We start from the raw sequence: 143,408 nt of genomic DNA on the forward strand, positions 1-143,408 counted from the left end.
ACGGCGATGTAGAGAACCTGCAAGAATGGCAGATTGCTGAGGTTTTCCTCCGCCAAAGCCCTAAAGCGTCTGTTAAACCCCTCTCTCTCTCTCTCTCTCTCTGTTTTCTCTTAAGCCGCCGTTGATGCGAAGTTTTTGTTGAATGATGCCCTCTTCCTCAATTTTACAAAATAAACCTTTTCTTTCTCTTGTGATTGTTGCTCTCTCCAAGTCTCCATCCTATACTTTTGGCAAAGGGTTTAAACTTTCATAATTTTAAAAGATACTCTAAACCTAAAAAAAATCAAATTAAATACACTTATTGTTATACACCATAACCCGTTAATATTGTCTTAGTTATCTAATTTAATTTAATGTTTAGGGTATTAATAAAAAATTTCAATTGGTTATTTTTTAAATAAAACTTTAATCGTTACTATTGAAAACTAATTATAAGAGAACTATTTTTATGAGTGTTTTTTTAAAGGTTGTGACACAAACTATAAAACTCACAGACATTGTTTATATAATCTTTAGTAAAATTATATTACCTTCATTCATTTTCCGCAATTTAAATTTATTTTATTTAGTAATGGTATGTTATATAAAACAATATTCTAAAAATAACGTGGATTTCATGTCTTGTTCAGTTTGAGTTTAGTTATAAATTTTTATTTTCAAACTTTAAGTTTTATTTAATTTTAGTCTTCATCCCATTCAAAATACTATATAACGTATGAAAATCGATTTAGGAGTAAAAAGTAGTCCCTACCAATTAAATTAAATTTACTTTCACTCACTAGCTTGCATGTGAGTCAATTAGTCATTTAAGATGGTGTCAAAGTAATGTGGTATAGAATGCTTTGTATTCAAGTATTTGCATCATAATTTCAAACTTATAAGTGAAAGGAAGTGTTATATGATACATAATTAAATTTTGCATTCATCCACTAGCTGAATCACAAATGCAATTGGATTGATTTTTATCACATTTACTTAAAATTACAAATTAAATTTGTGAGAATTTATCTTTATATTTACAGCTATCGTTTGACTCTAAAGATAATAAAGATATAATGTGATAGGTTCACCACTCTTGTAACTTTGCAATAACGATTGGAAAAGACAAGTATATTTTACCACTGTTTTCTTTTTTTGGTTAAAAGAAAAGCTTGTAAGATTCTATCTGTTACAATTAAACATTTGATAAAATCTCAAATGACTTGGATGGATGGAAGCAAACATTGCCTTCAAACATAACCTTCATTACAATGGCACAAATAACCCGAAAAAAGTAGCTAAAAATACATAAGCTAAAGGTTCAGCTCCAAATGAACAAAAAAGAGATCAATGAGGGGGGAAAGAAGACGACGGTACATAACATTACACGGCTTACAACTACAACTACAACACGACCAAATTCTGTCGATTTTTGTATAAGGTAGACGGAAATGGAATCACATTCCAAGATGGCTGGCCACTTCATCAGGCATTGTATAAACAATCAGATCCACTTCAGCCATTGCATAGATAGGTATAAATAGTTTCTCTATTGTCCATGGAGAGTTCCTACGAATACACAACAAGTTTGATTCTGGAAGCATGCAAAAGTTGATATCAAAATAAAACCAAACAATGTTGGCATGTAGAAATTAGTAAAGGGCTTGGTTATGCACACAATGTCGCAAATTTTAGCACCTGTTACACGCTCTGGGCTTTGCTCGGCGGTTCCTTTGCTTTCATGTCCCCAGTTTCCTGCAGTAAGAGAGAGATGACAAAATTCCAGATTTTATATACATACATATATAGACAGACATAAGAAGTTGGATTTGATGTATCAATAAATGCATCTAAAGTTGAATTTGATACAGAATTAAATAATCTTTCTCATTTCATTGGGATTTATGACGATATTGATCATGATCTGGTTCAACTATTAAACTATAAATAAACTCTCCTATTTTGCTAGTCACTCAAATCAAATTTTGCTTCATTTATTACTAAAAGACTCAAGTATTGAAGTAACTGTAAAAAACTTAACATGGAAAGTATAATCTGTTAGAATTGTTGGTTGATGGAAAATATTTTAATGTGTATTTTTTTACTATGAACTCGCTTGAAGTAAGCAAGCACTATGAAGTCAATTGGATTCTTCATGATATTGGTTTGAAACAGCACACAATTTCTTTTTAAAAGTCAAGCTTTATTTTATTTTTTTATCATTCCTTTTTTCTAATGTCAAAAGTGTACATTGCCAATTTGTGGCATCTTGACAAATCTCATGAACAACCATCTAACCCTACTAAATTTGGTTGTAAAGGAAGCTTGTAGGATTCTAAATCCTAGGGCAATGGGCATTGGCCACCATGGTTTCTCACTGTACTTGTGAATGTACCAATTGTTCGTGGAAACTAAAACATGTTGCTTGAACAATTTCAGACAAATGGTCTCAAGTTAATAGTTGAAATTCAGTCAGTCTATGGAGATGTCCTTATGGCCCCCCACCCTCCCCCGTGCATGGCAGCAGTTTTCTTTTATCACTGTTATTTGAGGGTTGTAACAAGAGAATTTTTTGGGAGCTTAAGAAATCTTGTGAAGAAGTATAATCCTAGTTACGTTCAACAGGGGTCTTTTGCTTCACTATCCTGTTTTCTTGTATGCCCTTTCATATTCTTCTTTCATTTGTTTTAAAACAAAGTTGTTTCCTCGTTAAAAAAAAAAAAAGGAGTTACCTTTCTACCAAACTACCAGAAGTTCAATTTAAGACAGGTTTGGAGTTGGGTATGAATATGCCCAATTATTTTAGGGTTGAAACATAGTGGCTTTATTAGACTTTTTTAATCAGAAAACCTGATGGAGATAATATGAGAGAATGCAAAAGGACAAACTAGACAACCGAACAGAAGAAAATGCCCAGACCCACGGCTAACTATAGAGTAAATGGTTTATTGAGTTTCGGAATCGTGTAGCAAAAGCTTTGAAGGTTTATTGAGATTTTCTACATTATAGAATAGGAAAGGCAGAGTAAAAGCTTAGGTATAAGTATAAAATCTAATCATAACCAATGAAACTAAAATGCAAAAAGATTAACCAAATCATTAAGTGGGGAAAAACTACAATCTCTGCATTTATATAATATCTTTTTTTATATTTGGCAATCATTCATGTAAATAATATCCTAGGTCAGGCAATTATAGTTCCTGCTAGGCAAATAGAGAAAAGATTCTTTACAAGTATATAATGATGACACTAATAACTACGTATACAAAAAAAAAATTAATAATAAAACTAAACAACGGGAGAAGACTTAATCTTGAAGGATAACCATCTCATGTATTTAATTGCTCCTTTCTTATTTATGCACCAAATTATATTATTTATCAAAGGCAAGAAGGAAATGTCCATCTTATTGTTTCCCTTTACTCTGTAGAAACATATGGGTTAACTTCAACCACACATCTGAAACACGGATAGCCTCTATATCCTACTTATCTTCTCAGAAAAACAAGTGTGGAAAGCAGATAAGTTCAACTAGTTAACCCTATGCATTAAATGAAAATAAATGAAATAGCAAATGAAAAAGTAGAACAAGTTAGAGATACACTTGACTTCGAAGTTACTTCATATACGAGTTGTGAAAGTTTGCTTCAATGTCACTTCGCGTATGCAGTTTCAACAAATAACTAATTTATTTCAACTGTGAATATGCCAAAGCTGACTATGAATGAGAAGGGTAAGTGAAATGAACGGCCAATGTTAAGATTAAGGACAAATACCAACACTTAATTTCAGAAAACGAAACACAAGAATATGTAACTTGTACTACTAAAAAAAATTGACCAGATGCATACCATTCCCTTGCTCTCGTAATAATCATCGAGTGCCCACTGGTACTTAGATTGATTTAACCCGAACCAGCGTGCCAAATGGTCATCCAAGCTTGAATGTGCTGCAAAATTACACCAAAACCATTATGATTTGATCATTTACAGAAATAAAAGTGGCAGAAAATTTCTGAATTATGAAGCAAAGTTCCACCAATAATTTTCTTCAGTTTCTTGTCCTCAAATTCCCAAACAGTTAAGCATAAGGTAACGTGGAACTTAAACAAAGGAGAACTTCCATCAAATTTAACGAGAAAACCAATTTAAAGTATCAATATAGAAATTTCCAAAAAAAGAAAAAAGAATCAAATACAGAAGAACAAGATATGGTAGAGGAAATTCACAAGATACTAGAGAGATAAGAACTATCACTCACAAACATCCTCCCCTGATTAGCAATAATGGCAACAACAAAAGGAAAAAGAATAAGAACAACACTACTATTCCATGAGAATCCTGGTCTAATTTCAAATCAAGCAATAGGGCTAAACCAATTACCAAATCCCCTGTAGCCACACAAAATAAAACCATGGACTTCCATAACGTTCGAACTCATGGATTTCCGTAGACAGATTTTTCTCTACCACTATCAGCAAAAACAGGAATAAAAAAAAAATAGAAACACATTCTCGTATCTATTTCCTGAATCCCCAGTATCCCAACATTAAATTCAAAGAAAGCAACAAAGAAAAAAAAAACTCAAAGCAGAAACCCATTTTCCAGAACATGACATCGCATCGTGAGAATTACCATTCTGCACTTTGGAGACAGCATTTCTGAAGAACCCAGAAACGGAGGCATTCCCATTAGGCACAGCAGCAAGAGAAACAGACTTATCGAACTGGTGAGGGGGAGGCTGAACCGGAGGTGGCTGAATGACCTTCTTAGGAGACTCAAACAGCGGCTGAGGTTGAGAGGTCGGTGAAGGAGTGGGTGGTGGGGTCATGAAGACGGTATAGGGGCCAATTTTTCCGATCAAAGGAGGCGGCGTAGATTCACTATTGATGGGCATTGTGGTGATTGGAAAAGAAAAGGAAGAAGAAGAAGAAGAAGAGTGAATGCAAAGGGAAACGGAAAATGTTGGATGAAGGAGAAGAAGCTTTTTGGAGATGAAGAGAAAGTAGGAGAAGGAATTTTGCTTTAGCTTAGCTTTAATGGAGAGAGTACTTTGATTTTATTTGGTTATTTATTTCTTTTTTTCTTTTGGCCACTGAACGAACACTCACACAGTGTTCAAAGAATGGTGAACGGATCGCACGCAACCCGAGTTCAGTGTGTAAACTCGTTGGATCTTTGTCTTTCTTCTCTCACTCTTCTCTTTATTTGCATTTTCCCCCTCCCATTTCTCTCAAATATCCCATTTGCCCTCCATTTATTTATTCTTCTTTTTTCTTTCTGTTGGTTCGAACATAAAATATTAATTACACTGAAATTGAGAAGTATGTATCTAGGTCGAGGGAGGGACATCAAGTTAGGCCATATATGTATACATTTCAATGGTAATCAACGGGTCAAATACTTATAACCTTCCATTTAACTTTTGGTTTTAGTTAGGTTTATAAGTTTTAAAATGTTTTCTATTTGAAATTTTAGTTTTGTTTCAAGCCAATGAATTTTGAGATTTTACACTTTTTAATCTTAGTTTTTTATTTAAAGCTAAATATTGGTGTTTTGTCTTTAGTGTTGGTGTATAATAATTAATTTATATGATTAATAAAACTCGCTATCAAACATAATTTTAAAAGAGGGTTAATATCTTTTTTATCTCTTTATACTTTTGCATGATTCATATATTTATGAGCATGTTTTCTTCTTAAAAATGCTAAATTCTATCACCAAATACTCATTTGGAAGAGTTGTTGCTTGTTGTGTAATACAATGAGTGATCTTTCGCCTCTTTTCACATCCTCGTTTGACAAAATGAATAAACCAATTGTGATATCTCCGGTTGTCATCTTATTCTCAATCAACTAATCAGCGATTGTTCAAATTCTTTCTAATCACAATTTTCTTCCTTTGATATGAATTGAATTGAATTTCTTTGATAGTAACCACATTATCTTAAACTTTAATTTTGGTCAATCTTTTTTCAAAATCTAACAAAGACAACCAACTCTTAATCTTCCAAAGCAAAGCAACCATCCATGTCTAAGTCATTCCCTACGGCTCATTGAGTTAAAATTCTCATTTCCTTTGCCCAATGGGCCAATGGGCCCATTTCTTCAATTTTGCTCCGTGGCTCACTAAGCTTCTTCACTCTGATTTTGTCGCTTTTACACCCAACTCATAGGCCCAAAATATCTTCAGTTCCATAGCCCACTTTTGGATTTGAGCACGCGGTCCAACGGTCGGCCCAAACTTTGTGACTTCAGCACTTGCAAAACAAAATATAAGGAAAGATATTCTCCTTCAAAATTCAATCATACTCTAAACTTCTAAATTAAGTTTGTTGACAATTATAGATTTTCCCAGAAAAGAAAATTACTTTTTTTTTATTGTAAGTATAGTTGAACTGTGATAGTATTTGTACTATCAACTTTAAACCTATAGGTGTAAAAGAACATTTAACCAGTAATTCTAATTGTTTCATATTTCTCTCTTTTTATCTTTTTCATTTTCAATCGTTGCTTCGTCGCTTTTCAAATAAGTCGTGAAATTTAGAAAATATTTAAAACTCCAACTTTGAAATCATGGCAATACACATATGATAAATTACCGCTTAGTCATACTCACTTCATTTCTAAACATTTCATATCCATGAATCAACAAAATTACAAGAGAAATGAATGACAACTACTAATTAATAAGTATACAAAAAAAAAAAAAAGACTTAATCGATACAACAACGAACTTTACAGTACGACCTTTATCCACTATAAATATATATGGTCAAGATATGTTAACATTGAAATCGAGAGTAACAATAAAGCGACAGGTGAGAACTTAAATAACAAAAACAAAGATGGAACAAGAGGAAAAAAAATATCACACATTAAACATAAAAGTGCTTCAATTGTGTTCGTTAAAGGAAAACATTACAAGTATTTATAGATAGATAAACAAATAATCACACTATTGCACTAATTAACTATACCTATGACACACCAACTTCTACTACTAACATTAAAATATTATTCTTAAATCCATTAGGGCACCTCAAGGAAAAGTCATTAACATTAGAAAAACTAATTAATTTAATTACTTATAAATTAAGCTTGCACTTATTTTTAAAATATATCTCTTGCTCAAAGGAGAAAAGAGGATGGGAAAGAGAAAAGGACCAATGGCATATTGGGAAGAAAAATCATTCCAGCCTTGATCTCAAATTAATTAATGTATTTGAGTAAGATCGTTTTATAGCTAATAATTAAAATAAATATATGTTGAATAAAAATTAAAAAAAAATGTAAATATAACAAAATCTAATAATAATAAACTCTTCCGTTCATAGCTAAACTTTTATTAGTGATAGACTTATAACTAATAGTATGATTTATCATTGATAAAATCTTAGAGTTAAGTTTAGATTTTGCTATATTTATACTTCGTAATTTATTTTGTATCAATAAATACTTTGTTTGTTTGCTATACTTGCATGCAACTTCTTTAACATTCTATCCTAATAAATTTAACTTTATTGAATAACAATTTTGGTATTTAAGATGAAAAGATAAAGTCAAACTAAACGTGAAAAATGAAGTACATAGATTTTTTTTATAAAAAAAGTTATAATATAAGAAGAGATTTGAATCCAAATCCTCTTGTCTTTAAATACAAAACAGTTGCAGTTGAGCTGAATTCTTGTTGGCATCCGAATAAAGTTTACCAATATATATATATATAAGAAAATATTATTTTTTAAATATTAAATTTCTAGAAAAACAAAATGCAAAATGTTCAATTCAATTGAAAGTTGATTTTAAAAATAATCAAATCACTCATCATGCTTTTCTTTTAGAGGGAAATAAAGTCTATGAGAAATAAATAAAAGAGTAATACTTATTTCCAGGTTGGACCATACTTGTTTTTTTAATCACGTAGCAAAAATAAAATAAATAATAATAAATATATATATGCTTTGAAATGTGGGAAATATTTTGTTCCATTTCTTTTTGTCAAAATTTTTATATTTCTTAAACTAAATATATATTAAAAGAAGTGTTGAACAAATATTTAAAAAATATTTAGAAACTTTTGTTACAAAAAGTTTATTATAAAATATTAAGTTTATTCTCAACTATGTGTATTCTTTTTATTTCCTTAGAAAAATATTTCAAGAAAAGACCGAGAAAAAATAAAAATAACAAATAAAAAAGAAATAAATCTCGTAGCATCGACAACAACTTTGAATACAACCAAATATATGTTATATAATATTAACTAGTGATAACAATATTAATAATAATAATATACGTCATTTTTCAAGATAATAATAATAAGTCAATACATATGTCTAACTTCTCACGCCAACAATAATAATAATAACTATATTAATAAATATTATTGTTATCGTTATGTCTAAATTCACTCTCAATTTCTAACTCAAAATTATTAATTTTTTGCAGGTTTATTTAAATTATTATCATGAGTTTTAGTTAAATTATAGTTTTTATCTTGAAAATTCAAGTTAAGTCAATGTTATTGAAATTGACATTCGTGTTTATCTTCTTAGGTTAGGCGAGTTTAGTACGAATCTAATTAATTTTTATAACGTCAACTTTTCAATAAATTAATAAATAAGAATAATTAACTAATCTTGAAAACTTCTTAACCATTCTTTTAGTTGACTTTAATGTTTAAATATCTTTTAAATTTAAATACTTGAATTATTGGTTCGTGTGACTTCACGTTGTGATAAAATATAATTAAGATTCACGTATTTGTTTTCCTAAAATTAATTTAGTATCATTCGAGGCATAAATATTGCCTACAGTTTATATATATTTATAATACTAATAATAATTAATTAAACTAATTGTTGTTGAAAAAAACAATTAAACAACAATAATTAGACTAATTTCATCATTAACGGTATAAATGCATGCAGTCCATATCTAACTTCCATTAGTATTGTAATAAATAATAATGAATTTGAAGACGATTTGATTAATCAATAAAATATTAGAATTAGGATGGAATGATTTATAATTTTAAATTTATACATTGTTTATTATCAAAATATCTTGTTTTATATTAATTAGGGGATAGCGAAATAATTAACAATTTTTTCTTTAAAAAAATCTAGAGAAAAACATAAGCATTTTAATTAGAGAATTAAATTAAACATTAATGTATGAGCATTACTCATTTAAGTTTTTTCTCTATAAAATCAATTATATATTTACTCTAACTATCTATTTTATTAAATCAAAAAAAGTTTATAATACACGAATATAACGAATCTAAATCGATTTGACTTATGAAATTTTAGAATTTGACAAATCACTACGATTATGTTAGGCGGCTTTGTATAACAAAGATACACCTCAATAATTCATTATTTTTTTTAATGAAACATAATTAATTTTCCTCGTAATTTTGTGTTTTGAATTTAGAGCAATTAGGTTTAGAGCTGACTTGCTAAAGAAAGAAAGAAAAGTAGAAAAGCCTTTGTCATGCCCTTTGCTTTTGTCATTCCATCACGCTTGGGCTTACTAACGTTTTATATTATTAATGCTGTTTAGTGTTTTTGCAAAACAGGTCTGTTTTTGGCAGTTCTTCTACAAAAATATATTTGTTTTGTTTTTTTTCTATTCTAAATTATTATTATTAACACCAATTTGATGATTTTTTTAGAAAGAAGAAAACATTTATTTTGTATTCATCCTACATCAAAATTTACGATATAAATTAATTTAAGATTCGGTTTTATTTTGTTTTTATACTAACCATTCAATATGAGTTAACTTAAATTTTTCGATTTGAATTTTCATTTCTGTTTGTTTTTTTGTAAGTCCAAGTGCTTTACTTTTTTTCTTCAGTACAAAGCTGGCATCGACAAATATAAAAATAAATCATATAAGAATTATACAACTTTTATTTACTTTGTTTTCTTGACTCTAAATTTTCCATTAGTTCATGGTTTTTTAATCTCTAAACATTGAATTAGCCATTTTATCAATTTTATATATAAATTATTGAATGGACATCTTATACAACGTAATATTTGTTTTCAATAAAACAAAGTGTGGTCGATCTTATATTTATTTTAAAGAAAGGCTAAGATATATATGTGGAATATAGTATTCTTTCTACCATATGTAGGATGGAATAATCAAACTTTTTTTTATCACGCTAGCTAATTGAAATGATATGTTTATTTTATTACGTTTAGAAAAAAATAATACATTTCGACTTTAGTAAAAATAAGTTCAAATTTAACACGGCTCAAATAGGTCCAACATCAGTTAATTAATCCACAGTACACTGATCAAATTTAATTCTAATGTTTGACAATCAGAAAAAACCTACATCCTAATCTTATGAGTACATAATATAACTGATCATCTTAACTCAAAAACTTTGACTTTTCTGTATTATATAGTTCCTCAAAGGGGTCATTGCATTTTCTATTTTGGCATTATGCATGATCATTAATTGAAAAGTCTTACCAATTAATTATTTTTAAAAATATATTGGTATGCAAATTGCCATTGAAAAATTCAATTGTTAGACTGAAAATTAAAATAATGATGATAACGATGATAATGATGATAATAAAACAGTGGTATAAAAGGAGATGAAGAGTAAGTGAGAAAAATTGCAACTTAAATTCAATTCAATGGCTCTTCTTCTCTATACTTTTCTTTCTCTTAATTTGTAGTGAGAAAAGGTTGTGCCATTGATTTCTAGTATCTAATTAACTAAATATATAGTTAAGTTAAATTTGTTTGTTAATCAAGCAATTAGTGAAGAAAAATGGCTGGAAAATTGAGTCTGGAGGAGATCAAGAACGAAACTGTTGACCTGGTAAATTAACCTTCTTTATCTCTAATTTTCCTTCTTTATATCCTCGAATTAATTGTTTGAAACAGGATTGATTTCAATAATTTATATTGTTCTTTTCTCTTAAATTAATTATCTAATTCATTGTGAATTTATTGAAAAATTGGAATAGAAGCAACCTTATATCTTGGGTTTGCATGCATGCATGCAGCTAGCAGTACCAAAGTGTGATGGTTAAATTACAAAGTTTGTTTATAGGAAGAAAATCACTATAATTTCAAAAGTTAAAATTTATTTTTTATAACTGGGTAACATCTCTCTAGTTTGATAATTGATACAATTCTAATCTCACGAATAGTTCATCCTGTATAGCAATTGAACTAGGAGCAAACCATCACAAACTAATTTGATCACACGAAGGAGTGCAAATCAGTTGTTGGTCAGTCGATAAGTCGGTTTAAGTCTTTGAAATTTTTTAAAATCGTTGTCGGTTTGGATCTTTTTTCTCGAACCAACACTGATTGAACTGCTCCTTATCTCCGATCGATTGTCTTTGGTTTCGGTTTGTGTTGGTTGGTTGACTCAGTTTTTGGATGATTGTCATGCTCAAAGTCTCTAATTAAAATAATATTATACTAGTACATGCTATTTTATAGATGATCAATATGTGAGGAGTGAAATTCTTCCCATATTTGGATTAAAGTGAAATATTATAATTACTAGATATATGTTTTTTTCTTCTTCTTGTTATCATTTTGCAAAGGCTTGAGTTAGGGCTTAACATTTACATATAAGTTTGTCCTAATAAATTAATTTAAAATTGAAAAATTGAAAATATTTATAAAAATTTTGATTTACTTTGTAATATTTATTTGATAATACCTTTTTAAAATTTAGATTACAAAAAAGTGATTAATAATTAATTAATTAAGGAGAATTTTTTTTTCCACACACATAGAGCATAAATCAACCACTACTATTGTGTAAAAATTATCTAAAGAAATTCAAATTGGATAGGTTTAGAGAAAGAAGAACAAAGAGGATTATGATAAATTAAATTTAATACAATCATGAATGGACTAATTTGGTTTTCCTCTTTTGCCCTTTGACACCTCATGTTATTAAGTTAAAATATTATTTGAATATCCATACCTTGAAGTTAATTTTTCAAATATTCAAATTTAGTTTAACTAATAGTTATTTTTATTGTCTTATTAAAAAAAAATGAATTAAAATGTAAATACAGGAGAAAATACCAATTGCAGAAGTGTTTGAACAATTGAAATGTGGCCCAGAAGGTCTCACAACTCAAGAAGGAGAAAACAGACTCCAATTATTTGGTCCCAACAAATTAGAAGAGAAAAAGGTATATTTTCCAATTAAAAAGTTAATTATTAGTTTTCAAAAATTAAATGTTTAATGAATAATTTTCTTCATTTTTGTGAACAGGAAAGCAAAATACTAAAGTTTTTGGGGTTCATGTGGAATCCTTTGTCATGGGTTATGGAAGCTGCAGCTATTATGGCTATTGCTTTAGCAAATGGTGGTGGAAAGCCTCCAGATTGGGAAGACTTTGTTGGTATTATTTGTTTATTAGTGATCAACTCCACAATCAGTTTCATTGAGGAAAATAATGCTGGCAATGCTGCTGCTGCTCTCATGGCTGGCCTTGCCCCTAAAACCAAGGTTATAAGAATGTCTTGAATGTGTTATATTTACGTTCTTTACGCTTATTTATGATTTTGAGCTCTAAAATTCAGAGAAGTGCACTGTATATAAAAGTTTGTTTATGTTTTGGCACTTGAAGTTTATAAACTTTGTGGTGTGAATTTGCAGGTACTGAGGGATGGTAAATGGAGTGAGCAGGAGGCTGCAATTTTGGTTCCAGGAGATATCGTTAGTGTAAAATTGGGAGATATTATCCCGGCGGATGCTCGTCTTCTCGAGGGCGATCCTTTAAAGGTTGATCAATCTGCATTGACTGGAGAGTCACTTCCTGTTACTAAAAATCCAGGGGATGAAATCTTCTCTGGTTCAACTTGCAAACAAGGGGAAATTGAAGCTGTTGTAATTGCCACTGGTGTGCATACTTTCTTTGGAAAAGCAGCACATCTTGTAGATAGCACTCACCAAGTTGGGCATTTCCAGAAAGTGCTTACAGCAATTGGGAATTTTTGTATTTGTTCTATTGCTTTGGGAATGCTTATTGAAATCATTGTCATGTACCCAATTCAACATCGTAAATACCGTGACGGAATCGACAATCTTCTCGTTCTCTTGATCGGTGGCATACCAATTGCTATGCCTACTGTATTATCTGTGACAATGGCTATTGGATCTCACAAACTATCTCAACAAGGCGCCATCACGAAGCGTATGACTGCCATTGAAGAAATGGCTGGTATGGATGTCCTTTGCAGTGATAAAACAGGAACATTGACTCTAAACAAGCTTAGTGTTGATGTAAATTTGGTCGAGGTTTTTGCTAAGGGTGTGGATAAACAACATGTTATTTTGCTGGCTGCAAGGGCTTCTCGAACCGAAAATCAAGATGCAATTGATGCTGCTATTGTAGGAATGCTTGCTGATCCTAAGGAGGTAGCTTTCTTTCTTCCTGATTATTATTGGTTACATTCGTATGGTGATATATATTCTTAGTATTCATTGTGTGTTCGTGACAATGTAGGCACGAGCAGGCATAAGAGAAGTGCATTTCTTCCCATTCAATCCTGTGGATAAGAGAACTGCATTAACTTACATTGATTCTGATGGTAATTGGCATCGAGCAAGCAAAGGAGCTCCCGAGCAGGTATTCTTAATGTTTCTACTAGTTTGTTTCATTAAAGATCATTGAATTTAAGTCAAATGTTTTCTAACTAGGATGTTTTCCTATGATCAATTTTTGTATATAGATCTTAACACTTTGCAACTGCAAAGAGGATGTCAAGAAGAAGGCTCATGCTGTAATTGATAAATTTGCAGAACGCGGTCTTCGCTCGCTGGCTGTTGGGAGACAGGTGATAATCATGTCAAATGAATCTGAGTTTAACTTAATTTGGAAAAAAACTTCTAATCATTGCTATGTTAAATCTCTTCATCCAGGAAGTGCCTGAGAAAAGAAAAGAAAGTCCTGGAAGTCCATGGCAGTTTGTTGGCTTATTGCCTCTGTTTGATCCTCCAAGGCATGACAGTGGAGAAACCATCAAAAGAGCTCTCAATCTGGGAGTGAATGTCAAGATGATTACCGGTAATTCAACTTAGCCACGTTCACGCATAGAGAGAGCAAATTATTATTAGAGAGAAATATCATATAATTCATATTACAAATGCATCAATAAGATTAAGGTGTCTATATATGACATCTCTTTAAATCTCTAGCCTAAAATCATAAATAACACATAAACGAAAAAATTAGGTTTCAGGGATATGTTGCAACACTGTTACTCGTCTCATCAAATTACTATTGATTTTCACATTGCTTACTATGTTCCTTAACATATGGTTTCTAATGATATGCAGGTGATCAACTTGCTATTGCCAAAGAAACTGGTAGAAGACTTGGAATGGGGACAAACATGTATCCGTCTGCATCATTACTTGGCCAACACAAGGATGAAAGCATAGCAGGCATTCCTATTGAAGAGTTAATTGAAAAGGCAGATGGCTTTGCTGGAGTTTTTCCAGGTGAGAAATGAATTGAACTGATGTGAAAGTTTCATTTATGTAGCCATGTACGTAGTCTAAAATTTCCATTGTTGAATGTTCAGAACACAAATACGAGATTGTAAGGAAGTTGCAAGAGAGGAAACATATTTGTGGAATGACCGGAGACGGTGTGAATGATGCTCCTGCACTAAAAAAGGCTGACATTGGAATTGCAGTTGCTGATGCTACTGATGCTGCTAGAGGTGCTTCTGATATTGTTCTCACAGAGCCAGGCTTGAGTGTTATCATCAGTGCTGTCCTTACGAGTAGAGCTATCTTTCAGAGAATGAAGAACTACACAGTGAGTCTTAAAAGACAAACATACACACTAGTTTAATTTTCTAATTATATGATTACATCTAACCAATTCACTCTTTTTTTCTTCTTCTTTTGCAGATTTATGCAGTTTCGATCACAATACGTATCGTGGTATGTGTAAACAAACATATTTATGTTCATACAAACAAGAAGCATAGATTTTTATCCAATATGTATCATGAATCTCTTACTTGAAGAATTTTTGCTTTTCGTTGTTGATAAACAGTTTGGTTTCTTGCTTATTGCCCTCATATGGAAATTTGACTTCTCCCCATTTATGGTTTTGATCATTGCCATTCTAAATGATGGTTAGTATCCTGTTCTTCAATGAAAATTTAATATTTTTATCAATCCCTTTACATAACTAATCTCAAAAATGGTTTCTTATACAGGTACAATCATGACCATTTCAAAGGATAGAGTGAAGCCATCTCCATTACCTGATAGTTGGAAACTGAAAGAGATATTTGCAACAGGCATCATGCTTGGTGGTTACTTGGCATTGATGACTGTCATATTCTTCTGGATAATGAGGGAGACAGATTTCTTCCCAGTAAGATTTTTTAAACAAATTTCCTCCCTCACCCCACTATTATATCTTATTATTTATCAAATGATGGCACAATGCAGGAGAAATTTAATGTGAGACCTATTAAGGACAGTCCTAAAGAAATGATGGCTGCTCTTTATCTTCAAGTGAGCATTGTCAGCCAAGCTTTGATATTTGTTACTCGATCGCGTAGTTGGTCCTACTTTGAACGACCGGGGTTGCTACTGATGGGTGCTTTTGTTATTGCACAACTGGTAAGGAAAGAATAATGTTAAGATAATATGCAAAGGAACCATTCATTCTTTTTGTTAAAATGTCTTAAATTTATTATTTGATGCTTCAAAGGACCATAAACGGTGATCTTATTGTATTATCTATATATCCCTCTCTTTGTTTGCTCGTAGATGTACTTAACACATTATCGTTAACCACATAGGTTTTTGTGCCGATTTTTCTACTGGTAATCTACTTCTTTTCTTTGATTGTTTCATAACACCGTTAAGTAATTGTTTGGGTTTCAGGTTGCAACACTCATAGCAGTATATGCAAACTGGGAATTTGCAAAGATAAAAGGAGCAGGATGGGGATGGGCTGGTGTAGTTTGGATCTACAGTGTTATTTTCTACATTCCATTAGACTTTATCAAGTTTGCAATTCGCTATATCTTAAGCGGCAAAGCTTGGCTTAACTTACTGGAAAACAAGGTATATAATTTATCCACATTTATACCTCAACATGTTCTACTAGTATCAACTCTCGTTAGCATTTTTTAAACTAGATTCAATTGCAACTATGTTTTCTCTTTTCAAAACCAGACCGCCTTTACGACCAAGAAAGACTATGGAAGGGAGGAAAGAGAAGCTCAATGGGCTGCTACTCAAAGAACCTTACATGGCCTCCAACCAGCACCAGAAAGAGCTAGTCTCTTCCTTGAAAAGAATAGCTACAGAGAGCTTTCCGAAATCGCGGAGCAGGCCAAGAGACGAGCAGAGATAGCTAGGTAATATACAAGAGCTAACTCATTATCAACCTTATGAATTTACCTAATTTACTTCACTGATTTACAACATTTTCTTGTATGTTTATTAATACAGGCTTAGGGAGCTCAACACTTTGAAGGGTCATGTTGAATCAGTAGTAAAATTGAAAGGGTTGGATATTGATACAATCCAACAACATTACACAGTGTAAAAACTGCTACAAAAAGTTGTTGCAGAAAGAGATGAAGGAAAATGAGATAAAAGCTAAGGCTAAGAAAAGGAAGAAGGTTATGTTAGAAGAACCAATCTAAAGAAACTAAGGAGAGCACCAATGTTATTCTCCTCATCTGTTCTTTGCTTTTTCCTTTTCCTTTTCCTTTTTTTTCTCTCCCACTTATGTAGATTTGTTATCATAATAATGCAGAGGTCATGTTTGGGTTGACCTTTCCTTTTTTCCCCCATGTTTTTTGCTTTTTGCTTTTGCTTCTCACTTTGTCTCTCAACTGTTTTGTTAATGGAATGGAAATATGAAATCAATATCTAATACAAGTGAATGGGAATAATGCAATGATATTTGATCTCTAGTTTGTATAATAACACTCCAACCATAGTTTAATTGACTGGCCGTTGTGTTAAAATATATTAAAATTGTTATTTGTTAGTTCAAATGATCAATAAGTAAGTGGATCGAGGACAACACACTCTATAGTAGAGATTCGAGGACAATAATTCTAAAATCTAATTTTGACATCCTTTACAATTTGGTGAGATGTAATATATATATAAACTCTCTAACTCTACTTACACACATGAATCTACATTATCTTATACTTTTTCTTTAATATGAAATTTGGCTCCTTCTCTATATCATGCAATCAAATATAGCTAACAGATTGTTTGTACTTTCTTGGTTTTAACGATAATTGGATTTCAACTTACATGATATTGTTAAACATATGTATAATTAAGGTTAAATCATAATTCAGAATCCCATGAGCTCAACTTCTGAAAAGGAAAGAATAATCCAAATAATTCATGATGATTCCAATATTGAACAACAATAAGATATACATATATACATATATATATATATATATATATTAAACTTAAGGAATGATTTTAGAGACAAAGCACATTGGCTACAACCTTTTTCTACTTTATTTTCAGATCCCAACACACAAACACTAAAAAAACAATATTTTGATTAATATTACCCAAAAGAAAAAAGAAAAAAGAAAAAGGTTTTGCAATGAACCAAATAGAGATCTTTGGGTTGAGGGGAAATAGTATCAAGTTGAGATTTTGTGTCTCCTCTTATAACCTGATAATGACCAACCATAACCTTTGTCTTCCCATGTTCCACAGATTCAATCACCAACTTCTAAGGATCATACCATTTCTTTTTCTATACAAAAAATAAACAAATAAATTAATTCCAATCCCTATAACCATTACCCCCTTAACATGTCATCTCATGAAGCTACAAGAAAGAAAAAAGGGAAATAATTGAGGGAATTATTTAAGTAAGAAATAGAAATACAGAAAAGGGGGAGAGGGTGAAGGAGAGAGGAGAGAGGAGAAGAAAATGGAGGAAGAGAGAGAAAGAGAAAGAGAAAGAGAAAGAGGGAATTGGATCCAGAAGTGATAGGGGGTTTGGTCCCAACTGAAAAAAGAAAGAAATATTAGAGAGAGAGAGATTCCAATGGACCCATCTCCCCCCCATGCTTTCTGTTTTTTAATTTAAAAAGGATTTGTCCTGATTGATTGGGAAGTCATACCTCGAATCTGATGCAATGAACGAGGAACCAAAATTGATCCATCATTTCTTTTTTTTTTTTCTTTCTTTCTTTTTAACAACTTTAATTTAAATAAAATAACATTTTTGCTTATTTCTTCTTTCAACTTTCCTCTCTCATCACTACGCTAAACATTTTCCTTTTCCATGCGCCTTACTTTTAAAATTGGAGTTTATATTTGGTATAATCCGACTTCACTATACCATCGTTTCTTACTAATATGCCAACTATTTTTTGTTTGATGGGGGTATCAACATCTTTCATATTTCATTGATCTAAAAAAAAATACAAAAGAAAGAAAAAGAAAATTCGTAGATTTTTCCTTTTCCAAGTATTCTTACAATTGTGCCAAATAAAATTTGAACCTGGTATTGTACTCTATGAAATTTGTCTTTTGTATTTTCAATTATTTGGCTACACTATACCCTAATTTAAATGACCTATTTTTTTTCTTTCTTTCTTTTTTGTTGGTTCCACATTTTATTTTCATGGTTTATTGATGAATATAATAGATTTGAGTACAAGAAGAGAAAATCTTGGTGCTTTCATTTTTCTTCTTTTCTTTTTTGAAATAGATATAAAGGTGCAAAAAAAGAATTGTCCCAATTTTTAATTTTTATATGAGATAAACATATAACATATAAATCTTCTTAACTTTTAATAAAATTATTAAGTTAGGCTTTCAATACTACGTCATATATAAATATTATGTTGGCCAAGTTATTCTAACTATTTGATAATTATATATAAATAAAAGAAAACAATTATAAATATTATATAGTTCCTGAAATAAAGGAATGAGAAGAGAGAATGATAAAAATAATATCCTCATAGGACAATCGATGGAAATATATTCTCTGTCCCAAACTCACTTTCACATTATCCCTATTTAATTAATTATTCACAAATTACTTACTAAATTTAAAATTTATTAGAAACAAACAAATTAATGTGATTTCAACCTCAAACAAAAGTAAGTTTTAAACGAGGATAAAAATATCAATGGTTAAGTGAATATATATCTATCTATCATTATATATTCGTGAATAAAACAGTATTATTAGTATGAGTATTGACAGAGTAAAAACAACAATTGATATTGAGAAAGAAACAATTTTTTGTTTGAGCTTGAAGTAGTTCAATCACCACCTAATAGTGAAGTGAAGGGTGAAGAATAAATGAATGAATGAATGAAGAAGCACATGACCCAAAACACACAAGAAAAACAAGAGTCATATCAAAGAAACACAAAGTGGACAATTGGATCTCATTCAAATTTAATGGATAAACACACAAAAACCTTTGATAAGAAAAGAATCATTTCCCCCAATCTCCCACTTCCTTGGATGGGTGATTGACACGTTCCTCTAACATCCCTCATTCAACCATCCCCATTTAATACAAACCTAACTTTCAAAAAATAAATCCATTCATTGCTTAACCCTACTTCCAAATTTGAATTTAAAGTAATATATATCTAAGTTTACGTACTGTGATCTATTGTGTATATATATAAAATAAAATTTAGTCATATTTATTTATGCTTGAATATAAATGGGTATTGTTCTCTCCAATTCACAAGTAGTCAATTCAATGTCTTGTATTTGAAAGGATTGCAAATTGTGTAATAATTAAACTTTTGCATTGAATGTCTAAGAAAAATATTTGATTGACCAAAAAAAATCACATGACATGTTTTGTATATGGTCCCCTCTACTTCTTTGCTAAGGTTTTAAAAAATATTTATTATTAGACATGCTTTCCTTCTATATTAAATCATTGTATTTGGTATCTCTTTGGTGCTATAATCAATCATAGTTGACAATATATACAACCCTTTATTCCACTATTCTATATTAGAAAAATGCTTTTATTTTTTAGAACTAGTTTTGATTTAAAAAAATATGTTTTGTTAATATACGACAAAGATGTCTATTTTTGAATTGAATCACTTTTTACGATTCATTTGATCAATTTCTAATCAACACAATATATTAGAATTTGAAGATTTATAAACCACTAGAATTTGATAACACATAGACAAAGATATACATAACATCAACTTTAAAGGTAGTTTTTGATTCTATTCTAAAATTTTTAAATTTTCAATTAATTTTATATAAATTTTGAAACGTATACATCCAAATATATAAAGTATGAAAATTAATATAAGATGTAAAAATTAGAAGTACATACATGTAGTATATAAAAGAAAACTTATATTTATTATTATTACAAGTTACTTTATTTACAATGACGTCATTGTTAAAATAATTTACAAAATCATATACAAAAGTTGTCGTGTCAATTTACATAAACAACGTTGGATGTCATACATGTCTTCCAATTTCTATACATTATTCATTGTATCATTTTATTTTCACAAAAGAGAAAAGAAAAAGAAAGCTTCAAAAGTATTGTTTTTGAACAAGTTTAAAGATGAAATATAATAGATTGGAAACTTTTTAAAAGTTAAAATCTATTTAGAGATATTTGGCTTAATTAATTTATCTTCAAATTATATAAAAGAATTTAAAAGATGGTGTGGATCTAATAACTCAAAGTATATATTTGCTAGAGATTTTGGGTCACATCTTAAACCTAAAAAGAAGAAGAAGAAAGCATCATTATATAACATAACAATTTTAATGGTTAATTTCTTTACTTAATCTTTAGGAAAAGGTAGCACTTAGTATGCTTCTCATTGGTTTCCTAATACATGAATGCAAAAAAAATAAAATAATAATAAGAAGAAGAAAAACCTTTTATGACTTAAGCATTCCAATAATAATTTTTTGTCCAAATGTTTATAAAGATATAATCTTTTAGAAGAGCTTTGTGTTCTTTTAATAAATATATTTTAAAAGATGAAAATAATGTGGTCTCTATCTGATCTAATGCTAAACTTTATTAAAATGGAACCAATATAGTTTTACTATTAATGTCCATGAAAGATAATATAATATGATTATTCCATCTTTAGGTGAGAGGCTAATGTATTAAATTAGATTAATTAGTAATTTAATTTGAATATTCCTTTAGAGAAAAAAAAAATATATGTATAATAACTATATAACAAAACTTTATTATATCTCACTTTAATTATTCTTTTTATTTTGTTCTTCTTAGTTGTAAACCTAACAATATTAAATTGAGATTTTATAGAGGTCAACATAGTTTAATTATTTTTATCAAATTCAATATTACCAATAATGGATCTTTTTATTCTAAGTATTGATCATTATAACCAATAATAATTCTTTTAGTTTAATTAATTAAAGCTATAGGCAAGTTTACTAATTTTGCAATTAACTTTCACTTTATCTAGCTTAATTAAAGTTTTTTTAAGCTTTATATTTAAATGTGAACATAGATGAAATTAATAGCCGCAATCTCATCCTACATCACAATAATTTTAAAGTTAAATAATCCAATAAAAGAAATATTGGATATATATATATATATATATATATATATATATATATATATATATATATATATATATAAATAAAGTTATTCCTAACCCATTATAATTGATAATCTATCAAACAATTTTTGTCTTACTTGTTCTACTTGTTTAGTCATTTGCAATTCAAATAACCTTCCTTCCAAGCCTTCCTAAATATAGCATTTTGCCACCATTAAAGAGAAGGAAGAAAAAAACAAATTCTACATAGTTGTGGAAAATTTTAAATAGAAAGATAAATTATAAGTTTGGACTTGAGTATTTGTATTTATTTCATTTGTGTATTTGTGTACTTTGTTTGAATTTGTAATAGCTACGTCTTTTCAAAAATTTACATTTTAAAAGAATAATAGATAGATAATGTGTATAAATTTGTTTTATGTAATATAGATTTATTGTATTTAGTAAATCATATTTTAAAATATAATATATATTATAAATCATATCATAATAGAAAAGGATAATAATGTAAAATTTTAAATTAAGTTACAAATTTGGTCCTTGTGGTTTTAAAATGATAAACTCATTGTGTCGTTCTATCAATCTCATTTATAAAGGATATTAAATCATAAGAACTATATATAAACTCAAAATTATTATAATTTAACTAACAAAAATAAGGCTAAATTTATGATTTATAAATATAAAATACATAACACATTCAAACATATCTTAAAACTAAAGTCCAAAATTTGAATCTATCACTAAACACTCCCTTAAAATTTTAAAGAACTCGCTAGTCCTAAAGCTATAGAACAAAATCAAGATATAGCGACTAAATTTGTTAATCTGAGATGGCAGAATGTTGCATCAAAAAGGTTGAAAGAAATGTGAAATTCCCCACTTCCTAGTTAGGTTATATATATGTGTGTGTGGAAAAATTATAATTAAAAAAAGAAATTAGGTATAGGGAATCTTAGGGAGATAAGGATGAAGGCAAAAAGAAAAAGAGAGGGAAAAGAAAAAAAAAAAAAAGGAATGATAATTGGAGAGAGAGAAATAGAGAAGGGAAGGAATGGGACCCATAGAGGTTAAGGGATGTGCCTTACTTAGCCTACAAAGCGTGCTTCTTTCTAATCCAATCCACTATCCCCAACACCACACCTCACCACTTCTATTGCCTTTACTTCCCTTTTTCTTTTTTCTTTTTTCTTTTTTGGAAATGTATAAATTAAATCATTCTTAATTTCCACATATATTATTTATTGTTTATTATTTATTATTTATTATTGTTTTGTCTTCTTTTTCTATCTCTTCTTTTTCCCCACCACTTTTTGTCTTTCTTTCCTAAGATTTTCTCATTCAATCTCAAACACATTCTCTCATCTATGTCCCTTCTCCCTCTCCCACCCCTACCCCTTCAGATACTCATTTTTCCTCTTTCCTCCTCCACCTTTCCCCTTTTTTATTTATTCATTCAATCCTCTATTTCTTTTTAATTCCCAATCTTCCTCTTCCTCTTCTAACATTTTCTCATTTACTCTTCAATCTCTTATTTTCTTTCTTACATTTTTAGTCCTTTCAATTCCACCCTAATTTTTTTGTCCTCTTCAATTCAATTAAATCATATCATACATAATTTTAAATAATCTTTTAACATCATTGAATACCAATTACTATATTATAAGGTAGAATTTAGAAAATGATGATGAGGTATAGAAATGGTAATTGTTGTTTTTTCTTTTCTTGAATGAAATAGATAAGTGGTGGCTTGGTAGGATATGAAATGTGACATTAGTAGGCATATATATGATTTGAAGTGGATGAAAAGTAGATTTTATTTTTAAATACATTTTTGTTTTCTCCATCCCCATTTCAACAAGTGGCACCTCCATATTAGTCTTCTCATTAATGTCCCACTCTAACTTCCATCCATCTATTGCCACCTATCTTTAATTTAATTCACTTCTTTATTATTATTTAGTTCTTCCATAAATCTTATGACTAAATCATATATATACAAATTATAACTTTCAACATAGTTTAGATGTTATTAGAGATATCATTCATTCAAAATTATATTAATTCATTAACATTCAAGTGTAATCAATGAATGTCAATGTTAATTAATTAGTGAGGTATTTTTATTCAATTAATTAATGAAAGATATTTATATATTTGTCATTGTGTGAGTGCAATTCAATCCGAATTTAAACTACAAATGTTAACGACAATAACCAAAATACTTTTTTAAGTGTATGGATAAAATTACCAACGTTTTTAACCTTTAGAAGAAGAAAAAATTGAAATACTATATATAGTATTAATGGAGAAGTATTGTATGCCACTCAATTGGATTTTTTTTTTCAATTTTGGTATAAATCAAAGGGATAAGGCTAAGTTACCTTTCACATCACTTAAAGTGCTTTACATGTGTATATAGTACATTACATTTGAGAATATATGATAGAAAATTTGTATTTCAAAAAAATATATTGGATGTATCAACCGATTTCAATTCTAATTTATTCCAATATACAATTCAATATGGGATGAATTCATTCATATATACATCACTCATATATATGTTTTGTCAACATACTCTATTGAGATTCTCCAAGGACCCACTTCATATTATTTCACTTTCATATGTATCAACTTTGGATTGTTGAATTATTCATTTCTCCAACCCAACTACTCCTTATTTTTCTGGGAGAATCTTTTTCTTCTCTAAGTTTGAAGTTGCACATGCACATAGAAGGACCTTTGAATCAAACTCGAAGCAAAATTACAGCTATCATATATGTTTGCAACATGGCTTCGGTGAAAGTTATATTGAAACCTCAAACAAAAATCTTGTCGTCGTATGTCTCCTAGATCATCTACTATTGTAAAGATTTGCCTAAACCCCAACATATACGTATTATCTTAGACAAGATACACTACAACAAAATAACATAAACTAAATTGTTATATCAAAAAAGAAAAAACAAATGTTAAAAAAATTTGTTACTTGACAACTTTTGATTAGAGGTAGGGGTAAGATGAAGTAAAATACTTTTCATATAAAACAAATAATTAAGAGAAAAGGTTGGATAAAATCAGTAATATAAGTATAGTAATAATTATAATTTAACCAATGATTTAAGTTAGGTTGATGATGAATATTGAAAAAATAATTAATAAAAATACATTTCTCTTTTAACCAATTGACGAATTGCATCATCAATGGACACTTTTGGTAGCTAATTAAAGAACACACATTATTATAAGTTAAGTACTATACACACAAATTTCAAAATAGACAATTATTATTCAAATTTATATAAAATAACGTTAAAAAATTGTATATTTGTTACAAATGCATAACGTCAATGTTATGATGTAATTATATCATTTATTTGTGGAAAAGCCACCACTTCCCTCATAATTATCTTAATTAAATTGCCATTAAAATACATTATTATATAGTTTATCATTTGTGAATCTAAAACTTTGATTATCTCTCTCTCTCTCTCTTTTTGAAGGGTCAATGAGAAAATATGGGCATGTGCATAGCTCACATGGACAACCTATGCATAGCCAACCACCATGCCATGCATGTCACAAGGCACATTATAAAATTATGATTTGGGATAAGACCTTCATTAATTCATTATAATATTTTTTATTAACACAACCTTAATTCATTATAATATTATTATTTCCCATCCTCCCCGGCTGATTATTTAAGTTATTCGGTCGATATTTCTGACTTAGGCTAATTTTACGAGGACATCCAATAGGATTCTTTTCTTTCGGATATATCTTTTTTTCAAAGTTATGAGTTTTACTTTTGTATTTGATTGATTTTTTATTTTTTTGTGTCTTCGTCTCTCTGTTAATCCAGTCCAATTCTCTTTTTCTCAAAATAAATAATAACAACGAACAGTAATCATACAACTTTTATAGGAGCATTACAAGGAAGGTCATGAAATTAGAAGTTACGATATCGAACTTAAATATATGTATTTAAGAATATTTCATGCCAACGTGAGTGTGACTTATCAATTAAGACATAGGACGGCCAGAGAAAAACAACTGGATCTTGGAATCGAATTTTTAGTCCTCTACAATAACAATAATAATTAAATCGATAATAAGACAAATGAGATACTGAATAACAACTTAATGTGTTTTGAAAAAAGAGAGAATATTTATATAACACTTCTTGATAGGGACTATCCAATTTGTATTTAAGAATAAACTTTCATATAGATATTTCTCCAATCCCATCAATTTTTCCCTTCTTGTTTCCTTTCTTTTTTTTTTTTTTCCCTCTCTTTAATACCATTGTCATCTTCCTCCCCTTCTTTCCTTTTAAGAAATAGAATCTATCAAACTATATTGGTAATTTTCCATTAAAAATTCCCACTACCTCATCAAAACTTTCTAAGCAAAATATCATATCATATATATAAATTAACTTTAGCAATTCAATTCTAAATATTCTTAGTGTGGGTCCCATTCCAAGAAAAATATACTCACAAAAGAAAAAGTAAAAAAAAAAAAAAACCAATAAATAAGATTATTTCTCTTTTGAGTTTCCAACCCAAAAATAATAATGACAACAACAATCCAACATTATCTTGATCACTTTATATATTTTGCCATTTATTAAGCAAAATATAAAAATGGAAAGAAATTAAATAATTTTTTTTTTAAAAAAAAACCAAATTCATATATGTTTTGTAAATTAATAATAAATAAAGATATAGAGTGAGGCATGTGGGTGTGATTTGGGAAGAAGCTAAGGATTGTTAGGGTTAGGGATATTTTTATAAGTATAGCTTTTGTAGGAAAGTGATGTAAGAGGAAGCTTCTTCCCTTTTTCCCAATCCCAAATCTCTTATACCTAATAATATCATATCATGAAATATATTGCTTAGTTTTGACACCTATTTTTGCTTACATTTATTGGCACCAAAATAATTATAGATCATAATAATAATAGTAAAAATAATTTTTTCCACAATTAATATAACATCACATAACACTATCTTTTTTGTTTTCTTATTCTTTATGAGGGAGAGAAAAGAGAGTGTGTGAGAGAAATATCCCTCAAAAGTGTAATCATAACTCTCAACTTAAACTCCTCAAGGACATGTGAGAATTGTTTTCAAAATATAATTACAAAAATTATCATAGCTTTTTAAATATAGCCTTTTAAATATATTATTATTAGACAGAGAGAAATGTTCAAAAGTTTTGTTTTCTTTTTTTTTTTCAAATTTTTTTATTTAATTTTATTCTCTCTCTTCCCCCACCTCAAATTGTGTAGATATTTTTCAAGAGAGAAGAATATGGTACAATTTAAATAGTAGAGTGAAAGAGAAATTAAACTTTGAGATGTGAAGGAAGTAAAGAATTGAATAATCAAAAGGGTACTAAGAATTTACAGCTAAAGGGATGTTAGGTCAAAGTCTTTTGTGTACAGTGATTCAATCCAAATCATGAAAGCTTTCCTACGTGAGAATAATATTCGTTGGAATGTCTTGATTGTGTTATCTGATTTTTCGAATGATGAAGTACGAATCTCATTAACTTGAGTTCATATGTATTTATATTATTTATGTTAATTACAATTCTAACTTTAGAATTTAGAGGACTTGACACATTTAAATCTACAATCTAATATTTTATCCTACTAATTGTAAAATGTAACTAACATAGTACTATTAGTAAAACACATAAATATTTGTGTGATTCTTTATTAATAATCTTTGTGCGTAACCTACATTTAAAGTATCTAACTACATGTTGTCATGTGACAAACTTTTCTTTTGGATAGATTTGTTTTCCTGTAAAGATGATGCATAGAGATGTGCGTAGACCGAATTAAAACTTGTAATATAATGGAGAGGGGGAGGGGGGAGGAATCAAGGAAAAAAACATAGAATTTTAGAGTGGCCATAAAAGAAAGGGGAAAAGAATAAGAATTTGTTTGAAGAAAACAGAGAGAGAGAGAGAGAGAGAGTGCAGTTTATGTGGGAAAGAAGAAGGCATAAACTTTCCACCATTCATATTCATGCATACTTATATATATATATATATATATATATATATTGAAAGCTTCCAAGAGCTGTCTGGAATATCTTGTTCACAGGCATACATACAAAACTGGTTCATGTTTATGACTCTCTTTTGTTTTTATTCTTAATATATATTTTAATGTGGCCCCTCTCTCCCTCCTCTCTCTTTTCTTTCATCTTCCTCAACATCCCCCAAATCACACACCCATATATATATATATATATATATATATGCTTGTACAACATCATCAATAATAATAATAATAATACCATCTTTTTAAGTACAAAATACACCATATATTTATACCATACTTTTACACAATTCCTCCTGATCTCTCTCTCTTCCAAACCAGCTTTCTCAACAGCCTGTCAACCCCTGAATTATTAACACCAAAGATTTCTTATTTTTTTAGTCACAAACAGAGAAGCTGTGTTTTGCTTTGCTTTTATTGTTTCTTCCTCAAACTAAACCAAACAAAGACTACTTGTTGGTTTTATTGTAATTCATTCATTCATGAGGGAATTGAGAATTGGGAATTGGTATGAAGAAGGTTGAAGATGTTCAATGACTCTCATAACAATTTACAATCAACAAATTCTTGCCACTTCTTCTTTCTATATCAGGTCAAATCTATAATCCCTTTTCATCATTTCTCTTCATTACTTTTGTTTCTGAATCTCTCTCTCTCTCTCTCTCTCTCTCTCTCTCTCTCTCTCTCTCTCTCTCTTTCTGATTATGGTTTTTGGTTGAATTCTTCTCCATGTTCTTGGGATTGCTCACAATATCAGCAGAGTAACTTCTCTCTGTCTTTCTCTGAATGTTTTCTGTTTTCTTTCTCTGAACCTTTTTGAGAAATTCATCAATTAGATTTATAATGTTTGATCTTATATACAAAGTGGGCAGTTTTTTGTTTTATGTCACAAGATATTGAGAGAAAGATCTACATGATATACCATTTCTTTTTCTTTCTCTGCATTGTTTCTTCACTGTTTGATTATGCTTTTCCAAGTTCAAGAAACCATAAGATCCTTGAAAGTTATATATAAATAATGTTCCAAAGGGGCCCCTGATATTGATGATGATATTAAGAAGCAAAGTATCTGATGTATTTGGCTTATAAATTTGACTTTTGGCTTAGTATAATTGGCCCCATTACAACTAAATCTCTTTTCTTTAGTATATGGATTTTTGGAATATTGAAAGTTTGAACTGATTACTCCTTGATACATGCCTAAATTTTGCATTGGAGACAGTAGAAATTGGTCAAGTAGACTCTGTCTTTATCTAAATCTCAGTGGCTATACACAATTCACAACCACCCCACTTGTGGAAAGAGAGTGAAAGAAAAAAGCTTGTTCTGTTTAATTTGTCAAATATGACTTTTATGTCTCAAGTTTTTTTCTTTTTTTGTGTGTTTTTGTAATGTCCAACATTATTTTTTGACACCCAAATTTGGTTTCAGGTATGGGAACAAGACTTGAACCCACTTTCAATCCTTTAGCCACATCTGCCCATATCAGCAGCAGCAGCAGCAGCAGCAGCAATAACAACACATTATTCACAATTCAAAGACTGAATGCTTGGCAACACCATTTCCAAGACTCAACAACAGCAACGAGATTTCCCCTTAAATTGATCTATAATAATACATCTTCTCCCATGACAACTACTGGTTCACTTGACAAGTTTCAAGAAGCAATTAACAAGATGTTGCAAAAAGGAGATGTCGACGCCATTCGAAAGACAATGCAGGACCATGAAGATGCTTTCAAGAACCAAGTAAGATGGTTTCGTTACACTTTTGTTCAAACAAAATTGATATAACATTTGATTGAATGAATCAATATATGTTTTTTCCTTTTGCAGGTAAAGGAGCTTCATAGGCTATACAGTGTTCAAAAGATGTTAATGGAAGAACTGAGAAAAGAAAGCAAACAAAATGCATTATGGTGTCCAAAGGCAATGAACCATTTGCTATTTAACAACAGGGAAAATCAAAATCAAACAGCACAAACAACTGGAGGAGGCTTAATTTTCAATCTTCAAAGCTTGAGATCAGACGATCCAAGCAGTAGGGAGAGAAGTGGGAGCTGTTCAGGAGACAATATGAGAATAATATCAAGAGGGTTTGATCTTGAAAGACCAGCAGCAGAGGAAGACATGTCGACTGGAGTTAGCACGGTGGACGAAGACCAAGCCGGACCAAGTACGCCGATTGTCGTCGGAAAAATGAGTATAGATGGGTGTGAAGATGAAGAAAGTGATGTTGAACTTACTTTAAGTATTGGTGGTAGTCTAAGCAAGAAGCGATCAAAATCATTTCCACCACTTACACAAAAGAAGAGAGAGATTGATTCATCATTGTCATTCAAATCAGAAAGAGGAGATCAGGAATGCAGTGATCCAACAACTCCAATGAGCAGTTCAAGTGCAACTTGTGATCAAGAAACTAAAAGGCCACATTGGCTTTTTCAAAGTTTAAAGCTCAAGTAGAAGCTGTTGATGATGACAAGTTTTGTGCATCAGATTATTTTCCAAAACTTGCACAAAAAAAGAGGAAGATGAAGAAGAAAAAAAGAAACAGGTTCATATTATATTATTATTAACACATTTTCTCCAATTGAGATTCTAATTTATTAGTTTGCACCTTCACTCTAATAAAATTGATGTTTGAGAACAAAAGAGCCCATTTTCAGGAGCATAAAATTGTTCTTTTTTTGTACACTTTCATCTATAATCAATATAAAACTGCTCAAAGTTTTCCCAACAAAAGATAAAAACTGAAAGCAGAGAATATATAAACAATGTATATTATGTTTGATTTGGTGGCTTCCAAACTCTATTATGCAGCTTTACTGAGTAGTTAGAATGTGAAGGGAGACCGATTGTGATTGTTATAACAAAAACGAAATCAACAACAGATTGATTCACGTAGTTTACTAGTAGTGTAGTACTAGAAAATCTATGTCAAAATAGTAACCAGTGTAGAATGGGTGCAGAATTTAAGTTTTGAAGACATTGTTCTAAGAATCTGTGTTTGATCATTTTGGAGCGTCGAACAGCAGATTATTGGTCTTTGGAAAGTAGATGCGAATACAAAGAGAAGGAGATAGAAAGATGAAAAGAAGAGAGAGATGATATGATTGTGCTTAAAGTTAATGCTATCACTACTCAACGTGCGTGCAGCTCCGTACATAACCCATTTTGTCTTGTGGGATGTCATTGTCCCTTCCCACCTATGGTTTTTTAATTTTCTAACTATTAACTACTTTTTATTTATTATTAACCCCAATTTTATTTTCTTTTAAATAAATTTGTCCTTCAATGTTACTCTTAATACTTTCCTATTCAAATTAAAACTATTTTTTATTTTTAGAGTGTGAGATTAAATTTGAGACATAAAGTGATGTGATGGTGATCTAAAAACAAAGATGTCTAATATTTTAACCAATTTATACTTCAATTATGACTTTGAAATACTTAAAAGAATGTCGAGGATAATATTTTAGTATTTGAAAGAATATGGATGTTTTTATATGGATGACACAAGATGCAAATGTACTTTGGGATCTTTTGAAAATGAAACATACTCTTAATTTTATTATTATTATTATTATTAAGTTAAAATACCATTTTAGTTTTTGTATTTTGAAAGTTGTTCCATTATTAAATAATCATAAAATTATTTTCATGTAAAGAAAAACAATATGTGAATATATTTTTAAAAAATTATAATGAAAATGACTAAATTTAAGATATATGGGAAAGTCTAAAACTAAAATTAGACATTTGGAAGTTCAATTACAAAAATTAAATAAACTCTAAAATAATGGTATTTTAACCTTATTATTGTTGTAAATTTTATTATATTGTGGGTCTAATATGAGTTTTCTAAAATCTTATAATTTAATTAATCCTCATATTAATTATGATAATTAAGGAAGATTATAGGTATAGGTTAAACATTTTCTTAATATTATTACACTATGATACATCATTAACTATTAATTCATGTACTTAATTCGGTGGCATGGCATAAAATAATAAAATTTAATTCTAATTATAATTTTATGCCATAAATAAAAAGAGAAGACAAAGGAAGAGAGAAGAAACCTCAAATCTATATGTGTTGCATATATGCCATTGAACTGATGTCTGTTATTTTTGTACTTTTCATATTTGTCATTATTGCTATGATCTAAAACACTAAATCAAACAGAAAATCTTCTTATCAAACCTCTCCCTTGATGATGATATGATTCTTCAGCTTCAAAATTTTCTTCCATAAATGTGAAGCAGAAAAGAAAAAGGGAGAGAGAGATCTAATCTTGGCTATGCATGGGATCTGCAAATAGAGAAAAAAATGAATAATTTAAGAACCGATTTATTATTTATGTACTAAATCTATAGACGTACTAAAGTGAAACGAGATTAGAGAGATGAAGGAGAAAAGGTTACGTTTCTGACCGTGTGGAGAAAAAGGATAGATCGATTGAATGATCGAATGAATGAATTAGGAGCATGCAGCAGCACCAAGAAGTGCTTTTTGGGGATCGAGTTGGCCGCTACAATAACTAGAAGGAACAAAATTAAGTTCCATTCTACCTTTCCATTCTTCACCAGGTTTGAGTGTTATGAAATTCTCAATAGCAGCTGCTCCTACACATACCATTCTCTTGTAATCTTGGTTCCCAAAGTCTTCTATTGCTTTTGACTTTTTGTCCCATGGATTCCACACAACTATTAACATTATTTACATATACATTATTATTAGATCATTTTATATATTAATACCAAATATAAAACAATCAATTGTGTTTATATTTACTGGCATCTAAAAGCCCATCTTTCCGTAGTTCTATTGTTTTCTTTCTCTCGTGATCCAATATTGCTATCTTTGTTGGGGTTAGTACGTACACCTTGTCCACCTAAACCAAAATATAAGAATAATTATGGCCACCATAATTTGGGATAAACCCTAATCTAAAAGTACTTTAATTTAGAGCAAAATAAGTTACCTCGGATTCAAAAGTGATAGCATCGGCTTGTTCAGTAACACGTTCCTTATCCTTCAAGTGATCAAGATAATTGAGCGTCTCCACTCCCTCAATACGCACTTCACTACTCACATGCATTAACAAATAATAATAATAATATGTTAGCATTAACTAAGAAGTCAAAAGCATTTCAACAAACACAAACGAACCAAATTAAATTAACCTTATGTCCGAAACAAACAAATATGGATGATAAGCAAATGTAAACGTAAATGGCTTCCCATCAGGCCTTATGTTTCTAATGCGAGATGTCAATCGTAATTCCCCTTCGTATCCCAATGCAACTCTATGACGAAATTCATATCTGTAAAGAAATTCATAAAATATAATTAGAAAAAAAAAAAAAAAAAAAAACAAGACCAAGAACAAGAAATGGAAAGTTAAATAATGATTAGGATAATAATTAGTTTTTCTTACTTGTGAGGCCATGTCCATCGATCTTGTTCGTCAAGAATCAGATCGATACATGAGCTGCAAGGGGCGGAGGTTGGAAGGGCAGGAGGATCCAAATCTATTCTCCAGAATTTTGTTCTTACAAATCCATGCCGCTCGTTCATTCCATTGTTCAGAAACTGTACACAGAAACCATTAACCCTAAAAACTCCACCATTTTTGGGTGAAACTGTACAAAAGCCCTAAACCCTAAACCTCCACCCTTCTTTAAACATTTATTTATCACATAAAATACTACTTTGGTTGGTCCTTATGTCCAATTTTTATCCATTTAATTACTTTTGATGAAGAACTATATTTAAAATTTATCAAACTTTAGGATTGAGCAAAACGTTATTTTAACCAAAACAAAAATTTGTACACCTACTTGTGGGAAGCATATTGGAATTCCGCCGCGAATTGGCTTAGGAGGAGAAAACACAGCCTATAAACCAAATTCAAAATCAGATTAGTTGAATGAACTGAATGAATTAAATTAATTAATTAATTAATTAAGTTACCTTTGAGCTTACAAACAATAACTCTTCTCCCAGTTTATTTTTCCAAGAAATCACCTGAGCTCCGTACAAAAACACCTAACCAAAACGGTACTCACACAAAATCACTAAATTTATCAATAATTACATTTTAAATCTTACATTTCTTGATTTAATGCAAAACCATAAAGAATGAAAAAATGTGTTAAATTATTTGGATTGATCAAAAACCTCATAATAAATAAACAAATAATAATAAAAGAGATACCTCAGCAGTACTTCGACGGGGGCCACGAAGAACAACCTTCTCTAAACCATTAGCGTCAGTGGTAAATTCGACGCTGCCAATCGGAGAGATAGGAGGAGCAGTGGCGGCGGGTTTAGAGGAGGAAGAAGACGAAGAGCATTCAGTAATCTCGGATTTCTTCATCAATTTGTATTTGTATTTTCTTGATGTATTCAAATTCAAGAACGAAGAGATAACAATGGTTGTTGAATGCAATTTATAAGCGAGAATGACTCTCACTCACAAGCATTTCCTGTTAAAGAGCTATAATTCCATGCAAACAGGATCAACGCTAATTCTTTTTACTATTGTGAAAATTAATTAAATTAGAACTTTATAATGTAGATTAAGAGAGATGATTAATTTGATTAATAAAATATATTTTAGGTTACTATGTAACGAACTTGAAACGATACTGTTAAAATAACTAATTAACAAATTTGGAACAAACTTTGTATTTGAATTTGATAGTAATTATATTTATTTATTCAAGCACTAAAACAAAGCATTTATTGAAAACATAATGTATAATAATCATCATCAATTGGTAATAATATTTTGGTGGTTTGTTAAAACAACAATTAAATATATTAGAAATTGAATTACAGTTTAAATAATTGTAAATTAGTTGTAATTGTCGATTAAAGATTAGTTGATAATTAGTTATTATTAATTAATTGATTAGCATGTCTTATGTTAAAAAAAAAGAAGTTAACTTTGGTTTATTTTGATAACTATGGATTGTATGAGCATTTAGCTTTTAATAACATGAGTTTAGATTAAATGAGTTTTTGTGATATTTTAATTTTATCAATGAATTACAAAATTTCAATTATGAGAGATGAAACTTGTGATATTTTAATTATTGCCATGATATTTATTGTTTACATATAGTGGAAGTGTGTTTTGTAGTTATCCTTTACGTATTAGTGAAATATAGTTTTGGCACCGCAATAAATAAATAAAAGAAAATTGCAATGGATGATTATTTTAGCAATAATAATTAAGGATATAACAACATTTTTAAAAGATTACAAATATAGTAAAACTATCACTGATAGACTTGTATCGCTGATAGACTTTATATGGTATATCAGTGATAGACCAATATTTACAACATGGTCTATCTGTGATAAACTTATATCATTGATAGAATTTGACAAATTTTTCTATATTTACAAATTTTTTAAAATTGTGCTATATACTTAATTAATTTGAATTTAATTGCTAAATTTGCAACTACCCCTAAAAAAAGGTTTATAGAAATGTATAATAACTTTGAACAAATGCTATTACAAACCTATAATAGCACATTTTATTGATTGGCTATAAAAACATAGGATATCACAACCTTCGAAAAAACTATAGGTCTACTATAGCATTTTTTTTTGTTAACTATCATATCTTGATTTCTTGTAGTGATTAAAAAGTATTTTAACAAACCATGAGAACTATATAATGAAAATATGTCAAATTATAGAGACTACTGTCTAACTTATAAAATCATATGGACTAACTTCTAATTTTACGTGAATCACATAAAATAACAAATTTACTATTTAACATAATCCAAAATACATCTTGTAAGATCGTGTAATGCATATTGTAATTGAAAAATGAAATGAGATTCATGACATGGAATATTGTATTTCTAAATGTGTTTACTTTTACTTAATAAATAAATTTATAATTTGACCAATAATGAGAAGAAAAAAAACTTCCAAAATGTATAAGAACGTTCGAGAAAATAACATTTAAAGAAAAAGGCAAATGGTGCTGCTTCTTTTTAGTTTTATAATTAACTATTCAATCTATATTTGAATAAATTTAAAAAATTATTTTAAATGGTAAAATTGTTTAAAAAATATTGATAAATATAGCAAAATTTTATAGTTTATGAAGCAAAGAAAACATATAGGAAGTAAATGAGGAAAATGCTATAAAAAAAATCACACTTATTATTTTAGAAAATGAACAAAAAGAAAAAAGAGAGGACTAATCTTTACAGTGCTGTACATGGTTCCATCCTCACTCATCAATCAATACAACTAAAATTAAACTATTTATCTCTCCCCCTTTTTTTCTTAATATTAAAAGAACAAAACCCAATGAACAAGAAAAGAATTAGATAACAAAAACCAAAATTGCTCACATCAAACCAATTTTCAAAGAATATATTGCACAACTAACTCAACTGCTAGTGAAAGCATTCATCAAACCAATTAAGACAGGTCTGAGTTTTGTTTGGGAGCAGAAACAGCTTAAAATGCACTGATGCTCTCCATTAAGGACTCTGAGTTGCCCACCTGCCAAAGAATAAAACATCTCAATTAGTAAAATGAACGAACCAGTCACTGTTGCAAGGAAAACAGCTACCTACTTGGCAACCAAAACTCCACGACGAGCAATCAAAGACATTGTTAGCAAGGAGATCTAAAACAGATGCAAGGCCATTTTAAGTTTGTTCTGCTTCCATTTAGGTAGCTTATAGAAAGCATCTTTTGCCATTCCAAATTTCTCCCTGAACTCTGCTGACGACAAGTATGTCTGCACATTCAAATTCCACACATCAAAACTCAATGTTGATTAATGGTATTCCTAGTTTTCATCCAATTGTTTCATCAACAAATTCTCACCTCTCGCTTTGTCACATCGATGTCTGAAACTGGATTACTTGAATTTGTTGCAAGTGATTCGTATGGATGTATTGTGAGACCTTCCTCATCTTCAACTTCATCCTCCTTCACATCTTCCGCTATAGTAAGAGATTCTATTCTGTTGCTCATGGAGTTCTCCTCATTATTGTCCGACTCTGGTTTTGGCTTCAAGGCACCTAGGCTCCCTTAAGAAACACAAAGGAAGAAGAATTCTATTAAACTAGGAAACCGCGATGGTTGTAAATGAAATGTGGGTGAAATTTAGATGAACTCGTACCCCTCAAAGAGCGAGGTATAATAACTTCTCGGGCAGGCAGTGGCTGTTCGAAACTTGCACTCAGTGCTGCTATGGCTGCATTCTTAGAAGCCAGTCTTGATGAATCGGGAGTAACAGATTTTGGGTATAATTTTCTAACCATTGGAGGAGGTGTAGAAAGATTTCTAGCATTTGGGTTCTCAAAGTTTGCAGCTAATGCATTGAAAGCCGGCGACCTTCCTCTCACACGGACTCGATCAGGACTAAACGACACACTCCTTGAGCGCTGTGATTTTTCTGGCACACTACTGGACCTTCCTCCATATATTACAGGAGCTCTCCGCTTCGGTTTCTGTGCCAATAAAAGAGAATGTTCAACCACACATTTGACAAATTCTAACCAAATAGTAGCTGAATAGCCTACTCAGGTATCCCTTCTCAAGACGGGAGACAAAATAAAAGTGATTTTGAAGGACCTCTCATAATATTAAAAATTGTATTAATTGTCATTAATCCCAAGAGGCCGCCGAAATCAAGTTATTCAATTAAAATTTAAAAACCTTGTTTCAGAGCAGTGCTCAAATCTGAAAAATGACTGAATAAAAAGATAGAAGAAGAACCAGAAGACGTCTTACATCTACAGTAGGAGTACCACCATTTCGGACTAATGCAAACTTTCTCTGAAATGAATTTCCGTGCATCTGTATTCAAATAATTAAAAGAAACAAAAAAAAGTTCAAATAAAATAAGCAATAAGATTATTGTCAGAATTTTGGAATACATATAATTGTAATTGTAACTAAATAAACATATAATTCTTACCGCAGATTTTGCAGAATCCCATGAGAAGAAACGTGTGAAGAAAGGTGGCTCACTTCCTTCCATAACAATATATACCGGAGTTTCGCGTGATAATTTTTCAAGAAAAAAATCGATCTCAAGAAATTTCTGTCAAGAATTAGGAAAAAAAAAACAAAATAAGATTATAGAAGACATAAGAGTAATTCCATCTCATGATGATTGGTGGAAGAAAGAAGTTAGAGAGCAAAAAGGGAATTCCATGATGGATGGGATAAAACATACCTCACCAATTTTTAAAGCATGGACTTTAGTCTTAGGGTCAACCTGCTGACCAACCCAAACAAAGATATCAGAGTGACAACTAAGAATGTCAATATCTTCTGTCATCAGATCATCTTGGCCAAAGTTGTAGATCTCAGCAACCTGCAATAACATAGAGTTTTGAAGAAGATTTAGGAAATAACATATATGAAAATATGAAATGAAACCATGCAGAAGCATAAGGCCCTTGACCATATACTACTATAAGACATTTTTACAGCACATAGAACACAGGAACTTCGGTGGATTACTTCTTCAAACAGGAAATTAATAACTCCTGTTTAAGTTTCAAGATAGAATTGATTGATGGTGTTCTTTTTTAGAAGATTTCAAGAAATAAATAAGAGAATACCTTCAAATTTTCTGCATGATGCCACCGTGTCCGCCGTGAAATCAATGCCATGAACAAAGTTAGATTTGTATACCAAAAAAAGAACAATAATGATGAAAGAGGTACATTTTACAATTGAAATTGAATTGTACGCACCTTTAGCAAAAGTGCAAGAAAATAAGTGTGGATCACTCTCATTATTCCTTGCAATTTTCTGACTCGGATATTCCACTTTTCCTCCCAATAGATCCCAAAATTGTTCAGACTCTGCACCTTCCTTGTGCGGCTTGGATTGACAGTTTGGCTGCAGAAAATTGGGAATTATATGAGAAGCTATTTCCAGAGATGAATTTCGAAGACAGGATGTACTTGAACAAAAGTAGAAAAAAACTTCCGAAGGCAAACATAGTTAAGAAATATTCTATGTCCAATTCAGCCGATCATTAAGTTTTTGTTTTCACAGAGATAATTCCCTCTAAATTCTTTAACTAAAAACATATGATCTACATATTCTAATGGCACCTGGATTCATAATGGATTCATCGAAAAGTAACAAGTAACTCAGCTATTCTTATCATAGGAACTCAATCATCCGACAAGATTTTGTTCATTAAAACATATAACTACCACCTTTATCACATCGAGAAATCTTTCAACAAGCTCCTGGTCATCTGTGTTGGTAAGACTCCCACACCAAGTAAAAACAGTAGAGCCACTATGTAAAATGTAACAATAAGAGGAATTCAAAGAGGACCCGACCTGATGGAAACAAAAGAAGAAAAAAAACAACAATGTATTTATTATAGTGAAGTGTGCACAAGGTAAAACTGCAAAAGACCATGGAGCGAGAGCAACGTACTGCTTCAACTTGAATTGCTTGCATATTCTCAGGACCAGAACCCTGAACTCGAAACAATGCAACACCATCTTCTGAATCTGTCACGTCTGGAATTTCATTTTCTGTGATATAGTTCTTGTATCCATCACTCAACCCACCCTGCAAAAATTTTTATCAATCAACTTCAAGAAATGATTCAACTTTGACAGAAGGAGAGAGAGAGAGATGTCTCAAGAAGCAAACATTCCATATAATACAGTTATATGCATTTCCATTAAGTAACCCACACATACCTTGAAAACAATAAAGCTCTGGAAAATTGAATAGAACTGGATTGGTTCATGTCCTTCATAAATACGAGCCTAGCAATTTGAAACGAAGATGAGTATCCTCGATTAGGGACAGCAAAGAATTTAGAATAATTGTATTTAACCTATGTTAGGCGGACAGTTTAAATCGTAGAAGGTACCTGGACAGGCAGGAACTTCAGTGATTCCACCATCTTGCTGGCCAGCGATAGAGCAGCAGCTCTTTCTCCCTTTTTCAAAAGAATTGAACTAATAAGATACTCCTCAGGAAACAAACAAACAATAATAAAATCAAACCCAGACATGCCACGAAAAAAATTGTCTATGCTTACAACTTTTCCAATAGAAACTAGAAAGTGTTTCCATTAACAACTCTTTCCAATTATCATTATTCAAATATTTTGATGCTTTCAAACATGACAAAATTGGAATATCACCACAATGAGTTCAATACAATCCATTTTTATTTGTCCACACAATGGTGTAGAGGTGGTGATTGTAAGGAAATGGCAATTGGGAATGAAAAGTTAACTACCTCAACACTTTGTTTACCAAACCATGTTCCAACGAGAAATTCTTCCTTGTCTTCTCCCGAGTAAGAATATTGGAAAATATAGCAATCTCCAGTGTAAAATTTTGTTTGATCAGAGACAGGAAGTAGAAGCTTTTCCTGGCCACTGACACGCCAGACCTGACAAATTAGGGAGTTTTCATCATCGAGTAAATCATTTGTGCAGATTACTAATAGGCTAGTAACCAGTAATTATCTAACCATATTTACAGATATCTCTACGTTAATAAATTTCTTATTGGAACACTGCTGGAAGATAGACCAACTTCTTGAATCCTGTGTCTATTAATCAATAAATTTCTGGTTAGTTTCCAATGATTTTCCAAGACATACGTCATCATGTTTGTTTTCCTACATTCAAACTGATTGTGAAGCAAATATTCATTTATATGTTACAACCTAAGCTGTCTGTTCCTTCTTCTGCCAAATCATTATGCATAGTATCATAATTTGTAGAATGGTTCAGTAAACCTTGTGGAGAAGAGAAGGAAGCAACTTACATTTTCTAGAATTAAATTCCCTTAAGAGAAGTCTGAAGGTACTTCAACTACAGAAGCTTATCTTGAAACAAAAGAAGAGCCAATTTTCAATAGTTTTAGAAACTTTACCTGTAGATTTCCTGTACAGTCGATGTAAGGTTGAGGTTCCTCTTTGACAGGTTCAGCTTTCAAAAGACCCTTCACATTAATTCCTTGGCGTTTCAAAAGTGCTGAAAGATAACCCAAAAAGAAAAGGTGAGAACACCACACAGTAGCAGGAGAAATGTCAGCATTACAATGAAAAAACAGAAGAAAATGAAAACCAAAAGATTTACTAAAAGAGACATAAATCAGAGAATTTCTTCTTACTAACCTGCAACCTTGCCCCTACCATCCTCTGACACAGCTACAGCTGCTGTTTCAGGCCATGAATCAAACTTGGCTCGGAAGATAATAGGTTCAAAGCCTTCAATCACACGCATTATATGTGATTGTGGACGATCAGGACCAGTAACTAACTCCTGTTAACAAGGAAAGATGTAAGAATCTCAAGTCTTCAAAAAAAAAAAACTAAAATAAAAAACGAAGGAGCTCTGGGGAATTACTTCTGCAGCTCTGCTGGAATTTTTTCTTTCATCAAGAGAGCTATTTCTTCCCATCCAGATAAAAACTTCTGTCCCACTATCTAGAATGTAGCATTTATTTGTCTCTAACAGCTCTCTAGCTAAAGAATCAGCCTCAATAGGTTCTCTATTGCCCTTCTCAACACTAAAGACATACATACCACTATCAGAACTACATCACTAATTAGTTGATTAAAACATTAAAATAAGTAAGAATTATAGAACTTGGAAGCAAATATGATTATATTCCACCAAAATATATTCATTACTTTGAAGGGATAAACTGAACATGTAGCAAGTAACTAGTGACAAGATATGGTTATGATTTAAAATGAAACATAAAAGAAACAAAACAAAACAGGGTAATATATTACCGCAATAGTTTAGTTGGATGTGATTCAACCGTCTTATCACCTTCCCCGGCCACTTTTCTTGGAAGTGGAGCAAAACCACCAAATAAAGCCCAAAATTCCCCAGTTTCAACATCTGCCATCAATTTGCCATCCTCTGTACCAGAATAGACATAACTGGATTATTAGTGACAAAAACGTAGAAAATTATGAGGTTTCAAACATAGTAAACCAAACTCATAATAACAAAAAAAAAAAGAAAGAAGAAGAACAAACAAAGTGCAGGACTACTAATTTCTGTGTTACTTACCAATGGCGGCTACCTCACATTTTCCATCATGATATGTATCTTTAATGTATTGAACTACTTCCAATGCTTTCGCTCTCTCTTGAATGGATGAGTTGGAACCATTAAATTGGAATATTTTAGACTTGGTATCAAGAATGAAAATATCATCATGGTTAAGTGAAGATCGAGCAAAAGGAACCTGCCAGCAGCATGAAAAAACTTAGCAAATGGAAAAGTTAATTCCTTATCAGCTTTGTGTATCTGAGGTTAAACTTGCCTCTTTAACATGAACAACACGTTTTCCTTTGCAAATATACAATATTGTCTTGTGTTCTTCAGCCTCTGCATGTTTGAACCCAGAGGAAACTCCACCTTCTTGTGGTATAATGCACGGTTTGAAATATGATAAGAACTTCTCTGTCTCATGGCCTTGCACTTCACGGTACTGTACAGCACGTCCTCCAAGAGCTGCATCCAACTCAACAGTTTTGATGGCTGCAGTACCAGCTTCATCCTAGATTGACAGGTCTTAAAAATTCAATTTGAAAACAAAGAAATAACCACCAGACAAGAACTGATTGATTTGAGCTTACCTGAGTGGTATCCTTACCAAGCCAATAATGAATATCATGCCGCAAAGCACCACTTTTTAAGGATGTGGTCTGCAAGGAATAAAATACAGGATCAATGGAGGTATCAAGAACAAAAGGGGGGCTTCTTTTCCCCTTGTCTTTTAATGCTGGCATGCTGCTGTAATAGCAGGTTGCAGTTGCTTCATCAAACTGATTGCAATTCCTTATAACATAGAACACAGCGGGATAATATGTTTTAAAGAAGAAACAGAATGAAGATAGGATAACCATATAGGTTTAAATACTCAAATTCCAAGTCCGGTAAAAGCCCACAATGAATTAATAAAGCCAATAATGCAACAAGATCCCATCTCTTGCTATGGTTTCTTAATAAGCACCTTCAGTCTCTTTCCTTCATCCTTTTAGTATATAAACTTTATTGAATTAGATGCAATGAGACAGGTCACGTGAGAACTACTTGTAAAACTAAAGACCAAAAGAAGATATGAGAAGTTAACAGTTTGGTATTTCCATAAAGGAAGCACATCTACATATACTGCATCTAGTGCAAAATGATAGTGTTCTGCCTTATTTATCATAAAAAATGATCTGCCTATTAAGGATACCTATTAAAATATATTTGAATAAGAGTACGAATTAAAATAAAATGAGTAGTTTCGGGACAAATTTTGTCAAAGCAAACAGTAAAAAACCAAACCAAAACCACTTGCCTTGAGGACTATATATGAATCTCCCATGAAAAATTTTCCGTGAGATGATTTTGGTACAAGAACAGGGCGGAAATTCTCGATGCGCCATACTTCAAGCCCACTATGTATTGTCAAGGAAAATGAAATAGAAATTTCCAGATGTGAGAGATGAAGCAATTGTAATAAATCTTCTATGAAGTGGTGAAGATAGATTTAATTTGCTGTTGCAATGAAATTTTAGTAAATTTACTTAACTGTGTAAACTTTGGTATATTGGAAAATGTTATCAATTGCTATAGGAAAAATATTTACCCCATAAGCTAGATTTACAAGATAATAGAAAATATAAACCACAAACTACTAATAATAAGCATGCTTTAAGTCACATTAGGTAAGGATACGCTTTTTGGCCAGCACCCTGAAAGGCTTGGTCCAAATCTCTCATGGAGACTGCCATGTTATATTGGCAACTCTGTTGTTACCTGCCACTTTTGGACACACAAAAGTCAGAGTGATGTCACTTTTGGGCAAATAAGAGTCACAGTGAAGTGGTCTCAAATGTAACAGATCAACGTATCAAAATAAATCTTATTCCAAGTTGGAGCCCCCTTTTTACAACAACAAAAATTCATTTACCAAAAAAGAATCACAAGTGACACTAGTTGTAGAACTGTCGAGGCATAATTACTTCTGTGAGGGTGAGTCATTAAATTGGCATAAAATACAAAACACATTGTGAAGTCACGAGGACTTGCTCATGGAATAGTGATAAGCAACACTAAACTAGTTTTGGCATTCAGTTCTCTGCAATTGTTGACTAAGGATTAAATAATGCAGACAAAACCATCCACAAATGATGATTGAAGCTATGAGACAATTCTACTTGTCTCACTATGAAGAGACAAAATTATTTTCCAGTTTCAGTAACCAGTAACCAAGTCTATAATTAAATAAGTTAGTAGCTTAGCATTTTCCAAAGAGGTGCATCTCTAATAGGTCTCCTTCATTCTCTTGCCCTATCCCAGTATATTCTCCTTCTTCACTCGCACCACAAGTTTCTTTCCAAGTTGTAACAAACATCATTTCAAATAATAGAGCTTGCCCAACTTTCTTCCACTACTCTTTTGCCCAAATAAAAACGTATCATCCAACTATACCTTAGAACTCTATATTATGCATTCACAAATGATTTTTCCTTTGATGCAGGCAAGCCAGCATCTACAAAATCCTAGACCACTCCCCTAGCTCACTCAGAGAATTTACCCTTTGCATATTCTTGTAATCTGTCAATCCAATGAGGTAAATTTTATTTTCTGTACTTTACTTTCTCACAGTATATCGTGTAACCCGTATTCCTCCTACTTCTGAATGTAAGCACATATGTTCTCAAATCTCAAGTATAAGACCTGAGTAATATGGCTCAGGTCAAATGATTTGATGTTCATATCAAGACACAACATGAACTGATTAATCGAAATCTCCTAGGTAAATAATAATCAGTACAAAGCATTTAAGTAATAAAAGACATCCTTTTTCAATATTAGAAACATTAAACCAGTTTAGGTCAAACAGTTGAAAGATTAAACGAAGTCTATGGAGAGAAAAAAAAAATTCCTACAGTTAATTAAAGCTCATCATTATTTATCAAAAGAATACACGAAATATTCATTCTTAAGAACAAAAAAATTAATTGCATTGGGGAAAAATAATGTTGAAAAAAGCAGACATGACAACGACGCTTATGAATATAATGCCCTATCAATACAGCAGTTGGAAATAGTCCAACTACTTTACAATCAAACGAAACTAGCATTACACCTCACGGAATGTAAAGTTTGCACCTTAGAAGAACAAAATACATAGGAATGGTGTGAAATCAACAAATCCTGATGGTCCTTCAATTAGAGAAAGGGAAGTGCAACAAGCAATATATTAGATTATCAGAGTTACAAATATAAAGACATGACCGTAAGACCCAAACACTCGGACATTAAAAACGAATTTGCTGTACCCGGAAAAATAAAGGTGAAATGCATATACAATTCTCCACAGCACATGTAAGATCTTCCCACCATTCGAATTTCGAAATTCTAACCCACGGAAAGCTGAACGTGCTTTTAACAGCATGAATACCCGGTCAATTATGCAAGTAGTCATTCTCAGTTTGATACATACCATAATGGAGCAAGCATTCTATTAACAGAATTCTCAGGCTCAACAAAGAAAATACTATACTTTTACTCTTTGACAAGCATGTCCCACGAAGCCAATGGTACCAAGGAACAAAACAAGTGAAAAAGGAATATCTTGTTGGATATGGAGAACTGATAGGTTGATTACGAAACTCCAGGGCATTAACATAATTAAGACACCAGATGAATAAGAAGAAGACAAAGAGAAATGATAAGGCTGAAATATTTAAGTACCTGGTTGAATAAAACGTGAAGGAGATGAATAACAGGAAAAAAGACAAGCACCCCGATCCAATCCCAGCTTGTAGAAGCTTATGGAATTTGTACAATCTTCACAACCCAGTAGAGAGAACGTACGAGAGATGAAGAAAGCAAAGACAAAGAGAGAAAAACAGGGCGGAAGAAGGAGAATAAGAAAAATAAATAATAGGAATAACAAATTCAGAAAGAGAATATGGAGGGAATGATTAAGGACAGGCGTGCATATCACTAACTAAAGCCACCCCACGAGATAAATTAACAGGAATGAGCCTTTTTCACCGCTAAACCCACATTACCCAGATGAATTTCGAAATGAAATTTCCTGTTCTTTAATCAATGAAGTCTGGACCCAATTAATCACAATCTCAAAATTTACAACAGTAAATGGTGAAACTAGATGAAATGAACAGTGTGATAAATAACAACCATCAATAATAGAAAAACACAAAAGCATCCAGATGGGTACCAGTAAAATGTAATTGAGAATGATGGGGTCTACACTTTTACAGTGAAATCGCTTGTTTCTTCACAGAATTAGTTTATTTGTTCTCCATTTGAAATGGAGAAAAAAAATTAAATGGTTAAATTGGTTGGTCAGATGATTGCGATTAGCAAATGGGGTTGGCTGACTTCCGCGCTGTGAGGATTGGCTGCTAAGAAAGAGAGAAAGAAAGGTCGGTCACCGTCCATTATTGAAGCACACAGCCAAAAAGCCAACGACGGGGCTTTATGGTAGGAAACAATTCTCTCTCCGTTTTTTCCTTTTGCTTTTTGGAGACTTTTCTTTTCTATTTTTTCTCTCCATTTTTTAGACAGTTTTGAAATCCATTGGTCTAATTCGGTATGCTAATTCAATTTTGTTTATGTTATTGTATGTTAACGCTTGACAGTAGAGTTCCAGCACAAAAGTTATTACTTTTTTTTATAGAAACTGTGGAACATTATGTTCAAATATGGTAGGATTATGATGATTATTCATTGTTGATTTTTCAAATACAGAGACTTTACAAAACTTATTTATTTGTTTAAAACTTGTGTTGTTCTTCAATAATACTAATACGATATGAAAATAATTAGACCCTTTTTTAATGTACTTATAAACTTTGTGATTAAATCGTTGTTTAAACTTTTCTAATAATAACTGTGTTTGTTTTTTTAAGTGCAATAACAACTTCGTTTATTTGTTTTTTAGCTGAAAACTGAACTTTCTAGTATTGATATTTTGAAAATAAAACTATTTACATTCATTTCATGAAAAGTAAAAAATTAGTGTTAATATTTTACCTTTTTCTTCTTTTACAGTTTTCCTTAATAATAATAATAAACTAAAATTTTAAACTGATATATCATTTTTAAATTTTGTATGTTTATTTATCTTAAATTATCCAGTAATATATATAGTGAAAGAGTCCTTAAGATCATCAAGAAAAGGTCATGTTTACAAAAATGAAGTTGTAATAAATCAATGGTAATAAACAAAAAAAAAGTGGATTTTGTTTGATGTTGTTTACGTGTATTTCGTTTGTAGTATTGATACTTGATTCCACTTCCAAGATTGTAATAAAAAACCACGATGTGATTATGCAGCATAGGGTACTTAGTTCACGCACAATTAAAAGTTACGTGTGAATATTGTTATCACTTGTCATTACCAATTATTGTTACAATTATGAAAACGACACAATTACTTACCGTTACTAGTTCACCATAAATGATAACGTGACATAACAGTAAAGAAAATAAACTACACTTGCAAAATGTCCAAGTACACATGGTAAAAACAACTCAATTACACATGTGATTGAAACACGTTGCAGTTGATTCATCAATGAAGCTAGAGTCATAGAAGGAAAAAAAACCGAGTAAAGTATTTCTCTCTATAAAAACCTTGGTTACATACTTAGCACACTAAAGCTACATGCTCGATGACAGTCAATAATTAAGAAATAGATAGAATAATTTTTACGTTGTCACTATACTTCAACCACAGAGACAATACTAAAGCGAGTCTTAAAAAATTATATGGATCAAAAAAAAAATTAAAGCAGGTAAAGGTCCAAATTTTGCAATTTATGTTATTATTTCTCATGTTATGTTTTGTCTCAAAGTTTTTCTATCAACAACACAAATTTTGACTGATTTAAGATATCGTATAACATATCATACTACTTTTTAAGTTATTGCAATAATTAATAAAATGTAAGCTCGAGGTAATCAAATTTAACGAACCTAAAGTTTGGAGTTGTTTTCTATACTATTATCTATCATATTTGGAGATAACACAATATTTACCTTGATGGAAAGTTAATGTATGCCCTCCACATGTGACCAATTAGTTTGTGCAGTTTGTTATATACATATATATATTAGGTGGTTTGAAACTTCCCTGCAAGAAAAATATGTTGGCTCTAAGGTTGACAACAAGGTCGGGGGTGGGACAAAGGTGTCTCCATCTCTGTTGGGAGAATTTACCCCAATCCATTGCCCTCATCCTTACAATTCAAAGGGAAACATAATTTACAGTGATCGGGATGGACAACAGCACAAGCTACACGACAACATTGACTACATCTTCGTTGACAATAGACAACATAGATCAACGAATGACATTGTAGCTTGCTGAACATAAGTGATAGCTTTGCTAAATGTGAGGGGGGACTTGACGGCTAAGACCAAAGGTGAGCATAATGGGTAGCTTGCTAAACTTGAACGCGAAAATGATACAATTTGGGTTTGGAACTTGGGTTGGACACTTTAATTGACTAAGAAAGAGCAACAAATAAAAATTTGACTAAATGTACAAAAATTAAATACCTAATATATGTGTGTGCCTTTAAAAAAAATATATGTATAATTAGGGTCGAGCGGGATCCCCCAAGAGCATGAACCTACAAGGAATTTACCAATCCTACTTGACTCTCTTTCCCTTAAGGTATTTTTTTCAAAAAGTTGTGCGAACTTTTTCTTTTGTGTGTTTTGTTATATTTTGTTAGCAATACTTTTGATGATATTTTATTTGTATCCTAACTTCAACGTGTAGGGTACTATTATTAACCTTTGAAAAATATTTAATATAAATTTGAAAACCGTATAGTAAAAAGAAAACATGATGCAAAATCACAACACATCCTTTAGATTATATGGGTTAAAAGATAGAATTAAAAAAAGTGTCACTAGTATTTTCTAACTAACGCTAGCTTAAGCTAAAATTGAATGTGAAAGATGTTTTATATCTCACATTTAAATCTCAATTAATTTAAACTTAAAATTACTACAATTTATTAAATTTTATAAGCTGCATTCATCTACTAACCTATAGTTCTCACATTTTTTCCCTAATAAAAAGGACATTGAGAATCACTAGAAAAAAGGAAAACAATTTAGCTTCCCTTTTTGTTCTCACAACAATTTTACCATTGATAATGCATTCCTCCTGTTACATATCCTTCACTAAAACCTACCCAATAGCCCCACCTCATCAATTGAAACCTTTCATTAAAAGACCTATTATAACCACCCCCACACCCCTTAAAGAAAAACAATCTCAACAACTCTACATGGTCTATTCCTTTCTTTATTAAAGTCTAGGGAAGATTTTATTTTGTTAGGCATCATTCATAAGCAACCATCTATAAATTATCATAAATTGAAAGCTAAGTGGAGTGCACAAAACTCTAAAACAACAATCCATATTCTTTTTCTCTCTTAATGAAATTTATAAATAAAAATAAGATAAATTGTATATACTAGGCTAAAGTATATTGGTTTGAAAATTGCAAGTGAGATAGTTAGGCTCTAAACTTAGGTAATTGTAAGAATTAATTTAAATAAGTGTAGATTTTTTTTTTTCAAATAGATTACGTCAACTCATTCAATCAATCATGATTGATATATACATACAATATGACGGATGACTTACATATAAAGAGAGATTATGTATTGAAAAAAATAGAAAGTCTTATGATTGTTAAAAAAATTATTTCTATCTTCTTTAGGATTTTACTATAGGTTTAATGGGTTTGGGCTTAGTCGTCCATGAATCTGACATTTGATTCCAACTAATTGCATTTAGAACTTAGCTGACTCTTGAACCAAATTAAGTATATATACTTTAATAAATAAAATAACATGTGTTATTGGCAAAAAAAAATCAATTATTATCTTTAATTTTTAAGGTTGGTAAAAATTCTTGTGGTACTCGCCTCCGTTTGAGTGAAGACGAATGGAACGAAAAACACAAGAGGAGTCTCCAATCGTGGATGGGAAGAGAATCTCATTGATTGTTCTAAACTTGTACATGCAACTTCTATATGATATTATAAATAATCACCTCTTACTACGGTAAATAATATTTAAAAACTTACAATTAATTTTCATCAGCACTATTTCCAAATCTTTATTTTTTATACCGTATTTACTATTTTACGTTTATGGGGTGTTTAGCCCCTTGACTTGGCATGAGTTTTGAACCCAATACCTTGAGATTTCAAATATGACACAACTATTATACCAAATACATAATACAGTAAAAATTTACACTTTTTTAAGGTATATTATAATTTGACACTTCAAAACTAATATTAAAATACAAAAATCGAGAATGTGAGTGGGGCACGTGCCCCCTAACCCCTTAATAGATCCGTCCATGTTTGGCTCATGTTTAAACCATTGGCTTAACATGTGGGGTAAATAAAGGGGTTTTTTTTTTACTTATTTTATTTTATTTTAGTTCTCAAATTTAAACTAGTACTCTCATTTCCATTTTAAAATTATTACTATAATTTTTGGATGACAAGTCAAATAAATTAAAGGTTGAAATAATTTAAGTTGGTTTAACTAAAAAATATTAAAAATTTGTTTATAATTTTATGTATTAAATAACGGTGTGTTTGGTTGAGATTCTAAAATGTTTAATTTTACAAAATAAAAAAAATATTTTGAAAAAAATGATAGTGTTTGATAAATTAAAACACATCTATTAAAAATTCATTTATAAAATAATCTGTTTTGGATAAATATTTGAAAACCAAATTCACATATAATTAAACACTTATAAAAAAGTCTAACAAAACATTAAATGTTTAAATTTTAAACTCATTTAAAAAAAATGTATTATTGAAAAACATTTTCTTTCTTGATTCAATGCGAACTCACGGTAAGATTTTTTATAGTCAAAATAGTGAATGTAATTTCTTATTATTTTAAGTGAATAAATATAGAATTTGTTGATTTTCTTATACATTTATATATATGTAAATAAAAATATTTTTTTATTACTCAAATAAAAAATAGAAAATGGTACATTTTTATTCAAATAATAAAAATAAACGAACACATCAGAACTTTCATTTTCATATTTGTTTTATCAATTTTTGTATATGAAAAATATGTATCCCCTTCCCGAGTAAAACTTGAAGAAAATAAATAACAAAAGCTTAAAATTTTGAATATATTTGACACATAATTAAATTTTAAAACACATGATTGTACATAATTTTAAAATTTAAGAGTATTTTATAGCGTACAAAATTTATGATTTAAATATACATTTTTTACTTTTTTTTCTTTGGTCACTTTAAATAGAAAACTTTGGACTTATTTGGATTTTTAAACTCTTTTGATAAAAGCAGTTTAAGTTTAAATATTACATTGTATGTGCAATTTGCATCATAGGAATACAACCATAATTATCACTAAATTCTACTTAACTTTTGCTTTTGCATGACCTTTTTGTTATGCTTATTTTGAAATTTAGCTATTAGACGTTTTTTAATGTTTTGCTTAACTGAAACTTTTGTAAACTTCATTCGATTACATAATTTGTTATGTTTTGTGAATAATTTGTAATATTTCTAATTAGATCATTCATGTTAATGCAATTGTAATCAAAATTATTGTTATTGAATGTTAATTTTTTTTTGTTTTTATATTATTGTCATGAAAATCAATAAATCAATAAATTGAATTATATGTATAAAATATTAAAAAAATTAATTAAATGTCCCGATAAATTTAGGTTGTGCAATTGACAAAAAAAATAAATCAATAAATTGAATTATATGTATAAAATATTTAAAAAATTAATTAAATGTCCCGATAAATTTAGGTTGTGCAATTGACAAAAAAAAAAAAAAAAAGAAAGATTAACTAAGCCTAGGAATTCAAAACCAGTACCCGAAACACAAACTTTAGAAATTATGATTATCAATTCATGTACGCACACAATTTATTTACACCAAACACAAGTATCTATAATAATTACAGACATCAAAACCCCATCAAATAAGTACACCGTCATTTAATATCCATTCGTCAAACGCTTCTTTATAATTTTTTTTATATTTACTATTATCTTCTCAGATTAAAATAATTTATATTTCAAACAAATACTAATGGTAACTAACTAAAACTAACCATGTCCTACGCATAAACTATTATAATCTAACAACTAAATTCGTCTAATCAACCGAATGGTCATTGAATGTAAAAAAAAGAAATACAAACGATTTAAAGAAAGAAAGTTCGTGAAAGCATATCCGAAATCAAATTAGAGAGTTATGTTTTGTTTAATCCATTCCCACAGTTTTATTTATTAATAAAATAAAATAAATAAAGACCAACGAAGGAGAGAAAAAGTTAAAACCCTCTCTACAAAAAAAGAACGAAAAACCCTAACTCTCACGCGCCCCACGCGCCACTTATTCTTCACGCCTGCTCGCCCCTTCTCTCCACAGCTCAGTAACGCTTCCGCCATCGCTGCCTCCACCGCCGGTGCGGCCGCAGCCTCCTTCCCACTGAGCTTGCACTGCTTTACACTTCTTCTTGTTACTGGTATTCTCCTATTCTCCATTACTTCTTTCATCTCAAGAAAGACCCAAGCCTGGACTTTCCTGTTGATACAATGGAGGAGTTGCTTGATTTTTTTTTTTTTTGAAAATTTAAATATAATAGTCGGATGGCAACAGAGAAAAGAAAAAGGAAAAATCAAGATAAACAGCCTTGCGGCAAACTAGAACCTGTGTTTGTTGTATATGCCTACCTATCAATTAAGGTTTTGATCATCTCTTTATCTATTTGGTCTCGACTCAAAATTGCCTTGTTTCCGTGACACCATGGATTTTCCAGCTTCTCCTTTATTATTTAGTTATTAGAGAACCAGTCATTCAGTTCTCTTTTAATTCCTAGCTTGTAGGAGTTATTTTGATTGAGTGAACAACTTCAATCATATATACATTTACACTGTGGTTGGGAGAAGACAGTACAATGAGTATGTATTATATATTTTTTCTGGTTGAAATAAGACCTGTCTTTATGCTTTGTATTTCGTGCACCCATTTAAGTCAGTGAGAAAAGATGTTTGTAACTGCTATCTCTTTGCTGCATGTAGGTTCCGGTTATTGTTGCCCTGTTGTATTTGTACGAGTATTATAGAGTTTTTATTGAGGAGTGTTTTGAGAGTCTTTGGTGGTAGAATATTGATCTATTCTTTGGGTTCTGTGTTCCCAGGGGACATAGGGCATTGAACCATCTTATTATTTTTCAAATCAATATTTTTGCTAGAACTACTGTGTATCCCTCTCTAGGTTAAGAGTTTAAAATTGGGTTTGTAGATAGTAGAATAGGTTTCACCAATTGTTGAACGTTGATCATAGACTGAAGGGTAAGTAATTAGTATGTTAGGTTCCCGACACTGCGTTCAGAAAACCCATCAAGAACCAAATGAAATAGAGCTAAAGGATGTCTAATATATTGATACTTAGCAAATAAAGACCTTTGGTCTCTTACAAAAGGTTTCCAACTGCCAAAACAAATAATAAGTTCTCAGACAAGATGAAAATATAGCTAAGAAAGGAAAACCTGAAAAAGAAGAAAGAGCAGTAATCAACGAACCAGCACCAATGAGAGAGCTGGAACCCTCCTCCTAAAAGCTTCTCTGCTTCTACTCAAAATGATCCCTAAACATAGAAATCCGGGTGTGCCTACTGATCCTGAGTTTTCTCCTTGTTTTGATGCACTTTGTATAACTCTCTTGTACTTTGAGCATTTATTTCAATATTTATTGATTAATAATAGTGGCGGGTATCCTTCACAAAAAAAAGCTCTGTTTATTATGTAAACTTTAAGAAGCTTCAATCATGTATTTGAATTTTGGATTGTGATCATATAGAATCCATAATGCCTATACTGTCAATTTAATCATAACATATATCTTGATACTTGTTAGTATTGAAATAGAGTTGATTAATTAGATACGATGCGGTAGATTGATGGTGATGTGATGTTTGCAAGATACATTTTTTTTTTCTTAAGCAATATATCACATCCCCTCTTTTAGAGCGTGGAACTTTATTTTATGAAACTATGTGCTTTGATTTTTGTTTTTTGTTTTCCTCTGATACAAAATAAATAATATATTGAATCAGAGAAAGAGAAAGAAAAGGGGAAATGAGATAACCCCACACAAGGCTGAAGAGCTATAGAAAAAATTCCCACTCAGCAGATTCAGCACTAATATGTATAAAATTGAAATCACAAACAGAGCAAAAAAGAGAACACCAGAAGAGGGAAAAAACACAATATAACCCCACGACTTGACCACATTAGTCATCTTCTCTTATATTGACCACGTTTCTGTTTATGTGTCTGAAGATAACATTTGAACGTGACTTGAATAGAGACGCTGGACATCTTTTCAACTTTTCATTAGAAAGTATTCAACAAAATTCTAATGGTGAAGCAATTAGTTCGTAAGCGAGGTGAGGATTCTTGACTATTCATTTTCTCCGTTTCTTGTTTTGTTGGGACTATGGCTTGATTGCTTGGCCTGGTTCATGAAGAAATACAGTTATGAAATGACTATTTCTCTGTAGAAGTCAGTGAGGCCGAGGAACTCGAAGTTTTCACAGAGCAATCAAACTATGAAAATTTGTTAATGCAATTACAATCGCGTCATAAGGATGTTGCTGCTTCATGTATGAAAAGGTAGTATTCTTTAATTGAATTTTGATTATGAATTATTATTAAAAAAAGTGTGAATGCTATTGTATGTGGTTTTCTTTCCAATTTTCAAGAATATTTAAAGTTTTATTTTTGTCACTTTGTAAAAAATGTGACTTCTTGGTGGATTTCCTTACATTCTATATTCATTTGTAAACAACCTATCATATGATTGGAAGATGGTTATCGAGTAGTTTCCTAGGCAGAGGTTCCCTCTACGCTCGACCCTTCGGATGTTCTTCCCTTTTTTCATGAATCTTTTTGGAGTTTCTTATATGAAACAAAAACATGGAGAGTATTTACAAGCTTTGTTTTGTCCAAAGTGTGTTTGATACCTTTATCATTTAGTTTGCCACAAAAATAAATCAACGGTGTTACCATTTGTTGGGGTTACATGCCATGAATAAGCATGATTATTATTGAACTGTCCATGTTTCTGTAACGATGCTTGCCATTTAGAGAGAGCCTCAAGTAAGAGTTGGACCAATGACCAATCTTGCATAAGAAAACTAGAATTGAGGCCATTAAAAGAAGAAATAAACATGAGATTTCATTGTTGTGATGAAGTATTCAAAAAGATGAGAGATCCTATCCAATGTATTGCAGAAAGTTTTTTCATTAGGCCATAAGATTAATAAGATTATAATCACAGAAAGGGGAAACCGAATTACATCAATTAAGTGATAAGAAAATAATGGATGTGAGAAAAGAATATTAATTTTGTTCCTTGTCATTGCAAATGTGAGAACTGCATTCCAAGTTCCAACCAAATGAACCAAAAGAATGCGCAAACAAAATTCAACCAAAGAATCTTCTTGGCACGGTTGAAAGGATGAGCAGTGAAAACTATGCGAAGAGGCTCTCTAAGTTCACTGTGGAAAACCAGATTCCAACCAAATGTATTGATAACAAAATCTCAAAAAATAGTGGCCTGCTTACATGAAATAAAAAGGCGATCTTGTGATTTTTCATCCCTTTACAAAGAATGCAGCAATTGGGGGAGATGGAGATTCAAGGAGAACACCTACAGTCCGGCCATTCACTGATGGCCAGAGAACTATGTGGATGCACCTTATTAGAGCCTTTTTTCAGAGGATTTGGATGGAACAGAATAACCATCCCTTCAATGACAAAGGATGCACTTTTGATAGGTTTTTTGGCAGTGTTATCTTTCTTGCTATGACTTGGTGAATTTACATCTTTCTATAGCTCCTATAGTTTATCATCACTTTTGACCAATTGGAGAAGTCTTTTGTAACTCCGTTGATTTAGGCTTCTTGCCCTTCTTTTGTAAATTTAATACATCAATAAAAACTGTTTCTTATCATTAAAAAAAGGCCTGTCAAATCTATTTGGACAAGAATAGCCCAATTCCCTAATAAAAAACATCACCTTTTTTGAGTAGTTGCCTTTCCAAACGGATTGGTAGAAGACCTTACAGTCAATAATATCTGTAGTTGGAAAAGAAGCTGTGAGAGATCTTGAACTAAAGGTTCCCGCATTTTCCAGTTTCCAACTACTCACATCAGAGAATCCATTTAGAGTAACTGCCTCAAGTGCATCCAGAAAGCCCCTCTTCCTCTATCTCTCTGTCCTTCATGTTTCTTTTAGGCCATATGTTTCAAGAAGCCGTGTGTGGGTTCCACAAATTAGCCACTATTTCATTTATTTACTGGGAAATTGCATAGGTGTCTGGAATTTGAAGTGCGTTCTTGATTTCTACTAAAAGGAAGAAAGCCTAGGGTGGAAACAAAGACGTATTATTGGAGAATATATTATGTCTGTAAATTACCATGAATGACATGTTTGCTAAATATACAAGTTGGGCAACTCAATATTTCCTTCTGTACTTATTAGCTTGTGAAATCTTAACTAAAAAAATATTCTTTTATTATTTCTTTCTGCAAGTAGCTAATTCACTTAAGTTATAGTTGCCTTTTTGATTTACCGTTGTATCTATTGCCTTGTCCATGTTTTTCCCTAGACAAAGACAAGAAGAAGGAAAAAGTGACACAGAGGATGACGAGGATAACTGTTCTGAATCTTCTAGTGCATTGGAGGAGGAGGAGGAAGAGGAAGAGGAAGAAGAAGAAGGTAAGAGTTATCTAGGCATCTCATGGTTCTATTTGTGTTTCAGTATTCTTTTTGATGTTTTATTTTTAATATTTTGGTTTGGTTTTAGATCTTGTAATCAGAATAATCCTTTGTTCCTCAAGACACTAATGGCATGTTTCATTATTGGTTTTTAATATTTCTTATCGTTACATGTATATGCTTTCATGGCTAAGATTGTTAGACTATATTTAGCAGTAATGCTGTTTTATATAACCTTGATGGTTCCAGTTCATGTATCTTTTGGACCTATCAAATGGCAATATCAAAATATGATTATTTTAACTGTTTTTCTACCTCCAAAAAAAAAATATATGGGGAAAACTCTGTTGTGACCGCTACCTTTTCATCAACGTGCCTGTATTATGTTCTTTGCTAGGAGCCCCTTTAGTATGTTAAACTTTCAAAAGGGTGCTATTATCCAAAATTATTGACTGGGAAAACACCTCTCATGCTTCCACCAGTTTTTTTCTTCCTTTTTGAAAAGTTGAGGTTTTGTCTTGTTGAATTGACCTTAAATTAAAATTGGCTGTGAAGCAACTATCATGGACTGATGACCTAGTAATGAAAAAGGAGAAAGTTCCAATAACTGGATAATAAAAGGTCATGAGTTTAATCCATGGTAGCCATCTACCTAGGAATTTATTTCCTAACAGCTTTTTTGATACTCAAACGTCGTAGGGTTAGGTAGGTTGCCCTGTGAGATTAGTTGAAGTGCGTATATGTTGGCACGGACACTTACGGATATAAAAGAAAGAAAAAAGAAGTTGTGAAGCACAATATACTATATTAGGGTTTACATAAATACAATTTGTTTTGAAAAGTTTAAGTATTATCCTTTAGTCTTTTGCTACTTGAATGTCATTCAAAATTTGATTGAAGAATGCATGAGGCTTAAGAATATTCAGAATTGAAAATATGACCCTGAAAAGATCTACTTTTATGTGTAAGAACGCATGAAATTCTCAGTAGTTGGAGCTTCTTCCTCTGCTTTTCTACAGCCTAATTTTGTAGTATTTTTTTATTCTTAGAAAATTGTTTCATGAAAAAAAATAAGAAATTTAATTTTGGAAAAAGTATCTTTTTTCCCTTTCCTTTATTTGCTTATTTTATTTTTTAAAATTTGTTCTCACTGTTCTTTTTTTTTTTCTTTTCTTTTCTTTGTATAGGGTTTGAGCATTGTTTCTATAATCTTTTCTGTATAGAACTTATTTATATAACCTGATTTTATTTTCTATATCTTTTTGATTCATCCCATATTAAATTGTTGTTTCTATTTTCATTCTCATGAATTCTCAATATTGTAGTGACTGATGATGAGTCCCGTAGAAGTCCATCTTCGGGAAACAGTATGTATGAGCCAGTGCTAAATGTTGAAACTGAAGATGATGCTGACAGCTCCGACACTGATCAGGAGAATGAACTTGAATTTGGTTCTCACAGTGGCCCTTCTACGTCTGATATAACTAGGTTAGTCCATAATTTTTGGTGCTTTGCATAAATGATATCCTTTTTTAAAAATCTAATCTCATGTAATAGAGGTCTCTTCAAATACCCAATGTTCTCTTTCTTTAATTGGAACCATGAAGTCAGTGATGACAGTAGCTTGTTTTTGTTATATAATAATTCAGGATGTTCATTGATTGGGCTAGGTTGTGTTTTGGATCTCAATGACTCTAGTTAGATTAGGGTCTCTATGGGATGGAGTTGGTTTGGTTGTTTATTTTAGAAAGCACTTGAAAGATGGTAAACCACTAACACTTTGTGAGCTTATTTGCCTATTTTGATGTATATAATTTAATATGAACTATTTATTTTTAATTTTAATATTTGAAAGTTCTAAATCAAATGTTCATTAAATTTTGTGATGGGAAAAGTCAAGCAGGTGGAGATCGTATTGGCTTCCCTAAATGAATACATTTTCATTTTGTAGTCTGGCATTTTGGGGGGACGGATAACTCATCTCCCGGCTTTTGTTATGTGAATATATTTTTTGTTTCCTAAAAGAAATAGAAAATACAATCTCCAATACTTTATCAGTTGAATGCAATATTTTGTTAATTGGCAATTTCAAGTTGTTCCTGTTTGACCCAAATCAATTTTACAAGAGTGACAAATTTTCCCAACTCCACTAATTCTTGAGGGTTTGGTTGTTAAATTTTGGTGACTGAATGAGGATAATTTTCGTTGAGTGTTTTTGATAGGAGAGGTTGATACAATGACTGAAACGATGTTGTTTGGAGTGGAAGAGCGTGGTTGTGGACTTTGAATCCCTTATTATCATTATTATAATTGTTTTCTTATGAAAAGTCTTGTTTCTTGCTAAAACAAAAAAAAAGTTTCTCTGTAAAATGAATAAAGGAAACTCTGTAGCCAGTATAGATCATAGTCATATGATACTTTTTATGCCGCCATTTATGCAGTTCCTTTAACAAACACATGGAACACAAGTTATCTGAAGGGGAGGTTGAGAATTTCCTTAAAATGAAATGGAAGTATACATGGGCGGTTCCTGCAGTAGGAATGCCAAACTGCAAGTGGTCAGGTACCGGAGAGTGCTTTTTAAAGGTATTTTAATATCTATAGAGTTATTTTTGGGATCTCATCTTCCATCATATTGTAAAGTTAAATTCTCAAGTTCATCTAATTGTTCAATATTTTAAATCTTTATGTTTCAGGAACTGGACATGAAACCTAGTAGTTACGACCTTAAGTTAAGGTTATATGAGCACTGGTTGGATACGTACAAGTCATCTAGAGGCACAGACTTCCATTCATCGAGACAGAGATTTTTCTTTTCCCTTTGTGAGTCTTTTTATTTTTATCTTTTTTGGGTATTATACACATATGGTCATGCATTCACCTGGTTTTAGATATATTGCCACATACCATCGCAGGCTTTCAGGCCCTCCCCTGTCGAAAGGTTCTTTTTATGGGATAAGAAATGAATATTTCATTAACATTTTTTAGTTCCTTTCTTCCCATGAATCTATTTGTAAACATAGGTTAAAATGCAGATTATTGTTACTTATCCTTCTAGTTTTCTTTCAGGCAACAGCTACCGGGATATACTATACTGCAACAAGAAACCCTTTTATTTGAAAGGTCTTGAAGAAGACTCAAGTATCATGGATTCATATATTATGCATTCTGTGCGTCCATGCCTCTATCGCTCTTCCTATGGAACTTTATTTAGAATATTTGTTTGTTCTGGTGGATAATTACAGGAAAAAAATATTTTGCAGTTGAATCATGTTTTCAAAGCTAGAGACCTCATAGCAAAGAATGATTCTAAAGTAGCCAAGCATCAAGACTGTGCTGAGATTCTTAGTGGAGAGAAATTTCTTGATCATGGATTTACTCGTCCAAAGGTTGTAACAGTGGCCCTTTTTCATACTCTTTTTATTCACTATATCGAAAAGGCTTTGAATGTCACCACAACTAATTGCATTTGGCTCCCTTATCTTATGAACTTTTTGTAGGAATCGGAGAGTTTTATCCATTTTTGTATTGTTTAATATTTTAGATTTTTTGTTAACTTTCAAATTACACTTATCGTAATTAGATCAAGGGCCACGTTTGCTGAACGTTTTTTAGGGTGACTTATGCTTTGGCTTGTAATTAACTCAAAAGTTTGTTTGCTTTGTCAACATGAAAAAGGGTTAAATTCTTTGTTGCTACGATTTGCTTCAGGTTCTGATTTTATTGCCCCTTGCAAGCATTGCGTTTCGTGTAATTAAAAGGCTTGTGCATCTTACGCCGTCGGCAAACAAGGTATACAGTTCTTTTAATAAAAATATTATGTTTGTGATGAACAATATAACTTGAAGAATTAGCTTTCCTGTGCATAACACATTGCTACTACATTCCATGCTCACATGATCTCAGTTGGTACATTAGCGTAAATTTTGGAGGATGTATGTGGTAGATTAATTTCTAGATCGTTATATGTTACTGACTTTGAAGGTATCTACTTGCGTTGTCCAGATTCAATCTATCATCTGTGATAAGATTGCTGTATTAGTTGTTAATAATCATAAAAACATGTGGAGAAAACTGTTTATATCATTTGAGTCATATTGTCGGGGGTGCTGGGGGCACAAATATACGTCTTTTGCAGTATCTCTTCATTTCATTCATCTTTGATTCCAAATGGGTCGTTCTCATTCATGTGCACTTGTATGAACACATTTTGGTGAGGTTTAAATGAATCTGGTTAGTTTACAGGGTTTATGAGCACATACAACACACATTGCACTGCATGTCTAGCAATGTAAAAACACCCCAAAGTTGAGGAAACAATTGATTCAACTATAGCTAAGAAACTTAGCACCATTTTTAAGTTTTTAACCTTTTGCCTTTGATTTTTAGGTTACAGTGGAGTATCTTGACCGTCTATTCAAAGATTTTGGAAATGGAGATGATGGGAAGAATCAAGACATGGTTGAATTATCTCTTAATGACCAGAGTTCCAGCTCTCAAAAATCCTCGAAACCTTCTGACTTTCAAGCACTCTTTGGTGGGAATAATGAGGATCTCTTTATGATCGGTATCAAGTTCACCAGGTGCATTATAGTTCTTTTAATTTTTTTTTTTCGGCAGAGAAGTCTCATTAGTGTCTAATATGGTAGTTTCATGAATTGTTTATTTTACATCTGATCTGAAATTGCAATGGGTTTTTAAGCTCTTTTCTTACAATTGATTTTATGTTTATCATTTATTTTTATTTTTTTGCTCGTGGCTAAGGTATAGTTTTTTTCCCCAAAAAGTAATTTGTAGTTTTCTTTTCCACAAAAAGCAAATGTCCGCAGCATTGATATGCTTTAACCATCTTTCTTCTTCTTCTTCTTCTTCTTCTTCTTCTTCTTCTTTTTTTATACTATTTGTAAGTTCTGTGTTTTTTGTTTTTGAATTGCTCCTTCGGTTTTTGTTGTTATTATTATTATTTTTTTTAAAATAAGTAAATTGGTTTTTTGATATTTTTTTCATCCAGTCGAAGTAACTTTTTTCCAACTTATTTGTACCTTTACTATTATTATTATTATTTTTGTAGGAAGAGCATTAAGTTGTTCAGTGATTTCTATTCATCGGACATCATTGTTGCTTCTCCCCTTGGTCTGATAACCGTGAGTTCTTTTCTTTGTTAACTTTGAGAAGACTTTCTTCATCCCTATAATTTATATTTCCATTACATGTGAGGCGATATTCTCGTACTTTGATTATTTGTAGTATTAAGAATTTTCAAATGTTTTCAATAATGGTATTCTGGCTCATAATACAAGATTCTGCTGTGTTTCAAATATTTTCAGTGAAAATGGACCACACCAATTATGCTCTTGTCAATAATGTAGTAGTCAATGAGCCATTTAGTATGGTTGGTTGATACATTTACTTAAGGTGTGGTTGAATATATTTTGGCATCTTCTATAAAGTTGTAAATGCATAATTTACTTATGGCCGGATGGGATCTTTTCATTTTTTATGCAACCCAAGTATTCTCAAGGAGTAATATTCCAGGAATCAATCTTGTGCATGTTTTATTAATTGTTAATTATTGTTTCATACAAGAGGGAAATAACCTATTTATTGAGTTTTATTACAAGTAGGGGTAAAAGGGGAATTTAGCTAGAATATTAATCCATTACTCAATTAACCACGTTCTTCTTAATCTTGCATCAATTTCAAAACTATTCGGATTTTATTCTGCCAAGGCATTTTCCTGTAGCTTAGTAAGTTTCTTTCCTTAATTCTTCGAATTTCTAGGCACATAATTCCTGTCTAGTCTAAGTTGTATGATAATAGGTCGATGGGTGAGTGATCCTTTATCATGCCATTGCAACTTGGAAGACTGTTGTACGAATTTTAGCTGGAAACAATTTTGGGTTCCATATGAAGGTTTTGGAGATTTAATGTGGTTTCGTGCCTGCTGAAATTTTATTTTTCAGTGTAATGATGCTATTATCCTGTTCGGTATTCAATAAATTTTACTTTTAAATTAGTTTGTAATCAAGAAATCGGTTTTGTTTTTTTGTTTCTCAAGGTTCAATTTTCTTTTTGTTCGTTTGTACAGATATTGCAATGTTTTTTTTCATGGATATGATATGCATTTCTTGTTTTTTTTTTAATCATAGCACTAGACTTAATTTCTGATAGATATTTATTGTTGGTTGGTACATTTGCATGTTTTAACTCAATGTGCAATGAAAACATTTTATGTCAGAAACTTGGGGAAATAGAGAAGAACAAGGAGAAAGATGTCGATTATCTTTCTTCCATTGAGGTATTATTTCTGTGCTATAAGTGTTTTCTTGTGTAGCTTGTTTTTTACTGTATTGTCGCTTATACGAAGATTATGGTTCATATGAACAGGTTCTAATCATTGATCATGCAGATATTATAGCAATGCAGGTATTTTTCTTTTCTTCAAAATTAGAGACTTTGTATATAGGTTTTATGCTACGTAATAACCTGGAGCTCTCTCTAATGATACTAGAACTGGTCCCATGTGAATACTGTTATTGAACACATGAATAAGATACCATCGAAGCAGCATGGAACTGATGTGATGCGGATAAGGCAGTGGTATGTTTCGGACTATCTTTGTTCAGATATATATTCCCTTGTCTTAGGGAAAACTATACTCCCGTCAATAACATTTTCATTTGTCAGATATAGTGGGTTTGGGTTATGTTGAAAGCTCAAGGGTAATTGAGATTTACTTTGCCCTAAATTTTTATTATTTTAATTAGGCTCGTGTTGCCTATAAATATTTTTCCTCTCCTCTTTACCTTTATTATCATAAAAAACTAATAAGAAACATCTATACCGTGGTTTTTCTCTTTGTACTAGAGGTGGTAGAGTTTCCACGTAGACCTTGTGTTCTTTCTTCATCTCTATTTTCTGATATTATCTTCTTTTCTCTTTTCTCTACCATTTTTGTAAAGTTGTTTTCCACAATTTACATTTTATTCCAATTGTCATTTATAACTTTGAGGGTTGCTTTGAAAATTAAAAGAAATACTGTAGTTTTCATTTTTGCTTGGTCTATTATAGTGTCTAGTGTTAGATAGTGGCTTACTTAACTTACTGCTTACCTTTTGGGTTCATTTGTAATTTAATATGGATTCAAAGTAGGAAGTCTTGTGTTGGAGCACTTGTAGTGTCACTTTCTCTCCATCTAAGATTAATTTCTACTTGTTGAGCCTTCTACAAATGTCCAAACTCACAAGTGGGCGAGCATTAAAGTATTGATATGATTAAATTTATTTTTACCCATCAGGTCAAGCTTTTGGATTCTCTAGGGAAACCTTAATCTACAAACTATTCCAAAACAATATACTTTACCATCCCAAAGGGATTGCATGTTAATTTACCAATAAATCCCATCCATGTAGTTTTAAGATTCCTTGGATAGGGTTCCAGGTTTTCCGTCCACCCATCACATTATTATACTCAACCTGATTTAATTAGTTATACATGGTTTAAAACTTTAGCCCATCATCTGAATGTATAAAAATCTCTTTTATGTTGTAGGTATCTTGATGGACATGCGAGGTTCTATAGGCAGTCAGTAGTTTTGGGTTTCCACTCAAACCCAGGTAAGGTGTCTACATGTTTCTATACAATCTAATCTATGTAGCTCAATTTCTTGAGTGTCCCAATAATTTTGGGGTTTTAAGCAATTTTCTAAACCAATTTAATGCTTTGTGAGTGAGATAATTCTCTTGTTGGGTCCAAAACAAAATTCCTTTATTATGTGTAAAAAGAGGATTGATTTTGGCCAATGCAGACCAATATGGCTTAACAAAATTGCAAAAGTGGGATCTTTGATTAGATATCACTTGAGCAAGAGGGTTCTCCCATGTAAATTGTTGAACCACGTATAAACAATTCTCTTTAAACCGTACTAGGTGTAACTTGTGTGAATCATGATGACCCATGTTCTCCCAAAAGGATGTCTTTTGTGAAAGACAACTTTAGAGTCATCAACAACAATATTTTGTGTGAATCATGATGATTACTCCCCTATTAATAATAAGATTTTTTTTTGTTTACTTCATGGACAATTGTGATCAGGGAAGTGGTCGCCCATATAATAAAAACGCACACAAAATTACCCTATTTTATCTATATGGTTGTAAAAAATTTCATTTTGTTTAGTTTTAACGGTTGTTTATCAATTAATTCACATGTGTAGGAAATATATCAGAATTAACAATTACAAATTTGTCAAAAGATGATAGGTAAGAAAAAAATAGCAACACAAATAAGTAAGAAATAAAAAGGAATTTAAGAAACAAAAATTAATGTATTGGATGATGGTATATGCAAATACAATTGCCTTACAGTACCACATCTAATTGTTCAATTACCCCAATATGGCATTTAAATTTTTCCCTTTTTATGAATTATTGGTTTATTTAAGGGAAATTAAAAATTTTCTGATGTTCAGATTTGATGAATGGAGTATTGATACAGCATTGATTCTTTTATCACACTCACACTCATACTCATTGTAATTGTGATGAAGTATTTTAACTCTTTCCATACGGTTTTTTGCCAGATATAAATGGGTTCTTCGTTCGCTACTGCAACAACTTTGAAGGAAAGGTGCATCCTTTTTCTTTGTTACATTATTGTATCACAGAAACTTCACGTCTCTCTCTAATCGATTTTTTCGTCTTAATTCTTCTTTGATTTCATGGATACTGGATAGTTTTTGGAGTGTTACAATAATTATACAAATAAAATTGTGGAGTCAAATACTATTTTCAATGCCTAATCTGAATTGCATTTTGAAATTTTGCTGAAAATTTGATGCTTGTGCATGCTAGTAAATGCATGCTATCCCATTACCTAGGTGTCATTTGCCTTGTTATACTTGGACTCTTTGAGCTTTTATTTTCTCTTTTCTTTTCTTTAGAATTTCTTTCCTTCCTACTTTATGAAGATACATTGGTTAAGCATGCCAGTTTCCTGCTTGACCTGTTGTTCTTATAAGCTTTTCTTCATTTTCATTTTATTTTAATTTTCTCCTTCACATTGAAAATAAATATTTTCTTAAATAGTTGTTTGGAAAATGAATCATAAAAATAATCAGGCATCCTATAGGCATTAGATTAGACTTGAAAATTGTACAAGATACAATAATAGTATACAAAAATCTCCTTTCTATCATGTCACAGTTATCTATGCTTTATCACTTTCTTTTCTACCTTGTAACTTGGCTTGGCTTCATAGAATCACTGTAAAATTGGCCCTTTTTTTACCTATTACTTCCTGTCAAAATTAGCTAGCTGGAGAGGGCATTAATTTCTTAAGGCGAGCCAAGAGATCTTTTGTTTTACTGATTCTCTTTGAGTTTGAATGGATTCGTCTCTTTTTACCATATATCCTCAATGTTCAATGTGACATTTGGTAGGTGAAGTTGTTATGTGAGTACAAAGGCGTTCTTCCAAAAGTTGTGCTCCAAGTCCGTCAGGTTTGTATACTTCCTTATGACTTCTCTTTTCTGATGTTAATTTTCAAGTGAAATATTTTTTTGAATAGAATCTATGAAATAATACAGAGTGGATTCCTACAAAAGCACCTTAAAAGTTGTTTAAAATTTTGATATGTACCTAAAGATCATGAAAATTGATGTTCATGAAGTGCATCTCGAGTACTTTCCTTGTATGTATGCATTTGATTCAGGTGTACGAGAGATTTGATTCAGACTCTATAGCTGATGTTGATGATGCTCGTCTTGAGTATTTCTCCAAGAAGGTTAGTTTCTTGTATTTTTGGGAGAAATTTAGGAGAAACGAGATTAAATATCTTTAATATTGAATACTAATCTAATTATTTAAAGGGTTTCTTCTTCAGGTGTTTCCAAAGATAAACGAGTCTAGTCAGGTAACAATGTTTTACTAATGATGATGATATCTTAGATGTTAGATGTTGGAAGATAGTCTACTTGTGAGATTGTCGAAGCCTTATGTGTATACTTTTTTTTGCTTTATCTTACCCGTGGAATTTGGCACTTCAGGGTGGAGTCATGCTCTTCATTAGTTCTTACTTTGAGTTTGTCCGAGTTCGAAACTTTTTGAAGGCACAGAACGCTTCATTCTGTCTCCTTGGGGAGTAAGAAACCAACGTTTTACTTCTAAATTGATGCATAGTTTTTAAAAATTAATTTTTACTTTTTGCTACATCAATAATTGCTAGTTTTGTCATGCATAACGATCTAGTTTTATTCTTTAGGTATACAAAGCAAAGTGATATCTCAAGAGCACGAAATTGGTTTTTTGAGGGAAAGCGGAAGATCATGTTATACACAGAGAGAGCTCATTTTTATCACAGATATAAGGTTATCTTTTAAAGGCTGTGTACATTTCTTAAAAGCTCAAATTCTACTGCATTAGTGTATATTTGTTATCTGCCACTGAGAATTATTCGTGTGTATCTGTTTTATGTGTTTCAAAAGAACTAACTTCCATTTACCACAATGAAAGAATATAAAAGAAAGACCAACTGTCTAAAAAGAGAGAAGAGAAGAAAAGAAAGACTAGGAGATGAGATATAGCCACTCTAAACCACTGGGATGAAAAAGGTTCCTCTTGTTCGCTGTGATCCTATAGAATTATAATTAGTACAGAAGGAAGACTCTTTAAAGATTACATTAAGAATTACTTAAAATTATCTCCATACATCCTCTAAATCCCTCCATTTGAATTAAAACTTTCGAATCACAACTGTTAGCCCACAATAATTGAACTTTAAGCTCACTTAACTTTAGATTTAAAGGGAAGCCGACATAGAGGTTGCTTTAATCAGTTCAAATAATCTCTTGGGAAGGGAAACTAAATTCATTAATAATTGTCCCAAAATCTCATAGTTGAATGGTATGGAAAGAAGAGATAGTTTTAGTTCTGTTTATTTTTGCTCAATAAACACAGAAGTATATGGAGAATTTTGTGTTTTATCTTTTACCTGATTTAATTTGTTACATTAATTATTGATTTTTGTAGTTTCCATTACTTGTGGTGTGGTCCTTGGTAATACAAATTGTTATCATTAACCATGCTATTTTCCTCTTGCTAGATTCGTGGCATACAAAACTTAATAATGTATTCCCCTCCAGAGAGGAAAGAGTTTTACCCTGAGGTAAACACGATAATAGTCTACTGAACTAATTTATTAATATTCTGTTCCACCATATCTTTGAGTTCATTATGACATTCCCAACCAATTCTTCAGATTGTAAATATGCTTGATGAATCCCAGAGTATGACGTGCAGAGTTCTATTTTCTCCTTTTGATCAACTCCCGGTAAGTGTTGCTGTGCTGTTGTATCAGAACTTGTTTGAGGTTTATATTAAGAACTCTTTTAGAAATAAAAGATGTTTCTGTTTCTGTTTAAGTTGCATTGCCATCTTGATGTGCTATTATACATTATGTTAATGCTGTTAATTGCAATGAGACCCCTGTTTCTTTTATTTTATTAGTTTTAAATTTTACACAAGAACAAATCATTATAGTTGGTGGTTACAATATGTTTGGAGTGCGACTATTTTAGTCCAAGTTACGAATTAGAAGAGAAAGGTGACAAAATAGTAAATAGTCTTAAAAAATGGAGTGGACTTTGTTCAGATGTTGGTCGATGATAGATGCATTGACCAATTGGGCAAATGCTAAGATTCATAATTTGCTATTCTAGACTAACTTGTTATCTATTTTATGTTAGCTGGAGAGAATTGTTGGAACTGTGCCAGCAAAAAAGATGACAACATCAGAGAAAAAGGTTTTCATATTTTGCTGAACTCCATTTTTAGCTGCCATCAAGCTTGCTGAAGGACAGGAATAACCCATGTGATGATCTCGATGCAAAAGTAAAGATGCTTTGTTCCTCAACTTCAGACTCTCTTTATGCCTTACGGTGAAGAGTCAGTTTTGATTATGCGTCGGCCTTCAATTTTTGCTTTACGTTACTGATTTTTTTCTTCATCTTGATCTTTGGTATTTAATTGTTTTGATTGTTATTTATAGGTAGTATGTGTTCAAGATTTTCTTTATGTTCATTGTAGAAATTGAGGAAGACTATGATTCCAATTAACTGAATCATATTTTGTAACAACTAATATTTAGAAGTAATATTCTAATGAGCAATTTTTTTTTTTAAAAAGATAATAGAGATTTTCGTAGTTCACTAACAATGTGTTAGTTATGTCTATCGATACAGAGATTTAATACTTAATCATTCAAACGTCAGATATCGTATTCATGTCTTGTTAACACTTTTTGTATTTCATCTGTCATATATATTTAAATTATTAATTATTTTTAATATGAATATATTTTAAAAAGTAAACTCTCCCCAACAATGAGACCTACAACATAGGTTACTAAGGTAATATTTTTTATATCTGGATGTCAAAAATAATAAGTACTATGATAAATTTGCATGGAGAAATTCCAACCTTTTACGCCAATATACCATAAAAGTAAGAAAATCTTCAATTTTTTTAATCAAACAATCTCAGACAATGAAATCCAAAACTATATTTTTATTAGATTAACTTTATATCTTATTATTTTTTATATAAAATTATCGAAATTATAAAGTTGTATTTAATATTTGATTATCTTAAAAGGTTTTATTAGTTTTTAACCCTTTTTAAAAGTTTATGTCAACTAAAAACTACCATATAACAAATATAATTTAAAAAGAATCTTACAAATTATTTAGAACTATATGTAAATGTTTTGGATGGTGTAAGTTTATTGGGCTGGCCCGAAGGGCTGATCCAAATATGACCCAAACGGGTTGACCATTCTACCATTCTTCTCAATTTGCTTTTTTATAGTCTTAAAATCTTTTCGATATCGGTCTTCTCATTTAAAAAAAAATATGTAGATCGAATCGAAGAAGAATGAAAGTAGAAAGCATAGTGATCAATTCATAGTAAAAGATCACAATTCCTACGTTTTCAAATGAGTAAAGAGGTTGTTTAAATGGTTAATTAGTTCTATAAAATTATTAAAACTAAAAATGTTAAAGAAGTAAAAATGAAAAAAGAAATAAATAAATAATAATATTAGAGAAAATAAGCCTTTTCCTTTTTACTTTTTTTTGTTCACTGAAGAACACAGAAATCTCCTTCGTCTTCATCGGCTCTCCTAAAACCCTTCCACCTAAACTAAACCTTATTTCACAAAACTTCCAAATATTCTCAATTTGTGAAGCAAATGAGTGGGAGAGCAGAAGAAGGGTTAACTCTTGTTGTCAGGAAGCCATGTTTCAATTTGCCCACTGGATGCCCAGATTCCTTGCCGGTTTACATCTATCTAAGACTGGCCAATCTTCATTTCCATTTGGATTTCAATCTCATCTACCCTGAATCTGGTAATCTCTCATGTCTTTCCTTTAATTCCTTCCTTCCTTCTTTCTTTCTTCTACTTACTTGCACTCCCAATTTTATGCTTCCAGTTGCTTCCATTGGGTTTTGATTCTAGTTGCTTTTCTCTACTTACTTGTTTGAGACTAGGGTTTAGATTATTTTTCCATTTCCTCCTAATTAACAACTATGCCCATCTGTTTTTAACTTTTCTTTTGGCAGATATAATTCCTTATGTTGAAACTGGTAACTATGTGGCGTACAATAATGAAAAGGGTGGGGTTATTGAGTGTTTAAGACAGGATGGCATTGTTGATCTTGATTCCGAGTTTCTCTCGCTTCCGGAATGGGTATCTGCGAAATCTATGGTTAGCTCGTGGCTTGCAGATGCAGTAATGTACGAGCTTTGGTTGGGAACTGATGGTGCTTCTGCTTCAAAGGTGTATTATTCTGATCTTCCATGGCCAATTGGAAAAGTTTTGTTCTTAAAGAAACTTTACTCTGTGAAGCTTCAACTTGGGATTAACAAAGAAAATGCTGAGCGAAGAGAAGAGCAGGTTTTGTAACTCTGTTATTCATAATCGATCTTCTTTTCCTTAGTCATTGGTCAATTAATTCAAATTATTGGGTTATACTGACAGATATATAGAAATGCTAATCTTGCTTACGGAGCTTTGTCAACTAGGTTAGGAGAGCAAAACTTTTTATTTGAGAACAGGTGAATCTCTCTGGCTCTGTAAGTCTTGTTGTAGATTGTATACTTATTTAACCATCCTAATAATTTGATGATGCATCACTTTGTCACATTGCAGGCCATCTAGTTTAGATGCACTTGTTTTAGGACATCTACTATTCACTCTTCAAGTACTACCTGTGAGTTATTTTCAAATTTATTCTTTGGTTGTAGTAATTTGAAACTTCTTATTATTTTCAAATGTTAACTTTTCAGTTATGGTTGCTCCCTTAACTTATGAAAAATATACGTCCTTAGAAAATTTGTTTTTCGTTAGTCATATGGTTTTTTTTCCATGTAACTTACATCCGTACCTTGATTTTGATTTTGATTTTTATTCCCATCTATACATGGATGTTGATCGCATATCTTGCCATTCAGTTATTGGTATTTTAGTGTATACATGTATGTTGTGTATACATGTATACATGTATTTTAGTGTATACATGTATGTGCTACTAAGAGGAATGAACATTGTGAGTTTTAGAGAAATGAGCGTATTGTGAAGTTATACAACGTATAATATGTTTATTAATCATGAAGTGATTTCTTATAGTTATGGTAGCAAAAGTTTTCTTTCCTCTTCAATCGTGTCTTTCACTAATTAATTTTCTTATCCATAGAAAAACAACTACGACAATTTCTTACCGCAACAGTCTTTGCTTTTATCTTATTAAAATATATCATTTATTGGACTTGATCTTTGTTTGATAGACTGCTTTCTTTCTTTCTTCTCAATTGAAATGTAGTTCACTTTCGACCTTGTTGCTGTTTAGGAAACTTCAGTGCTCCGAAGTAAACTTTTAGAGCATAGTAATCTTGTACGATATGCTGAGAAATATATGACAGAGCTTGTAGAAGTTGGTACATCATCATCACCACTACCTTCTTCCTCACGTTCCAGTACAGGAGCTTCATCATCAACACCAAGAAGGGGTCCTTATAATTGGAGTAAGATGTCTTGACTATTTGTTATATTTTTATAGCCGTAATTAAATGCTTCTATCTTGATGAAATTAGTTTATTGGGACCATGATCTGAAATTGCTTGTAGTCCTTAACTCCTCATTTCTTAATTCAATTTTGTAGTTCTTGTTCTTCTTTGCATCGAAGTTAACTTTAAACGTATTTGGTATTGTACTTATGTTCATCATCTCAGGTGTTGTTTCTAGTGTTGCTATCACCCTTCTCTGTCTTCTTTTGTGGCGAGAATTGTAATGTGGAATGATAAAGATAGCTACATACATTTTCCAAACCCTTTTTTCCCTCTTTTTAAAATGACATCTCACCGAGCACATTATTCTGATTCACTAATCTAGACCTACATCAGCTTATAGTCCTGTACTCTTCTCTTATAGAACTTATTGAATGGAAACTATACTAATATTAATCATGTTGTCATCTTGAGATGACTTTAATGTGCATGTTTTCCAGTAGTTAATTCACCCTTGCTCAACTTGTTTCTTTGTATTCTGAACGTTAGTCTCTTTTCATTACTTTAATGAAAAGTATAGTTTCTGTTTCAGAAAAAAAAAAAGAAAAAAAAAAAGAACTACACTCTTGAAAGTTCTTTTAATTTTTACTTTGGATAATTGGAAAGTTTATTCATACTTCATGTTTCAGATGGTAGAAACTGCTGTCTGAAATTACTTCCAACGGCTTTAAGAGAAGCTTATAAATCTTTTATTTTCTTAATATATTTTTGGTGCATTATTCATCAAGGCTCAAAGCCGAAGCCGAACCCAAAGAGAGAAAAGACAAACGAGGAGAAAACATTTAAAAGGAGAGGCAAGTATTTTGTGGGCGCACAACTTGTAGCAGTTCTACTTTTTCTCACCCTCATGGGGAGAGGAGATGATGGTGAAGTGGAGCTGGACGATGATGATGAAGGGTATGATTATAGTGAATGAAGAATTCTTCAATATCTACATTTTTGGAAGTGATAGACAAAGCCGGTAACTTTTTCTTTCATTTTTTATTCTCACCAAACATTTTGTTAGCTTAACCTCAACGGTAAATGGAAGAGAAGTTGGTTTTTTGGTACAAAAGTTATTTGTCTTTCTTGAAATTTTGAAGATCTTTTCTGATAGTTTGTCCTATTCTAAAGAACTGTTTTCATTAATTGATTCATTTCAATAACTCTGTTTTTGCGGTTCCACTCAAGTGAAAAGATAACAATAAAAGAAAATCAATCCCAATGCTCTTGCCTTTTGCTCTCTACCTCTTTAGAAACTTCTCTTAATTATAATCTTGTTAGTTTTTTTCCTATATACTAAAATACACTATAAATTTTGTGTGCATCACACTGTGTTATAAACTGATTGTATTGATAAAAACTAAAATGTTATGGAATCTGAAAATGTGGGTTTTGTAACATGTAACATCTTTTTAGTTTTCTGATGTATCAGCTGCCTCAAAACCCAGTCAATATATGTATTAACATTTTGTAGAATGATACGTCGAGAAGCACACACGTAGGTGAACAAACTTTCAAAACTTTGGTATTTGGTCAAGGATGTAGTATTTTAATAACTTGAGTCATGTTCAGGTTAATCATTTTTTTAATTTCTTAATTATAAATATAGGGACGAATAACACAATATCATATGAAAAAAATATAGTAGATTTTTTAGAGCGTGTACATAATTTGTAGTGTAGTGGATAAACAGTCACAAATACAACTTATAAATGATTTATCCAATGGTTTCTTTTTTAAAACAAGGTTCATCCCCAGTCTAATTTATAAACATTCATTTGGAGGAAAGAGAGATGTCTATAATGAATTAATTAAATAAAACAGATATTTCAAACCACGAAATATAATAAGAGTGGGAAACTAACAATTTTGGTGGTAGATTTTAGGTTTATTTATCCATTTTAAAACGTTACACGTTTCAATTTAATTGCTTCAATATTTACAATTTTATTCTTGAGTTTGTTTCATAAGTTTCAATATTTAAGCTTGTAATCCAATTTTTCGTTAAACTTTCATTTTTTATTATTGATAATATGTTTATTTATTAATTTAAAATAATTATGAAAGGAAAATTTACATTTAACTACTTAAAATTATTAAAAATAGCAAATTTTACAAAATATTTACCATCTATAACAAATTCTATCACTGATACGTTATACTGATAAAATTCAATTTTTTTTATATAAATTTTAAATATTTTAATTTATTTTGCTATTTTTAAAAATATTCCTTTCAAAAATAGATAAAAAAAAAAAACTATTTGAACTCTTTAATTACTTGATTTTTTTTATGAAGTGTAAATCAAAATTTCTATTTTTGATAAAATCTCTGATTTTTTTCAAAATTAATTACCATATGACAAAGTTGAATATTGACACTAACACCAAAGACAATGTGCATTTAATAAAAATTAATGGAGGTTAGAAGAAGTATAAATTTTGAAATCTAAGAACCAAATTAAAATAAAAATTCAAATTTTAAGTATAGAACTATAGCATTTTAAAACATCGAGATTATATGGAAACTAAACTCAAAACTAATTAAAATCTAAACAAATAGCATTTTGAAATTCAAATAGAAATAGATTTGAGACAAAGAATAAAGATCAATGAAAAAACAACAAAAGCTTAACTCAGCTGTCATTAGTATGTGTTAAAAATCTTCAGATTCTCCCATCCAATTTATACTAAAAAGAACGACAAGTGAAAGAAAAATTTATTTAATGAATAAATTGTTTCTCAATGCATTTGGTTTAATAGAAAACAATAATTTTATATTATGTTCATGTGGTGTTATCGTTATTACTTTTGATATTTTTATCCAAACCAATATAACTCAATCGATATATATAACATGTGGTTCAAATCTCTTGTTACGTTGTATTAAAAAAATTAAAATCTAATTTGACTTTGAAAGTATGAGAAAATAAGGAAACCACACTCTCTTTCAACCAATTGAAAATGCATATCAAAAAGGAAAGAAAAAGGTAAGAGCATCATTTTGTTGTTTAATATGATGAGGAAATGGTATGAGCACTCAAAATGGCACCATAAAAAATGATAATAATAATAATGGACAAAATATCCATATAATTGATTACAAAGTCAACAACACCCACAAAACAAAACGAAGTCCCCAATCATTTTCTTTCCATTTTGTTCTTTTTAATTTCCCCTCCCAATCACATTTCAAAACAAACTATTGTTTTTAAGAGAAATTTGTAGTTAAGTTAGTCATTGTAGTTATAATTACACATTATATATCATAATCTCCATACCCATTTGTAATTAGGCAAACAACATCAAACAAATAACAATAAGGCACAAGATCAACAATAATAAATCTAAAAAAAAAGAAAAAAATCTCTTCGTAAATAAAAAACACAATCTAGAAGAAGCAAATGCTAATTGTATAGACGTTTTCAACACTTGAAGTAGGAAAGAAAGATGATTTTTGTTTAACATTTGGGTGCGTAAAACAGAAATATGTTGATGTTTTTTTAGCAATCTCAAAATCTAATTTTTCTTTATATCCTAACTACAAGTATTTGTTTAAAATATACATTGTTATAATCTCTAAATTTGAAATATAATTTTTTTCTCTCAGTGGGATTCTTCTTGTAATGTCTCGATCCAAAAAATTAGTGGAAATTGTGTGGAAAAAAAAAGGAAAATATTGAGACTTGTCTCAAATTATAGCCAACAAAAATTGAGTACTTCAACTTACATTTGAGTATATTAATAACTATGTAGTTCGTATCTCCTATTGGTGTACTAAAAAAGCATATGCAATAACAAATTTGTTTAGGTATGATTATTCTCTAACATTCATCCAAAAAAAAAAATTATAGCTAAGAAATGCTAAAAGATAAAAGAATAAATCAAAACCCTTCAAATAACATAGATTAAATGAAAACAATCCACGCTAGTGTGGTAGTAGTGATGTTAATCTTTGACTAATTTTACTTCATATATGTTCATTTTATTTTTCTACGTTAAAAAATAACTATCTAGTAATTGATTTAGTCATAAGAATATACGAATCAGAATAAAAAATAAGTTAAAGACATTTAGAGATATTTTGACACAAGAATGATCATAAAAACTAAAGCAATATTTAAACTTTGATATACACTATAAAGGGTTTATTTCTTATTTTGTTGGCTGGCTGATAAGAAAGGGTGAAGATCATGTGTCATTATCATGCACCATAATATTATATATTCCCATTCCAATGTTGGTGAAGTTTTCAAATAAGAAGAAGCACTATATGTTGCCCAAATCTTCTTATCCCTTTGTTCTCTCCAAAAGCCAACCAATTTTCTAACTTTTATAGCATTTTAATTATATTATATATTAATTACTATCCAAACTACAAACCCTATTTACTAAACATCCACACATAACCTAACCATTCAAACACTCATATGTGATATGTCACATAGACGATTGTGTGAAGCTCTTAAGTTACCAACAATTCATGAGTTACACTACCAGGTCACACAAAGATAGGGATCATTATAGTTGTGCCGTTTTCATTAACCATCTAGCTTCTTTTTTTTTTTTTGTTGAAACATATTGTTTTAGCAAGTTGGATACAAATTGACTTCAAACTAGCAGGAAAAGAAAGAGTTAAAATTGAAGATTGATTGAAATTATATAACTGTACTTGGTGTGTATGAATGTATGTATTGATTGAGTGGAGGAAGATTTTAGTGGGCCTTAGTAATAAGGAGGAAAAAGAAAATTGAGTTGTAATAATATTTGATATCAATCATGAGCTTTAAATTGGGCCTCTTATATACACAACTGTGACCACTGGGTCCCTTTTTCCAATTCTGGGGCATTATGATATATATAATGGGCATGTTTGGTTGGGAATCGAGTTCGTATTTTGAGGAGATTTGGATCGTACACTTCTTGCTTGTTCGAAGTTCATTTCTCTCGTTACTATAAAGTGATCGAGTATTCTTGACGCAATAACTATGTCTTGACTTGAAATTATTTCGTTGCTCAATCCATTGAATATCATGGTTGAATATGATTGATTGGAGAGATAGTTACTATGTCGAATAACGAGATAATTAACATTTTTGAAATGTTCTCCTTTATCGATGAGGCAAAGGCTGAGGACAATAAAATAAGAATTGTCTCGCTTTAATTTTTTTTTATGTCCGTCAGAACCATAATGTGTTGGTGCATCTTTGGTAGCCACACAACTATGGAGAAGCACCTATACTTTCAAGTGCATGCTTCACATGACGTGTGTTTCTTGATGTAAAAGCTATTTTTTAAAAATGTGTTTGGTAGACAACTTGAATTTTATTTCATAAAATTATTTCAAGAGTTTTGAGATCTAATTGAGAAAACAATATTTTTTTTATTTAACAAGAAATATCGATAAAAATCATTATTACTCCAAGGTATAAACTCAATTATATTATATAAGAATATTTAAAAAATAGCAATATTATAGCAAAATCCATTCACCCCTATTTTATAATTTTTTTTTTTTTTGTTATTTTAGACCATTTTTCTATTATTATACTATATAATTTTACAATTTCTTTTAAAGGGTTTATTTATTTTTTCATCCCAACCACTAGAAAAATAAAAACTAACAAATTAAATCTCTTAATTAAAAACGCACTAAATCCCACTTAGCCTTTCCCACTCAAAACCCAATCATATATTGGTTTGTGAATCACATTTATTAATCACCCAATTTTTTTTAATTTAAAACAACTTATTATATTCCCTCCCTCTATTAATGTTTCTAATTAACCACATCTATTATTTTATTTTATATGTATCTCTAGGGTTCATCTTAAACATTATTGCTTAATATTATTATTCACATATATCATACTATATGCCATATGAAAATTATTGATAAATTTCGCCTATCATCTTTCTATACTCTAATATTAATCTTTCTTTTGTTTTTTTCAACAAAATTAAGATTGGATATTAAATAATTCACGTAGATGTTAAATAAAACTTACGATACTTTTTTTTTAATAATAAGACATTGATTTTATAATAATCAAGTTTAAAATATCTTCATCTTATACATATTATATTCTAATAAACATGTTCGAAAAAAGACGAACATGTTTCCTCGGAATCATACAGGTAATGGATCAAATATGAATGTTTTGATTAAAAAAAATAAGTGGGGCAAAGGAGAGATTGTCAACAATTTGATGCAAATTATTATTGAATTCATCACATACAATGATGTCATGGGAAATAGTGTGGCATTTTATAGGTCAAAAGTTATATAATTGTGAAAAGGAGACGTCTTATTAAAATATATTCGTTATATGTTCTAATTAAGTAAAAGTTATAAATTACAGGGTATTACAATCAAATACATAATTCATAATCTTTTATATGAACAAATAAATAGTTCAAAATACAAATCTTATTTTGAAGAAGGAATCGATTCCTCGTTTATATATACATATTTTATTTAATCAAATTAAAAACATTAATCTTTTTGAAAAAAGGTACTTGAATTTATTTATTTATTTATTAAAGCATATGCTTTTCATAAGTTTGATACCTAACTCTTTCACCATATGGAGAGAAAGAAAGAAAAGAAAAGAAAGACACTCTATCCTTTATCTCTTTTTGAGGGATAAGATTTATAATGTGGAAAGAAGGCTATTCAAATAAAAAAAAAATTATTTCTATGAAACTCCCATTGGTTTCTTTAGCTCATACATTACTCCTTTTTCATACTCATCATTCACTCAAAAATTCAAAATGGTCTTTCTTTCTTTCTTTCTTCCTTTTTTTCTCTCCCACTTTCCTTTCTTTCTTCTTTTTAATTGTCTACACACAAAAACATTAACAAAACTTATAGGACTTTTGGTACACTTATCAAATGAATTCAAACAAAACCTTGCACTTTCTTTCTTTTTTTTTTCTTGACAAAACTAAAAAGATTAAAAAAAAAAAAAGAACATTTGAATCCCTCTCATCCATCTACCCATTACGAAACAGTCATTGTCACACACACACATAAATACCAATAGTTCCACATTTAAAAATATTTTATCCATTTTTGTTATATTAGGTTAACTTAAGCTAAGACGATTAGATAAAATATATGTATACTATCAAGATGTTGAATATTTGAATCTTTTAACCTTCACTCGTTCTTGACAGAAAAAAGAAATATACATAGGTTTGATTTGGAAAGAAAATACTTTTATTATTTTTTCGGTTCTAAGAAATGAAAATCAAATATGAAATCATGTTTACCCTGTAAGAATTAAAGAAGCTTTTAAGCAATTTAAAATTGTGTGGATTTGTATATTTTGACTTGTGAGAATATAAATATCCTTTCAATATTTTGTATTTGTCATTTAGTTTTACATTAGTTTGTGCGTTAAATTAATGTTTCTATATTCCTTCTTGTATATACATACTTGCTATCGAACAAATAGCTTTGTCTAAAATGGTTTTTCTTCGTCACGTCTATATACTTTATGGGTTCCTTCAATTTTAGTTATACTTTTAAATATTTAATAATATTACATGAACTTTTAATAAGCAAAAAGATTTCAATATAAAATTTAAAAATATATTTACATGATATATTTTTTTTGATGAAAATCATAGTCTTTAAATAAAAATTAACCTTCAAAGACTAAAAGCAGAAATAAAATTGAATAAATTTCAAACATTTTCATTAATATTATTATTATCATTATTATCATTATCACACACTTTCTTTTCCTTTTTTCTTTTCAGCAGACACAATAATGAATTATTCTTTTTATAAAAAAATCGTTTTTATTAAAACAAGAGGTTGACTAAATGGTACACTTTTCAAAAGACAACTATATATATATATATCAAGCGATGGATCAAATAATTAATCTTTTATTACCTAAAAACTTATTTTTTTTAAGAAAATTCAAAACCCCACAAATACAAAATATATTTATACTAACTATCATTAATTATTGAATTTCAAATACATTTGAGAGTAATTTTCAACACACAATTTTTAATCATTAAAAACAAAATATTAATCATTTAAAAATAATTTCAACAATGTTAAAATAAATAACTTTTTAAAAATACCTTTAAACTAAAAAAAAAAAGAAAAGTAAAGTTGATTTTAACATAAACCAACGAGACAACAACCCATCACAAATTTAAAATTTATACCCATCTTAAAAATAAAGCTACCTAATTCAATCATTTAATTACATACAATAAACAAACAAAAAAAAAAAAAAGTACTTTCTCATTTCCTAACAAATTCTAGTTTTTATTTAGAACTTTTAAATTTGCGTTTTGGGTTTAGACTCCTCGTCAATTTATATAAATTAATTTTAAAAAAATTACAAAATAATTATATATATTAAAGATAAAGTTTCGTTTGAATTACCCACATGACATATATGCAACAGTTATTATCGTTTTTATAAAATTAAGACTTTTATCTTTACCTTCATATTTAAAACGACGTGATTATAAAATATAATTGATAAGTTAAATACAACGTCCTACAACACGATTTTGTTTCCAAACTATTATTTAATAATTTGGTTGATCATGACATGTAAAACAAACATATCATAGACCATTTGCAAGCAAATTCTTTATTAAAGTAATAAAGTTCTCTAAGTGGAAGACTAAGCTCAATCAAACACATGCTACATTTTCTTTTCGTTGCAAATAGTAATAATAATGATAAGAAAAATTCTCATAAAATATAATAGATATAGATTGATTTGTAATATTTCATTTTATTTTGTTATATTTAAAAATATTTTTAATAATAATAAGTTTTTTAATAACAAAATCACTTTGATTCTGTCTTCTTAGTTCAGAGATTTGCAACTTTAGGTTTGTTGATATATATATTTTTTATTTTTTCATTTTTTTAAAGAAAATTTGCTGGATTTTAAATAATGATATGTCTAAATTTTAATAAAAACTTTTCTAATTCAAAAATACAAATTTTATATAGTTGAGTTATACACATTAATAAATTCGTATTAATTAGTTATGTGTATAATAAAAATTTAAGGTGAAGTTAATCTAAATTCATGAATTTGTTTAATGTACTTATCAATTTAATCTAAGCCTAAGTTTATATTACACACAAATTAGAATGAAAACATAGTTTCGTCTTTTTAAAATCTTCTAGCATTTAAATTAAATAATTTTAATTTCTTTATTCAAAGTTGGAAAAGAAAAAACTATTTTCTTTTTTTTTTTTCTCTTTTTCTATCCAACATTAAAATTTGGATGGCTCGTGCAAAGAAATATATGCATGTGTGTGAACTTTTCCACTTTGCATTTGCAATAATTTAAATATTAAATAATTTATTTGTACTCAAAGAGATTTTTTAGAACATGGGGCAACCTGTAATTCACAAACAACTTTTTTTTTTCTTCACAATAATTACTAATAGAATATCGAGAAATTAAAGGTTCGATATCGAGGGAAGCTTTACATGTCATTTAACGTTGAGATAAGCTCATGCGACGAATTATTTTTTGTTTTTCATTTTCTATTATCTATGTTTTAATTAAAAAATTTGGATTAGTGTGTTACTATATAAATCACGGGTAAAAAACTTCTTTTTGTTTTATCTAGCATTTGTAGAATTGTCTTTTAAAAAATAATTTTAATCTAAATACAACTTAATTAGTTTAATTATCAATTAAAGATCATAGTTTTAAATCTTGAAAAATGTTTAAATGTGTGAAGGTAGGTTTAAAGTCACCTCGATTTTCTCTAAATTAGATATGATGTTGCTAATTTTTTTAGGTTTAAAACAAAGTGGTGGTAAACATTCAAACCTACAAATATTGTATAAATAGTTAAAATATTTTGCACAAATTTACGTACGTTTCATCCAAATATCTTCGTGATTTTTTATATATATAGAAAAAGGAGAAAATATTTTTTTCAAAAGAAACTTAATGGGGATATACCCAAGTATAATTTGTAAATATTTGTTTAGTAAATTTTAGAAAAGTGAGTTTGTTTTTATTGAAGTATTAAGTTAAGTAATAGTTTAATGAGCGGTCAAAATCATTGAATTTGAATCATAATTTGGGGAAACAATTTGAGCTTTATTCCAAAATATGGGCTAGAGTTGGGCATTAATCTCAGGAGAGAAAACTCAAAAGCTGGAATAGAAAGTCATCCACCTTATAAATTCATGCATGAAAACGTTCCAAATATATATTTCATATAATAAATAAATTCTTAAGTTGTATTTTAATACGTCGGTGAGAAATTGAAAACGTAAGATCTCATTAGACACATACAATTCAATTTATATCTCTTTCAACGGTTCATTTTTAATAATTTTAAATATGTCCAAATTTAATACAAAAAGTACTACGTAACACAACGAGCCTCTCAAGTGAATAACTAGTTAGGATAACAAGATAAGAGAAGGGAAAAAAATTGCTTCTCTAGGTTCTTTCAAGCTAGAGTGTGTTACAACATCATAACCACAAACAAATTTAGTATAACATTAACATTAGAGCTAATTTGATAATTAAAAAAATAGATAAAAAGATAAATTTAGAGTTGTTTGTATCATCTTAACCACTACTAAGGTGGCACTTAATTTAATTATATATTTTCAATTTTGGATAGTCATTAAGATTTGAATAACAATACAATACATACACGTATTCATTAAATTTTAAAATTAATTCAACCATGAAAGGGATTAAAGAGAGAATTTTTAAGATGCAATTTATTTATTTATCTTTTTTAAAGATGCTAAGCATGTTAATTAATAGTAAACTATCTAAGTTAATGCTAATATATAATTAGTAATTAATTAACTCAATACGCATAGACTTAAATGTATTTGGGTGTGGTTACCCACGTGGATTCCAATTCCCTTTAATACAATTATTTAGCAATAAATTGCTTGTTTTATGAAACCCTCGTTCACATTCACCGGAATTTTTTCTTTTAAAAGGATAAAAACTAAATCTCTTTCAACAATTAATCTCAATATATTAGGGTGACAAGTTTACATATATAAGTTAATTAATCCATCCCAAACTCAAACAAGATGACAAATTCTTCATCTAAAAGTATAAGTTATAAATTGAATTAGATCAAATATTGCCAAAAATTAAAATGAAATTTATTTGTGTATGATAATGAAAAATCTATCTCATCTCATCGTAATTACATTATTATAAATTGATTTGAGGTAATATGATTTCAAATTACAATTATTAAAATGAATGCAAAGTTGCATTTTCTTCACCAATTCCAAGACCAAAGTATTAAAGAAGATCATGAAGTTTCATCTTATCCATCTTCAAATAGATATACTAAAACAAAAGTCAAATATTCCTTATATGCATGTATGTTTAACATTTAATTCTCCTGCGAATTAGTTTTGATTCTTCACATGAAAAAAGAAAATTAAAACTAAAGATAAACAAGAATTAAAAATTAATCAAAATTTTCTAATCAACAATAGTTAAAAAGTTCACCCTAAAGTAGTTTATATATATATATATTCCTTTCTTTTATGGTTAGAAATATATAAGTAGATGAATAATTCTCTTAATTAAAATCAAATACAGATAAAAGATTCTCAACTTTAATCCGTCACATAATTAGAATTTTCAATTGCTTTTTATCAATCTCCAATTAAAATATTATTTTTTTAAAAAAAAGTTTTGTACAAGGCTTCCATCCACCCAAATCTCTATCTTTCTAATTCTTAAATTTAATCTATACATATACATTATACTTGTAAAAAAATTATAATAACAGTTAATGTTTCACATAATATTCTATCATATTCCTCTCCTCTTCTAATATGGTGGAATGAACCGAACTTCTAGACGAAGGTCATGTGCTGATATCGCTAAATATCGAGCTCACCCTAGTCAAATTGTGATCAATAGTAAGTGAAATATCAGAAAATAAAATGATGAAACAGGGAGAGAGAACGTTCTGATTCTGATGATCAATCCCATGGTTAAAATTTTGAATTGTTTTTATCACATTCTCCACTAAGAAATTGCAGTTTTTAAAGAAAAAGAAATGGACAAAAAATAATAACACACCCACCCCAATCTCTCCTTTATAAAAAGGCATCCCACAAGCTTTAATCCTTCATATTATTTTAAGGTTCCCTATCCTCTCTCTCTCAATGAACTTCAACATTCCTTCACACGAAACCCCCTTCTTTTTTTCACTAACCTTTTTCATTGCTTACTTCTTTCTCTTTCTCTTTCCCTAAAACACACAAAAAGCCACAGGTTGGTTTTTTTTCTTCTTCTTTTTTTTTCCTTTTAAATTGTTAAAGTTCGGTGGTTGGATTTTGAGGGAATAATGGCGGCGACGGAGGCAGAGGGAAATAAGGGTGGTGGGTTGAAGAAAAGTTACTTTGATGTCTTGGGGATTTGTTGTTCTTCAGAAATTCCGGTGATTGAGAATATATTGAAGGATATTGAAGGGATTAAAGAGATTAGAGTGATTGTTGCAACAAGAACTGTCATTGTTCTTCATGATGATCTTCTCGTTTCCCAAGCACAAATTGGTACTCCTTTTTATCTCATACGTTTTTTTCTTTAATTACCATATTCGAACTTTTGACTTTTTCTTTTTATATAATTAAAATTGAACTAGCTCTGTAATAATATTGCATTAGAACGTTAAATGTATTTTTTTTCTTTTAAATTTAGAATAAATTAAAATATTTGATTAGCTTAAGTTAATTATTACATAGTTAAGAGAAAAATATTATTAAACTAATTTTAATAAAAATGGAATTTGTTTTTAGTACAATGATTTTGAAGATTTCGAAGTGAAAAAAAAGACAGTGACATTATTTTTTTTTACAATAGTTACATTCTTAGTTTGTCAATTTTTGTGTGAAAAGATCATATACATTTAAAATTAGATAGTCTAATTAGTGTTGTTGTGTGAACAATGAATAATAAAATACAATGTCTATAAACTAATTGTAGAAAAGAATGAATAATTGACTCTAAAAAATGGATGAAAGCATGGGGAAGATTTAATTCACAAATGATTCAATTATCGTAAAATACATTTTAAAATAAATAAACAAATGTATACTATTTTATAAAGAATATTACATCTTAAACTATGAAGATTAAAATTTTATGGATGCACTAACTAAGTGAATTGTAGTTTTAGGTTAAAAAAATATTAGAAAAAGGGGTACATATTTCATAAATGATATAGAATAATGGTAATGTTTATTACATATATAAAAAATAACATCATAAAGTACCAAAAATGGTTAATATTTTAGGAAATAACCAAAAGTTGTAATGAAACTCTTTTGCCATTTGTTTTGTAAATGTGACATTGTTTGGTTGGGGGGGAAGGGAGGGAGTGGAACCCAACAAAATAAAAATGACGTGTAAATTAAATATGGTGGATCCCACCATCATATATTCTGTTCTTGAGTGATTTGGTGACGTGGAAATGCTTTCCTTTTCTTTTAAAAGAGAATATATATAATCTTTTTTCACGTCACTTCCCTTTCTTTCCTCTTTCCTAACCTCATTTCAAGTTTGAACATAATTTTTTAGTTTGAAAAGATAAAATAATTGTACAAAAATAAAAAAAGACTAATAAGTTTTTTTTTAAAAAAAAATTACACCAAGAAAATACTATTTTAATTAAAAGTAACGATTTTTGGGCATTTGTGATTTGAAAATGTGACAGTTAAAGCCCTGAACCAAGCAAGATTTGAAGCGAACGTTAGAGCGTACGGAGATCAGAAAGATCACCGGAAAAAATGGCCGAGCCCGTATGCGGTGGCCAGTGGGCTGTTGCTGCTCTTGTCGTTACTCAAATATGTGAATCCTATTTTTCGATGGGTCGCTTTAGCCGCCGTCGCCGCCGGAATCTTGCCCATTGTCCTCAAAAGCTTCGCCGCCGTTCGCCATCTCAGAATCGACATCAATATTCTTGCTTTAATTGCAGGTAATTTTCTACTTCCTACAATTTTATATAGGAACCACTTGGCAATTTCATTTCATTTCATTCATTTGAAAGCAAGTCCTCAATTTATCTTTAAAAAATCTTGTTTTATTTGGTTCTTTTTTATTTACTATTATTTCTTTCAAATGGTTAGAATTACTCTAAAATGTAGTCTTTGATATTATACTAATTTTATACCAATTATAGTTGATTTGGATTTACAAAAAAGAAAAAGAAAACTTTTTAATAATGTTTTTGAATATAACTATAACATGATAAATTATGAACTATTTAACTTGCAATTCAAAACGTACCTAAACATTTTTTTATTATAAATTGTGGTGGGTCGAACTTAAAATAATTTTGTGCAATTGTTATATAATATTAAATTTTATCGTCCATACTTTGATCAAATTTTCTAAGTTTTTTGAATTTGATAATGAGTGAAACAATATTTGTGTTAAAGTACACAAAATATACTAATATAAATATAATACAAAAGAATAGATATGATTACCTAAATAATAATTAAAAAAAATTACTAATTCAATTTTACTTTTTTTCTTTAATTTTTTGTTTTAATAAATTTTCCAAATAGAATTATATATAAATTAAAACAATGTTGAAATTATGACAGTAATCGGAACAATTGTGCTGAAGGATTACTTGGAAGCAGCCACCATCGTCTTCCTCTTCACCATCGCCGAATGGCTCGAGTCCAGAGCCGCCCACAAGGTCTCTTTCTCTCTCGGTCTAACAATACAATTCAAGTAGCTTAAAATTTTACTTAAATTTCTGCATTCAAGTTATAGAATTCTAAAATTCCAATCAAATTATGGAACCTGGAAAAATGTGCTTAGGCCAACGCCGTCATGTCATCCCTTCTAAGTATTGCTCCTCAGAAAGCGGTTCTAGCCGACACTGGCGAAGTTGTCGGCGCCGACGAGGTCAAATTAGGGACTCTTCTGGCTGTGAAGGCCGGTGAGGACATACCCATTGATGGAATCGTTGTGGAAGGAAAATGTGAAGTGGATGAGAAAACACTTACAGGCGAATCTTTTCCTGTTCCCAAACAAAAGAATTCCACTGTTTGGGCTGGTACCATTAATCTAAATGGTAAGTTCTGTTTATTTATTATTATTATTATTATTTTTTGGTTTTGTTTCTGCTTTGGATAGTTAGGGAAGTTTTTGAGTGTGGATTTGTGGGTTCTTTTTTATTTAGGCTATGTTACTGTGAAGACTACTGCCCTTGCTGAAGACTGTGTGGTGGCCAAAATGGCTAAGCTGGTTGAGGAGGCCCAGAACAATAAATCTAGAACTCAAAGGTTCATTGACAAATGTGCCAAATTCTATACTCCAGGTGTGCCCACAAACTGTTTGCATATTGGCCTGTGAAAGCCATGACTAGTCAATTCAATTTTCTTTCCACTTACTTCGTCGATTGCAAATCAAAAAGAATTTTAAGATACTTCGTCAAATCGATGTAAGTTTTCAAGTTGAATGGTAATGATGTTAGAGCAAGAGGACATGGATTTGAACTCTATTTCAATTAGGATTTAGGATTACATATGGAAGAAGATTAAAGAATATGTATATCTTAACTTATCAACCAAAATTTTGTTGTGGTTTCGGTTTTTGTAAGAGATTATCTGGAAGGTTTTAGCTCAAGCCACTTCTGACATTTGATTTTGAAACTGATGATTGGATTGTTCTAATATGCAGCTGTTATAATCATATCAACTTGCATAGTAGTGATTCCACTTGCTTTGAGACTTCCCAATCGCAGCCATTGGTTTCACTTGGCCTTGGTTGTGTTAGTAAGTGCGTGTCCCTGTGCACTCATCCTTTCCACTCCTGTTGCGTCTTTCTGTGCACTTACTAAGGCAGCAACATCTGGTCTTTTAATCAAAGGAGGTGACTACCTTGAAACACTTGGCAAAATTAAGATCATGGCCTTTGATAAAACTGGGACAATAACAAGAGGTGAATTTATGGTGACTGAATTTCAAGTTCTTGATAAGGACAATATAAGCTTAGACACATTGCTGTACTGGTAAGTGAAAAAGTAATGTTTTTTCTTCTAGTTCTATTGAATATTGGATAGGCATTCTTCTTTTCTGAAAGTGTTTATGCAGTACCTGGAAGCTAATCATTTTTTGTGTCAATCTTGCGTTCTCCCTTCCCAGGGTGTCGAGCATCGAGAGCAAGTCCAGTCATCCAATGGCAGCTGCACTTGTTGACCATGGAAGATCACTATCCATTGATCCCAAACCTGAAAATGTGGACGACTTTCAAAATTTTCCTGGAGAAGGTGTTCATGGGAGAATTGATGGGAAAGACATCTATATTGGAAATCGAAAAATTGCTACAAGAGCCAACTGCGCAACAGGTTGGATTTTTCACATCAAACAAGTTCTTTATAAATAACATTCTGTTTCAATGGAGAACAAACAAGCACCATTTTTCTATTATCATTCTGACTGGTGGATGTAAATATCTTCAGTCCCAGAGATCAAAGATGAAGCAAAGGATGGGAGGACTGTTGGATACATATTCTGTGGAACTATTGCCGCTGGAGTCTTTAGTCTGTCTGATTCGTGTAGAACAGGGGCTAAAGAGGCCATGGATGAGCTTAGATCTCTCGGTATAAAAACAGCCATGCTCACTGGAGACAGTTCTGCAGCAGCCTTGCAAGCACAAAAAGAAGTAAGCATTTTATCCCTTGCTTTGCATGCCCGACATCGACATATAGATTTTTCATGTCACAGAAAGGTTTATAACTTCATATTTAGGATCCGTCAAGAAATTTTAGCTGAACCAATCGACTTGTTTGATTATATGTTTTGGGAACACTTTCAGTTCATGATCATTGTTAAGCAATTCTTTAGCATTTACTAGTTTAAAATCCAAAATTGGATGGAAATTTATTCCGTGCTTCCCTGCTCCTATGTGCAGTTGGGAAAGGCTTTACAAGCAGTTCATGCCGAACTTCTACCTCAAGACAAGACAAGGCTTATCAATGACTTCAAAAAGGAGGGGCCAACAGCCATGATTGGAGATGGTCTAAACGATGCCCCTGCCTTGGCCACAGCTGATATTGGCATATCAATGGGAATCTCAGGTTCAGCCCTCGCAATAGAAACTGGAGATGTAATTTTAATGACTAATGATATCAGGAAAGTTCCAAAAGCCATTCGACTTGCAAGAAGAGCTAATAATAAAGTAATTGAAAATGTGATTCTATCCGTTGTTCCTAGGATTGCTATACTTGGCCTGGCATTTGGTGGTCATCCACTTGTTTGGGCAGCAGTTCTTGCTGATGTTGGTGCCTGTGTGCTAGTTATCCTCAACAGTATGCTCCTGCTGCGAGGAACAGACGGACACAAAGGGAAGAAAGCTGGCAAGTTTTCTGCTACTCATGGTTCCTCCAAACATAAATGTTGTCACGTTAGCAGCCATTCAGATGAATGTAGTGGTCACACCCATGATCATGGTTGCAACCATCGCAGTTCTCACTCTTCTAGTCATAGTCACCATCACCATCACCATCACCATGAGCACGAGGACTGTGGCTCTCTCAAGAATACTCATGATGGTTGTTTACAAAAGAATCATCCCTCCATGTGTGATTCCAAGTTGAAAAATTCAAGTTCATGCAAGAAAAGTAAACTCATGAACCCAAGTTCTAAGATAGATGGTTCTACCGGGTGTGTAAAACTCTGTGAACATGATCACACCCATGATCACGGGTGCAGTGACGGCTCGGACTCTTCTAGTCATAGTCATCATCAACATCACCACCACCATCATCATGAGCACGAGGATTGCCACTCGCTCGAGAAAACTCATGATGTTTGTTTACCTCAGAATCATGCTTCCAAGTGTGATTCCAGGTCGAAAAATTTGAGTTCGTTCAACGAAGGTAAACACATAGACTCATGTTCTAAGGTAGATGGTTCTACCGGTAGTGTACAACTCTGTGAACATGATCACATGCATGATCATGGGTGCAACACCGACAGTACTGACTCTTCTAGTCATAGTCACCACCACCATTATGAGCACGAGGACTGTGGTTCTCTCAAGAAAACTCATGATGGTTGCGTACTTCAGAATTGTGCTTCAAAGTGTGATTCCGGGATGAAATCTTCAAGTTCATGCAAGAAAAGTAAACTCGTGGATTCAAGTTCTAAGGTAGATGATTCTGCAAGCAGTCTAAAACCCTGTGAACATGGACATATCTGTAACGATCAGCCTGCTGAACACGACCACCATCCTTATTCTTCATGCACTGATCATCATGCCAAGGATGAACTCTGCTCTCCAGAGAATACACAAGAGTTTTGCTCGTTTCAGAAGTGTGCATCAAATTCATGTGAGAAAATCAAGTGCACAAGCTCACCCGCAAGCCACGATGGATCTGCTGTGATTGTTGAGCTCGATGAAAGTGGATGTTGTACTCATAATACCCAATCTGCTCAACATGATCATGACATCCAAAGTCCCAAATGTGATTTTGATGATAGCCACTCACCCAGTCTTGAACATCATATTAGTAATGGTTGTTGCTCTCAAAAGAATACTCACAAGGATTTTTTATCTCATCCAATGCGTGATTCTGAAACCTGCAAGGAAGGCGTTCATCTTCATTGTAAAGCATCAAATGAAGATAATGGAGCAATCAACAATACTGTAAATATCAAGCTTGAAGCAGACCATTCGAACTCTAAACGTGGCAACACTAGTAATAAGCCAATGGAAAACAGAGAGACAAACAACTGTAAAAGCTGCAGAAGGGGAAGTTCACAATTCAAAATTGGAAAATCTTGTGCAGGCTTGAATAAGAGAGAAGTGGGTGGGTGTTGTAAGAGCTACATGAAGGAGTGTTGTAGGAAGCATGGCGATATCAGAATGGCAGTTCGTGGAGGCTTAAACGAAATCATCATAGAATAGATTGTGTAGTTAGGTCTTATGATTTCTGGTATTAGTCTAATGTAACTATGCTTTGTCACTAATATTATTATTTGTATTCAAATTTAGGCAATGGCAAATGAGAATGTGATTAGAAAAAACGTCATTACTTGTTATTTGCTAGTGTATGAATACGATGTAATTGTTCATAATCAAAATGCAAATGCGTTTTCATCAGATAGATACTTCAATGGACCAAATATGAAATCTTACATTATCGATTTTTTTTATCCTAGGGTTTATAGAAGTAGGCACTATTTTGAATTTTTTGCATTCTCCTTCACTAACATAATTGTTCTCTCTATGTGTGGATGTAGAAAACATATTGTTAATAAACCATGTAAATCTCTACGTCGATTCTTCTATTTGCGTGATTTCTTAACAATCTGTTTCAGTGGTGAGGAAGGATATGATGTGATGATACTTGAGGTAATGTTCGATTATTTAGAATGCAAGATGATGGGAAATTCCCTTTACCCCTTCCACTTTGCATTATAATGGAAATGGGAATCTGAATTTGATGGGTTTGAGGGAAAAACAATCGGATTCAACTTTTTTTTTTTGGCCATGTCAACTCAAGAATATGTTCTTCATGGATAAGATTCTCCATGTGTTTGCTCAAAATTGAATTCCAGTCGACCATCGTCTTCGTACGCAGTTGACAATTTTTACTTTTTGGGTCAAAATTTAAAAATTTCCTATTTGATCCTCCAATTAAATTTACAAATTTTAGTTTACCATATTTTTTCTAATTTTTCTAAAATTTATGGATCAAAAGAGAAAAAAAGAGAAGTTGAAAACTTAAAGATTTTTTTATATAGAAATATTGACTATTGCAAATTGAAGTATTAAATTTATAATTTAATGAAAATATTTTCCCTTAACTAACTTATTTTCAAAGATAACTAAATAAATTAAAATATTTACAAATATAAAAAAAAATTGTGATAGAATATAGCTATGTATTAGTGATAGACTAATAGATGTCTACTGATATACAATATCTATTAATACACAGTAACATTCTGTTATAATTATAAAATTTCAATAATTTTACCATTTGGTTTTATCGGATTTGAAAAGTAGATAATACAATTAAAGAATTGAATGAAATGAATTTTAATTTTTACAATTTAGTTTTATAGGTTTTGAGAGGTGGATAACAAAGCAAGAGAACTATTGAGTGGAATGAGATCTTACTATAGAAAAGTCTTAGGGAAAATACAATTAGAAGTTGTTGTATACATAAAAAAAATGAAATAAGCATACCAAAAGAAATATATATATATAATCGACTCAAAGTATACGATTCACATAGCTTTAAAAGAGGAGTATAACTATAATTGAATATGCAAAATTATTTTAAATGATAAAACTTTGAAAAGAAATTATAAATATATAATAAAATATCACAATCTATTTTTGATAGACTACGATCGACTAATGTTTGTACGTGTTTATCACGATATAGATAGACACATTTGTCGTTGTCAATCATAGATAAACTGTGATATATATTTTATAAATATATCGATTCATTTTGCTATATTTTTTATCATAGACATGATTATTAACGATAATAATTTTAATTATATAATTTGATAGGACATAATTATAATATAATTGATATAACCCTCTGTATTTGCAATAGAAAATATATCATTACTGAAAACCGTAATAAAAACAAATCAAATTCCACTCAACTTCGCCTTTTGGAGCCATTTGATTCCAAGGAATTTTGGAGAGTCTAACACAAGTTTTGTTTCTTGACCCTATAAATATAGTCATCACTTATATATCCAATGCATATTTGTATTAAACTTATGGAGTTTGAATAGATGTAAGAGAGATAATGGATTATTTTGGATCGGAGAATAATACATGAAGAGATTGTGAGTGGAACATGAGCCAAGAATGACTTGCCGGCCGACTTTCGACACCTGTCGTTCTCTGGTCGGCGCGGTCTTCTTCGGCTCTTGTTCCCTCTCAATCTTTCTCATGCTTCATTCTCGATCATTTTTCTACCCAAAAAAACGACTAGTTGATTGATTTTTCAATTGTCTTTCTATCATGACTACAATCTTCCCTTCAATATTGTTATTTATTCTCTCAATCTTTTTCATACTTCATTTTTAGATCATCTTTAACACCTTGTCGTCACGATCCATTCCTTATTCAGTTATCGACTCTCTCTAAAGAAAAGAAGATTATAAATATATATACATAATTCTTGTAGACTTTAATTTTTCATGAGATGCTATTTGATAAACGCTATCTTCATCGATTCTATAGACTATAACATATCAAAGCTTAAGAAATATAAATTAAATCACATGATGAGCTAGCGGGGAGAAATATCAAAATAAGTTCTCAAAAGAAATTAAACTTGATTAATTAAATTATTTTTTTACGTTATCATCCACTTTTAATAAATCTTAAAATAATTTTATTTTTATTATTATTGATCTATTTTTTTTTCCTGACATACATGAGTAGTAATAAGGTGCAATGACTAAACTGGTTACCTTTCATGCTAGCTTAATTAATATATATATATATATATATATATATATATATATATATATATATATATATATATATATATATATATATATATATATTATATACTATTGTATGGAGTTATGTTATACTCAATTTTATTTGGTTAAATATCACTTTTAGTCCACAAACTTTCGTAACGTAACAATTTAGTTTATGAAATTTGAGTTGTAATGATTTGGTCATTCATTGTACTCTTAATTTTGTAACAATTTAATTTAAGAACTTTACTACATAATAATTTAGTCCTTGTTGGTGTGGTAGAAATTTGTGTTAATTTTTTTTTTCTTTTTGCATAAATAAACCAACATAAACAAATTAGAGATTTCAATAGTTTTATATAGGATAATTGTAGTGGATGACCATTTCAGGAATAATAATTAAGGATATAGTAACATTTTAAAAAGATTACAAATATAGTAAAACTATCGCTGATAGACTAGTATCACTAATAGACTCGTATGATCTATTGGTAATAGACCAATTTTTATAACATGGTCTATCAATGATAGACTCGTATGATCATTGATAGAATTTGACAAATTTTGCTATATTTGCAATTTTTTTAAAAATGTTGCATTATACTTAATTATTTTGAATTTAATTACTAAATTTGTAACTATTCCTTTTATATAATACTATAAAAACGCTACGTCATCAAATATAGAAATTGACATAATTTTAATAATTTTTTTACATCAATGATTGAATTTGTTACAACAAAATTTAAAATATAGGAATCAAATCATTAGCGAATAAATTTCATAGAATAAATCATGTTAGTAACCAAAATAATTTAACATTTTTTAAAAAAATAAAAGCTTAAACCAGCTCTTGGTATCCTTATGGAAAACTCAGCAAAATAATTAATGTAAATATATATATTATATATATTTTGTTGAATTAAAAAATAAAAGTATTAATGAACTAAATATCTATAAATATTGTTTAACTAAAAAAAGTCACCAATTTAACTAATTTAAACACATATCGTGAACTAAAAAATAAAAATAAATAAATAGCATGATTGATTAAAAAAATAGTGGCAGTTGCATAAATTACATTTAAGTAAAAAATAATAGAATATATAACACAATTTTATATGTATAGAGAGCTTTCAACATCAGAAATGTGTTTTCAATTGCTATCGTTAGTAAAGACTATCATAAATAGCTTCTATCAATGATAGTTTCTAACTAGAAAAACGAATCTACAAATATAACATCACTTTTAAATATTTGCAAATACAACAAGTGTTGATCGGTCAGTTTGTAAATTTTTTTAGAATTTCATGTTTGTCCTCCAATGCACTCGTTTTCATCACTGATAGGAGTTATCGGTGGGGAACTAATACTACATTAATTTCACAAATTGGAAGCTATCACTGATAGCAACTATCATTGATATCCATAACAACAACATTATCGATAACAACTAATAACACATTTCTCAAATTAAAAGCTATATCACTCATAAACACTAACCTAAAAAAAAAAAAAAGGATGAATTTAATTTCTTAGTTGAAGTAGCTTCTTCAATGTTGGGTTGGTCCAAACCACAGATGTCAACTCAATAATTCTTATTCCTATGAGATATGAGATTGTGTGTTATGTTATGGCTTCCACACTCTTCTCCTTTTGGAGTCAACATTATATCCCAATAGCCCAAGTTGTTAAGGTTTTTATGCAAAAATTACATTTGTGTTTATTCCCTTTATTCCTCCTATTACAAAATTCTCTTTTACTATTATCCCAAAATATATGACAAATAATTAATATATCCTTTACTCAATTAAATAAAGATAATCATGATAAAATTATGAGAAGGAATTAGACTTTTGATAGCATTTGTAGTAAGTAATGTTGTTGATTAAAAGTTGATGATCACGTTTTTCAAATATACTATCTCTATATTTTGGAATTTATAGTTTTAATTTTGTTATTATTGGGTTGGTCTCAATCAACAATGTCAACCCAATAATTCTTATTCTTGGCAAAATATTTCCCATGGCTTCAATTCTTCCCCTCTTTGTTGGAGTCAAAATGTAGCCCATAAATCAAGTTGTGTGAATAAATTCAAGTATGTGTTTATGCAAAAAGTACATGTGTTTATTATTCCCCTTATCCCTATAGAATTCTCTACTTATTTTTTTTTTATTTTTATTATTATTGCCTATGCTACCACTTACCATTGGAAATAGATAGGTTTAATTCATTAAAAATAATAATATGCAATAATAAGGATTACACAAAATCATACATTAATTGGTTGGTCAATTATTGTGTATTGATTGCAAATGTTTTAGTAGGGGAAATGTATATAGTTGCACATTGTGACAATAACTCTAGAGTTTTTATCTTTTTTGCTTTGTATAAGTTAAACAGATGGAGGAGAAAAGGTTTTTTCCAAAGATTTATCTTTGTAAATTATGAGCAATCGAACAAAAAGAAAACGAGGAATACAAGAATACAAAAATTCTAATTAAAGAAAAAAACTAAAGTTTGAGATTATATCACATAGGTATCCTTTGAAATGCTCTTTAAAAATAACATCATATGTGTCCACTCATCATCGTGAGTTACGCAAATTGTTCTTTTAGCATTAAATAACTCTTAAATTACGTTTAGTAATTATTTGGTTTCTAAAGATTGTGATCGTTTCTTTTCGATTTCTTAGAACGATTATTAAGTAAATATAAAAAAATATAGATTTTTTTTTTTATAAAAAAAACTATGAGTTTTGTCACAACTCTCAACTATCTTATTCGAATTAAACATTTGATCAACGTTAAAGAGAATATTAGAGTGAGAAAAGTAATAGCATCCTCATGGCCACACACAAAGCCCATAACTACAATGAATCTCTAATCTCTTATCTCCCAACTCAAGAATGATAAGAACAAATTCCCCTTTCACCCATCTCTTACAACAAAGATTCCCACGAAAACAATTATAGATATAAAGGAGAAGAATATATAATCTACTGTGTTAGAGTTTTGGTGTAATCTTAAATTCACCGATAACTCATCAAATTATAAAATTTTTGAGTTAGTTGATTCTTAAATCACTCATCGACTCAAAAGCTTAAGCTAATAGATGAATATTTTTAAAACATGTTAAAAATTAAAATAAAATAAAATATTTATAAAATCCACAAACAAACAAAAAAAACATAAAGAGTAAAGATTTATGTACTAAACTTTAAGACTGAATTAAGAAATAATGTAAATAACACAAATACGAATACAATTTATGTTTCGAAAAGATTTATGTCGAATTTCAATACAAGTTAGTTAGTCATTCGAAACACCATATAATAGAATCCAGGAAGAAAAAGAAAAATGTTTGTCGTAAAAGAAGATGGGAAAATAGGTGTGTAGGTGCATATTTGAGCGAGCCTTTCAGCAGTATCAAATAAGATAATGAAGAATATATTGAGAATGAGGTGAGATGATGTGAAATTGCATAACAATGCTCTCTTTTATTGCAACTGCATGCCTATAAATAAAGCAAATGAGGAAAGCTTTCTTTGTGATGAGTTCATATTATTTTTGAGTTGGAGAGTAAGTATGAGCCAAGGATGACTTGCCTGACCTAATTTTGATCTTCAACCATGAAATCAACCCATTTTCTTTTCAAATCTCTGTTTGGGAAGTCATCCTTGGCTCATTTTTCCTCTCTTTACTCTATTTATCATCATCGTCTCAATTGTATGTGTTTTGTCAAGTGTAAAATTATGTCGTTGAATTCTGAGATCACACATAGTTTAGTTTTTAAGTGATTTTTGTTATCATTTTAACGTTGTTTTTCATAATAGAATAGTTTGCTGAGAATGAGTTATAAATTAATTCAACCTAATTAAATAATAAATTTAGCGAATGTGATTTCTTTTTTTAAAAAAATACAATTGGCAGTAGGAGTGTTCAAATGATATATACATCATATGCCAATTAATCTAGACTACTCTCCGTTTGATAGTTTATGTATGAATGATTATTGATATTTGTGATAAAAATTATATACACACGCACGTTCTATTGAACTTTTATTCTAACTAAAATAAATTGTTCGATAGAAAATATTGTTCCTAACTAGAATAAATTGACTTCTTGAGGGCTTCTCTCTTGGTCCTTTGCCCCCATTTTCTTTTTAATCTACTTATTTACTTTAAACTATCGAGGATATGTCAATCTAGTTGAAATATATATTATGGTATATTTATTAATATATATTATATCGTATATTTCTAAAAAATATATAGCAATGTAATCTAATTTAAAAAGTAATTGTAAATATAACAATTGACTAGAAAATTTCGATAGTCATTCATAAATCTTGTCACGTCAATCATTTAAACTAATTATGATAATTGATATATTTAAGACCAATTACAAATTTAAATACCGCTTATCCATTGATCTATTTGATCATGAATAAAATTACGTCACATGAGAAGGCTTGAAACTAGATGAACTTGAAGTTTATTAAAATAATAAGTTCGACCAGATTTAAATGTGTACATCTATTAAAAATAGATTAAATTAAGTTTAAGCTATGAGGTCAAAAATGTCAACTAGTCGAAGCTTATATATAGTCACCCAAAACTCTATAAATTGAGGAGGTTACACACCCTTAGCTTCCACTAGAAGAGGATTTCAACATTTTTGGTCTCCAACAACGAATTGAAGCAGGTTTGTAATTAAACTACATTGGATTGTATTGTTATCAGATTGTGATTTGATTACTCGTATTAATTATCAATGATATTGATTGTTGTCTAAATATTGCCATATTATCATATGATCATTACCATATATTTTTTCAATTGCTAAGGATTTTTGTTATTACATTATACATTATACATTTTTTTTTGTCAATTACTAAATAGTTTCTTATTAGCATCCATTTTTGTAATCTACCGAACATTGTTGATTATCTCATTGTCACTAAGAAAAATGGTCATAGGAAGATTAACCAACTATAAAATAATGAGATTGTCATTTGATTACCTTTTGAATTGTCATCTAATTACTTTTTTTTTTCCAATTTTAGTTAGCCTTCTAAGGTAGTCATTTGATTAATTTTTTATTGTCATATGGTTAACCTTCTACGTTTTATTTTTTCAATTTTAGTTAACATTTTAAGACAATCATTTGATTATCTAAGTAACATTTGATTACCTTCTAGTCTTGCACATAATTAGTAGTTTATGATATATTGTCATATATATGATTACCTTCCTTTTGTTTTGTTTTTTGTCAATGAGTTAGTTTAATTTGGTTTCCTTTCGATTCACATTTATTTTGTCCCATAGTTAGTAGTTTAAATTAGTGATTGAAACAAAAAAAAGTAAAACGACCTTAATTGATTAGCTGACTTTTGTCAGAAATTTGAGGGTTATGTCAGTTTTATGATTGTTATATAATTGCTAATGATACCGATTGTGTGATTACTATATGATAATTAGTCGATAATAGTGATGGTTATCTAGTTATGTGTGATACTAATTCTTAATGTTATTAAATACAACTTGTTATTAAATACAACTTGTTAATGATTGATAGTTGTCTAATTTTTAAGCATGCACTCAAACATTCATTACACTCATACTATTGACAATCAACCATTCAATAGAAAAAATTACTATATGTCAAACTCAAGCTCAGTGCTTAAGGGTTGACTGTCATGCTTGTTATGCAATATCTAAGTAAGCTAAGAAGCTATGATGCTTATTATTTGAAGGAATTTTTTTTGAAATTTTTTGAAATTTGAGCCAAATTTGAAAATTTCCAAGCTAAGTAAGCTATTACCTCCACTTAAAAAATTGCTTTGGCCGAACATGCATTGTTTTTTAACATTCAAGACGCAACATGATGCACTGGGTTTTTGGGACTTAAGCATATGATCCAAGTAAAAAACGAAGTGCAAGTTCAAGGCGTGGATGCGCCTAGTACTAGGCACGTGCTAAGGAGGGCTTTTTAAAACACCAAAAGTGAAACAGAAAATATATAAAATGAACAAATAAAAAAGAATTAGCTTTTGGAATGGTTGAATGCATTTTTAGCCGATTATACCCACTAGTTAAACTTTACGGTGCTTCCAAGAGAAACAGTCAATCATGTTTCTTTAAACAATTCTAACAAAGGAAGGTTTAGGAAAGCCATGAAAAACGGGTTGGAGAGACATATAATCTGAAAATGGATGTGGGACATCATTTATGGCTTCACTGAAGCAAGTAACCTGAAGAGTACCGTCACCATCAAGATTGTCATTGCTATTGTTATTTGATGGCTAGCAAGTGGTTGTTCTTCTTTCGAGATTTGACCTTCATGTAACATTTTTATCAACCTCAACAAAGAAACAAAAAAAAAACAAACTAAAAACCTACGATATTTATCTTATCTCACTTTTATGTAGAAAAATTGCCAACAAACTTCATCTCCAAGAAAACAATAACCGATGATAAACTAATATTAAAAGCAAAAGAATAAGACGATTAAGCATCATTGAAAACATACACATCGTTCAGATTGGAGTATGAGATGCAAACATACAACTCCAAGTGAAAATTTTCAAAATTTCTATTCATTTTCTTAAATGAGATCAATTATCAAACTTAGTTATACCTAGATAATTAAAAGTATTTTAGAATAGGGAAATATGCATCTTATAAAAGGTATATTTGTTGGCAAATATCATTAACTAAAGTAGGTATTTAATTTCCTTTTTCAAATTAAATTTAAATAAAATCAGCCATAATCTTCTTAATACAAATTAAATTTAAATAAAATCAGCCATAATCTTCTTAATACAATGAATATTATTCAAATTTTTATATTTGCAATACACAAATCTCCATAAAAGTCATCAACTCCAGCTATGCTACTAAAACTGAACTTAACTCAGTCGATAATTAACATAACTTTCGATTATCTTAAAAATTAAGAGCTTTGATTCTCATTCTCATAATAATTATTAACCTAAAAAAGAAAAAGAATTCTCAAACTACATACCAAAAGCAACAATGACCGAACAAAAGCATGATAAAAGAAGCCTTTTCTTTTTCATTAGTATTGGTACTTATAAATTTTACATTAGTTTCTAATGGTTGCTCGTTGTTAATCATTTGCATCCTTAGTTCCTTACTTTACATTGTATTATTATTTAATACGTCTTAGCAAGATTAAAGCATATAAATTACAAGTTTAACCATTAAAATGATAGAATCAAAATGTTAAATCAAAGAAAATAAAAAGCGGTTGATAGACTATCTTAGAGTTGTAGGATCAAAGAAATGTAAATATGAAAACTACATTTCAATTTCAATCTATTTTCTACTTTTAATTAATGATTTAAAAAATCTAACTAAAATTGAAAAATTAAGTAGTTTTTAAAATGGTTGTTTTTGTTTTTAAAATTGACTATTGAATTCGACCCTTATACTTCAATAAATAAATTTACTATTTTTTTAAAGAAAATAATCCATTAAGATCAGTGTTTATGTTTTTTTAATTTAATGATTTAGTTATTAAATTGTGTTAATGGTAAGATGAGATGATTTAATTTACTTTCCATTTGAATAAAGAATGGGGTGATAGCCCAAAAGTCACAAACTTTAAAATTTGTTTTAAAGCTTCCAATCAATTTTGTCATTCTCCAATAATAACAATAAAATAAAGAAGTTCAAAAGATTAGGTTAGAAATGCCCTTTTAATTCTCTTACTTTTAAAAGTTAATTTATATTTATTAGGGACAAATACGATTATGGTAGCATGATCCATTATAATATTTTTGTTAGATTTGATTTTTTAGTTTACATTTTTATCATTTAAAAAAATTATCATGCATTAAAATAAAATATATAAATATGTTTTCAAAATTTGTAATAAAAATGTATTTGTTTCTTTTAAGAAATAAGTAGGACTTAATTTAAATTTATTAGGTATACTTAAATTTTGGAATCATATAACTTGTTAAATTTTTTTTTAGAATGTTGTTATAAATTTGATTTAAATGGTAATTTGAGTATATTTAAATATATATCCTTAATAAAACATGGGAAATTAACAAAAATAGGATAATTTTTAAGGGTTTAAAGAGTTTTAGGATGGATTTTAAAAAAGATGACATTTAGGACAAATTAACTAGGAAAAGTCTATATTACCCTTTAGTTATAAAAAAAACCTAAAAAACAATTTATGGAATTTCTTCTCCTTCTTCCTCCATTTTCTCACTTCCAAAAAGAATATTTCATTTTTCTCTCTTTCTATCCGTATTCCATTTTTCCTCATTTTCACAAAACCTTTGATTTCCTTTTTCTTCCTTTCTCATTTTTCATTCACAAAACTACAAAAACAATGGTAGTTCCGGTGATTTCATTGTGGAACATGACTTGGGACTCGTGATCTTGCTGCGAAAATTGGATTCCGACGAGGAGGGGTAACAATTTGATTTTGAAAATAATAGTAAAAGTTTTGAAATGTGCAAGATAGGTGCGAGATGTGTACGAGATAGGTGCGAGATGTGTACGAGATACGTGCAAGATGTGTACGAGATACGTGCATTCAACCATTCAATGAAAATGCACAACAACAAAAGCAATCCGATCAAAACAATCCCTAAACAAAAAGTGCGTGGTTATAAAAAAAAGACTGAGAAAGGAGAATCTTGCACGCCGCATCTTCGACGGAGAATCTTGCACGACCACGTACAAACTGACCACCAATGGATGCCTGAACGATTAACAACGGTAAATGAGATGCGACAGCGACTGAGAAAGGAGAAGAGTTGAAGTCGGGTTGCCCTTTGTCTTAGTAGAAGAGAAAGTGAGGGAGAAGGAGAAAGCCGCAAGAAGAGAACGTGAGGGAGAAGGAAAAGGAGAAAATGACATAAAGTTAATTTTTAGGGTTTTTTTAAATTAAAGGGTAATATAGACTTTTCACACCTCATTTGTCCTAAAAGTCTTCTTTTTTAAAATCTCATCTCAAAACTCTCACTACCCATCCAAATAATCTCATTTTTGGCAATTTCCCATAAAACATCGTGTTGAAAAATAATAATGATAACCGGAACGCCATATTCCACGGCTTCTCCGTCGCACCAAGGCTGAGCTCTCCGGTGTAGTGAGAGAGAGAAGAGGAAGAGAAGAGAGAGAAGGAGCAGGACAACGAAGCGTTTCTGACAATGGAAATGGAAATCATAGACTTTACAAGAAAACTAATTAAATTATCTCCATTTCTGCTCTACGCGGCTATATGAATGCTTCATTCTTCCTTTTCTTTTTTCATTTTTTTCATGATTTGGATCTTGGAAAACCCACCCCCCCGACTTGGTTCTTCCCTCGAGATCATTATTCTGTGAGTATGATTTCTTACCCCATTTCCTCTTTCTTACATTTGGTTCGTTTTTTCATCACTCAAGTGAGTGTTCAGATTCTGATTCCGATTCTGGGTCTGATTCCCGTTTGTTTACGTTATTTTCCTATTTCTTGATTGGCAGTTTTGGATTTTGGGAATCTTAGCTCTAGATTTTCTCTTCTTTAATTGTTATTTTGATGTGTTTTACCCATTTCGGTTGATTACTGGTTTTACTGTTTTTGCTTATTTGATTTGAATTCATAGCGTTTTTTTCTATCGCATTATTAGTTTTCTTGTCATTTGGGGTTCTGGGTAGGTCTAATTTTAATGTGTATAGGCGTCGGGTTGGCTTGACTTTTCTGTGAAATGTAGATTACTCAAGTTACATAGGCCGTATTGATTGGTTTTAGTTGTTGGTTGGGATGCTTCATAGATTAGAATGGACTATTCTTTATTCTGTTTGTGGGGATTGTTGGAAAGTAACTTACTGCAAAAGTTTCTTTCAGTGTACAGTGAAACCTTGTGCTGCTCATGAGGTGTTTACCATAGGAGCAATTCGAATTACGATACTATTGAGTTCTATAATCATTTGAAGCTTTACCTTTTCCATTTTAGCTAATTAGATGATTCTTTAGAACTTGCGATAAAATATTTTGTTTGCTATCTGATTGCAGATTTCCTTCATCAGTGATCAGTCAATTTTCAGATTTTTTTTAACTTTTTGACATTTATTCCTCTCATTGGAGGAGTGCGTATTGGTAGATAGCAAGCGAAATGCAAATTGTTTAGAAATTTAGCTGCTGTACATTTTGTTGAAGATGAAGACAACTCAGGCATGGTGTCCTAGTGAGATGCAGATTTTGCCAGGGTCTCGCCATCGTACTCATATGAAAAAGCCGTTATGGATTATCGTCTTGGTTTCCTTTATCATTGTCTTCCTTATCTCTGCTTACATGTATCCACCCCAAACTAGTGGTGCCTGTTACATTTTTTCTTCTCGAGGTTGTAAGGTCATTACGGACTGGCTTCCACCTGCTCCTGCTAGAGAACTTACTGATGAAGAGGTTGCTTCTCGTGTTGTTATTCGAGAAATTTTGAACTCACCTATTGTATCTTCAAAAACTCCAAAGGTAGCATTTATGTTTTTGACTCCTGGGTCTTTGCCGTTTGAGAAGCTGTGGGGCAAATTTTTCAATGTAAGTTTTTGTTTTTTCATTTCTAATTCCAAGCTGTTTAATCTTTATTGTTCTTGAATTTTACATTGTCTTTATTCCTCTGCAATCAGTTAATGGTGTACATGGCTTTTCGTTCTCTAGGAAAAATACTCAATTATTACGTACATGACAACTAATAAATCTGATTTCTTTTAATTTAGTTTCATGTGCCAGTGATAATGATATCCATCAAGGCTTTGAAAGAAGGGGAATTAGTAGTTTTACTATTTTCTCGTCATTCTTTTTCTTTTCATTACTTCTTGATGTGCAGACTGATTTTCAACGAAAACTAATTCACATCTACTGGTAGGGTCATGAAGACAAATTCACTGTTTATGTCCATGCATCTAAGGAGAAACCAACTCATGTCAGCAGCCACTTCTTGAATCGGGATATTCATAGTGGTCAGGTACCTTAAGTTAAAAGAGTTATTAGTCTATATGGTGTCAGAATGAAATTCCCAATGCCTCTGTAGAAGCTAGCCTGATATTAAATTTCACTCATTGCATATGAGTCATTCTTGCCTCATTTTTTGCATCTTATCCTTTTGTGGAATCCCCTTTCTGATGAGAATGTAAATAATTGGAACTCTTGATTGATAATTATTGCAGGTAGTGTGGGGTAAAATTACCATGGTTGATGCGGAGAGAAGATTGTTGGCAAATGCTCTGAAAGATCCAGATAATCACCATTTTGTTTTACTTTCGGATAGGTGACTGATCGAAATCTCAGTCTCTCTCTCTCTTTTTCTGTTCATGAATTATGTTAAGTTCTTATCGTCAACTACCATGTTCCTTTTATTTTGCAGTTGCGTGCCTTTGTATAGTTTTGACTATATCTACAAGTATCTGATGCATTCAAATATAAGTTTTGTTGACAGGTGAGTTATATAGCTGCATGCTCCCTCTCAACATGTTCATTTCCTCAACTTTTCTGTGAGAAAATTCACACACACACAACTCCTAGGACCTGGTTTCTTGTCAAAATTCAGGACAAACAATTCGATACTGCATATTGATTTGTTTGTAGAATATCTCTAATAGTTGCCAATTACCAATTTTCTCAGCTTTAAGGATCCTGGGCCACATGGGAATGGCAGGTATTCAGAGCACATGTTACCGGAAGTGGAGGAGAAACACTTTAGAAAAGGTGCACAGGTACACTCTGGAAATTTCGCTCATTCATACAACTTTCCAAAAATTTAGTCTTTTGTTGTTCTTGTTGTTGCGTGTGTGTGCGGAAGAATTCTTTTGTACACTAACGGATAGAATTAAGTACTTGGGTTCTTTCGTTAACTTCTGGGCTTGTCTAGGTTGCCACTATAACTATGCAAAATTTCAATAGTTCTCTTGATTATTTTTATTCATTTGAAATGTCGCAAAACCTAAAACTTTAGATTAGGTTTGATGGGTTTTACTCAAGTATGCATTCATTCTTATTTCTTCGACATCTTTGACCTTAAGGCTTAGATTTTCAGATTGAGATATTTATTCCACGTGCGCATGTGACAATTTTAATCCGATTTTTTTTTCTTGTTTGCAGTGGTTCACAATGAAACGGCAGCATGCTTTAATAGTTTTGGCTGACAATCTTTATTACTCCAAATTTCGCGATTACTGCCGGGTGATTGTAAACATATGTCTTCTGTATTTCTATTGCAATATTAGCACTAATGTGTGTACTTTTCTTTTGCACATGTTGTACATCTTAGGGGTATGTTATAATGCTCAGTCTCTCCCTCTCTCCCTCACACACACACACGCACAGCACAGACACTTCATTAGAAGATAAGTTGAATGCATATTTCTCATTTTCCCGTACATCCGAGTCCTGACTTCCTGAGCGAACTTTCTTTTGATTATATAGCCTTTTCTTGATGCTTACAAATATGTAGACACCATTTTTCCTAACCAAACTGTATATTTGGGATCTAATCATATCTACTCCATTTTCTTTGAGTTGGACCTTTAATAGAAGTAAAAGATGAGAATATTTTTCTCTCATCTCAATGGTGTGTCATGGTACACACATGTCAATCCTTTTCTGCATTCCCACACGTCTGCAAACACCTAGCCTACTGAACCATTTATTGGGTTTGAGGTTTTATGTATGTTCTTTTATGTTCAACCATTTCCATTTTCTTTCAAGAGCTTACCCTTTCGAAGCTAGGGGGAATATTTGGAATTTATGTTTCGTTGCCTAGGCAAGTGCACATGAGACTCCATTTTCTTTAGTAGGTAGAAATTAGCATAATCCCAGTTTCGCAAAAATCGCGAGGTTCTCTCTTGAAACAGATTAGCATTAATGGTCAATTATGATAAATCTTCCGCCCACGTGATTACCAAATACCGACTCACCACAATGTATTGATATGTATATTTTCATCCACAGCCAGGTTTAGAAGGGCACAATTGCATAGCTGACGAGCATTACTTGCCGACGTTTTTCAATGTAAGAGTTTCTCCAGACTTCTTACCATAGACCATTTCCCGTATCTCTAGCTAAAAAGTACCCATTTCTACATACTTTAGATGATTGATCCTACTGGAATCGCAAATTGGTCAGTAACACATGTTGATTGGTCTGAAAGAAAGTGGCATCCAAAATCGTATAGAGCCGAGGATATTACCTATGAGCTTTTGCAGAATATTACGGTATGATTTATTTATAATTTCAATATTTTCACTTTACTGATTTTCATTGGTGAAGCTCCAAAATGTTAGCCTTTCCAGTCATTTTTCTTACCAATTGCAGTTTGTCATCAACTCACCCCTTGCACACCCCTAGAGTAGGGCAAGGGGATTTGAAGGGGAAATGAAAAGTGTTGTGCATGTTGATTGTTTTAATGGTGCTATTTTAATATTTTTGCAGTCGATTGATGTGAGTGTGCATGTTACAAGTGACCAGAAGGTATGCTTGTTCTGTTATTTCAATGAAATTTTGTTGGTGTCTTCATCTAATTTTTTTTTTTCTGGGTCCTTTACAGAAAGAAGTACAAAGGTGGCCTTGTTTGTGGAATGGTTTACAACGGCCATGTTACCTATTTGCAAGAAAATTTTATCCTCAAGCTTTGGATAAGTTGCTGTATCTTTTCTCCAACTATACAACAATTTGAGTTAGGTTTTTATGTTTACATTTACTTTTGAAGTTTCAAATTCTTTTGGAACATCAATAACTTCAGAGTTTTCTGTTCAATCTGGCCTTTTATTCAGTTCTAGGTTGTAAATTCCTGGCCTTGGGAAGGTTTGAATGTGACCAACCACCTTTCTTGTGTGCATCGACCTGCTTGCCGAGTGTCTGGTGATCTGAGATTGAAGGAAACTAACATGTTGGTGTTGCTTCCTCGGGGATGGGCATATTTTCTAATTTTTACTTCATATTTTTTACTTTTTTTTCTTTTTTCTTTAGAACAGAAGAACAGACAATTTTGAAGGAAGATAATTTCCTTAGATCTTGTAGTAATATTTTGTAAACATGTGGATCTGAAATTTTGTTCTTGCAAATTTTTACAAATATATATTTTAAGTTTCAAAGTACCACATTTCTGTGCTGCACTTCAATTGCAAAGCTCTACAAACAGGAAGGACAAAAAGCTCAACTTATCTCATAAGGTTTGGAAATGGACTAATTGCACTACTCAATCTGTTAACTTTTATATGTCCAGAACATTTTCCTCCTCTGCTTCTAGTTCATTAGAAACCGACTTTCCAGGCGCTTTTTGCAGAAGTGCCATCCTTCTAATGCCAAAGTCAATTGACGTTATGTAAGTTTTCTCATCATAATCTTCACTGTCCAGCAGTTTCCCATCTGTGGTTTTAATTCTTTTTTTAGGATTCATTTGATGCCTTATGTTTTAGGCGCTCATATTTTCCATCTGTTAATTAGTGTTTCTATACTTTTACCAAAACCCCTTGTATCTTTGCACATAACCTTGTCGTGAAGTGATACTTTAATATTTTTCCATCATCTTTTACCTGCTAGTCTTTCTGGTTCTACATGTTATTAAATATGGTTTCATTCTGCTTTGTGAGATCACCACGGTTTCGTTCTCCATTGTATAACACATCAGAAGCAACATGATGATTCTGTTAGCTTCTCTCCATCATCTTTTACCTTCCCTGACCTTGGCATTTTATTTGTCAACAGCCATAATCTCGTCCACATTGATCACGACAAAGCCTTCACGTTTGGCAACCAAGCTGATCCACCGCAACTCATATCTACATCCACTCTATGACCAAAATGAGACAGTTGAGGACCGATCGAAGAGAGAGCAGACAAGCTCAATCGAACGCTTTGATTTTCTCGAGTCAAAGATTAAAGAACTGAAGTCTGTTGGTAATGAAGCTCGATCAAGTCTCATTCCTTTCAATCGAGGTAGTGGGTTTCTTGTTAATTTGTCAATCGGTTCGCCACCCGTGACACAGCTCGTAGTGGTCGACACTGGTAGCTCCCTCCTGTGGGTGCAATGTTTGCCTTGTATCAACTGTTTTCAACAATCGACCTCATGGTTCGATCCTTTGAAATCAGTAAGTTTCAAAACATTGGGTTGTGGGTTTCCTGGGTATAACTACATTAATGGTTACAAATGCAATCGGTTTAATCAAGCTGAGTACAAGTTGAGGTACCTTGGTGGGGATTCCTCACAAGGAATTCTTGCCAAGGAATCACTTCTCTTTGAGACACTTGATGAAGGTAGAGTTTTTCAATACAATGCTATTTCAACACAAATAAGTTGATAAATAAATTTGACTTTCTTAATTGTTTTAGTAACATATTTTACCGTGTTTTCTATAATTATTATTTTGTGATATCATATGATTTGTAATACACTATATGATTTAACAGAAAAGAATTGAAATTATAACATAGAAAAACTATATGAACTTTAATTTGTAATTACAACATTTTGTCAAACTCACAATGGTTAAATTCAGTATTTGATTGTTGTACAGGCAAAATAAAAAAGTCGAACATAACATTTGGGTGTGGTCATATGAACATCAAAACCAACAATGACGATGCCTACAATGGCGTATTTGGATTAGGAGCATACCCCCACATAACAATGGCCACTCAATTAGGCAACAAATTTTCCTATTGCATTGGCGATATCAACAATCCTCTCTACACTCACAATCATCTTGTCTTAGGACAAGGATCTTACATTGAAGGCGATTCCACTCCTCTTCAAATCCACTTTGGCCATTATTATGTCACTTTACAATCCATCAGTGTTGGCTCTAAGACCCTCAAAATCGACCCAAATGCCTTCAAAATCTCATCGGACGGCAGCGGTGGAGTTCTGATCGACTCTGGAATGACCTACACTAAGCTTGCGAATGGTGGGTTTGAATTACTTTATGATGAGATTGTTGATTTGATGAAGGGTTTGCTGGAACGAATCCCAACTCAGAGGAAATTCGAAGGGTTGTGTTTTAAAGGTGTCGTCAGTCGAGACCTTGTTGGGTTTCCGGCGGTGACGTTTCATTTCGCCGGCGGTGCTGATTTGGTGTTGGAATCGGGGAGTTTGTTCCGGCAACATGGTGGGGATCGGTTTTGTTTAGCTATTCTGCCAAGTAATTCTGAGTTGTTGAATCTGTCTGTGATTGGGATTTTGGCTCAACAGAATTATAATGTTGGTTTTGATCTTGAACAAATGAAAGTGTTCTTTCGTAGGATTGATTGTCAACTTCTTGACGAGTAAAGGTTTTTGTTTTTGAGTAATTATTCAAGTGTCATCACTTGATGAATTTGCAAAAATGATTCAATCTTAAAAACTATCTCTACTTTCTACTTTCCCCGTTTACTAATAACTTCAACTTTATTTTCTAATCCATTTTTTACAATTATTTAGAAACTCAATCTTACAACTCTATATCCCAAATATAAACTTACTAACTCCAACACATTAACTTCATTTGGATTATTGACACAAAAATCTTTTGAAAATTTTGAAACAAGTGGATAGGTTAGGCAACTTGATGGTCTCTTTGTTGAATAAGTATATGTAACTCCTCGAAAAAAGTTAACATTACAATAAACTATTAATGTTTTTGTTATTATACAAAAAAAATTGAGAGGAATATGATTATTTGGGTACAACAATGGGGGATGGAGGGACTGATTTATGGATAGGTGTGCAGTCCCAACCACCTTCTTTAGTATGAGAAAAAGTAAAATGCTTAGGAACCCATGTCTCACCTCTTGATGCCATTTCTCTTGCAATCTCCCTTTGTTTCTCCTCCAAAGTTCTCTTTCCTTTTTTTGCTGCCTCCCAGTCTTTGCTTAGAATGCCTTGGCTCACCTCACTCCATACCACTGCTGATTCACTTGGCCACACACACTGTTGAGTATGAGTGAAAAATGTTCAATTCACAATCAGACATGTATATATACACAGACACAATGATACACTATTTTTTATCAAATTTAGGACACGAACACGACAATGACACGATTATTAACATTCACTTTTAAAAACATATATAATTTTCAAACAAGAGCGAAAGGTAAATTTAATGTGTTTATGCATTTGTATGCTTAACTAATTAGTTTGGCGTATTTTACCATCAAATTTTATTGTTTTGTCATATATTTATCTATTTAGTGTATGTAACAAATGTTTGATGCAAGTTTAACAAATGTGAGAAGTCTATTGACTATTGTCTAGCTCATCTATTACACCAACATGTGTTTGATACGTGTTCAGCAAATGTTAGAGTGGTGTATATGCTTCTTAGCTTGTTTGATACGTGTTCAGCAAATGTTAGAGTGGTGTATATGCTTCTTAGCTAATTGATATTCATTTTATGATGTGTATTGACTATTAAAGAGCTAGAACAAGTATTAGAGAGCTGTCATAGATTTTGTCAAAATTTCATTCCATTATATAAATGAAAAGTTTGTATGGAGCTCACGGTATGATGAAGAAAGTTGATTACGAAAAATATTATACCCTTAGGTCTTGAACTGTAGGAGTTCTCAGCCTCCAAATGTTTTCTTTTGCGTTGTAAATGACTGCAACTTCACCGCTCTCTATGTTCTTCGCCGTGACAGTTCTGCAATTATAAGAAATTAATTGACTTCAGAGGAAATCCATAGCCATATTTTGTGTTTGTTTACACCTTTGTGAATAAGACTCTTGAAATATGCCATATATCGTAATGCTAATGCATGAGAAAAGGAAAAAAGAGGATTTTCTTTGGTTCAAAAGACTCGAAACCACAAAATTTTCTTTCACAAAGTTGAAACTAAAGTAATGATGATTCCAAACTGGTAGCGGGATACTTATAGCATAGAGCTTTGGTTTACCTGTCCCATTGACCATTGACCTCATAAAGAGGCTTTGATGACAAACTATCAAAAATCTTTCCTTTGATTGATCTAGCATTCCCTCCAAATCCAAAGAAAGAAAGACCTTTGAAACGTAACTCAGCTTCAAGACCACTGTCATGGCAAGCAATTCTGAGATTACCACTCCATTCAGCCCCAGGTGTTGGAAGGAATTTGAACATCAGATTTGGGGCATTCATAACGTAAGTTTCTCTATGATTTGAAAGTCTCAGCTCTCTCTTCCCCCTTACTTCCACCTCCACAGATGTACCTACAAAAGTTGGTTGGTGTAATGATAAGATTTCTATTAGATTCTTAATCAACAGTATATTAGTAATTAAATAGGAACGTCCTTTTGGTACCGGTTAGAAATAGGAAGGAGTGAAAACAGAGGAGGTAAGAAAATCGTTTAGACAGTTTTAAGCTTCAGTTAGTATTACCCAGTAGAGTGGAGATTCGAAATATCTCGAATACTTGGGTTGCCTTGTATTTCTTTTTAATCTTTTTATATGAAAATAATTCTGATTTGGATTCTATTAGCTTCATAAATTGTGCAATGACTAGAGTACAGCTAACAAATAGTGACCACACAGAGGGGATTGATAATCGAGTATTTGCCACTGAAATCATGTACTATGTGAAGAAAAATGGAGATTTTGAGTACCATAGAATTTGGCACTAGGCTGCTGACACCATATCATTTCCAAGTTTTCCTTTTCATCAGTAGCATGGAGGGCACTCACTGGTGGATGATGTGAAACCTGACAAATTTCATACAAAAGAAAGAGTCGGTAACTAAAGAAGGATAGATCTGTAAAGATGTTTTTCATACAAACGGATTAAGTAAGAACCTGCTCAAGTAGAACATTTAGGGAGCCTGCTGAAGCATGATGGGTTTCTCCAAGAATTGGGTTGAAAGGAGAAATACCAAAAGTTAAAGGACGAAGAGTAGAAATGTTCCATGCTACAACAGCCACAAATCTGTCTATTGGGTTCTTCCCATTGTTGCACTTCCTTAACATGTCTTCATTGAAGCAATACACAGATTCACCATAACATTGAAGTTGTGATTTTGGCATGTTGAACTGTGGGGGTACCTGAAATTTAGTAATTCACATAAACCTTGTCATCCAATAATATTACTAAGAATATTAGTTTTTTTGGGTCTGAGTTCAACTGAGGTGATGGGAACATTCAATCATCATACTTTCTGGTCCATAGTACGCATTTTATCTAGTTGAGATACTTTCCACTTTGACAATGCTAATTGCTAACACTCTTTTCAGATTAAAAGTAAAAGTAGCTGTTAAGTAAAATCATATACTGATTTTTACTTGAAAGGTCACGTAATAACACAAAAACTCATAAATCCAAACATAGTTCAACTCAGTGTTGATAGAATGCAGTACATCTTTTTAAAAGGTCCAAACATATATTATTTCTTTTTGAAATAGAATGACAGTTGAGAAGTTGAGAGAGTTACCTTGAAGTGAGATAGATCAGATCCTGGCCGTACATCTTTAAAGAGGCTTAGGATGCGACTGAGTAGGTTAGGAGCTTTATACTCGGCTGCATCTGATCCAGCCTCCAACGAAACCGGTTTGGTCAAAGTAATCCTTCTCACCGCCCTTTCCGTGTCCTCCCCCGCACCCTATTAAAATTCCAGTATTTTTGTCAGTACAATTTCCCACCCGCTTCTTACGAGCGTCGTATTCACGCATTCCTAATAAAAAATAAAATAACAAAAACAAATACATTTCCCACGTGCGGTCCTTCAGAAGAAGTAGTTCCAATAATTTATTACAAATCATATCGAAATTTTAAATTCAATATTTTATATATATATATATACATATTATGTAATCTTGAAATTGGGTTCGTATTCTTTAGTCGAATTATTTTTATATTTCATGATACATTTACTCGTATCATAAATAACAATACCACCTAACTTCTCTTTTTAAATTCAAACATGTGACATTATGATTGAGAATTTTTATATCCTTTTAAGTTTCTAATTTAATAAAACAAAGAATGTAGGTATGATTTTTAAATAAGTTTTTGGTTCATTTAATAACAATAATAATAATGAAAGAAGTTTTTTTTTTCTTTTTGAAATTAACAATGATGAAAGAAGTTTGACAAAGGAGTATCCAAAATTTGAGGACAGAATAAAAAAAATAAAAACATTAAATACGTAAATGGTCCCTAATCTATTAGGTATCACCAATTTGATATTTAGCCTTTTAGAAATTTCAAATTGATGATACCTTTAATGTATTAGAAATCTCCATTTGGATTTCCAAGGAAATGATATAATATTCAATTATTAATTTAATACTTTAATATTTTATTATTTATTACTATTATTCTAGTAATAAATACAAATATAACAAAATATATAAAAAAAAAATTCTAAATTGTAAATGAAAAAATGAAAATAATTAAATTTCTCAAAAAAAAAATATTTATTTATCAATATATTTAATTACATCAACATGCTCCTAAAATATTTCATCATCAAAATCTTACTCAGCCAAAACAAATTTCATTATTCACTACTAGATATATTTGTATGTCCACATATTATACTAATAAAACAAGATTTAAAAAAATTTACCAACACTCGTAAATATATATTTTCACTATTGTATATATCAATTGAATAATCTTCTTTACAAAAATAAAAATCTAAATAAAATTTAAGATCCCAAATTTGGGATCACACGTACTTTTTTTTACTTTGCCAAAAAAGGAAGAAAAGCTAAATGGTCTTGTGTGATTGGGATATATATCTCCCCAATTGACAAAATAATGGCAACGTACGTGTATATGGATATATATTAGACATTGCAATCAAATAAACAAGACAACAACCAAATCCTCAACCATTCATAGTCTCAAATAGAGACATCCACGTATCTATGTATGCTTTTTCTCAATTCAAACATGGCAGAACGAGGACAACCATTTGGGTCCTTGTCCACAATTTACGAGACTCGTCTAAAAATCAACTCAACTATCTCTGCTAACGTGAGCAATAACATTATTGATAAGTTATAGATAATCCATCATTTAAAAGTTGGAGGTTTAAATAATTATAATCCACCAACTCGTTGTAAAAAAAACTCAACTATCACTCGAACACTATTCAAACTAATAAAGACTAGTACCAATTTAGGAAAAGATGTGTTTGCTGTTTTACAACCAAATAAAGGCAGCCAGGCATGTGACTTGGTCTATCAGACGAGGGATCTTAGATCTATCATTATATTTTAATGTACAATTAGCGATAGCTATAATAAATATAAATACTAAAGTTAGATGAATGTCCCTAACAACTACCGATAACGATATAATGTTTAAAAGAACGAAAGAAAAGAAAAAAAAGATATACGTATCGGGTCACAACCGAAAAAAGCATGTTTTCTTATGGAAAAAACAATTTTCCAATCTCTATATTTAAATTTAGTTTCTATTTAATCTATATATTTTCTTTAAATTTGGAATTTGATTTTTTCTTCTTCTTCGTATTTTGTTTTAGTAAAGAAAAATTGTAGTGTTTTATGTAGGGAAGGTAGTACTAGAAATTTGGTGGATTTGACCTTGTGGCAACAAGGGAGGTCACGTGGAGGTGTACATTATTGTAAAAGAGAGTGGGTGCTTTTATTTACTATCTTAATTCAACTAACTTCATTGAAACTACTGACTTTACTTCTTTTTACTTATTCCATACGTACTTTACTTTGAGAACTCCATCCATCCGACATTTTTGTATCATCTATGTTTCTAAATTAAGAAATCATACGACCCTTTGGTAACTATTTACTATTTGTAAGTTGTTTGAGATGTAAATTAAGAGTGTAAAGGCACAAAGGCACAGTAAATAATAAGAGTTCTCAGATATATCTTTTACTAGCTAAGATATATGAAAATAGTATGAAAAATAAACTGCACCTCAAATGGCCCTTTAATTTTTTTTTTTTTTTTATCTTTTTAAATTTTGAAAACAGACCTATTCACCTCATGCTTTTCATATATATTAAGTAATATAGTTGAATTCTTAGTAATAAATAAATAAATAAACTAAAAATTATTGTTTTTAATTTTTGGAATGTGATTTGATTAAAATCGTTCAAAAACAACACAACAAAAATTACTTCATCAAATAGTTACAAATGAGATCTAAGTAATTTAGTTTGATAATCATTTTGTTTTTTTAAAATTAAACTTATAATTATTACCAATACCTATAAAAAAATAGCTTTTTCTGTTTTGAAATTTGGCCAATAACTTGATGTAAATCATTTTTAAAAAAAAGAACATCAACAAAAAAAAAAAAAAAGAAAACAAAATAGAGGTCTTAAATATTTAGTTTCCTTGGTGTCCAACACAGTCTTCAAGTTAAGTAATTACATATTTAAAATTATAAGTTTTTAATCTCACCATATTATAAAAACCCATAAAACCCTTTCAGAAAAAAACCCACAAAACCAATGATCTATAGACAAGATTATCATGAATACCCATCACATATTTATTGAACCAAAATATGAGAAGGAAAGGTCACATTTCCAAAACCTATTCATTCTTACATTAATACTTATTATACAAACTCAAGTTTTTCCCAACTTTATATATCATAATAAATGGACTCAAATGGCTTTAAAAAAATCAAATTATATCTCTATATGAAAAACTGGTATTTGGAAGTTCTTTTTGAGCAATGATTTAAAATTTACTTATAACTCAATAAGTATACCTTTAATTTATCCACCAAATTTTCTGCATGCAAGGTATTTTTTTTACAAAAAAATAATAAGAACATTTACAAATACAACATAATAAATCAAATATTCACAAAATATATCAAAAGCTCATAAACAAGTCTATATCAATATTTGTATTTGTATTTGAAAAAAAAAAAAGAAAAGAAATATACCCATATGGCCCATGGGATTTAATTTCAATATTTTTTATTAAAAAATCCCTTTTTAGTCTTTGAACAATATTCAAGGAAACATCAATCTCAATGAAATACGTGTAATTTTTTAAATATCTTAAAAACTTTAGGACATGAAATATATATATATTTTTAGTTTTAAGTATAACATTGAATGACATTTAATAAATTTCTCATATATCAAATAACATACTAAAATTGGATACAAATATAATTTTTTTTTTTAATTTGACAATTTAATCAAAATAAAAAAAAAATTATTACGCTTTGCTTAGTCTAAATATAATCTAACTTAACTAAAACACTATGGAATTAAGAAATGGAAAAAAAAAACGAAAATAAACGTAAAAGTTAAGTAAACAAACGAAAGCCTAAGATGAAAACGCTCACAATATTTTAATAATCTAAAAACAAATTATAAAAAAATGGAGCCAGCCGCGTGAACTCCAATGTCGCCAGAAACGGCGGTTCAATCAGAGAAACGATCACCGTCAAATACTAAACTATTTCGACGACAAATCCAAGATTCCATAGAAACCGGCCGGAATACCGCTATTGATTTCCAAAACAAGGGCGATACAAAAAGCGGTTTCCAGCCGTCAATTATAGAAAGAAAGAAAAAAGGATTCGGGTTGGAATTTAAAGATGTAGAGAGAAAGAGAAAGCGGTACATACCATAAGTGAAACCGAGGATCGACGGTGTGGAAGAGGAGTCGCCGGAGCAGGAGAAGAGAGAGGAAGTGTTGAAGGTTGGAGGGAAAGGGAATGGAAATAGAGAGAAGAGGGGGGAAAAGGTGTGTGGAGAGGGAATAAGAATTTGGGCGATTTAAAAAGAAGGGATTGACCAATCAAAATTTAGAGCGAAGGGAAGATGGAACAATGGAATGCGCGGTGGTTTGGTTGCTTTTTATATATTATAATATTCCTGTTTTATTTATTACGTCAGCAATGTCTTTTATTTTTTTTTAATATATAATTTTTGGATTATTGATAATTATTAACTATGAATATTTTTAGAATCAGCTTTCTAACCATTTCCCATTTCTTTCTTTTTCCCTTATCTTTTATTTTCAAAGATTAGGTTTGGTTTTTTCTTCTTTTCCTTTTTTTCTTCTTTCAAATAGTTAACTTATAAAATAGTATATTTTTTATTTGATCCTGTTTTTTAATTTTTTTTGTTTGTCTTCTTATAGCTTTCCACTTTTTTTTTTAATTTAGTATTTTTATTTGTTTCTTTACTTCAACAAATATGAGCATCAGAATTAAAATTTTAAAATGTATATATTATTTTTTATATTGGATTACCAGAAAATATCATGTGCTCAATCAGTCAAGAAAATTATAATTGGATACCCTCACCCATTTTAGAAGCAAAACTAGCTTAGACGTGAAATAGAAATAAGATTGTTTTTTATTCGGAGGAGGTCATCAGTTGGGCGGATAATGGATTCGTCGATGAATCCAATCTTGTTCTTCATTGAGAGGCCAATAACAATTGAGAAGCTCCAAGAAACGTAATTTTTTTTAGTCTAAGTTGTTATGTGACTAACACTAGATTTTTTGTGTTGTGATTATGGTATAGAAAATAGGGATTTAGATATCCTTGATTTTGATCAAAAAAGGTTTGGGGAGAGGAATCGAATTGACTGGGAATGAAATTTTCGTGCGATTCCAAAGTGGTATGTGGAAGGTTGGTGAGAGGAGTTGTCATGATGGTTATGATTTTGGCGAAAGATGGTGGAGATGATGGTCGAAGGAAGAACAAGAAAAATTAGGAGGAAAGGGTATTGCACACTCTGATATCATATTGAATAGAGTTGGAAATTAGAATGCTTTCACTCGTTTTATTCACTGATCAAGAGTGAAATTTATAGTAATATTTACAACGGTGATTGTACCTGTAAAAGGAACTAATTTTTAACTAATTAAGAACAGAAACTAACTATTAAAATAAACAATTTTACTTCTTCTTAAAACTAACAGTTAACATAAACAATTTTACTTCTAATACCTATTATTACAAACACGAGGAATAAAAAAGACCTCCCATAAACATTTATTTGTTGCATTCAATCGCAAATTTCTTCCAGTATCGTAGAGTTTCCTTTTAATTCATGAGTTAAAATTAAAGAATCTAGTTCAAGCTAACATTGGATAGCATCATTTTATATTCAAAAAACCTCCTCGGCCTCTGGAATGGCCTTCAAAACCCTACCATGGGAATCACGAATTGTGACACCGAAACCCATCCTTCCCGTTGGAAGACTTGAAGCATCAAATGTTCATTTTAATCTCTTCTTCCTCCGGCCACCTCCATCTTCTAATCTCCTGATCATCACCCAAATTCGACACTTTTCCCATTCCATAATTAATTAATTTTTGTTCTCTTTAGGTACCATGTGGTCAACTAATGGCCACTTATACTTAAACTATTCACTTTTGTTCAAGTCACTTTATAAAGGTAAATATGTACAAAAATTTAATTTGTTTTATACCCAAATAAGTTAATATTTTCATTGTAAAGAGTTCAACATTAAAGTGAAAGGTGATCGGTGTTTTCTTATATATCACACATAAATTCATGAAACATAAAAATAGCAATGAAATTTCGTTATCGTTGATATAATAAGAAACAACAAACATATTAACTCTATTCAAATTCAATGAATCTATTTAATTATTGTTGATATAATAAAAAACAATAAAGGTTTATTTATCCATTTATATATATATGTATATTTAGTTTTGTAATCTTTCCTAAAACACCAATCTAGAGATATTTTCATGTTAGATTAAAATTTCCACCTTGCTTAAGACTATAACATTTATAAGAAAATAGTTTTGAAATTGGCCGAAAAACTATTATTTTTTATGAGAAATATTGTAAATTTTTTAAAAAAGAAATGGTTAAAAAGTAGATTATAACTACAAAAGGTCTTCTGGCAAAAAAAAAATGAATTAAAAAAAAAGTAGCTAAAAATCAAATGTTAATGAATTAGTCGTAAAATTAATTAGTCAAAACCCCCAATCCCATCTTTGTAACTCTTTCCAAAAGTAAATTTCCAACAAAATAACGAGATTGTCTAATAATCTTAAATTAATTTTTCTATAATGTAAGTGACAATAAAATTAATTATCATTTCATCAACATTATCTAATAGATAATAGATTTGGGTGAATTCACTAAAACTAATTAAAGCCATAAATAACTAAGAGAAACTTATTGTATTTTAATTTTGGCCATCACTTTCTAAAGGTAATTTGTATTTTTTTTTTTTTCTTAAAGGAGGTGTTGTTATCAGATTAATTACATTCACATATATATATATAGATAGATAGATATTCTTTTTCTTTTTATGTCTGCACGATTTTAAAACAAGTTATATTGACACATAACATTACTATCATGTTTTAATCAAACCATTGGTTTTTGTCAAACTATATAAGCTTTTAAATCATCGTTATTAAATGTAATGACCCCATGGATTAATCAAAATGGAATTTATATTTTTCTAAAATTTATATTCGATTCAAATCAACCATAACACGTTCCTATCATGATCAGTTCCAAAAAGAAAATCATATATGTTTAATTCATAATTTTCCATTTTGTTTGTAAGAGGAAAAAATGATTGGGTTTTGTAAGAATGATAATAAAAGGCAAATTATTTATACCTCACAACCCAATAAAAGAATGATAATAAGCATTTAATTATTTAAATATTGTTTTACAAATTCTTATCTTATAGTCGACACCTCATCATGGTGTTGTCACAAAACCCTTGTAATTGTCATCTAGGAATAGGAATTGGGACAGAACAAGTCACTTTAACTACAATAAATTCAATTCTTTTTTTAAAAAAATTGAGTATATGAACATCAATTTTTGTTTTTGAAATTTGATTAAAAATTCAACTGTTGTTTCAAATCATTGTAAAATATAGAAAGAAAATAAAAACAGATTGTTACTAAGGAAGACCTCGAATGAATGATTTTAGAAGAATTGAAATAAAATCGAATGGTGATAGAGTTTTAGTTAAAAGAGGAAATATTACAAATAAGTTAACCAGAATCCAACAAACCACACATCTCATAGAAAGAGGAGAACGAATCGGATACAAAAGAAAACCCTAACAACATTGCCGGAGAAGGAAGAAGACGGAAAACAAAACAAGCCAATTAAAAACTTGGATATTCAATTTAAAAAGTTTTTTATGTATCTAGTAATACTATTAAGCAATAAAAACAATTTTTTTTTTCTTTTGAATCTCAACTAAAATTAGTTAGTTTTATGAACATGTTTAGTTTACCAATTTTGTATTGGAAAATTATAGAAAATAATACAATTTAGGAAATAAATTCAAATTATAGTACAATGATAAAATATTTGTATATAAATAGTAAATGATGAGTAATTTTTTTAAAAAAAATGTCAAATCTACCCTTTAGTAACTTATAGTAATTAACAATTGGTACGGAGTTTACAAAGATCAATTATCACTAATAGTTATCTAAAGTTTTTTAGATAGAGAAATTTAAAAATAAGACCCAAAAGTAACCAAACACAATCCTAAAAGTCTTTGAAATTAGACTTGATATATACATATAGGAGTTGTTAATTAGATTTGAAAGGTGGAAGATAGGAAAAGTGTATAAGAATGTGAAGATATTAATGTGTACGAGAAGTAAAAGTTTCATATTTGTGGGAACCCCTCAATACCGTGTGCATTTAATTTTTTTTGTTTCTAAACAATCTAGACCTTGCCGACGCCGGTGCCGGCGCCGGCATCAAAGCCCATATCATTTGACCTTTATTTGAACCTCTCAAAGTCTCAACTTCATGTGACAAAAGCCAATCCTCTTTGACCATCTTTCAATCCTTTTATCCCTTTCCCACTCTAATTCTTTTCTTTATGAAAATATGTTTCAACACATAACCCTACGTTGTAACAAAATAAACTATATATCGTTAAGCTATTGACAAAAACTTTATAATTCGATAAGAATAATCTAAAGAAAATGAAACTATCACGAGCTAATTAGAGGGTTAGAAAACTAATTTAGTAGCTGATAAAATCACATGAATGTATATATTGGTAGTGTTAACTATTCCCACTGAAACCAAGTTTTTTATAATTAGTTTATATGTTTATTGTTTGTTCACATTTCTTTTTTAAAGAAGATTCTGTCGAAAAAGAAAATGCTTTGACTGGTACAAGAGTGCAATGTGAATAGATTAAAAATATAAATTTCACAATGATACTCTACTTTTCCTTTACATTATTATTACAATTACTTAATTGCATTTAGACATATTGAGATGTAAAGAAAAATAATACTCTTAGTACATATTCAAATAGAATTTTAGAATTAGGGAGAAGGAAGATAGAGGTATTATATGAAAAGATAATGCAAGAGGGAATTGGATCACATTTTAGAAAAATAAATAATTACATTGAATTTCATCTCAGCACAATTTATTCTAATTTAGTAGTACAATTTTGCATGTAATTAATGAATTTAACTTACAAAGTAAACATATATGTAGTTCATTAATATAAATTGTATAACTTCATTCCCCTGGATGTTCAAGTTCTAATTTTCAAGGTTAAAACACTTTGAAAGGCATATAAGAAGGGTCATAAAATTATTCAGATTTTTAGTTTTTATTGGGAAAAAAAACTTTATATAAAGAATAAAAGATGTTAGGTTTATTCTAGATTGCTTTTTCCTTCTAGATCCCAAACTTTAAAGTAACTTTCAATAGTTATGTCTTATATACTTTAAATCCATTCATTCTTTTACCTTTTTAACTTTGAAATAACTTTTACAAACCAATATGTTAGTTGGATTTTATGAAGGAAGTGATGCTTCTATAAAGAAAAAATGTAATGCGTTCTATTTTAGGATACAATTAATCATGAATATGATAATGTATTTAGGGTGAATATTATCTTAAAGAGATAATGTCAATTATTTCTTGCACTCAAATTCTCACATAAGTAGAAAGATCGATAACTTTTTTAATTTTTGATGACATATTCATATAATAATTCATTCTACCATTCAAAGATATTTGACATAATATTTGTACCAATAATGGTCATCTATACGTACCATTATTGAAGATGATAGAGAAGTAGTCACTTTCTAGAAATATTCAAATAGTAGTATGAAAAATATTAATGAATTTATTGATAACATATATGTAATTGAAATATTTATATATACTTTACCCTAAAAACTAAAAAGTCACTATAGGACAAAAGCTCATGCTTACACATAATTTTACTATAAAATATTAATATTAGGTTAATTTTGCTATTTTTGACAATTTTTCTAAACTTTTTAAAAACTTTAGATAAATTTTGAAATGTTTTAAAAAATAACAAAATATAGAAACTATTTATATTTTATAAATATTTTGTAAATATTTTTTTTCTATCTATAACGATTCTCACTTTCTTCTAACATATTTTTTAATTATTAAAAAGTAGCATAGTTTTATATTTTACTATTTTAATGCACTTTTTACACCATCGAAATTAATTTTAAATGATAAAAAACACAACACACTCTAATCAAGAAGTATAATCCATTTGTTACTATGGTAAATTTATTGAAATAACTCTATTGATTCAAGATCGAAAACTATTATGTAGATTTGAAATAAACAAATTACGTCGTGATCCAAGAACAAAAAAATGAGCAAAACTTTAAATCTTAGAATATGAAAAGTTAAATCAAGTTGAGACTACGGACATAAACTTTGACTAAGTCCACAATTTAAATTATCGATATTGAAACCGTACTTTGATGTTTATTTTTAGTGTTTTAGGACCATTTTAGCAATGTAACGAAAATATCAACTTTCATCAGAGTTAATATTAAAGTCGTACTTAACTATATTTCAATTATGTCAACAAGAATTTATACAATAGATGACATGAACGAATTTGTTTCTAAAAGCTAAAATTACCCAAAAATGTACCTTCTTATGCCATAAATAATGTTTTTGTTGGGTGCAAAATATATAACAAATTAAATAAATAAATAATGTCGATTGTATCCATCTCTATGCTTCTCTTTTCATGTACAAAAAAAAAAGAATTAAAAAATAAATATGTTTTCAAAAAATAGTTGGATGCAACTTAGGTTATGCATTAGTCTTCGTTCATCTCCATTAAATCACTCAAAAAATATATTTTTTTTAAAAGAAGTTTGTCACGTAACAATTTTGTGATTGAACACTTGTTAGTAGATTTGAACCAAGATAGGTCCTAGACAGACTAAAATCTCATATCTTAGTAGTCTTTAGGTTTGAAGTTTAGTTTTCTTTATCGACATTTCTATGTTTCAAAGTGTTACATTTTTTGTCTTTACGTATTGAGTTTGTATCGAATATTTGATATTAGGTTTTAAATGTTAATTTACACTTTGATTATCATTTAGTTTTAATGTCTATTAATTATTTTAAAAGATTATTGACTCAGTTTGATTATCTTTTTCATTCACTGTTGAAACCAATCTTAAAATTTCACTTCTTCCATCACTATCTTAAATTATTTATTAAATATTAATTAACGAATGGGATTGAGTATTATTGTAAAAAAAAGTATTATAAATTTAAATATTATTGTAACACAAGCAGCAAATTAAAATAAAACTCAAACTCCACGCATGGAATTGCAACATTTTTATATATTGAAGTTAAACTCAAAATTTTTAAAGATTAAAATCGTAACAATAGTTTGAATCCAACATCAAATGGATTGATCTACTGTTATCAATATCACAACCCTATCAAACCAGTAAAACAATACAACACATATATTAAATATATGATCAGGCCAACGAATTCACGTTGTCTCCTTAAAACTATTTTATTCAGACTAATGCTCGAGTTTGAGAGTAATTGTATCACATGATAGAACATATTATTTTTCTTCTAGAAGGAGCATCACATGTAGAAGATCAATAACGAACAAAAACTTTGTGGATGTACCGAACTTTTTTCTAACGATTTTGAAAATGAAGAGATATACTTTTTGGCGAAGGTAAAATTATAGAGAACCAAAAGCCAATTTGTGGTCATTCAAATAGTTGTGTCATTTCTTTAAATTGGTTATTCTCGTGAAATGAAGCAGTCATTTATGAGAGACGTCATTCCCAAGAAAAACTACAACATTTTTAGAGATCGAAACTATATTTTTCTCTCATTAATAATAAAATATAAATGTGACTAAAAAGCGTAAGCAAAAAGTGAAATTTTGCATCTTAAATGATAAATTCAGGAGGAGTCTAAAGGAAGAAGAAACAAACAAACTTGTCCTTGTTGTGACATTTAAGACCATCACAGACGAGTTTTCCCCTTAGACCATTTCCATCCTTTTTAAAAAAGGACGGACTGATCAAGAAATTTTAGACTACTCAATGTTTATAAAATATAAACTTTAAATTTCGTTGTTCTACTAAGTCAACTAATAAATATTTATTCAACTCTTTATCGATACGTAAGATATCTTCAGAGGACACTGGCTCAAATTATAGATTTTCCATTTTCAATTTTCTATCAAATAAACCCTTCAACTTTTTAGAAGTTTGCATTTAATTCCTTCATCTTTTCGTCGAAAATTTATGTCTTATGTGTAATCAAATCATGCTTAGGTTAACAAATTTAATTATCTTACTAATTTAACTTTTGAACTATATAATAAAATTTTCACTTTTTGCTTTGCTTTTCGATCTTTTCATCAATTTTAAATTTTTAGCATCGTAATTATCTCAAATTAATTTATCAACGTTAACTAGCACCAAAGTCTAGAGTTTGTACAATGCTAAAGAAATCAATATTAAAAATATAAATATCAAATCCTAAAAATTAAATTAACCCAAAACTCAAAATTTAATAACAAAAAGTCTTTTAAACTAAATTTAAATCAAACTCAAAACTAAAAACACAAATAAGCATTAAATTCAAACTTAGAAGAAAAGATGATTTTTTTCTCACAATGACATTCATGCCAAAAAGATATATTAGGTGAAATTCAAACTATAGAAAGAAAAATGATATTTATAAGACAATTTTATTTGTTGTTGGAGATAGTATATATAGTAAATGAGTTAGATGAATTCGTGGGTGAATATTAATGGGCACTAGTGGTTGGGTTTGGCTCTGACAAAAGTCACAACCAATTATTAATTGGATGCATGCAACCTATAGCAGACGTCAAGTTACCTTATCAACATTACTATTCAATATCATCCTCTTCGTTTTTCTCTCTTTATTTTTTTAGTTTTAAGTAGAATAATTGGAGAGTGATGATGGAACCTTCGAGTTCAAGGAAAACAACCTAAATTAATTATAGTTGAGATAAATTATATTGTATTTGCAAGTATCTTTATATGTTCGTTCTTTTGTTGGACTGTTACTTTTTTTTCTTTTTGTTTGTTCATTTTCGTTTTCGTTCAATGTAGGGTGAGTAAAGATTCAAATACTAAAATCAATTCTAGAATAAACGTAAGATAAACTATAACAAAAATCAGTAAAACAAGTGAGAGATCTTGGATTTGGAATTTGAGGATTTACGCACACTTCCATGTCCGCCCTTGAATCAAGGTCAATTCAATCAGTGATTCCTCCTTCCACTTTCTTGCTTTCTTGTTCTCAAATTCTTTGCCCCGTCCTCCAGACTATGAACCACATAGCATTGCTCACTTCCTATCTTTCAAAAGTTGTAATATATATTATTCTTGAATCTTTGATAAATGATTTTTTCAACAATTACCGTAGAATCCATTAAATTATGAATGTTAAGATTTTCACACGGAATCCAAGCTTGGAATTGTGTGACGATGACCGACTTAAATCGGTGCAGTGATCTAAATTTTTATTTTAGGTCACATGTTGGCATGCAACATCAATTTATGTCAAAAGTACTAAAGAATTTCTATTTCAACCAAAATTTTGAAATGTTCATGAAAATTCATAGTAATATGGCTAATTTTTAAAGAATATGAATAAAAATAATGGTAAAGTTTGTATATTTAGAATTGTTTATAGGTTAGTTTTTTTTGTGAAACATATGATTTGCTTGTAAAATGTCTTTCTTTTCATAAAGTGATGAATATCTAGATCTAAAAATTTGAGGATCGAATTAAAACAAAACTCAAGTCTCGAAGGTTATAAAACTATAATATTTTAAATTTTAGTGACTAAATTAAAACCAAATTCAAAATTTAAAAACTAAATGTGTAACATTTTTAACATTTTAAGACTTATAAGTACCAAATAAAAACTAAATCCAAAACTTAAGGTTAAAAAAGTTTCATATTTTTATATTTTTTAAGAAAATCAAAACATGTGGTTGTATTAAAAACGGTCGACTAGAAGATGGCTTCGGGAAGGTGACAAAACAACAAATAAATAATGAAAGAGAAGCAACTAACATGTAAACTAGAAATTTATCTTGGCTATGATTTTGCTTCAACAATCGTCCTACGATAAGACAAATCGATGCCATCTTAGAACAAACCTCCACCTTCAAAAGTATAGGTGAGTGTTAAACAATGAGTTATGGTAGGTCGATATTTATGATCGAGTATGTGAATTTTTTGACTAATTGTTAGGGGCCAGTTGATGCATGTATATAGTTGTACACACAAGTTGATGTGGATTGAAGATTGGGTAAAGTATGGGCCATGAAATCACTTTAGGACAACTATTATTATTATAAAGTCACACCATGTGAATATAGAAAGAGTCCATGCAAACATAAACATTAACATTAATAATAGTAGCCTTTGAAGTCAAAAATTAAAAAATTGAAAAAACAAAAAACAAAAGCCAACAATAATAGCCCCCAACCCCCACCAAATATGATAACAAAACTATTCAAAATTGCTTTTGAGTAAAAAACTACAACAAAAATTTTAATGCTATAGGAAGTAACTATTGATTTAGATTTGTGTTTGGCTTTGTTTTTTAGAGTCTTATAAATGAAAGACTTAACTTTGAGTAGTAGTTGGAAAGATTGATTTTGCATAAATTTGTTAGAATAATTTTTTTGTTAACCATATATGTATATTAAAATAATTGATTAGGCTAACATAACGACCAAACAATACAAACAACCGCGCCAACAACACACCACATCAAAAGAGAGAAGAAAACACCATCTAGAAAACTATATCTTTTTCAAATTAACGAGTAATCTTGAGTGGAGCCAAAACTACAATCCATACATGATCAACGATTCAACGTATTTGTTATTTTTGTTGTTGCTTGGAATTTTTAATTTGATTAATTCATTTAAAACAATTTTTTTTTTGAAGAAATAAATATTTGTTGTTGGTTGGAAATTAGGTAGCACGTATTCATATTAAAAAAAAAGCATCGAAGGGATGTTTAAGAGTACTTTTTCAAGGGGCAGTTTATTATTATGAGTCAAGCAAATGTGTTTTATTAACAGGTGTTATTGTGTTAAATATTATTATTTGTACTTAACAAAAAGTGCATTAACAATCTGTTTTGTTGTATTGTTGATGTTGATATTTCATTGACATTAATGTACATACCATTTTCTTAAATGGTTAAATTTAGGTTTACTTGTAAATTTAGACTTTGATTAAAGCTAAAATTTAGTCAATTTTATTAAAAACTCTTTTGATAAAAGTTGTTTTAAAAATAGTCAATTTTATTAAAAACTCCTTTGATAAAAAGGAAAAAAAAAAAAGAAGTAAACTTTAAAAATGTTTCAAAAACACTTTTTTGGGAACGCTAACTTTGGTTCAAAGTTATTTATGCAAGCCTTTGAAAAATTATACTAAAATTCATAATTTAGAAAATATCAGTTAGATATTTGAACTTTCAAAATTTGTATTTAATAAGGTAATGGACATATTCAATACCTTTTTTTTTAATCTATTTGATTTCGTTAATAAACTATTTATTCAATACAAATTGAAGCACTTATTAACACTCTAATGTTCATAAACCCCTATTCAACACAAACAAATTAACCATTTTTTAAAAATATTTTCCCCTCTAATACAATATTTGTTTAATACATAATGAACTTATAACAGGCTCTTAGTTGGAGCAATTCAGCTTCCTTCTCATAGTTTCTCCAGTGGAAAAGCACAAATCAAACTCGAATTCTAACATGTTAAAAATACAAACAAGAAACTGATCGAAGCTAAACTCATAATCCACTGCTAAATTTCATTGTTTCAGTCTATACAAACCGGTTTTGTCCAGCATCCTTCATAACATTTTAAGTTGTTTGTTCAAAGGAAAAGAAAAAAAAAATTGTTTCCAGCTTCAGATTGGTTCATGAGCTTTCCGGTAAAATTTTAGTCCATGTGGTTATGGAAACCTGGGAGCAAGGAAGTAATGAAGCCAAAGACTATCATCTGGATTTCCTTCACCACTCCCCACCAGTTGAGACCACCATTTCCAGCACCAGGACCAGCCTCTGCAACATTCTCATTTTCAACACCTCGGTTTGCTTCATTCACAGGTTGGTTCTCAACCTCCGCCCCCGGTTGTCCCTCTGCCATTGTAAGAGAATTTTCGTAAAATTAAGGCCCAAAACCAAACCTTGCACCTCAGGACCTCATTATGAGGTTAACATGCTATTAAGCAAAAATATACCTGCAAAAGCAGCGTTCTGACCTTCTTGCCTTGCAGCTGGAGGAGCGACCAGAGCATTATCTGCCCTAACACCCGGTCTCGGGGGATGGGGAGGTGCAGCTGCCCTTTGCATGCCTTGTGACAGCCATCGTATCAATGGTGTTAGTGCTCCAGTTTGATATCTGTGATATATCCAAGAGAGGATCAGCTAGATACATAACTTCACTAATATAAAGAAATGAAATGCCATTTGGGAAAAGATCATATTAATTTATAACAAGATTTGTCAAACGATTCTATTAAGTAATACTGGAACCTACGAAAGGGTAGGAGCCAATGGCAGCCATTTTATGTTATGTTCACCTATAACTAGATCCATCCAAATAAGGAACTAGCATTAGTTTTTCCTTCAAACCCAAAAATAAAAAAGGAACTAGTAATAGTTAAATAATATGAATGCTTACAGATAGACTAGTGAAGCACAAATCACCAAAACAATAAGCCTTTGTCTTGAGCCATCTTGATGAACAAGGAAAATAACAGCAGCAAGCTTCAATATCAGCAACAAATCAATCTGTATCGCAATTTGAAATCTTCTAACAACAACTTGTCTTTGGGGTCCCGGTTGCTGCTGTTGTGGCTGTTGTTGTCCTTCTACTCGCCCATTCTCTTCAACTGCTGAGCCACCTTCAGGACTTGTTCTATTACTGGTATCAGATCTACTACAGTTAAATATAAAAAATATGTGTGAACACACTTGAACAAATCTCTCCTTCTAAGTAAATAAATCATCACCCACCAAAAACCAACAAATTGAAAATTACAAATGAAAGAAGTCTGACAAGTCTGAACTCGTTATCCATTCAAAATTATATATGATATGTTCTTCCTAGAAATTATATCAAATTATGAAAAAAAAATGTCTTCAGTAAAAGTTGTCGAGTCTCAAGATTATCGTAAAAGTAGCTTAGCTTGTACAGGACACATGAACGTTACATGAAAAACATCTCTATCAAATCCCTATTGAAACCTCAAAATGCCATTCTATAAATTACTTTTTTCAATTTGCTTTTTAGAACAATGATAGAGATACTAACGTGGGTATGCTGTAAGTCAGAGGAATAAGATTATTAGTCGTCATTCCAATAATGGGTCCCCCCATTGATGGAAAAGAAGGAACCGCATAAATACCAGCTCCACGATTTTGATTTTCCGAAGAAGCTGATCCAGGAACAAGTGCAGGATACATGATTGGAATCATTTGCACATTACCATTTGGAAAAGTGGGGAAACTGGGAAGTTTAGGAACCTGAAATCAAGAAAAAATTTCAGAAAGAATGGTCTCTCCAAGTAAAAGGCATTAACAAAAAAACTAAAACAAACATTTGCAATAGCACTCTCTTCTGATTCAGATTGCTAGAAACAAATCAATGAAACACTTTTTGATTGAATACGCTAAACTTAAACTTTTAAAGAACACATTACAAGTGGTAGTCCATGAAAGGAAGATTGAATGGAACCAGAAGTACTTAAACTTAGTAGTCAAATTCATTTCTGTTAGTTACACTAGAGATTACAAGTTATGCCTTTATGTTAGATAGAACTTCTGTAATCCGTATGGTATAATGAATTATTTAACTGCTACAACAATCATTTTCTAACGAATTAATAAGTTCTATAATAGCAACTATTTTCTTTCTAGTTCAACATCATTTAGTACGAAAGCAAAGCCGTGCTTGGACTGATGGCTGCAACAAACAGAATAAATGTGTCAGTTGATCGAGTCGAATCCTCTGTAAAAAGATTGGAGGCATAAAGATACATCTCATGTTGTGTTAAGTTTTTTTTTTTAATGAAATCAACATCTTTCATTGAGAAAAAATGAAAGAATACAAACACATACAAAAACCCGCCCAACCAAATCACCCCAATTAGAAAGGGGGCCAACTAAGTAAAATGTTGCCAATGGAATAGTTACAAACGTTCTTCGAAATCGAAGCCCAAAGGGAAATGTGAAATCTAACCAAGGATCAAATCTCACTATGCCCTCTCTCTCTACCCCAAAACACCCTATCATTCCTCTTGTCCCAAATGTCTCAAATAACTGCACACACCTTGGCAAGCCATAAGAACCCCCTTTTATCTCTGAAAAGCAGATGGAGAAGGAACTCCTCGATCGTCGCTCTAACACTCCTCAAACCAGCAAAGTTAACACTGAACTACTGAAGAAAGGAACACCACACGGCCCTCGCAAACTGGCACTCCCAAAAGAGATGATCAAGATCTCTTCCTCTACCAGCCAACACAGCATGCAACTAAAAGGCCCAACAAGCGAAGTCCTCCTCCTAACAAGCCTATCAACAATATTAATCCAATCAAGCAAGACTTGCCAAATAAAGAACCTAACTTTCTAGGAACCCTAGTCCTCCATACCACATCAAAAACCGACTCCTTAGAAGGAGCAGGATCCAACAATAGACTAAACAGTGATTTACAAAAGAATCACCGACTAGGATTAGAATTCCAAACACAAACATCCGTCTCCCCTCTCTAAAAGAGCACCCCTCAAGCAAGGATAAAAGAGAGACTGCCTTCATCGTTTCCCTATTGGTCAAGTTACGACGGAACCCAAAAGAGAAAGACATGGAATTCTCATATCTCACCAAAAGGTCCGAAATAGTACAATTTTGAAAGAGGATAAATAATAAATATGTGGAAAAATCGACTTTGATTCTCCCCTACCCACTGATCCTCCCAAAAGTAAGTGTCCTTTCCATCCCCCACAAAACAAATGCTGTGTTAAGTATATCCAAAACAATTGTGTAAGTTGGTCTCATGAATCCTCTATAGAGAATAGAAGTCGTGAAGATTTATCTCCTGCAAATAAAAAGAACTTTGGCCAAAAACCAGCATTCCACCGAGGAAACACTATATCACCATAACTCTTAGATCCATCCCGAAACAACTCCATGCCAAATTCAATTAATTTGTGTGCAAAAATGAAACAGCCTTGATGATTTAATAACAATCCTAAGCAACTCTCACTTAAAAGTAAACTCAGAACGAATGAACCCTAAACTCAATTCTGTCCAAGCCTTCAAAGAATTTCTGCAACTCACCAAACTCATCTTATAATCAGCATTTAAAGCGCAATACGCACTATAAAACAAGAGCCTCTCAGACCATGTAATTCATATCATACTCTTGAAAACCTTTCCCTCTAAACTACAGGCAATTAATTTCTAGAGCAAATTCCAAATGTATAAGTCGACTAAAACTCACATGTTTCCCACATTCAATTCAAAATCTAATCAATCAATCAATAAATAAATAAACCTGTCAATTAAAAAGGAAAACAAACCCTAAGAACAAACTTCCATGAAACACAGCCAGAAAATGGAAATTCAACTGAAATTGAAATTACCCAGTTGAAATAAAACGAATTCCCACAAAAAATAATCGAAAATTGACAAAAAAAAAAAAAAAAACTTCACCTGGGATTGTTCAAGATTGTCGTCCTGCCATTTCAGAGCAGAAGAGGATTGAGAGCTTGAAGGGATCGATTCCGGTCCTTCCGCCATTGGAAGTATAATCAAATCCAAAATTCCAAATTCTTGTTTAGCAATTAGCACACACTCTCTTTCCCATTCAACTAACAAAAGTATAATATTATTAACTCACAATTGAATTGACAATCGAATTGCCCTTTGGGAAGAAAGTAGCGGAGAGAGAATAGGCAAATGGCTTTATTGGGCGACATTCGTGTCTTCCCCAATCAACTTTCGCCACCTCAGCATCAAGTTTACACTTTTTTTTCTCTCTCTCTCTTTTAAATAGGTCGTGAAAAGAAAACATGCTGCCTCTATCTTCCTACTAAGTTTTAACCCTAAGTATACATAAATCTTGAATCTCAAATTAATATTCATTCCCAACTCAATTCTATACTTATTTTACCTGATTTATCCTCATTTTATAACATATCCTAAATATTTCTTTAGCTATTTTTTAAATTTTAATAAATATCTTGCAAAATTAAAATTAATTTTATACTTGTTTTAGATATTTTTAAGATAATTTATATTGAATTTAAATATACAAAATTTTTATTACAATTTTTTTATCTCGCAAAACGTATGTAAATGTGATTTTAGTACTTCTTTTTATCGAAGAGATTACGAAACTTTTGAATGTTCAATCTCAAATCAATTATATGCTTGTTTTATATGATTTATGATGATTTTATTGAAGGGATAAAAACCCTTTCTCACAGCGCAAGAATTTAACATAGCTTTTTTCTCGATTTAATTGAGAATTAGAAATACAACTACATTCACAAAACACATTAATAAATTTATGTAAACAATTTTTAGCTAAGCATGCTTTAAAAAATAAAATGGAGAATTAGTTAGAGATAAGTATAAAACGTCAATTTTGGATTCACAAACATCTCGCACTTATCTGACAATGTCCAAATTTAAAATTCTCAACTTCAAATATGTTTAAAATTACTTCAAACACGTATAAAATTGATTTAGGGTTAGAAATTTCAATTTTGAAAATCGTAAGATTGGTGCCATATATATTTGTGAAATGAAAAATATAGATGTTATATATATAGAACAACCCTAAATGACTTAGTATAATTATAAAATTAACTTTGGCTACTACATTTAAAGCTTAGATGTTTCACCCAAGAGAGCATCAAACACTACAAATATTATATTGTAACGATATAAAAAATAAAAAAGACATAAACGCTTCCCAAAAGAGGAGAGAAAATGTGTTTTTTTAGAAAAAAAAAAAGGAAAATAAAATTTTCATGTAAGGACATTGTGGACTTTTCATACCCCATTTTATTCTCAACTTTTTTAAAAGCTCCCTAAAATCTATAACCCCTAAAAATTGGTCAATTATATTTTTAAATACATCAAAATTAACTAAAATATAGTAAAATTTATGTTCGTATTATATTACTAAATATTTTATAAATAGTTTTTTTTTTTTTTTCTATTCATAGAAGTGGCATTGAACATGGAAGTACCAAACATTGGTATTGGACATATTCATTGACACAAGCATGGCAAACACCTTTTTATATGCATCCAAGTATGATCTCATCTCATGCAAGCAATACATATTTTTACTAGGAATGAAATTCAATCTAAGTCCTCGACAAGCACTATTTGCTCCTTCATTTCTTACTCTTGTAAATATTTCTAAAACAATTCAAATAAATGTGTAAACTAATAAATAAATATGTTAAAGTAAAAGTTTAGTGAATAACATAAAGGGTGATTCTTGGGCATTAGATATAATTTACTTTAGGTTGATTTCCTAACCTCACTTTTGCACTTTAAACATCATCTTCCTATCTTTTCATAGTTTACAATGTAAACTTTTACATTAACCAACTTACGATGAGGCTCATATCAAACAAATGAGGAATTCCTATGGCAACAGTCACTATGAAATTAAATAAGAACAGAATCCACTTAATCTTTTTTCATTTTTGATTAGTGAAAAAGGGAAACAAATAAGATGTTAACTGACCAAATTGTAACATTAAGGGGCATTCGACAGTGGGTAAAAAAAACTCCACCCCGTTTGGTATATATAGATATATATGTTGTGTATATGTATGTATATATATATGATCTATATATATATATAAACAAGAAGCAGATCATCAATGTTCTAACAACACATAATGAACCCATAAAAGAGAACTTGCTATACCAATAGCACAAAAGTTCCAAACAGTCGGAGAAAATATTGCAACTACGAGCTTAGATTGATCTTCAACCACTAGAAATGGAAAACATTTATCAGTTACTTTATACATACACAAGGGAGATTTCTTTTATTGTAGCTGTGCATAGATTGGATAGAACAGGGGTTGATAACTTGATAATTCACCTCATTTAAATAACAAGCTGGTGAATTTCGTCCAAGAACAACGAAGCATAAACAACCATTAGTTTGGGGGAAGGGGTGCAGAGTGGGCTTCAAGTAGACAGAACAGTTTAGGCGAAGCAAATGGAAGTGAATACCACAGCAACCAAAATGGAACCGTCTGTAGAGCACCCTATTTCTCTCCGACTTCTCGTCCCCATCACTTTCCACCCCGTTTGGTCTCTCAAATCTCTGACAGCCATCTAACGTTCCTGTAGGCAACGGTATAAATTAAGAACAGCACCTTTGCTTACTAGACCATCTGCACACTAATATATGACTTATCAGAACATTCTGGACTTGTTAACAATACCAAATTTGCTTACCCAACTCCGTTAGTGGATGAGGTATGAGGTTCTTCTTTCTCAATCTTCAGGGTGATTTGAGTTATCTTTACTTGTTGGTGTCTTCACGTCAATCTCCAACTCGTTTGAGGTTTCCAACTCAGTATCTACTGGAGCCAATCGAGTTGGTCCAGAGATAGATTCTACATTCAAGTAAAAATGTCATTGTTCCACCAATTTAGTAGTACAAAATGTTGGTAGATGCATATGGAAATTAAAAAAAAAAAAAAAACTAAATGGTCTGCAAATAAACTTAGTTGTCAAGACGAAATTTCAATCAATTTAACCGCTCAAACAGATGGAAATATTTTGGTTCCTATTCTCATCACCAATTGAGCAATAAGCACAAATCTCTTTGCACGCTTGATTGTGAAATACTGGGCTTACATTACTGTAATCATTGCATGAGGCTTGTAGGAATACACTTTTTTTAAAAAAGATTCAAACTTGAATGAGATAAGATAAATGAATACACTGAGACAATACAAACAATGAAAGACCAAGATAGAAAGAGCAAAATTCATAAAAGTTGAGAAACTATACAATTACAAAAAGTGGAATATGTTTATTCAGGCTATAGATTGGGCGACAGATAAAAGTTAGGCAACAATAGAGAAAGTATAGTCCCTTAAGGACATCTGGTAACAATGAAGACTAGCATGGCCACACAAATTGCAAAATGGTAGAAACAATGTTGTGTGTCGTATACAAAAAGAAAAGTTAATGGTAAAAAAAAAAAATTCCTTCTGCAAATGTCCATCTCAAGCAGCCGCTGGAACAAGGTTTAATTAATCACAAGAAAAAGAGAAACTGGAATTAAATAAAGTGAAAGTAACAGATCAAGAAGTTGGGGGTTAGAGCAAATGACCAAGGATTTCATATTCTGTGTAATTTAGTAAATGCTTGATGAATTGCAATCCAAATGTGTTATCAAAAGCACAACAATCAATCATTTGGAATTTCAAGTAATCACAACTCAAAACTACCAAATCATGTAACTAGTAACTAGTTAACATAAACCATAAACATATCATACAGTGTTCCCTCTCATGTTTTACATCCTGACTGCAACCGCAAATTATGATTCTGAATTAAGATTCAGCCAAAATATCAAGACAGTAAGATAATAAATCTGATCGATCATATATACTCATCCTTTCTCAGCAAATGTGAACATTATTCAAAGACAAAACCTTGTCACAATAAATGAAACCCTATGGTAGGCTTCTACAACACTTCAGAACTATAAAACTCAAGAAAAAAAACTTGGCAACCAAATCTTTATAAGACCAGATTGCTAATTACATTATAAAACCTTAAAGAATAGACAAGGACACCATTGTTCTGCAATTGAAACAATTCGAATTAGATCTTCACACACCATCAAATCTATCACAGGTATCATCCCAATCCATATGCACCAACGAAGCAGTAGTTTTTTTAGCATTAAAACAAAAAGACGTTGATTTACCTCTCCAATTTAGAAGAACATCAAAAAAATTCAATCACTCTGAAATAACAGCGAAGAACACAAATTCCCAATCATAATACAAGCAACAGAACAACCAACGCCTAAAAATTACCACTTTCAATCATCAATCCCGCATTAATCAACCACTAAACGAAAATCGATCGGGAAAGAAAAAACCTAAATTGCACATCCATCTATCTATCTATCTATATATATATATATATACCTTTGGCGAAAAAATCTAAGCAGGGCCAACCACGGGCGTTGGCAAGGGAAGGGGAATCCTCTTTAGCGATCGGTTCAACCAATTTATCGAATAGGTCGACAACCCTGCGTGGTTTATTACGGCGTGGAGGAACCCAAAAAGACGAACCGGGCACAAAGGGAAGCCAATCAGGTGTGGATCGCTCAACAATAATCCTTTGTACAAAGTCGTCGAGCTTCCTAATAGCAAGAATCTCTGAATCAGCCCCGTAAGAGGACGATTCGAGGTCAACTTCGATGAATTTGACCTTGCCGGACCGTGTAGAGCGGTTCCGATGACCGAGAGTAAAGGAAGACGGAATCAAAACCGATAATTGAAACTTGGAGGAAATGAAAGACTGGGAGAGAGAAAAAACCCGGGCCATGCGAAGAACAGCAGATGAATTTTGAGCTCTATAAATCGAAGAACAGCAGATGAATGAAGTCTCTTTATCTCTTTAGCTATGGGTGTGAGAAGAGAACGAACTTCAGATTCGAGGATGAGTAAATTTGGAAAAAAGGATATAATTTTCTTCACTGTGCGATTTATATTTATATAATACAAAGTTGGTTGAATTATCTGAAAAGTAATTAAAATGTCGTAAACATCGGCCCTAATATCGACGGTATGTGTTTCTTTAATAAATAAATCAATATCGACGGTCTATATTTAATCCTGGGAGAATAATTGTAATTAAAATATCAAAAATTTAGTTGAAAATTTTTCAAAAATAGAAATTTCTATTTTCATATTTCATTTTCGTGCATCCATTTCAAAAAATATCAATGGTTCTACATGTACATGTATAGATACCATATACGGACATAGAGTACGGTTGTATATGTAAAGTTGAGAATAATCGTACCCAATAACTTTTTTATTGAATTGTTGAAGGTATTGAAGTAGATTCTTTTAGTTTCAAAAATAGAAATTGTTATTTTTCATGTCCTATTAGTTCGTTCATTTCAAAAATAGAAATTGTTGTAAAAGACACACGTATAAATATGGAATACGGATATATAGGGTGTGCTTGTACATGTAAAGTTAAGATTAATGGTGTGTAAAAAGTTTTTCACTCCATACTAATATGAATATAATCAGTTGTTTTTCTTACCTGTCTTGTTCTTATTGAGAGAGAGGAGTTTTTTTTTTTGTTATGGTTTTGGATTATGAAAGATTAGATATAAATATCTACTTTATACATACATAAATATTAATTTCAAAAATGAAGTCTCACAAACCCCATGAAAATGGCTAGACCCACGATAGAAATGGTCGTGATTAAGATTTGGTTATTCTTTGTAATTTTGATCATTTTTTTAAGATTTTTTTCTTTTTTTTTTATACAAGGATGATTTAGATTTTATTTTTTAAAATTTAAAATATTTTTATTTTAAATATTAATTTTGTGTTTAAATCTCGATGGAATTCCATTTTCTTATATCAATCAATTAATTTACTACATGATATAATAATCTCTTTTAAAACGTAATTTGGTCTTTCACCCCATGCTTTTATCTCCCATTTTAAGTTTAGTCCGTCATGAAAAGAAATATTTGATCCCTCTAATGATATCCATATGTGCATGAATCTGATCATTTCCACCTCATAATCTTTACATCTTCCTCTCTATCTTAGTATAAAAATGCAAAAGAACTGCAAAGAAGTAAAAACAAATCATGATTATTATTGGTTAATGAGGACGTACAAGTGAACAAACATCTAGATCTTGAAATATCAGATCTTATGGTTTTGAACAAAATGTTGATGAACCTTGTGTTTATAAAAAAGTTATCAATTCCATGGTAGCATCCCTAGTTTTATATGTCGATATGATATTCTACTCACTGTGCAATGTGTTTTCAAAATCCAAATTGTTCAGAACCACAAAAATAAAATACTAGTCATGTCTCGGGCATCCTATATAGACAAAATGTTGTCTAGAGATATAAGATGCATAATTCCAAAAGAATATGTTGTCGTACAAATATGAAATTCATTTATCAAACGAAGAATGTCTTAAATCACCTCAAGAAGTTGAGGATATGGAAAATATTTCCTATGTTTCCTTTGTCGGAAGTTCGATGGACGTACTCTTATGTACTAGACATGACATTTGCTATTCAGTATGGATGGTCAGTAGGTATCATTTCAATCCTGGACGTGATCTTTGAACAATATTGTTAAGAATATTTTAAAACATTTTAGAAAACAAACGACTACGTTATTGTTTATTGGATTTCTTCTTTTTGGAGGAATTTTATTGTTGCTGCCGCAATCAAAGCTTTCACTGGATAATGAAATATATGTAGCTTTACGTACTAGAAGCAAGTAAGTTTCTTGTCTTGATGTATACACTTTTAAAGAAAATATATGTAAAAGGGAGAGATTTGAGTATATAAACTTCTTTTTCACTTAGACTGTCATTTCCCAATCCTCCACATTCCCACGAAGATGAATTCTTTTTTCATAAGTATGTACTTAATTAATCATGTACTATATAAAAAGGGTTTCAAATATATGAAATATGCTCTTACAAAATTTAAAAGTTCTAAGCCACCCAAACCTATCATTTACTATAAAATATACAAGGAGTTGGCACTACAACAAAACCTACGGAAAAATTGTCTCAATGTGTAACTTACCTCTGCTCAGTTTCATTTTTCCCTTTTCACCTCCTTATCATTTATGTAATTTTTTTTCTTTGATTTTTCTTTCCGGCTATTTTATTTTTTATAAATTTCTTTACCGCCGTTTTATTTTTTTTATTTTTACAAAACTTTAATAAGCATACACAATTGGAGTTCTTTTAATAAAAGTTAAAAGTGATTTTTTTTTTTTTTTTGTGTTTGAAGATATTTAGTACCAATTAATCTGCTACTTGTTATAATTCATAATCACACATTTGTGTTCTAACTAAAACAAAAATAAAATTAAAATCCACGGTATAAGAATTAACAAGACATAACTCTTAGACTACACGAATAGTAGAGTTAGAAAGGTGGGAGAAATCATAACATAGAAGACCGAAAGGGTAGAATTGGCAATTTCAGTCCATTTGTCATTAAAATTTGAATCATTTGGATGTTAATTAAAAGGGAGAAATCAACTAATTAACTTTCGTTGTATCACATTCCCAAAAAGAAATCAAAGCTTTTTATTTTTGGTTAATTGAATTTTAATATTTAATATTTAAATTTTATGAAACTTTAGTTATTAAAATGGGTTAGATAAATTTAAGTATTTTAAAATAATAAATAAATAAATAGAGAATCCAATTCAAGCTTTATAAAAGGATACATCTAATTATTAATACAACTTTCTTTTCATTAATTAACTTCTCAGTTCCCTATGCCCTTCATCTCTTCTTTGCGCACTTCGACGCACCTTTGGCTTCCACATCCATTCTCCACGGTCGCCGGCCTTCATCCACCACCGCTTCCACATCCATTCTCCAATCCAGTAAGTATTTTCTTTTCTTCGACTTTTCTTTTCCGCTGTTTCTTTTTTTTTTTTATATATATAAAGTTTTTCCCGCCATTTTCTTTTAAAATTATTTTTTCCCGCCATTTCATTAATTCTTTTACGTATTGTCTTTGTTTGGTATGAGATGAATATCGGTAGAATTTAATTAAGTGGGGAGGAATCAAATTATTGTTTCTCAAAGGATTACACTCGATGAGCTCTTTAAACAATCAATAGACTTAACATTTAAACTTTTGATGGCAAAATACGCACCATTTGCAAAGAGCCAAGCTGCAACACTCCAAAAGGAAGAAGGGGCACCAATAGAGTTTGAATTGAGAACTATTCAAATGTGTTAAATCACCCTTCGACATGTGACCCAAAAGTTTAAGCCAAAGGGTGAAAGTAAATTTAATATTACATCATCTAACACTTCTAGCGTGTGGGCTTCAAATATGCACAAGGCTAAACAAGTAAAAATCAAAATTCGTTGAAAGAGCAGTGTATCTTAGGCATTTTAACTCACTAAAGTAATTCTAAGAAATATGAAGGTTGCAAGGACGGATGGTAATGGACCCACAAGTGTGAAGTAAAGTCCATGAAAGGCATAAGATGATAGTCATTGCAGTAATCAAATCAATCAAGTCCTCAGAACCTTCATTTTAAGATTCATAATGGAAAATTCCAAACACGAATCAAAATTAGCAAGATAAGTAAATATTTGCCAAGTTTGAGACACATCAATTTTGTTGGGAAAAGCATAAATACAAAATATTTGAAATCTAATAACTAAATAGAAACTAAAACTCATAATCTAGTAAACAAAAATGTTTGAGAGTCAAACTTGTAATTTAAAGAATAAATTAGGTACAATTTCGTAAAAATCTTATACTTTAGTTTAGTTTTAAAAATAATTTAGTTTGTTTAGTAAAAGTAAACAAAAGGCTGGTAATTCATTCAAATCCTCAAAAGGCTAGCTAGCTCCTTCCGAGTACGTAACTCTTTTTCTTTCTTCATTTCTTTTCTTTTCCTCTCATCGATCATCTCTTTATATTCATTTCCCTAAAATATTTTTTTCTTTGTTTCATTTATCTACCAGGATGGATCCGAGCCTGATTCCCGTGGGTTACATCTTTTGTCCCACGGAGGAAGAATTGTTGGGTTACTATCTCTACAACAAAGTTTTGGGAGGACAAACTCCTCCACTTGTGTTGCCGGTGATCGATCTTTACACCCAAGAACCCTCTCAAATATGGCAACAATGTAGAGGGGTTGATAACCAAGATATCTATTTCTTCACCACTCTCCAAAAAAAGAAATCTCGTATCATCCGAAAGATTGGTTCTAATGGTGGCACCTGGAGTGGTGAGAACAAACCTCAACAAGTATTTTCTTCAATTATTGATAATCTCCTCCTTGGCACTATGAAACGGTTTCGATATGAGAAATCTCAAGTAAAAGAGGATTGTACATGGATTATGTATGAGTATACCCTCAATCCATCTATCGTACCAGAAGGGTTGGTGCATGATTCCTATGTGCTTTGTATGATTCGAAAAAAGATAGTCAAATCAGAAAAAATGGTCATGGCCTCAAACAAAAGACGAGCATCAAATAATAATTGGCCAATGACAAGTATGCATGTAGATAATCAGAACTACAAACGCATGAAACTACAAGAGGAAGCTGCAGTTGACTCACAGAAAGAATATTGCATCGATGCTACTATTGGATGGTACGTACAATTTTAAGAAATTTTGATCCTTAAAAGTTATTCTTTATTATGTTTTGTTCATGCCTAGCTAACAAGTATATGTTAATTTTCTTGATGCATTTTTTTCATAATGCCTGTTCTTAAATTAATTAACTTTTTTTTAAAAAAATTCTCATAGTCCAACAACACAAATGACATCATGTTTTCAAAGTTTATCAAGTGTTGCATCGAATGAAGCTGTGGATGACTTGCAGCACGAAGGTTGCATCAATGCTCATACCGAATGGTATGTACAATTTTAATTAATTTTGATAGTTAAAAGTTATTTTTAATTATCATGTCTAACAAGTACATGTTAATTTTGTTGATGCATTTTTTTTAACACAACATGTTCTTAAACTATTTTTTTTCCTCATAGTCCAACAACACAAATAGAATCATGTTTTAAATGTGTACCAAATGTTACATCGAATGAAGCTACGGTTGACTTGCATAAAGAATGTTGCATCAATGTTTCTGTTGAATGATGTGTACAATTTTAATTAATTTTGATCGTTAAAAGTTATTCTTAATTATATTTTGTTCATGTCTAGAGTACATGTAGTTTTGTTGATATATATTTTTTTAACGACGCATGTTTTAAACTTTTTTTTTTTTTCTCATAGTCCAACAACACAAATGAAATCATGTTTTCAAGATTTGTCAAATGATTACTTAATATTTGCAAATGAGATTGAGGATGGAATTGAACCATGCAACAACGTGGAACTACCAAACGTTGAAGATGGTTTGAGTTGTGATAATGAGTGGTATTTCAGATTATGATCACCAACTGCATTGTAGATATGTATTCCACACAAATATGTGAGTTTGAACACCTTCAAATTAATAATTGTTATTATTTACACATAGTATGTTCTTAATCACAGTCAACATTCTTATACTTCAATTAATCATGATGATATGAACCGATCAAACATTAAATTCTAACTCATTTTCTTGGTTGTTGTCGAACTGGTTTTAGAATTTGATATTAGGGGTTCACTAATTGAATTCAAAATTCTGCAGATTTGGTCGCTTGGTTTTTGGCATCACATTCTCCTTCAACGTGGAGCATGCCAAATCAATTCGTTTTCTTTTTCTATTTTATCTTAGTGTATATGACATGTACTGAAAGACTGTTGATTATAGTTCAGAAAGCACATATGTAAATGACTATGACAATGTATGTTACAATTTCATATTTAATATATTTGTTGGGATAAGTTAGATGATGATGGTGCTAAGGATTGTGCCAATCTGATTGGGATGTCTAGGTGTTTCTTTTCACCAATAATTAATTTTGGTATAAATGATTAGTTTTTATTTTATGTTACATGTAATCCACTTTTGATATATCCTTTTTCGTTACATTGTGAAAGCAAATGAGTGTTGAATTTGGATTTCTTAATTGATGGTCTAATAAGAGCAACATATCGTTGGATATGAGTACTTTCAAATTATTTTTTCATGTATTTTTTTTCTATATGTTATTATTCTT

General features: G+C 30.7%; 14 protein-coding genes and 1 long non-coding RNA gene across 36 annotated transcripts in view; 7 read left to right on the forward strand and 8 right to left on the reverse strand.

Moving 5' to 3' along the window:
- Nucleotides 1-196, reverse strand: part of LOC101221320 (WD repeat-containing protein 75) — an 8,922-nt gene extending 8,726 nt beyond the window's left edge. The window contains exon 1 of one of the 2 annotated variants that reach the window (XM_011658579.2): nt 1-196. This exon is cut by the window's left edge and continues 123 nt beyond it. The gene's annotated coding sequence lies outside the window, so the exon portion shown is untranslated. The other variant, XM_004146277.3, reaches the window with a different exon arrangement.
- Nucleotides 197-1,113: 917 nt separating this feature from the next.
- LOC101221556 lies at nt 1,114-5,103 on the reverse strand. Of its 2 annotated transcripts, none has more exons than XM_011658589.2 (4): nt 4,614-5,103; nt 3,831-3,928; nt 1,678-1,734; nt 1,114-1,573 (listed from the first exon to the last, which is right to left on the reverse strand). In XM_011658589.2, the coding sequence occupies exons 1-3, from the start codon at nt 4,873-4,875 to the stop codon at nt 1,681-1,683; spliced, it is 414 nt and encodes a 137-aa protein (XP_011656891.1). In that variant the 5' UTR covers nt 4,876-5,103; the 3' UTR covers nt 1,114-1,573; nt 1,678-1,680. The 2 variants fall into 2 exon arrangements, with proteins under 2 accessions (XP_011656891.1, XP_004146326.1); XM_004146278.3 differs by having other exon boundaries at nt 1,114-1,548; nt 4,614-5,102.
- Nucleotides 5,104-10,625: 5,522 nt separating this feature from the next.
- Nucleotides 10,626-16,813, forward strand: HA3 (plasma membrane ATPase 4). The gene is given in 16 exon segments (NM_001305750.1): nt 10,626-10,832; nt 12,055-12,174; nt 12,258-12,494; nt 12,645-13,406; nt 13,495-13,617; nt 13,721-13,825; nt 13,911-14,055; nt 14,328-14,492; nt 14,576-14,814; nt 14,910-14,942; nt 15,058-15,139; nt 15,224-15,384; nt 15,462-15,635; nt 15,903-16,085; nt 16,197-16,381; nt 16,476-16,813. Coding segments are annotated over 16 exon segments (2,862 nt in total). The 5' UTR covers nt 10,626-10,781; the 3' UTR covers nt 16,573-16,813.
- A 10,978-nt stretch (nt 16,814-27,791) lies between these two features.
- Nucleotides 27,792-30,456, forward strand: LOC101222016. 3 transcript variants are annotated; one of them, XM_004146280.3, is made up of 3 exons: nt 27,792-28,258; nt 29,098-29,414; nt 29,502-30,456. In XM_004146280.3, the coding sequence occupies exons 2-3, from the start codon at nt 29,100-29,102 to the stop codon at nt 30,126-30,128; spliced, it is 942 nt and encodes a 313-aa protein (XP_004146328.2). In that variant the 5' UTR covers nt 27,792-28,258; nt 29,098-29,099; the 3' UTR covers nt 30,129-30,456. The 3 variants fall into 3 exon arrangements, with proteins under 3 accessions (XP_004146328.2, XP_011656907.1, XP_031736293.1); XM_011658605.2 differs by lacking the exon at nt 27,792-28,258 and adding an exon at nt 28,293-28,427; XM_031880433.1 differs by lacking the exon at nt 27,792-28,258 and adding an exon at nt 28,448-28,897.
- Nucleotides 30,457-31,745: 1,289 nt separating this feature from the next.
- On the reverse strand, nt 31,746-34,142 carry LOC101210696 (putative glucose-6-phosphate 1-epimerase). The gene is made up of 9 exons (XM_004146317.2): nt 33,890-34,142; nt 33,646-33,720; nt 33,513-33,569; nt 33,110-33,264; nt 32,856-32,996; nt 32,654-32,756; nt 32,464-32,563; nt 32,103-32,375; nt 31,746-31,980 (listed from the first exon to the last, which is right to left on the reverse strand). The coding sequence occupies exons 1-8, from the start codon at nt 34,049-34,051 to the stop codon at nt 32,149-32,151; spliced, it is 1,020 nt and encodes a 339-aa protein (XP_004146365.1). The 5' UTR covers nt 34,052-34,142; the 3' UTR covers nt 31,746-31,980; nt 32,103-32,148.
- Nucleotides 34,143-35,842: 1,700 nt separating this feature from the next.
- On the reverse strand, nt 35,843-46,189 carry LOC101222257 (villin-4). Of its 6 annotated transcripts, none has more exons than XM_011658617.2 (24): nt 45,933-46,189; nt 43,415-43,501; nt 43,035-43,134; nt 42,325-42,393; nt 42,009-42,245; nt 41,753-41,930; nt 41,467-41,599; nt 41,075-41,237; nt 40,843-40,990; nt 40,599-40,699; nt 39,955-40,110; nt 39,581-39,649; nt 39,405-39,473; nt 39,133-39,270; nt 38,904-39,032; nt 38,430-38,577; nt 38,295-38,305; nt 37,904-38,044; nt 37,643-37,768; nt 37,456-37,521; nt 36,842-37,172; nt 36,544-36,749; nt 36,288-36,454; nt 35,843-36,213 (listed from the first exon to the last, which is right to left on the reverse strand). In XM_011658617.2, exons 2-23 carry the CDS (start codon nt 43,468-43,470, stop codon nt 36,341-36,343), a joined length of 2,889 nt encoding a protein of 962 aa, XP_011656919.1. In that variant the 5' UTR covers nt 43,471-43,501; nt 45,933-46,189; the 3' UTR covers nt 35,843-36,213; nt 36,288-36,340. The 6 variants fall into 6 exon arrangements, with proteins under 6 accessions (XP_011656919.1, XP_031735997.1, XP_004146329.1 ...); XM_031880137.1 differs by lacking the exon at nt 45,933-46,189 and adding an exon at nt 45,440-45,758 and having other exon boundaries at nt 36,544-36,740; XM_004146281.3 differs by lacking the exon at nt 45,933-46,189 and adding an exon at nt 45,440-45,749 and having other exon boundaries at nt 43,415-43,495.
- Nucleotides 46,190-51,987: 5,798 nt separating this feature from the next.
- On the reverse strand, nt 51,988-52,670 carry LOC116401692. Its single transcript, XR_004214018.1, has 2 exons — nt 52,506-52,670; nt 51,988-52,356 (listed from the first exon to the last, which is right to left on the reverse strand). It is a non-coding gene; the product is annotated as an uncharacterized LOC116401692 (long non-coding RNA).
- LOC101210941 (U3 small nucleolar RNA-associated protein 25) lies at nt 52,077-68,762 on the forward strand. 4 transcript variants are annotated; one of them, XM_011658627.2, is made up of 25 exons: nt 52,077-52,297; nt 54,116-54,222; nt 54,340-54,448; nt 56,448-56,557; nt 57,883-58,045; nt 58,999-59,143; nt 59,254-59,380; nt 59,627-59,727; nt 59,821-59,946; nt 60,269-60,349; nt 60,947-61,140; nt 61,629-61,701; nt 62,796-62,855; nt 62,945-62,983; nt 63,069-63,157; nt 64,109-64,173; nt 65,139-65,185; nt 65,997-66,056; nt 66,269-66,340; nt 66,440-66,469; nt 66,603-66,697; nt 66,818-66,923; nt 67,658-67,720; nt 67,814-67,885; nt 68,301-68,762. In XM_011658627.2, exons 2-25 carry the CDS (start codon nt 54,195-54,197, stop codon nt 68,373-68,375), a joined length of 2,130 nt encoding a protein of 709 aa, XP_011656929.1. In that variant the 5' UTR covers nt 52,077-52,297; nt 54,116-54,194; the 3' UTR covers nt 68,376-68,762. The 4 variants fall into 4 exon arrangements, with proteins under 4 accessions (XP_011656929.1, XP_031735968.1, XP_011656926.1 ...); XM_031880108.1 differs by having other exon boundaries at nt 54,142-54,222; XM_011658624.2 differs by having other exon boundaries at nt 52,078-52,297; nt 54,337-54,448.
- A 903-nt stretch (nt 68,763-69,665) lies between these two features.
- LOC101222493 (mitochondrial outer membrane import complex protein METAXIN) lies at nt 69,666-72,875 on the forward strand. Its single transcript, XM_004146282.3, has 6 exons — nt 69,666-69,959; nt 70,174-70,508; nt 70,593-70,669; nt 70,764-70,824; nt 71,461-71,635; nt 72,406-72,875. Exons 1-6 carry the CDS (start codon nt 69,803-69,805, stop codon nt 72,591-72,593), a joined length of 993 nt encoding a protein of 330 aa, XP_004146330.1. The 5' UTR covers nt 69,666-69,802; the 3' UTR covers nt 72,594-72,875.
- A 10,920-nt stretch (nt 72,876-83,795) lies between these two features.
- Nucleotides 83,796-90,600, forward strand: HMA4 (cadmium/zinc-transporting ATPase HMA2-like). 2 transcript variants are annotated; one of them, XM_031888994.1, is made up of 10 exons: nt 83,796-84,227; nt 85,388-85,648; nt 86,283-86,380; nt 86,506-86,761; nt 86,870-87,007; nt 87,370-87,700; nt 87,834-88,036; nt 88,151-88,353; nt 88,603-88,768; nt 88,905-89,128. In XM_031888994.1, the coding sequence occupies exons 1-10, from the start codon at nt 84,020-84,022 to the stop codon at nt 88,985-88,987; spliced, it is 1,947 nt and encodes a 648-aa protein (XP_031744854.1). In that variant the 5' UTR covers nt 83,796-84,019; the 3' UTR covers nt 88,988-89,128. The 2 variants fall into 2 exon arrangements, with proteins under 2 accessions (XP_031744854.1, NP_001288715.1); NM_001301786.1 differs by having other exon boundaries at nt 84,020-84,227; nt 88,603-90,600.
- Nucleotides 90,601-102,167: 11,567 nt separating this feature from the next.
- Nucleotides 102,168-108,507, forward strand: LOC101222732 (glycosyltransferase BC10). Of its 6 annotated transcripts, none has more exons than XM_031884136.1 (12): nt 102,169-102,536; nt 103,207-103,728; nt 104,057-104,155; nt 104,358-104,458; nt 104,555-104,626; nt 104,813-104,903; nt 105,289-105,369; nt 106,138-106,197; nt 106,278-106,400; nt 106,618-106,656; nt 106,733-107,509; nt 107,893-108,507. In XM_031884136.1, the coding sequence occupies exons 2-11, from the start codon at nt 103,351-103,353 to the stop codon at nt 106,859-106,861; spliced, it is 1,173 nt and encodes a 390-aa protein (XP_031739996.1). In that variant the 5' UTR covers nt 102,169-102,536; nt 103,207-103,350; the 3' UTR covers nt 106,862-107,509; nt 107,893-108,507. The 6 variants fall into 6 exon arrangements, with proteins under 6 accessions (XP_031739999.1, XP_031739996.1, XP_031739990.1 ...); XM_031884130.1 differs by having other exon boundaries at nt 102,169-102,532; XM_011658645.2 differs by having other exon boundaries at nt 102,169-102,532; nt 103,295-103,728.
- LOC101211440 (aspartic proteinase CDR1) lies at nt 107,823-109,453 on the forward strand. The gene is made up of 2 exons (XM_031886549.1): nt 107,823-108,441; nt 108,702-109,453. Exons 1-2 carry the CDS (start codon nt 107,823-107,825, stop codon nt 109,451-109,453), a joined length of 1,371 nt encoding a protein of 456 aa, XP_031742409.1.
- A 263-nt stretch (nt 109,454-109,716) lies between these two features.
- On the reverse strand, nt 109,717-116,929 carry LOC101211686 (oxysterol-binding protein-related protein 4C). Its single transcript, XM_004146321.3, has 7 exons — nt 116,720-116,929; nt 112,565-112,732; nt 111,933-112,178; nt 111,746-111,842; nt 111,061-111,352; nt 110,705-110,807; nt 109,717-110,092 (listed from the first exon to the last, which is right to left on the reverse strand). The coding sequence occupies exons 1-7, from the start codon at nt 116,720-116,722 to the stop codon at nt 109,838-109,840; spliced, it is 1,164 nt and encodes a 387-aa protein (XP_004146369.1). The 5' UTR covers nt 116,723-116,929; the 3' UTR covers nt 109,717-109,837.
- Nucleotides 116,930-128,068: 11,139 nt separating this feature from the next.
- On the reverse strand, nt 128,069-132,417 carry LOC101222970. 4 transcript variants are annotated; one of them, XM_011658665.2, is made up of 5 exons: nt 132,173-132,417; nt 129,776-129,987; nt 129,143-129,385; nt 128,700-128,860; nt 128,069-128,598 (listed from the first exon to the last, which is right to left on the reverse strand). In XM_011658665.2, exons 1-5 carry the CDS (start codon nt 132,257-132,259, stop codon nt 128,399-128,401), a joined length of 903 nt encoding a protein of 300 aa, XP_011656967.1. In that variant the 5' UTR covers nt 132,260-132,417; the 3' UTR covers nt 128,069-128,398. The 4 variants fall into 4 exon arrangements, with proteins under 4 accessions (XP_011656967.1, XP_011656964.1, XP_011656968.1 ...); XM_011658662.2 differs by having other exon boundaries at nt 129,143-129,397; XM_011658666.2 differs by having other exon boundaries at nt 128,721-128,860; nt 129,143-129,400.
- Nucleotides 132,418-134,386: 1,969 nt separating this feature from the next.
- On the reverse strand, nt 134,387-137,221 carry LOC101223203 (hypothetical protein). The gene is made up of 3 exons (XM_004146285.3): nt 136,672-137,221; nt 134,957-135,117; nt 134,387-134,842 (listed from the first exon to the last, which is right to left on the reverse strand). Exons 1-2 carry the CDS (start codon nt 137,072-137,074, stop codon nt 134,996-134,998), a joined length of 525 nt encoding a protein of 174 aa, XP_004146333.1. The 5' UTR covers nt 137,075-137,221; the 3' UTR covers nt 134,387-134,842; nt 134,957-134,995.
- Nucleotides 137,222-143,408: the final 6,187 nt, after the last annotated feature.

This window comes from Cucumis sativus, chromosome 1, assembly GCF_000004075.3.
Source record: "Cucumis sativus cultivar 9930 chromosome 1, Cucumber_9930_V3, whole genome shotgun sequence".
In the NCBI taxonomy this organism is placed as follows: domain Eukaryota; kingdom Viridiplantae; phylum Streptophyta; class Magnoliopsida; order Cucurbitales; family Cucurbitaceae; genus Cucumis; species Cucumis sativus.

Coding starts and splice junctions, on each gene's coding strand:
- LOC101221556 (XM_011658589.2), bottom strand. CDS start 4,875: ATGCCCATCAATAGTGAATCTACGCCGCCTCCTTTGATCGGAAAAATT. Junction 3,929..4,613: donor TGTCTCCAAAGTGCAGAATG/GTAATTCTCACG, acceptor GTAATTTTGCAG/CACATTCAAGCTTGGATGAC. Junction 1,735..3,830: donor ATTACGAGAGCAAGGGAATG/GTATGCATCTGG, acceptor CTCTTACTGCAG/GAAACTGGGGACATGAAAGC.
- LOC101222016 (XM_004146280.3), top strand. CDS start 29,100: ATGGGAACAAGACTTGAACCCACTTTCAATCCTTTAGCCACATCTGCC. Junction 29,415..29,501: donor AAGATGCTTTCAAGAACCAA/GTAAGATGGTTT, acceptor TTCCTTTTGCAG/GTAAAGGAGCTTCATAGGCT.
- LOC101210696 (XM_004146317.2), bottom strand. CDS start 34,051: ATGAAGAAATCCGAGATTACTGAATGCTCTTCGTCTTCTTCCTCCTCT. Junction 33,721..33,889: donor CCCGTCGAAGTACTGCTGAG/GTATCTCTTTTA, acceptor CGTTTTGGTTAG/GTGTTTTTGTACGGAGCTCA. Junction 32,376..32,463: donor AGATGGGCTTTTAGATGCCA/GTAAATATAAAC, acceptor TAATGTTAATAG/TTGTGTGGAATCCATGGGAC.
- LOC101222257 (XM_011658617.2), bottom strand. CDS start 43,470: ATGGCAGTCTCCATGAGAGATTTGGACCAAGCCTTTCAGGGTGCTGGC. Junction 39,474..39,580: donor TGAAGTTCCTGCCTGTCCAG/GTACCTTCTACG, acceptor TCAAATTGCTAG/GCTCGTATTTATGAAGGACA. Junction 38,578..38,903: donor GATTTCTCGATGTGATAAAG/GTGGTAGTTATA, acceptor AATTTTCTGCAG/CCAAACTGTCAATCCAAGCC.
- LOC101210941 (XM_011658624.2), top strand. CDS start 54,195: ATGGTGAAGCAATTAGTTCGTAAGCGAG. Junction 58,046..58,998: donor TCTACGTCTGATATAACTAG/GTTAGTCCATAA, acceptor CCATTTATGCAG/TTCCTTTAACAAACACATGG. Junction 59,728..59,820: donor ATTCATATATTATGCATTCT/GTGCGTCCATGC, acceptor AATATTTTGCAG/TTGAATCATGTTTTCAAAGC.
- LOC101222493 (XM_004146282.3), top strand. CDS start 69,803: ATGAGTGGGAGAGCAGAAGAAGGGTTAACTCTTGTTGTCAGGAAGCCA. Junction 69,960..70,173: donor TCTCATCTACCCTGAATCTG/GTAATCTCTCAT, acceptor TTCTTTTGGCAG/ATATAATTCCTTATGTTGAA. Junction 70,670..70,763: donor AACTTTTTATTTGAGAACAG/GTGAATCTCTCT, acceptor GTCACATTGCAG/GCCATCTAGTTTAGATGCAC.
- HMA4 (NM_001301786.1), top strand. CDS start 84,020: ATGGCGGCGACGGAGGCAGAGGGAAATAAGGGTGGTGGGTTGAAGAAA. Junction 87,008..87,369: donor TGCCAAATTCTATACTCCAG/GTGTGCCCACAA, acceptor TCTAATATGCAG/CTGTTATAATCATATCAACT. Junction 88,037..88,150: donor AAGAGCCAACTGCGCAACAG/GTTGGATTTTTC, acceptor AAATATCTTCAG/TCCCAGAGATCAAAGATGAA.
- LOC101222732 (XM_031884136.1), top strand. CDS start 103,351: ATGAAGACAACTCAGGCATGGTGTCCTAGTGAGATGCAGATTTTGCCA. Junction 104,904..105,288: donor ACTTTAGAAAAGGTGCACAG/GTACACTCTGGA, acceptor TCTTGTTTGCAG/TGGTTCACAATGAAACGGCA. Junction 105,370..106,137: donor AATTTCGCGATTACTGCCGG/GTGATTGTAAAC, acceptor TTTCATCCACAG/CCAGGTTTAGAAGGGCACAA.
- LOC101211440 (XM_031886549.1), top strand. CDS start 107,823: ATGATGATTCTGTTAGCTTCTCTCCATCATCTTTTACCTTCCCTGACC. Junction 108,442..108,701: donor CTTTGAGACACTTGATGAAG/GTAGAGTTTTTC, acceptor ATTGTTGTACAG/GCAAAATAAAAAAGTCGAAC.
- LOC101211686 (XM_004146321.3), bottom strand. Junction 110,808..111,060: donor GTCAATGGTCAATGGGACAG/GTAAACCAAAGC, acceptor TTATAATTGCAG/AACTGTCACGGCGAAGAACA. Junction 110,093..110,704: donor CTACAGTTCAAGACCTAAGG/GTATAATATTTT, acceptor CATACTCAACAG/TGTGTGTGGCCAAGTGAATC.
- LOC101222970 (XM_004146284.3), bottom strand. CDS start 132,259: ATGGCGGAAGGACCGGAATCGATCCCTTCAAGCTCTCAATCCTCTTCT. Junction 129,988..132,172: donor ACAATCTTGAACAATCCCAG/GTGAAGTTTTTT, acceptor TCTTGATTTCAG/GTTCCTAAACTTCCCAGTTT. Junction 129,401..129,775: donor CTGACTTACAGCATACCCAC/GTTAGTATCTCT, acceptor ATTTAACTGTAG/TAGATCTGATACCAGTAATA.
- LOC101223203 (XM_004146285.3), bottom strand. CDS start 137,074: ATGGCCCGGGTTTTTTCTCTCTCCCAGTCTTTCATTTCCTCCAAGTTT. Junction 135,118..136,671: donor CTTAGATTTTTTCGCCAAAG/GTATATATATAT, acceptor ACTTGAATGTAG/AATCTATCTCTGGACCAACT.